General features: G+C 40.0%; 2 protein-coding genes across 5 annotated transcripts; both read left to right on the top strand.

Annotated features, from left to right (window-relative positions):
• The first annotated feature begins 54213 nt into the window (after positions 1-54213).
• Positions 54214-61819, top strand: si:ch73-206p6.1 (phospholipid scramblase 1). 2 transcript variants are annotated; one of them, XM_035412666.1, is made up of 7 exons: positions 54214-54334; positions 56399-56486; positions 56902-56944; positions 57437-57657; positions 58853-59014; positions 59999-60160; positions 60583-61819. In XM_035412666.1, the coding sequence occupies exons 2-7, from the start codon at positions 56418-56420 to the stop codon at positions 60610-60612; spliced, it is 687 nt and encodes a 228-aa protein (XP_035268557.1). In that variant the 5' UTR covers positions 54214-54334; positions 56399-56417; the 3' UTR covers positions 60613-61819. The 2 variants fall into 2 exon arrangements, with proteins under 2 accessions (XP_035268557.1, XP_035268558.1); XM_035412667.1 differs by lacking the exon at positions 54214-54334 and adding an exon at positions 55746-55768.
• A 9018-nt stretch (positions 61820-70837) lies between these two features.
• Positions 70838-110411, top strand: plod2 (procollagen-lysine, 2-oxoglutarate 5-dioxygenase 2). Of its 3 annotated transcripts, none has more exons than XM_035415402.1 (20): positions 70838-71267; positions 84843-84934; positions 85147-85283; positions 89432-89595; positions 92895-93007; positions 94517-94580; positions 94711-94808; positions 96161-96262; positions 97917-98042; positions 98132-98253; positions 99280-99384; positions 101117-101242; positions 101734-101875; positions 102746-102808; positions 104327-104440; positions 104746-104811; positions 106922-107026; positions 107370-107516; positions 107981-108106; positions 108865-110411. In XM_035415402.1, exons 1-20 carry the CDS (start codon positions 71156-71158, stop codon positions 109018-109020), a joined length of 2280 nt encoding a protein of 759 aa, XP_035271293.1. In that variant the 5' UTR covers positions 70838-71155; the 3' UTR covers positions 109021-110411. The 3 variants fall into 3 exon arrangements, with proteins under 3 accessions (XP_035271293.1, XP_035271294.1, XP_035271295.1); XM_035415404.1 differs by lacking the exon at positions 70838-71267 and adding an exon at positions 76941-76959; XM_035415403.1 differs by lacking the exon at positions 102746-102808.
• The last annotated feature ends 10229 nt before the right edge of the window (positions 110412-120640 follow it).

Raw genomic sequence — 120640 nt, 5'->3', positions numbered from 1 at the left:
CTTCTGATTTCATACCCTGACCTCTTTATTGATAAAGTGCTTTTTATTTCAACAATTCAATTTGATTGACTCTGTTTCATATCTCGGTTGACATAATTATGCACATATTGCTTATTAGGCAGACTGTAGCACATTTTATAAGCTATAGCATTTTGCAGGGTATAGCATATATTTACATTTATACACAGTACATATTCACGATATCTAACTTCTGTGCTTAATGTGCATGCTTATATTTTATCTGCCACCTATTTTCTCGTGTTAATACATCTGAAGGCTATATTATACAGTCTGTTCCTTCCATTGCATGTGTCTGTATTGTCCAATAGCCTTTTGTGCTTGTGCCTCAATTCTGTTGATGAGGTTGTGTTCTTCAGCAAGCAATCGTGTGTCTGATATAAGTGAACAATGGCAATCTTGGTCACAGCTCACAAAGTTCACATTTTACCTCCTCTTGCACAGATCATAAACTTTATTGTTTAAAAATCATTCTGCCTGTCCCTAATTGACTTCATTTCTTTCCCATTGACCTAACTGCCCATGATAACCGCCATCGCCCGCTCTCTGCCTTTCTCCACGCGGCATATCTATTCACAATGCATGGCATGCAGGAGAGTGCTTTTCATTTCCATTGTGCTCTGCACTCCCATTTCAGTCTTAATGGGCACCTCTGTGTCATAACTAGGAACATTTCCATTCCGCTAGATATTTGTCTGCCAAATATAAAAGACAATACATTCATACGTAAATAGGACATTTAGGCCACCTTCGTATCCTCTTTTTTTTAACGTATTCATGAAAAATCCCATTGTCCATTCCTCTCGATAAAGCAAAGAATAAGGCACAAGGAGATACAAATATACACACACACACATACGATGGAATCTTAGGTGAAGTTTTAGTCGTATTTCATAAGAAGTAGAGAGAGATGGTTTCCGGGTGAAAGAAAGTGCCATTTTATTGGAAATTTGTGAGTTGTGTGGGAGCTGATGGGGGCTCTCACGACAGCCAAAACTACAAGCCCATCACTCGCACTCAGAGTGCAGAGGGACGCTTATGCCCCCTCTCCTCTCAATACAAGGAAACAGTGAGGGGTGAAACACATTCCATCCCAGCAGCCTCAAGGAGCAAAATGAAACATTAGACACCCGGGTGCGGTGCAGAGCTCCGGGTGAGACTTTTCCGGCAGGTCGAGCCCTGAGCAGCCTATCAGAGGGAGTGTCGAGCCACGGGGATAGAGGGACAGAGAAAGGGGTGATTGTGGCCGGTCTGAGCTGACTGAACTCCAGGCTGTGTCTGATGACAGGTCGGCTCTCCATCACCTCCCATTAAAAGGAATGGGAGAGAGAGAGAGAGAGAGAGAGAGAGAGAGGCCTCGCCAATGTTCGGAGCGTCATCGTTTTCGCATTACCGCCAGGCCATCAAGCGAAGCACCTGCGCCAAATGGGAGTCGCTTACCCACGAGGCACCTGGGCAATTCGCAGTTCTTCAGAAATGGCACTCTCTCAAAGTATGTGAGCAAAAAGCACTGCTTCAAGGCGATTTGCATAAAAATGTCAGATGGGAGGAATGCCTCCACTTCAGAGTGGCATTCATTCCGATTGAGCTACCGGGATAGTATTCAGGAATTGTGTTTTTTTTTTTGGCCCATACCATATCTGTAATGGGCTACATCAGTTCGTAGAGGGTGCAATGGTGACTGTGTCCACCAAGTGCTACAGTACCTGCCTCTACTGTTTTATATTCTGTAGTCCTGCAGTCATTGTGTAATTGAATGGCAACCTCCCCCCCCCCCCCCCCCCCCAGCACAAGCAGACTACAGGCACTCTGCTGACCACTGACCCCCCCCCCACCACACACACAGTAAGTACTGCTCTCACATCCTTAGTTTCTAAAATGAGCTGCAGAAAACAAAGAGTAAAACTGGGAAACGGTAAAATGAATTAAATGGCTCATTCAGTATCTGTGTTTCCTTAGGTAAAGGGTTTGCTGCACACATACAGCCATCTCCTGCATTCACTGGGATTTTGGTCGCCCTGATTAGTGTTAACAGGAAGTGTATCTGTTTTAATCCATCTCATCTACAAAAGCATGGACCTAAGAGCTCTTGAAGGCACATACATGTAGCTTAAAATTCAAAAAAGCTATATATGTACATGGTCATGTCTGCATTGGTTTCTGAACGGCATTTGAAACCGTACACGTGATCCCATGCTCAGTGGTCTCTGGGGGTTTGACCGCAGTGCTTAGTTTGCGATGTGGAAGCAAGAGGATCTGACATAATTCAGATTCTCTATTAATGCTTCTGTTTTTTGAAGGAAAATCTAGGATAGAAGGATGTTGGTGACCCAATTGGAATGTAGGTAAACTAGTGGCTCAAAAACAGCTTTATGTTAATACATGGACCACAGGTCACTGAGAGCACACATTTCAGGGAAGTGAAGAAGTAAATGCCTGGCTACCATACAATTATTTGATGTTTCACAAGAACAGACGTTTCTGTTTATGCCACAGTCAGGAGAGGCTTGCAAAATGGCAGCAGTTTTCTCCGTTTTCTGGGACCAAACCCTATCCATAATCATAGGCAGACATTGAACCACTTCGGTATGACTTTAAACCTGTGGTCTGTTGAATGCATTGCTTCAACTTCGCAGTTGACTGCTGACCACTTTGCCTCAGAAGAGATGGTGCAAGACTGCAGAGGGACTGCAGCCACCCCTTTGTCCACAAAATCCTTCATCTGTGTGTGTGGTCAATTACTCAAGCGAAAATGGAGACACACTCACACACACACACTCACACATACACACGCGCACACACACATGCACACACACACACACTGTACATATAGAGATGTGCATTTCTTTCCTTTGAATCAAACCAATGCTAGAGGAGGGGCTCTGTGAGAAGTGAGAAGGACATGGTCACCACATGTAGGCCATACCTCGCTGTATAGGCCCGAGCATCTTCCCGTTTCAAGCTTTGCTCCAGGTCACTTCCAAAAACCCTGAACAAAGAGAAGTTTGACCCTCGCGGCTTCGGGTGCTGTCTTTTACACCTCATCCCGTCTCCTCCCCAACCATCTTCTCCACCCTTCACAGCCCTGCACAATCTGGAGAGGGTTGAGGGGAAACAATGTATCTAAGTGATGTCAGCCCAGCAGGTGGAGGATCAAACAGGTCCCAGGGCTGGGGGCACCTTGGGGGGCCGGACAGGGATCACAGGCCTGCGGCAGGACTGCCCTCACTTTGACCCGCAGTAAAAGCCGGGCCTGTTCCACGCCATTGCTGTTCCCCTTTAAAAACAACACCCGACTGCACAGGGGGTAAGCGCGTACCCCAGGCACAACCCCAGTCACACAAACACTCACTTTATGAGTTCCCACTTTGAAAAAAAAGGCAAAAACAAATGTTTGACAAGTGAGAAATGTCTGTTGGAGCACATGTGCAGGAATAACGTGTAAGGCGGCAAGGATTCATGGAGCTATTTGTGCGTGTAAGGGCACGTTCTGTTTCTGGGTGATACTCAATTTAACTTCAGTTTTACAGACATCTTGCCTTTCAGAAAAAGGTCAGGAAAAACCACAACTGAAAAACCAGATCCAGCTAAAAATTCAGCGTGGAGGCCAGTCTCATGACAAGTCAGAATTTCAAAATGGCAGCGTGTGTCAGCATCGCAAGCCCCGCGATGCCGGTGATAAACGAGTCAAACTTGACCTGCCGCTTGACCGAGACAGTGGATTGAAAAGGTCTTTTCAGACCGGTGGCTGTTTCATTGTGGAAGCATGCTAAGTAAAAGCCATTCGGTCACACCGCTTAAGTATCAAAAGACCATGTGGAATGCAAGTCATGCTTCCAATGTGCCAAGCAGATTTTCTAATGCAAACACCCCTCCAGCACGGTTCACTGACTCCTACACACCTCGTGGGCCACTTCAGAGACGTGCTAGTATCCTGCACTCTTAATCAGGTGTGAATGCAAATGAAAGATACACAAATGTACTCCAGTCAATCCTTTGACAGCCAGGCCAAATGACTGTACAGTTTGTACAACTTACTGGAGCGTAGGAAGTTCTGAAGGGTTTTCCGTAGTTCTGTATGGCACCCTTGTATGCGAGCAGTAGGAATGCTAGTATTCCCAGAGTGATTAGGAACATGATACAAACATTGGATATAAGTGAACGGAAGATTTATGATTGGGGATGAGCGGGGACTTTGGTAGGTGGTGTAGGTCAAGCAGAGTTCATTCAAAGTTCAACTAGAAGTACAAACTACACAATGGAGTGGGGGGGGGGCAGTCTTTGGGCAAATATTTGACCCCGGTTTTCAGTTCTGTGTCAGTGAAAGTGATTGGGGAAGGTCAGGGGAAAGAGGGACTGGGCTTTCTTAAAAATGGAAAAATGTCCCTGCAATTCTTATGATTTTTTCATATATTGGATGTCCATGGCACAGGCCATTAATAACGGTCTGCTAAAAGAGACATTTAATATACCGTATACAGTATATAAAGAAAAGGAAATGTAAAGCCAATGACACAGGTGGAGTTTTAGAGCTCCCATTCACTCTTTTGTTGACTCGATGAACATGTCAGCTTGTTGTTTTACATGTGTGCAGAGTGTATAAAATTAATTATACTTCCGACTATAAATGTGCTCTGTATGACATGTTTGCTGCTCTCATAATGCATGCTCATTCTCTCTCACTCTCTCTCTCTCTCTCTCTCTCTCTGTCTGGTTACTTGTGTGTGTGTGTGTGTGTGTGTGTGTGCGTGTGTGTGTGTGTGTGTGTGTGTGTGCGCGTGCGTGTGTGTGTGTGTGTGTGTGACGCCGTGAGTGATGAGAGCCGTGTGCCTGATGACAAACACATCAAATGAATCAATGTCTGCAGCAGGCCGAGTCATCCTGCGGTGATGCTTCTGATTATCCTTAATGATGTAATCAAGGCTCTGAGCGACTGTGGCCCCGACCTGCTCAGAGCTCTGTGAGGGAACTGGCTGTTGGAGAACAGGCCAGCGAACACCCGAAGGAAAGTAAACAAAAATCTTCCTAATCCAGCTAATTGGGCAAAGCAGGGCTTGCCGTTCTGAGGCAGTCGTAGAATATCCGTTTTCCTTGAAGAACAACAAAAAATATTTTCTGTATAACGCATCCAGCAAGTAATTAAGCAAAATGCTGTCACATCAAAGAGAAGGACAATGGCAGAACAGAAGATGTGGTTCTGTCTGTGAGTCTTTCTTTCATCAAGACCAGGGGGCGAACAAGAAGGAAGAAAACAGAGAAACAAAAAAAGTGTCTTCGTGTTCTGATGATGGCACGCAATCACTCCGTATAAATGAAGACCTATTTTTGTGAAAACAAATAAAAGAGAGGGTGAAAAAAAACTGGGAAAAGAAAAGCAGAGCAGGGACATCTGCAGAAGTGCCTTTGATTGCAATTGACAAAAAGCCCTTTTTTATTTTTAGGGGTGAAGCGGAACAGGAGTTTGATTGAGGGCTGATTACCCTGTGATTTGAGTTTGGTGATACGAACTTGAGTTTGTAATCTTGATTTTTTTTTTTTCAGGAGGAGGTGTGTGGGTAAGTGGGTGTGAGGGTGGGGGATGGAAGGCGGGGGACCGGGGGTGGGGGTAGGCACCCACGCCAGATTCTTGTGGCAGGTTTAACTGGCTGGCGATGATCTCTGGTTGCAGTTGCTTTCAGGGCCCACGGAGAGTGACGCGTATGACGGTGATTACCGGAAGCCTCCTGACCTATTCTGTCGGGTAACGGTTCTTGCCCCGTGCACACGCCAGCCATTTATTCCCCATTCACCTTGAAAGCTTTCGGGTAGCACAATTGATTAAAGTGCACTTCTCACACGTGTTGACACGGAGGGCAGTGGAGTCCTCCGGAGACTGCGCGGAGGAGCTTCCCAACGTTCCAGAGCCTGTGGAAGGATCCGTTTCCTCTCCGGTCTCCACCCAGGTGTTGAATTGTGTCCACGATATGTGTCAAAAATATTGATTACCGGTACATTTATCATTCTGATCCATTTAATGACCTTTATGTATGGAAATAATTCCTTGAAATAAAATGAGTTGCTGTCACTGTGTCACCAAATAAGCCAAAATGGTCCCCACCCCATGTATGGCAGAAACCACCAGCGTCAGCATGGTTGGGTGATCTCTCAGTTTACTGGCATGGCTGGTGAACCAGATGGGTAAAGGCCTTGTGAAACTGCTGGAGCCATACATGCTGGAACTGTTTTTTTGTCATTTGGAGCAAAAGGTGTATGCATGGATGGAACAAAGCAATAATCTGCATTGCAGGGATGGAAACCAGATCAGCAGATGGGCATGTATTAGTATTATTATTTTTACTTTTTTTATTATTTTATTATTATGCAAAGAAATAAATGTTAACTCTTCTCAAACGCAAACTTAATTTTTAATGAACCGTGCCTGGTTCAGATGGCCATATTGCACGGGCCTATGGTAACATATTGGAAGAGGTCACTACGTTCACGTTCTTCGAATTGAAAATTAAAAATGTGGCGTCGTGCGCGTTCGTTCCGTTTCATGAATTCAAGAAACGCAGCCGCACTTAATCGCCAGCATATGGCCATTTTAGGACCGTGTTCTTTTTGCGATTGTGCGGTAGAACAAGCAGTCCATAAAAACGTCAAGGCCTTGTTAAATATTTATGCAGACGAACGGAATAAAAAATGAACCGCGAGCGCGCAGTTTAATAATAATACACCCAGAGCTAAATTGTTTAACATAGATCTTTTTTTTTATCACTCCGGAAGATTCATCATGCCAGCGCATTACCTGGAGAGGCAGTTTATTTTTGAATCGTGTGAATATTACATGTGTAATTTTTGGGAGGGAAGGCAATCGTCTCTTGGCGTTGCAGGGAGGGTGAGGTGTATGTGCTCTGAAATCAGTCAGGAGGCCGGGATGATTAGGAGGCTGTTAATCAGGCCCTTCAGATTGCTATCATTAAGCCCTATCTGTTTCCTTCAGCTTGCAGGGACTGGCCAGCGGCTCATGAATATGTAAGCCGCTGAAATGTATCTAGATTGAGGCTCGAGCGTTTAAGGTTTGAAAAGCTGAATTAGCAAATTAGCACACCTCACTGCGTTCATTCTACGGCGGGATCCTTTTTTCTTCCATTTCTGAAAGAACAGCAAGAAATAGAATAAAGGAGATTTGAAAAAAAAAATGGTGACAACTGCTAGATAATAGCACTTATTCACTTGACATGTCATAGCATTTTGCAGTATGTACATAGACTGTTTATAGATATATAGAGAGTAGAGAGAGAGAGAGAGAGAGAGAGAGAGAGAGAGAGAGAGAAAAATGGAGAGATAGAGTACATATATGTTCTACAAAATGTACCACAAAATGTTAGTTTTCCTGCTGTTTTATTTGAGTATATAGATTGAAAAGCGTGTATTTGACTCAAGCCATCTGCTATTAAAGTCATTGCCTGTGCTCTAATGTTGGCGCTACAGATCATGTGCAATCAAGCTGATTTTGCCTAGGGCCTTTGTTCACTCATTCAAACTCATTAGCCCTCTTTTTTGCTTATCTCAACAGAATATGTAACAAAAAAAAAATGGAGATTGATGAGCAATGAGAATCATAGGAGCACGCGTGACGGGGCAGTCAAAGCCAGAAGCAAGGTCAGTGTGTACGCACCTCAGTCTGAACCTGAGGGGTGAGGGCTTCTTTAAGTGGCCCCAGTCAAATCATTACTCGATTTGTCATTGCATTATTTCAAATTTTAAGCATTATCAACATAATTTATCTGCATAAGGACATGCACCAATAGTAATATACATCAATTAATTAATTAACTGTACAATTAATCAAGTATGCGTTTGAGTTATGTTCTTACAGCAGACTAATGACATGAGCTTTTTTCTTAGGTTTTAGTGCTGTTAGCTCCATACGATCCTGTTTATTCTATCCAATTAGCTTTATAACTTGACATGTCAAAAGATTTTTTTACAAATGTTTTTTTATTAAAATTACAGTACTCGGCATACCGAGTCCAGATGCAAGTACAATATATAAAAGTGTTTTCCATCCTAAGACCAGAATGTCAGATTGTCTCCCAAACACTTCCCCTGGCATAAAAGAACAGCTCAGGGCCTGCCTGACTGCTGCTCGTGTGCGCTCTCTAATGGCCACTTTAGGAACTGAAATATGGCCCTGTATGGAAAATTTACACCAGCCAGAAAATATGCATGACAGTTGAACAAATGATCCCCCCATGCAAGCATCACTTATGTATACACATCATCAGAGACATTAACATATAGCTGTCCCATGTTTGGTCATTTCAAAGTGTTTGAGCATACATTGTGTTTCTGAGTGATAACTATACTTTGGTGAATTCATGTTGTTAGCATCATTACTGTTATTTCTGAGGAAAATGCTTGAATATGATTGAATAGACACATATGGGTCATATTCCCTCCTGGCAGTGTGGTATGTATAGGGTTGTTCACACTGTGTTTTGCATTGCTCACCCCAGCCCATAAACCCTTGCGACACAGCGCCTCTCTGATCCCACAAACACATGTCTACAGAGAGTAAAAGGAGGGGAAACTACAGTCCGGCTCAACGGCACAGATTCACACCGGATAATCAGCGTGTAACAGTCTGAATCAGGACATTCTACTACTACATTTCACTGCCCCTCGGATGCATTCCTTCTGATTATCCGTCTTCTTTTTTAACAGATAACATCTGCTTTGTATCCCTATTCAAACCATTGCAAATCAATTTTTTTTTAACTGTTATGTTGCCCAGTTCCCGCAAAACACTTTTTCCTGAAATGTTTATTTTACTAAAAAGTCCGATCTCGTTGTATTTACGAGCACGCAAACCGTATAGTTGAAGGCACGGACCTCTTCCGAGGAGCGTTAAAGTTATAAATCTTGCCATTAAATGGAGAAGGAGACAGGAAAGTGGGGATTTTCTGAGGCTGAATGGGGTGATCAGTGCAGCTTTCCGGCAGCTTACAGCGGGCGCTGTGACGCGCGTTTAGCCTCCCTCGTCCCCCGGTCCCGCGCCCTGGCTTTGATGTGCGACGCTTTCCTCCTGTGTCTTTATGCCGTTGTGCAGCTGAGTCCGCTCTTTGACTCTCCGCCTCATTTGGAGACGTGGGCGGCAGCTGTCCCGCTCCCTTTGAAGTTGACTCAGTGTCCCGGGCTTCTTGTTGCCACGCGGAGAAATCACCTCGCAAGAAAAAAAAGAATTAAGAATACTGATTTACATATTTTGGTTATTTACATAAATCCAACGGGAAGATAAAGCCACAATTACCAAAAAAAGAAACATCGATTTTGCTGGTCATAAACCATCTGCCTAGTTGATTTTGCTGAGTTTATTTATTTATTTATTTATTTTGTGTGTTTTTCCCCCCAGTATAATAAAATAAACTACAATACACCTTTTATTACTGTGTTTTCATCACAGCATAACAACGTGTTTTATTTCTTGGAGTTAACAATGACATCATCTTACATATTTACCTATATGCTCATTTAAAACATTTTTGCAGTATATAGTGGAAAACAGAGAAAACAGTGTGCCCCCTGCAGGCATGATTTTGTAACTGTGCTTTCTACAAATGTGCTCACCATAATTAGCAGTTTCTAACTCATTGTTTATATGTAAGCAAAACAAAGGACTCATTTACATAAGATAAATTTAGTCATACTAGCCCTGCGATTTCAAACACATCAACGCCTCTCTAGTTTTTGTTATGATATTTGTGCAGGCATGCTTATGTTTTTACTTTGTGTGTGTGTGTGTATGTGTGTGTATTCAGCAAGATGCCTATGGAAGTGAAACACTTCTTTAAAGCCTATACCCTGTTCTTTTTTGTGGAGGAATTACTTATAGAAAGTCCTCCAATCTGGCAAGGTGAGACAGAAGCCAGTTGGTCTGCAGCCTGTCAGGATTCAGTGATGAGTGGAAGCCAGTTGCACAGCAGCGGAGTCTGCTAATCCCTACACTCCTCACCTCCCAGACAGAACACCAGACCCGTGGACCTTTCGGAGGGTGAGAGAGAGAGAGAGAGAGAGAGAGAGAAAGGCAGTACATGTATGAACCCAATATGGAAGCATAGATTTACAGAGGTAGTCAGACAAGCTTTTTAGATTAGGAAAAAATTAGAACAAGCTCCTGAAAATAAACATTGCACAGAAGAGATTAAACAGATAAACCACAGAAAGAGAGAGACAGGGAGAGAGAGAGAGAGAGAGAGAGAGAGTAGGGTTGTGTAGGTGTGTTTGCATTGGGGTCGGGGATGTGGTAGGAGATAAACAGGAAACAGGCCTGTTTTGGACTGGTATCAGGGCCTGACAGCTCAAGCTACATAGCAGGAGTCCTGGTGATGTGACCAGCAGTGCCACCAACATGTGACAAACTAGTGACAGAGAGGCAGGGGTAAAGCTTTGAGTAGCAGTTCATCTTCACCGTTAGCCTTAAAGCCCTTGCGCAAGCAACCTATATGTTCCTAATGGTCTTTATCATAAATATCAACACTGCAAAGGTTATATTTAGATGTATATTTCTTTTTGTCCTATTTAGTTGTGGATGCACTTGACTGATGTTGTTTTCCAGTACACAGAAGCACTTTGATGGAAGAGGCTTAGCGGTAAATAACAAGCGGATTACATGAGGGGTAATTTTGAGCCAAATGAAATATCTGTACTTGTGTAAAGGTTACCTCAGTATATCTTATGTGCAAGTCCTTTTGTATTTACACTACTGCGTTCTTCTTTATTATTCATCCTAGCTGATAAAAAGCTCTGTAGTGCCGCAATGTTGTGTTGGGTGTGCATTTCCCAACTCCGCCATGTTGACTTGACATTTTAAACTGAAAGTCGCTATCAATCTGCCATGAAGTTATGTCTTTAACCTGACCAGTTTTCAAATACGCGCATCCACCTACATCTATTTACAATGCTGGTGAGCTCCCAGTGGCTGGTAGCCCTATAAAAACCATCGAAGACAGAGCTATTAATACACCAGGATCTCACGATGACATTAGATGTATTGACGGCCGGCTAATTAAACCTATTCAGTCTTAGCATGATGCCCAGCAGCCTTGCGTCATTCACGTCAAGGTTGCATCCATAATGGCTGACCCGAATGGCATCAATAAACACTCTTAAGACAGTCTTCAGGAGCTATTGTAAATCTCCATCAGTGACCTTTTTTTGTTGGGAGAGTAAATGGGTCATTAGAGATGACACTAATGAACGACCCTGATTAAAGCCACAGCCTGCTTCTGCAGCCTGTGACGGGTGACTTGGCACAAGAGCCTCACGTAGGTCATGGGGAGGGAGAAGATCTGCCAGAACCATGAGAAAATGATGAAGACCTTTCCATGTGTAGCCGAAAATGATTATACATGCAAAACTGGTGCAAGTAGCTGTCGGCATATCATCTTGTGCACTCCATTAAACTTTAGAGAGCTTCAAAAATAACAATAAAAAATTCATGTACTCTAGCACATTGAATTTGAAATGAAACAATGAATATGACGTTAAAGTGCAAAATGTTTAAGTATAAGAATTTGATATGAAGCTATTTTCATCCATATCCAGTGATCCATGTAATAATTACAGCCCTTTTAATACATGGTACCCTCATCTCAGGGGACCAAATGTAATTGGACAGATTAACATAATCTTAAATAAAGTTGTCATATTTAGTACTTGTTTGCAAATCCCTTGCATTCAATGACTGCTTGAAGTATGTAGCCCATAGACATTTGTATGGCTGCCACTGGAACTGACTCATGTCTTCATTGATGAAGAATTCTGAAATGTACCGGAAGATCTTAACTGCTCGGTTCCAACCAATTACCTCATTGCACACCACTTCACCTTGTAGCATGACAATGACCCCAAATGCACTGCTAAAACGACCAAGGAGTTTTTCAGGGCTAAAAAGTGGAATGCTCTTGACCGGCCAAGTGAATCACCAGACTCCAATTGAACATGTGTTTCTCCTGCTGAAGACAAGACTGAAGGCAAAAATCCCCCAAAACAATCAGGAATGGAAGATGGATGCAGTACAGGCCTGGCAGAGCATCAGAAGGGAAGATACCCAGCGTCTGGTGATGTCTATGAATCGCAGAAGTCAGGCAGTCATTGAATGCATAGGATTTGCAACCAAGTACTACATATGATGACTTCAAAGAAGTAAATATGTCCAATTACTTTTGGTCCCCTAAAATGGGGAGACTATGTATAAAAGGGCTGAAATTCCTACATGGATCATTGGATATGGATGTAAATATCCTAATGCAGACAGTTGGTCCTTATATCCTTGGACGGAATATCCTTATATTCATTGTTTGAACAGAGCCAAAACAATGAAAGTGACATACTTTTTGTAGCTTTTTCTATGTTTAACACATTACATTTCAAATGAAACATTATATGAACATATAAATCAATTCATAATGGAATATCACATAATTATTGTACAGGATGTGCAGTTATCAAGCCATTGAGTCATTGCTATCATTGTCTACAGGATAGAGAGAATATGCCTGTGTCTCTGAGGTTTATGTGCTCTTTATTGACAACATGGTAGCTATCTGTCCATCCGTCTTTTTGTTTATCTGACTGTTTCCTTTTCTTCCTATTTCACTGTCTTTCTGTCAGGCCCTTATAAGTATTCACCCAGACAGGTGATCGGGCTTGATAACATATGAGGCCTCTGTCACAGGGGCCATCAAAGTGCTCTCACTAAGACCCTGCTGGGCCCCAGAGTCAGGCCTGTCAAGCCAGGAGCCGGAGTGATGGAGTGAGTCCCCTCTGCAGTGCACTGCACCCTAGGTCTCGCCCTTACAAACAATAGCCGTACATTTGGGACTCTCAGCCAGCTGAGCATATTTACGCGTAAGCATATGTGTGTGTACATGTGTGTTTTTTTTGTGTATAAGAGAGAGGGAGAGTGACAGAAAGAGGAAAAAAATATTGCCTGTCTCCAATTACTGTGCTTGCCTGTCTCTAGTTCTTTATCTCTCAACTGAGAACACACTGTGTACTGTGATGTATATTTGTAAAACATACCTCTCTCTCTCTCTCTCTCTCTCTCTCTCTTGCTCTGTGCCTATGCTAAAAGGTCAAGTGGGGGGATTTCTTACCTTCAGGGTCAGAAAGCTAGCTGAAAGCAGATTATGATAGTTCCTGTAGTCAATCAATTGTTGGTCTCAAGGGAGTTCAGCTATTTCCATTATGGTTGAAAAACTCCACCGCGACCATTAGTTTTTATCAAATCCCATAACCTTCTAAGCCAACAGCATGCTGGAGACTCTACCTGGGGAAAACTGTCCCAGTAGCGCAAGGCCTTCACTAATCAGAATTGCCCTGAGGAGCAACAAAATGGAATGTGTGTGTGTGCGTGTGTGATTGTAATAATAATTATATATTTTATTCTACATTACGTAGTCTATGGGCCACCTATGTGAGGTTTAGGCACACACGAACATGGGCTGCATCTCACCTTTTCAGTGTTCAGGTCAAAACGGAGAGAAATATATATTTATAACAAGGGTATAGCATTAAAAACATTTCTCAGGGGGTATGAAAATTGCTGTCTGGCCCAGAAAGCACCATGTATGACAGGGACCAAATGCAAATTAGAGACACAGTATCACTACTTGACAGATGTAATAGTGTAAGTGATTTGAAATAAGCCACAACCCACGGGCAGTATGGGGAGAACACACTTCTCCTCCAAACGTAAAGCTGTCCCCCGGGATTCATTAGGAAGGGAGAGAGAAACAACAACAACTTCAGTAATTGATACTGAGTTGGAAATATGACACTTGTTTAATGATTTTTAAACAAACCCATAAAAAAAGAGAAAGATACCTGGTCAAAACAAATTAAGCGGGACACATTTTGCAGTCATTTCGAAAATGAAATAATGGAATGGCATCAGAGACCGCTGCAGCAAATGTTTTATTGGCTATATGTACCCCAGGAGAATATTGTGATATGACAGAATCCTAATGAATGGGTCAAACAATCAATTCACGCCTGCATATTCAACAGTTCATTAACAATTAAGAGGAACTTGCCTTCATTACTCCTGCATGAAAATTGTTTCATCAGAAAAGTAATAAAAAAAGAACAATATAAAACCAAGGAGCAAATGGTTTTGACATGACATTTAGTTCAGCTATCAGCTATGAGTAGAACTACATTTAGATTGCAGCACTCTATCAAGCTGCTCTGCTCAGGAACACAGCAGTTTATGTAATGAGCCTGATCTTCTGCACGACCCGTTCAAATTGTTCAAGACAATCAAATCCTGCAATAAGCGTGGACACATAGCGTCAGATCCAGTGTTCATCTCAAGAAAAGCTAATTTGAACATGGCATTAATGGTCGTATTATCTCTTGCATAACTTAGAATGGATATTTGTTAGCCGGTCCATTGCATTTTGAGCACGTTCATCATAAATGAATGCTTTAACAAGAATATGTTCTTGTTAAAATTGTCATAAGCGTGTTGTTAGCTTTTGTGGTTCTTTGTCCTATGTGAGATGTGACATGAAAGTTTTCATCGGCTAGATTTTCCACAATATCAAAGCGATGATTTTTGGAATCATGCCTCTTGAGTCACCACTATGCTGCCCGTACCTGGTTATATTTCACACTGCACACTCTGATGTACATGGAGAACTAGCAGTGGTAAGAGACATATTTCTCATGGATGAAAACATTTTGGCATTTAGCATTAAATGCATGCATGGTGTTGTTGGGAGCATTGGTTGACTGAAATTCACATTATTCCTGGTGGTATAAAGCCAGTTGTATTTCACTGTTACAAATTCCCAGTCATGTTTGGCTAATGACATAGTCCAAGCAGAAACTTTTCCTTTCTTGGGTATAACGCATCTGCACTCGTAGCACACACTTTAGCCAACAGAAGCGCATGGGACCAGTAAAGCATATTCCAAATATGGACTTCCTTATTTACAGAAGTCACTCTAGTGAAATACCCTGAACAAGAGAACAATAACAGTGCCAATGAAATCTTAATCTGAAATCAATGCCTTAGATGTGTTTTTAGCTCCTTTCACCACTGTGTCAAACTCCCACATTGCAATAAAAACGCCCCCAAAAGACAGCTGCCACAGGCCAGGGTGTTGACTGAGTAAATGCAAAACGGTGAATTATAATGTAGATGACCGTGGTCCTGTGGTACAGTGGAACCTGAAGCATCTTGTAGGGCTTGCCCTTCGCCTCAGAGACATCCGAGCCTTATATAAAGGGGCGGGGATGAGGTGGCCTTTACCACGTCCCTGACGCAGTGGTGCCAGGCCCGCTCCCTGATTGTTTTGGAGTCCGATTTTTCCGGCCCATCCTGGACAGTCCGCGAAGCAGCAGGGACCTGGTGCGGTCCGGCTGGGTGGATAATGACATCAGATGCCTCGCTCCACAACAACAGGTGCTCTGGCACGGAACACTTCCAACCTCCTCGCTGCGTCAATGACATCAGACCTCAGTTTAATTATAAACTACTTGCGTTTTTTTCTAGTGCTAAGCCCTGTCAGATATGGCCAGTGCCCTGGAACTAATAATAATCAGATTATTTTAATATTGTATTTAGTATAATATGTAAATGTTTCAAACATTTAAACAGGACCACATGTCCTGTTTAAATTTACATGGATATTAAACTCTATAATACATGTAAAAGACAAATAATTTAATCTGCCCATTTTAATGGCATCTGCATTCAGACGAACATTTCTAATGAGAAGCAATTTCACAACATTAAAATTTCAGAAAATAAATTCAGCTGCAACTGTGATAATTTTATTGGAAATCAGAGCAAAGTGGATCATGATAAAATGCATTCTTCAGAAGATAAATATCTTCAGAAATACATGGATGCACTATAATGGCCGGAAAATTCTCAGCAATCACTAAATTGGTCAATATGAAAACATTTAAAAAATGTTTTCTGTTATTATTATTATTATTATTATTATTATTATTATTAATAATAATAATAATAAGAATAATAAAACCTTAAATGTTTCCCTCTAAAACATAAGGTCAGAGGTGATAACATAATATGTGGAAAATGCAATGCCTATGAAGAGTTTATGTAGAGAGTGACTCCATCAGTAAATGTTGGTTCGTTTTATTAGCCCTTCCAGACTTCATTAACTCAGCAGCTGTCCAGTCCAGCAGGTACAGTTTCACACCCTGTAGGGTCTCTGTCCTCATATCCAGGCTCATGTCAATTTCTAGAATATTCTTTGGCACGCTGCATTTCTATATTCCTCTGTTTATGAAAACCTTTAATGCAAAGCACTTTGATGTGGAATCCTATTGCACAATAGCGTACAGACCAACCATCCCAGGTAACATGCAATGTCTTCAAAATGTTTATACAGTGATATGAGGCACCAGTAGATGGATAGACAGTGTTTTTTGCAGCACTGCTGCCGCATCGGATGTCCCTTCGCAGGATGTTGGAAGGCTGCAGTGACTCAGAGACCCTGTGTAGCCCGATGTTCCTTCACCTCTATTTCAGGGCTGTTTTGGAGCCTGTCAGGATCATGTTTTTTTTCCAACGAAGCAGTGGGCTGCTCACGCACTTGGTGAGGCCTCGGTACCTCAAGCGGGTGTGTGTGTATACGTGTGTGTGGTGGTGGGGGGGGCGGTGGAGGATGGGGGCATCTGTCACTGTCTGTCTCTGTGCTGACGGCCGCTAATCCCTTCAAACGGCTCGGCCTGGTGCGGTCGTTGCTCAGGGGGACAAGAGGGGACATAATTACACAGTATTTTCCATTATCAAACCGGGTCCCGAAAAGGACAAATGCGAGTAATTACAGTAGCTCCTCATACATGTTAAAAACCCCTACGTGACTTCATGTCTGAACGTAAATTGCAGCACACAGGGACACCTTTCCGTAGGTGCCGAAAACACAATGTCTCCACTTAGCACAAATTAGCTCGACGGTTGTTTTACTGCCCGGTTTCCACCACACCAGCGCAGCCTCTATTTATTCCTGGGTCTTACAATTAAATCCTTCGAAAAACAATCAGTCTGTGTGAGAGATATTTAGCGAGCCAGACATGATTTTGTCAAAGCTCTAGACATAAAGACGTGAGACAAATGGGGGAAATGGAAGCTGGAGTTTCCTTGTTTATCAGAGAGGGGAGGTCTGATGGGAAATGTTGAGCACATTTAGGTGCAGCATTTGGATGACCATATGGAACTCTTAGTGGTGCCAGGAGACCATGCCGCTCCGAAATCTGATCACCATCTCCCCGGTGACAGCTGGAGTCTTTACACCATCAGAAAATTTGTAGACTTCCAATTTGTCATAACCACCTCCTGTGGAAAAGAAATATGTTGTAGAATTAGGTAAGCGAGGTTGTAAAATACAAAACTGAACAAAATAAAATAAGCAAGCTGCTTTGGTTTATCTTTTAAATGTTATTTTATTTTTTATTTTTTTTAATAAAAGTTCTCCACACCTTTGCAAAAATGCTTAATGGAAAAATGTTATGTCCACATATGCGATGGTACATTATGATCTTTTTTTAAATGTTCAGCTGGAAATTAGAGTAAAAGAAACTGCAATTATTTGTGATTCTTGACAACAAAATGTCACAAGAATAGTCTTGCTTCAAATGCACTCACACATCCACACATGCATCATGCACATGCACACTCATATAATCAGTGGTGTGTTGAAAATTCCTCTAAAGATGAAATATCCTCCACAGAGCATGGTGGCCAAGTGAGAGCTGTCAACTGAAGTCACCTGAGACCTGTGCTGTTGGACCCAGCTGGACTATTTAAACTGAAATAATTTCACCGGTATATAGCTGAACATGTCCTTTGAGCACCCAGAAACTGTCCATCAAGCATGAGCACTCTCTAAACATCCCTTAGAGTGTTTGCAGATACTTGCCTGTGAGTAAATATCAAATTAATATTTAATGGAACTATTTTTTATAATTTTTTTTTTTTTTACTTTTTCTTCCTGTTACATCTTGTTATGCTCCCATTTGTCTGAAAAGGCCTTGTACCTTAGGCTTTTTCAACCAGAAAACAACTTCTCACTCGACGTCTCTTGACCTTAAAGTGATTTCTGCCTGAAGGCACAATTCCTTTGTCCTGTTTAAAGCAGGTGTTTTACAACAGGGTGCACCGTCCCCTTTTCTGATGTAACTGTCTTGCAACACTGATATTTGGCATTTATATGCAAATAATGAAGATTTTTAAACAATCTGAAGTATATGAACAAGCTTCAAATATTTTTATTTTTTGTAATTAATTTGCGATTCAACAATATTACTTACAATAAATTACTGGCAACATGCTTGCTTGACTAAAATATATTCATTTTCTTTCCACAACACACAAGGCAACTCTAAACATATATTATCTATATCATATGACATTTATACAGTTAAAAATGGGGGTGGGGGTGGGGTGGTTGCTATGCACTTAAAAGTGAAAAGAGCCAAGTTTGTAACAGTGTTTCTGGGGGAAACATGGCTAAAGTGTTTTTCTGTATAGTAATGCTTTCTAATGCTGATGCTAGAATCTCCACAGGCAGTCTTACCATTCTCAGGTTGGCTCTCCCAAGGTATTTACTGAATTAAGTGGGTATGGATTTGAGGTTTTTAAAGTCTTCCGTAGCCAGGAGACCGGCGGTGTACCGTGACATTGCTCTCTTGTAAGTGTTTTTCGGTGGTGCATATTTTCCTTTGACAAAGCAGAAAGACGCCATCAAAAGCAATGGGCCTCGGTGTAAGAGCCGAGGTAAGGCTCCATCCTGCAGCCGCCAACAAGAATGAAGGTAATACTCCTGGGAGGAGAGGAGGCAGCAAAACGCATAACTGGGCACCAGGGATGACTTCAAAAAGCAGTAGTTTGGAGGCAAAAAGAATATCACAGAAAGGACATACTGGCCTACTACTGCCAGCAATGCTCAGTCCTCTACATAAAGATTTTTTTTTTTTGTTTCTTTTTACTTTTAGAGCATGTAGCTCACAAAAGATACACATTTAACAAATTTGTAAAGTGTGCACAAATTCATACAACTGAAGATCAGAAATTCACAAAAGTTGGAAAGCACATGTTATTTGGTGCTGCTTTTTATATATTTAAATTGGATATGTGTGAACTAAAGAACGTAAGATGCATTTATCATTTATTTAGATGAAGTTATTGAATAATGAAAATATATTGTTACTTGTTTATGTGGTATTTTTTTTTTCCAGTAAATTAATCCTGTCAAGGCAAGTCTACCAGTGCAAGAGCCCATCATCCTGGCTTCTAGATAAATAATTAAGAAAGTTCTGTATTTGCAGAACACAACAAAGACAAGGGAAGAGGGGAATGAAAGAAAGGTCTGAAATGCCTTTGAAATCCCAGGCAGTGCAGCTTCACTGTAACTTACATATGCAGTTTAGACTGGAGTATGGATTTAATCCGCTCTCTGATAAAGGTCAGAGCTCCTAAGAGCTTTATTTCTCGGCTCCACATCAAAGTGTAAATCCGCTGATTGCCAGGACTGAATAGGGAGACAACAAGGCTCCATTTGTAGGTGGTTTCTATGGCTCAGTGTGTATAAAACCCTGCGTGGATGGGCCATAATGCCCAGGTTTTCTATTAGGGCCCCCCAGATCAATGCGCCGCCTGACCTTTGCATTGTGCTCGCGGCTCGGCCCGTGATGTCATGCCATCTATCTGGAGCTCCACTTAAAGGGGAGAGAGAAAGGGAGCCCCAGTCCCACACCGTTCTCCCACTGGGAGACAGAAAAGACAGCATTAAAGCATCATCTACAAATGTATCCACCTGAGAAAGATTTCACTTTCATTTCCTGAGATTAGGGCCTGGTTCTTATCATATTATCACAAGCGATGGCTAGATATATATATATATATATATACACGTATAGCAGATGGATAAAATGGAAGACAGACACAAATCTCAATAAATGTCTAGACAATATAGACAGATGAATGCAAGAGAATATTACTGATTTTTATTAAAAATGTATTTTATTTACTTTAAGCACATCCAGTGTTAAATAAGAATTTTTTTTCAGAATCATATGTAACACAGACCTTGACATAATAGTCTGAACCCTTAATAATGAGGCAATATCATTGCACCCGTGGTTCTGCTAGTCCTCAGCATAAAAACATCAATGCTGTAATGGACCAATGTTTTGAAAACAGTTTAGTCTAAAAACTTCATCAACGTGGGAAGTAATTATCTCTATCAGAGTATGTCCTTCCATTGATCTCTGCACAATGCAGTTAAACGCTGTGGAAACCTGGGAGAAAATTCTAGAATAAAAAAGAGAAGAAAGGATTCTTATTGTGATTCCGAAATAAAAGGTTCCCTTTATGGAGAGGCGCGAGGATGCCAGCTGGTAGGTTCTTCTTTCTATAGAAAGAGAGGGACTTTGACAGAGCTGGAGAGTTGCATTTGAATGGAAATCTAAAGAGGGAGGCGTGAACCATTTGTTTTTACATGTTTGTGTTTGCTGTCAACATGCCTGTCTGTGTTATGGGGGCTGCCCCTTCAACACACAAAGTGACTGCCCCTCAGACATAATAGGGTGAGCTGACAGAAAGAGCAGTCTAAAGAGCACACGGGAGTCATCATTGTGGGAGGCTTTGTCATGGCGACAGATGTTGTAATTGCCAACTGATGGATAGGTTGTCAAAGGGGTCATTAGGGTGTGGAGGCCTTGCGATGCCAAAAGCCTGCCGACGGCAGGGAAGGGGTTAAATAATGACTGGGGAAAGAAGGAACGCGCCAGTGTGTGGATGGATGGGGACACAGGTCAAATATCAATCTATTCATTGGGATATGAACTGATTTCAAACTGAAGAAGGGGGGGCGGGGTCATAACATCAATAGGCATGAGCGGAGGCGTGGCTGCTTCCCTCGGGTGTCGTCGAGGCATTCGTCACCAACGCGCAGGCTCGGCCCTCCGTTATTTAGCCTGCAATCATGCATCTGTGCGGCCACGCATTCTAATGTCCGACACCAGTGCGCACAACAAAGAAGAAACAAATAGAAAAAACCCATCAAACCCTGTTGACACTGTTGGTGATAGTTGGAGTGTATTACCATGATGGAGGTGTCTCTGGGGAGAGAGAGAAGGGGACTGTAACAAAACTGTAATATTTCAGACAAGTTATTAGTGTCACAGCTAAACTATATACTGGGAAGGGGAGTGGAGGTCTCTGTCTTGTTTACAAAAAATAATTAATCTGAAGGATGCACTGATGGTATATTTACAGATATTTCTGTTGGCACACATGTACTGCTGACAGTTGTGTGAGAGGGGGTGGGTACCTCTTACTGGAGAGCTTTAACACAGGAAACAAAGCAGCGTGAAATAGCCTGTGCTTGCACCAAGGGTATTTCACTGTAAACTCTCCAAGCGATACGGTGTTTTGACCATTGTGCCATGCCATTGTTACCCCACCTACAAATATACATTCAGTGCCAGTAGGGCTGCGTTTTAGGAAAAGGTTATCTGAGGGCTTTCTTCTGATGGAAATGAGGACACAATTTAGGTCTGTGTCACAGTTATACAAAGTGTCACCACACCAAAGTGAATTATCAGATTGTTTGTACAAGCCCCAAGATTACGTAAGGTTTTCCCAAATGGTCCCCAGAGGTTAATTAGGACAGATGATCCTCTCTCCAAACAAAGGGAACTGGTGGCTAAAGCAGCCAGGGGAACCACATAATTAACAGTTATAAAGTACTTTCATTTGTTAATTTAATTAGTTCAACCTTTTGTTAGTGATCTTGAATTGAAGAGGGACATTGTATGTCACGGTCAGTATTGTCACTACAATTTGGCCTGCTCATCTATTTTTGTTTGTTTTTAGATTATTTTTGTATTTATTATAAAGCTGCATTTGTTATATTAAATGTTGTTACATATGGAATGTGATGCCTTATTTTACATTTCTCACATCATAAACCACCTTTGAAAATAATAATCTATTAACAGAAGAGCTCATTGGTTTATTTATTTGTTCTTTGTTGAAGAGATCCAATATTCATTCAAAAAACGTGTTTGGAATATTGTATTCAAAATATGTTGGATTGAAAAGCTTAGAATATGTAGGACTCTATGTGTAGACTCATGTTTTCTGACCAGTCAATGGTTCATAACAGGTTCATAATTTTGAATATTTCTTTGATCCCATAAATTTGATGACCCAACGTCAAAATGAAATGAGGGCCATAGAGGTTTGGCTAAGATGGCAAAACTGTCACCTATTGTCCTCTGATCAGAAGGAGACCATTGAAGTTTACTTTACAGTGACTGTTTGCCTTCTCTACGTCCATTTGTCACAGCTAGGGTTCCTGTTACTTTCTCAAATTCCACAGGCTGTTTCTATGCCTGAAAAAAAAAGATTAAACTGCAGCAATCTTGTCGTGCTCTTATTTTACGGCTCCACTTGACGTATCAAGAATAACGAGTGCATGAAATTCTATGTGATATGTTTCAGAATGACTTAACTTTAATCTCTAACACCTCTGAACATCAGCGTGTGATTTTTTTTATTTTTTTTTTGGATGCTTTGATTATCAGTCCCTCACAAGTTTCCCTCCAAATGCTCACTGGAGGTGCTCTACCAAGACAACAGACAGACATCCTCCAGGGCCTCAGTCTGTCAAGAGTTTTCATATATTTAGCTTGTGTCCAGGGAGAAAATGGAGTGTCTAAATTTATTCTGGATAGAATATCAGAGCTCTGCTGGATGTGTAAAATAATATCAAAATACATGCTCACCCCATTTAACCATTTCATAACCGAATTTCAGTGCAATACATAATATCAAACCATGCAGTTTCTACAGTCAACTGCTGAAACCACTTGATATGTGGTTATGTACTGAGTTATGTTCCAATAAAAGTATCATTTAAAAGTATAATATACTTTCTCAATTCAGAATAACCATGTTGAATGGTTACAACATAATCAGAGGACTGTTTTATAGTGGCTAGATTAGCCTGAATAAGCAGACCATTGATTTATCTGCCCTGTGGTCTATTAGGGCTGTTGTGTGTGTGTGTGTGTGTGTGTGTTTGTGTGTGTGTGTGTATTTGACTTTCTTTTATTTGGAAAAGAGGGCAAAATGTTCAGTTGCAGGTGCATTCAATTACATAGTGACTCATTTTGGCTGAGGAGAAAAATGTTTGAGTCCAGAAATACAATATTGGAGTAACAGGTGTCCTCGTGATTTAAGCCTTCTCTCTAATTAACCCATTCTTAGGGAGTCTGGTTGCCATGCAATTACAGACAACACTTTTCACACAAATAAATATTCTACCATCTGGTCCAGTGTAAATTATGCATCATATCGTTACACACTAGCCAACGCTGAATACAAAATATAGCGTTGCGTTTGTGGAATTCAGCGGAATTAGGACATTGAAGCATTCATATCAGTGATTTGGTACGCTTTGTTCTTTCATTTCAATAATAAATTTAAGTGAACTTTATCGAGTTCAGAGGCCACAGAAACTGAATTATGATTGAACCTGGACCATTGCCTAGCACCACCATCCCTCAAACAACATATTGTCTTTATAACTTTATAACTATAGTCAGTAAAGAAGCCTATCAATTTGTTTTGGCATTCTGCATGGAGTGTTTTCAGACAAAGTGTTCATGTATTAATGACCCCTGTCATTGGTGGAGAGACAAATGAAAGGTATATACCACTTTCGGAGTTTTGTATGCCAAGCAAACAAAATGAGGACATTTTTATGTGCCTGTGTGTACTGTGCAATGCACTGGATTGTGTCCCCATTTTGTCATTACAAATAGTAACTCTTCTCCATTCCAGAAAAGTATGAAAATAGAACATTTTGGAAGACCCAATAGTTAAAAAAAGACAGCATACGACCAACAGTCTTGCAAATAAAAACCCCCCAAAAAAACACAGAATAATATGAATACGATCAGATAAGATGAATGCAATCAAGAGAGGGTAGGGGGGGTTCGGAGGGCTTTGTTTCTGTTAGGCTGGCAGGCCCACGAGCCGCATGTGACTTAGAGATTGCCCGGAGCCGAGCGGGGGACCGTGGGAGAGAGGGGCTCCGTGAGGGGAGCAGCCCGGGCAGGTGCGGGGGAAGCCTGTGGTTGGAGGGCTTAAATTAGCGGTGAGATGACAACCCCCATTAGGGGGGGGGGGGGGGGGATTAGGGGAGAGAGGGGAGGAACACGCCGGCGGGGCATCCGTCACGCGGGGCTCTGGGCGACATGGCACAAGTCACCCGGCCCGGCCTGCCCCACCTCTGCGCGTTACAGTTAGCACGTCGCCCGCTACGCGCTGCTCCTCGCGTCATCTTTTCTAGTTTGTTCTCATCTATTTACATTTGTTTCCGCGTGAACTACGTACGAGATCCGATGGGCCGAAGTGGAAAAGGTAAAAGTGAAGGGAAGAGCTTTGCAACATTGTGTGATGAGCTCTCTTTAAATATATAAACAAATAAATAAATAAAATACTTGGCCCTCACTGTGTAAGTTGGTCTGTGTTAGCTTTGGAGCACACAACGTGGAGTGGTTATCTGAAAACGGGCGCCCCCCTTTAAGCTAATTTAAAAAGACAGCACACGGGTCTGGAAGTGCCACAACAGCGGCTCAGTCACAGTGGAGGCCCTCGCCAAGAGGCCGTCTGTCTGCAGGATTGCACGGATGTCAGAATGCTGCCAGGAGAATGGCTGGCTTTCTGGCGGCAGACAGCAGTGGGGTTCAGCCCAAGCCGCATTCCCAAGTTCTGAAGGCAAAAAAAAAAATGAGTCTCCACATGTTTAACAACAGGGTCCCCAATCCGATTAGGGAATATCCTTGTTTTATGATTTACATACATTTACATCCTAATAGCCACAGTAATTAAAACACTGGTAGGGGAGTCCACCAGTGCTGTGGATCTATGGGTTACGTACTATGCGATGCAGAAAGACCCTGTTCTTTGCCAAAAAAAAAGTCTGAATTATTGAGAAGATGTCCCATACAAAGTGTATTTTGAGCACTGTGGGTGCTTGGCCACACGACTGTCGTATATGTGTCATCTCTCCAACGGAAGCTTACAAACAGGAGCTTTATAACTCGGCCACCTGCTGAACCAGAACTTGAGATCAGTGTGGGATGAGGAGGTAATATCTCTCAGAAATAGACTGATGACAGCCCCCAGATACTCCCCGGAATAGCACACAATGTTGGACGGGGCTATAGCTGGAGAACAAAGACCTTCCCTTTCTGAGAAAGGAAACTCAGCCCACCAAACCAGTTATCTCCATTCTAAAAATATGCTCGATCAAATGAGTCCTTGTCAAATCCATATGGAATATAAACAATGTGTGAACACATATGGCAGGGATGACAGGAATTAATCAATAATAATAATAATAATAATAATAATAATAATAATGATAATAAGAACAACAATAATAATAATCATTGTAATGAGAGATTTGTTGGCTATTGAAGCTCTTGATTGTTATGCACTGAATATAAAGTGAGTGCAAGAATATAACACCTCTAGCCCAGCGAGGGTGATTGTAACAGCTCCAAATGAAAAGATGACGGAGAGACAGGCAGCGTCGGGCGTCGCTGTTTGGAATTTCTGAAAAGCTCCGGAGAGACAGCGAGCCCCAAGCGATTGGCAGCTTCGAGACAAACGAAGGAGGAGAGCTGACTCGTTCCTCCTCCAGCCCGGTCCTTCTTCCCCCCGCGAGCGGCTCCCTCGCTCCCTCGCCGCAACAGGAAATCAAACAATTATCAGGAGGGAGACGCCGGGTCCTGCTTTGCCCTCTGGCACTGGTAAACACGGCAAATTGTGTTTGGAAACGTCGCTATTGTCAAGTCACGCGTGACTTGTGGCTTGTGGAAGTTCTTTTTTTTTTTAGTTTATATTGTTTATATTGTTCCAACACTGGGCTCTGTGGTCTCCTGTGGGACGAAAAAAAAAAACAAAGACAGAAATGAAATATTTCACATTTCTGAAGTTCTAAAAAGGCCCAAACTTTTCTAGCGCCCTGGAACATTAAGTACAAAAGTAAGAAAAGGTAAAAAAAACTGCAAAAGCAAGAAATTGTGTTGGAAGTTTGGTCTATACATGAAATTTGTTAGTTGTTATTTTCAGCTCATTTCAGTTTGTCTTTCTTCAGCAAGTTACATTGTGTTTCTCAGTACTGTGTGCAAACTTTAAGTTATCAATTACATTCATATATTGGTACCAAAACAAACCATTCAAATAGTCATTTATTGCCATCAGATGAAGTAAATCATTCAGATTTTATTTTACTTGGGAAAAAAAAGTGTCATGGAAGGAAATATCAAAATTGCCTTAAGTGTGCCTTAAGCAGATGTCCATTTCAAAACGGGAACAAAACACATCTGTGCAATTTTTTTTTTATCTTATAGTGTTCGAAGACAGACTTTTCTCCTTGATTTAAGAGAGCTATTTTTCAAAGTGATTAACTCTCCTTGGCACAAGGCCCTTAAATGCACTGAGAAAAGACCAAGCAAACAACAACTTATTCACTTTTGCAAAGACACGTTAACGTTCCCCATCTGGGCTTTGAGAAACATCGAATGCCTTTAATGTGCCGAACGCTTACATGAGTTTCTCAATGTCCTCTCCCAGCAAAATGGTGTTTTCTAAGTGGAACTGGTAACTATGGGATCCCATCACAGCAAGGAGTTCAATGTACATAAAAGAACAGTGTGGTTTGGGACATTGCATTCAAGACCATGGCATCCCAATTCAGTGTCCTAATGGAGTGAGCAAAAACACACTTACATTAATATAAAACAAAACACTGCCAGATGGGAGTAAAGTTTGAAGTCTTGTTGCAGTGACAGTGTGACCGAACTGCAGTTATTTGATACAGCACACGGAATTAATCATTCTGTACAGCGCAATGCTCTTTACCCTGATCAAAACAGGAAAATCGAAATTTCTCATTTTTGTTGTCGTATTTTGAAGGATTAAATTCATTTTGGAAACATTGCATTTTATTTAATTGTGCAATTGAAAATATGCCCATTGATGTAGTGTCTCACTATAATCACAGGTTAACTGGATATTTAATTACGGTTATAAATGCCAATCATAAAGTTGCCTCTTCATTTTATCACTACCAAGAATAATAATGTAATTAGCGAAAATGGCAGAAATGGTAGAACACACAATAATTTGAGTAAAAACTATCAAATGAAAAAAAATATATAAATGATGAAATAATAATACCAATATATCTACAAAAAGGTCACAGATTTACCCTTATAAATATGAGAATAATTCAATATGCGGCTAGATGCTTTTTGTTCTTCTGTTCTTGAAATAAAGTAGATTAAATTGGACACCAAAGACAACATTCAGGCTGAAATATTATGTGAATGATTAAAGGCTTTCATATTTCAGAAGGAATACAGAGTATTTATGAAATACTATTTGAAATTTGAGAGTGAAGGTGTTTCATGTAAGAGTGCTCAAATATTGTAACTAGAGATTAAAAAATCCAATTATTAATATTTGTTCAGTATTCACAAATTCCACAGAGAACTATGACAGTTATTCACTCAATAAATTGATATTTGAATTAAATGTATGTAAATATTGACAGAAAGGGAATTGATGTTCATTGAATAAATGTCAATTAAAATGTATAAATGGAGAAATTGATAACAGTGTTGAAATAACTTTTATTTTACCAATATATTACTAAATACTACTGATGTGTTTTGATAAATGAGAGGATAAATGAAAGAAGGGGTTCTTGGGTTGATTATAAGTCATCATTTCACAGAGGCATAGGCACATCCATAATTTAGTGCAGGTACTTGGCAAAAAGAATAGTTCAAAAGAGTACTGTACAATCTACTGATTATAACTGTGTTTATGACTCTTACTGTATCTCTCAAGTTAGAGTGGCAGTTTAATTTTAATGAGCACATACTGAATGTGTGTGCAACTTATGTGCATCATGGTATGAAAACTTCCAACATGCAGAATATAAACCTAATGTTCATGGAGTATAATGAAATTGATGTTTGGCTATTTTATGTGTTTCTATGATCTTAATGTAATTATTATTGAAAGAATGCTGTGTATTTAAATTGCTTTCTCAAACAGCATGCTAGTTTGTGAAATTAGATTTACAAAATTAAAATACTACAATATATGACAGGCAAAATTAAATACACAACTTTGGCCAATTATATAGTTAATAAATTCTGAACCAGGTTAAATTTGTTTTTAAGTCTTATTTTGTGCAATAACAGATTGTCAGACCTGGTAAAATAAAATGCATTTACCCAGCATGCATTATGGCTTAGAGATATTATGTATACATAACCAATGTATCTTCAAATAGGTTTGACATATTATTTAATTAGTGTTCAAGAGCAGAATATCTGGTTGGGTATCATTTAATATTTTTTTATTTGAAATCTATTTTATCCGTTCCCCCAAAACTTCTCAATAATGCATGCATAGAACAATTAAGTCTGTATATGTTCTTCCGAATCAGTAGTATTAAATCAATTTTGTTTAAGGTTTGCCTTGTTCAAACAGTTGGCCTTTGGGAAATACAGTAGGTCCAGGAGTATATTTTAATAAGATATTGAATGACCATTATACTTTAATGATATCCAGCTTTCATAAAATACATGTTCTGGCAAAATTGTCCATAACAAAAATGTTTACTGCGTATCTGTGTACAGTGGTGAGTTCTCACAAAAATAATAACTGCTCCGTAAAACGCGAGCGTAATATTTGTCATTGCATGAACAGAAAAAAAAAAAGATTTTATTGCAGTAGATCCCAAATTCCATCCCCATATTGAATTTTTACTATGCAAAGCACATTTGGAGAATATTAGAATAGTGCAGGAGTCACACAAATCAAACCCTCGAAAATCAGCCGATATGGAAATGAGAATAATTTGACTGTGTCCTCTGAGAGTCCCGTCTATGGCTAGGAGAATCTTACTCATTTTGTGCAGAACAGATTTACAGCACTCCCCTTGCCTCTGTGTGTGCATGCATGTAGGGTTTCATCAGTGGGTGTGTGTTCACATTAATGTGTGCATGCACAGGTGTGCCTACAAAGATGTGTCTGTGTGTGCGTGCATGTGTGTGCATGTGTTTATGTTTCTCTGTCCACTTGTGGTCAGGCTAGGCTGTAGAGAGAACCAGGCTTTAAGCTAGACACAAGGGTTGACCTGAAGTGAGACATGGAGCCTGTCACAGCCGTGCTCCTACCAGCCCCATCACAGACTGGGCTGTGGTACAGAGCCTATGACCGCCGTGATTGATGTTCTGTGTTCTACTGCCCTCCAATGGTAGCTGGCTTGCACAAAGCTTAGACCAGCGTTGCCTGTGGTGGCTGGTTAAGACAAAGCAGAGAGCGAGCCTGCCCAATCAAGAGAAAACATTCTGGCTGTTCCCTGGGGCTTCAGTCACGGTTTACAGTCCCCAGTTGACTGTTTTCTGTTACAGTGTACTTCACTATCTGCAATGTTCAACCATAAAAATGAGAGAAAAAAAAACTGCTTGCATGTTCCTCATGCATTCAGTTGCATGTTTTCCTTATGGACATTGTTAGCATTTATAATTATGTTAATCGTATCTATGTTTCGTGTAAATAATTTTCTGAAAGGATGCAGTGCTGCGTAATGGTTGATTTCCTGGCTGAAATAGTGGTGCACATGCAAGCAGTGTGCAAGGCCCAGATGCCACTCTGACAAAGGCAGGGTAGGGCGGCCTTTGATGGGTGTGAGTGATTGATTTCAGGCTTGACTGGCTCTGATAGAGTCACCTCAGGAGGTGCCTGGCAATGAAACGCTTGCGCCAGAAGTTTAGGAGGACCACAGAGAAGGACCGAAAAATCAGCGGCTTCGTTCCCCTCCCCCCGCCCCGCATTCAGAAACTGAAACATTCTACAGACCGGCTTGCATTTGATTCTCCCGAGTCTCCAAAACATTTTGAAGATTTTCATTTACATTGAGAGAGCCCGTTCACACCCCAGCCTCTTTAATACAGCACACAGAATGGGAGGATTTGTTTTTGCTTGTGGACAACCACCAATCAGCTCTTTTTAAATTCGCTTTTTCTTCATCCATTCATCCATGTCTCACAATAACCATGAAGCATGAACATCATGGTTAAAAAACTGCATACCTGTTCAGAAAAATATAAGCAAGTTTAACTATTACTGCAGAATGTTTATGCTTGCTATTTTCTTGTGAATAGATACAGTACTGTCATGGTTTTTCCTTGACGGTCAGATCCATGGCCTGTACTGTGGTGATATTACAGTGTGAGCTGAAGTCACATTACATGTTTAGCTCCAAAGATGAACTTTGGATGACTCTTTCCTTGCCTTCACGTGAACCCAAAGGTGCATCTACAAGTGAAGTTATTACTGTAACTGCAGATGTGCCTAATAGGATTCAGCAACCAGTCAGCCATTTACAACAAACCTCTTGGTTTCAAGTCAGTTCCCGGGGACTGGCGTCAGTGCTCAAATGTCATTACAGAGGTTAAATTCCATTTGCTGTTTTGGTATAATGTGTCAAGGGGGGGAAGACGTATCGTCATACTAATCAGAAGTGTGCAGGTCTTCAAAATCCAATTATGTTTGCATTTCTAATCATGCGGCGTAATTGCAAAAAATAAATAAATCAAGTGTGGCTTCACAATAGCAATGGAATTACCATCGTAATGTCGCTGTATTAATCACTGGGATGACATGAAACTCCGGGCAAGTACAGTTCAGCTAGCTCCTTCATTTGAATAATTAACGCCTTAAAAAACGCTTCTGAGTTTCTCTCCTCTTCTACCCTGCCTTTTAATCGCCAGTTTATTTATGCACTGAAGTTGGAGCCATGCATAATTTATCAGACAGGTTTACACGCATTTATGAAATTGTCCCAAATCAAATTACAACCGTACATTTATTCAGGATTAAAATTTAATACTTCTCGTGACGTCGGGGATTGTTCCTGAAATTGATGCCGTTAATTGTGCCTACTAACTGCGGTGGCGGAGTGCAGCTCAGTTCATTACACAGCCACGGAGTATTTGGCATGCAGTGTGTCCCAGAGCACAAACTAAAGCGCTCACGGTAATGAACGTATGTATAACTGTGGCTATTCAAATGACCGGCTTTGCTAACAGTAATTTGCTCGGTAACAATAAATGGTTCCTTGAAAGAAATGTCATTATTTTATTACAGTTAAATATGGCAATATGTTTTATAGTTCAGCAACAGGGTGGATTGGCCTCTGACCTCCCCCACCCCCAGGCGTAATTATTGTATGTTTTCAGATTAAGTATGGAGCGATTATATTCTCTAAATATCCAATACATAGATGTGTAAGTAATGTAAAATTGGATAGAAACCAAGGAGTAGATTGCTTGGAGCAAGATTATTATTGGAGTACACAATGTAGCAGTAATGTTCAAGAAATCATGACAGTGGATTACTAGTGAAGAATGTAGTGTTGAGGTAATGTAATGGGGATTAGGGCAGTATATTACTAGTGAAGAGTGTTGTGTAGAGGTAGTAGACTGCCAGTGAAAAGTGCAATGGAGCCATAATGTAAGTAAGATCAGGGCAGTAAATTACCAAAGAAAGATTCACAGTAGCTGTAATGTATGTCAGATGAAGACAGTATATTACTAGTAAAGCGTGCATTGTAGTAGAAATGTACATCAGGACAGTAAATTACTAGTGAAGACTACACCATAGCAGTAACACCAAGTGAGATCAGGGCAGTAGATTACTGGGGAAGAATGCAAGGCTGAGGTAATGTAACTGAGTTCAGGGTAGTAGATTACTAGTGTAAAGTACAGTATAGAAGTAATGTAAGTGAGATCAGGGCAGTATATTATTAGTGGAAATTGCAGTGTAGCAGTAATGTAAGACAGACCATGGCAGTCCATTAGAAGTGAAAAGTACAGTGTAGTAGTAATATAATTAAGTTCAGGGCAGTGTAATAGTAGTGAACAATTCAGTGGAGCAGTCATGCAAGTGAGATCAGGGCAGGTTATTATATTATTCAGTGGTATTTAGCTGATAGGTCAAAAAGTCCTGTCTCACTCCAGAACAATGTCATTTTGGTCAGTTGAAAGTAGTGGAGAGGCCAAACTAGGACTGCGCACCTGGGGAGTTGGGCATGTGACCCCTGACATCCCCCAGACGGCCGGGGGTCAAAGCCAATAAAAAGAAGAGCCCCTCGCCAGGGAGCCCATCCTGTCTGAGCCCAGCGGCTGCACCTTCTTTTGAGCCTCCGTGGCCACCGTTCAGACAGAAGGTCAGCGCTCCCTCTTTCTTCTCTTCCTTTAACCACAAAAACATCAGTAAACAATACACTTCCATTCATCCAGGGCGCTCAGTATGGTTTCAGATCCCCCCCACCCCACAACACACACACACACACACACACACACACACACTCCTCATACCCAACAGACAGGCCAGTAATGAGATCCAGAGGCACATTTTAAATATGGGATTGAAGAGGTCTGTTAAAATGAAGGACAAAGATACTCAAGTTCAGCCATATGTCCATTAAGTACCAAACATCTTTATAGGCCATGGCCATTCAGAGTTGCATTCAATGTAAAAAAAAAAAAAAAAGTGGTTATGCTTTTTATGGTCCATAGATAGCAGACAGCTATTTGATTTCATTCCACCAAGCATTCAAATGGAGCTTTTTCCAAGAGAGGATATCGCTAAGCTATCTAATCCAGAAATAAGAAAACATCCCATGCAATTATGGGTATTAATTTAATCAAGGTAACATGCAACACTTTGTCTCAATATTTTATTGAAAGTATGAAACATAAATCTATTTCCCCTCGCTGTGGTGAGCCACATTTGCAGAACTCTCTGTTTATTCTGCTACACCCCCCTCCACTCACAGACTCACTCACTCTACCTAACCCCACATTTCTTTCCACAGCGAATGCCAAGTACATCCTTCTGATGTAAAGCGAAGAACACTAAGTTAAATTGATCAGTTAATACATCAGTCTGCATGTCTGGGGCTAAAAGCATGCCTCAGACCAAGGGGCTTCAGAACTGCGTCTCCTCCGACGCCCTCATGCTGGTAGAATTCCCAGACCTCTCGGCAGGTAGCTTGCCACAGCAGACCGCTGGAGCATGTGTTTTCTTCCCTCAGCTAGGTCAGTACGGGGTCGTCCACTCATTCGCGATGATATAGCACTCAGTTCCAAGCTGGATACTTATCATGAGCTTCCACTCACAACAGATGAGGAATTCCACTGCGCTCTTGCATGCAGAATACCTCAATACCCCAAACGGTTCTCGTCACAACCAATTGGTCACTCGATCGTCAACACACTTAATTTTTCCTTTATTTATTTTTTTTTTGAGAGGATCTTTTGAACTGTCATCCTAAAGTTATGGACATTCATTCTGAGCAGAAAGTAATCACGCATGAACAACAGGAATATGTGCCTCTTGGTAGTTTTCTGTTTTTCATAACAAAAGAATAATTCTTCATATGTTTCATGCTGCATTTTTGCCTGAGGAGTGGATGGAAAAGATTGCTACCATACATGTTCAAGAAATTATACAAATATACAAAAAAGCTAAAACATGCTAATATATGTAGTAGGCATAGTAGCAGTAAAAGTATAGGCATAATTTATGGGGAGAATGAGCTGACATAGTCTCCTCACCTTTAGAGGTAACAACGTTCACCACTGACAATTATGGAATGAAAAATCCACTGGATGCCAGCCGCTCTCCAACAGCTAAGGTTTAGTACCCTCATCTCTGAAAATAAGTCTACTCCTGAAGTCACAGTAGTATAGTAATAGTAGTAGTAGTAGTAGCATTTTATATGAGAGGAGTGCAAACACAAAGCAACATTATGAAAGCTTAAAATGACAGCAGGAGTTAACTTGATACCGAAGAAAGGGTGAAGGTGATTTTTAGGTACATATGTCTGTTTTAAGTGTGGGCTGGGTTTATGGGCTTTGTCCTAGTACCATTTAAGAAGCTATAGTTGATTAGTTAAACAAACGTATTGTGTTGGTTTAATACGGTGGCCTTGAAGGGCAATCCTTGATCTCTCAGAACTGCCGACACGCACACAAACCTACGCACATACAAAAACTACTGCACGCACACAAATAATTCTCGCTCACAAAAACTTCTTAGCACACTCAAGAACTTCTCCACACACTCCAAAACGGCACCGTGTTCACAAAAATTGCTCTGTGTACACAAAAACTTCTGCTCCTTCACAAATTTGCTTACACACTCTTTTGAAAAACACTTCTGAAAGCTGACTAAAGTGCTCTGATAGATAGATAATCAATGTCTAGGAATGGCCTACTGGCTGGGAAGAGATTCTACTCAGATTACATAGCAAATACCAACATGTGTAATTTGTGCTTTGACAGATTCCTGCAGTCAGTTATGAATTATGCAGAAAGATTCGAAATCATGGATAATATTTTTTGTAAATTGATTAACGTACTCATATATCAGACATATTCTGTTCCTTGGTTGCTGTAACGACAACACATTATATGACATATATGTCTCTCCAGTTTCTTTGTTTTAGAGTGCGACACCTACTTTTCACTTCTTCTTTGAATGATGGGAGCTCTGCTTAGGTGAGTGGTCCATAGGCCACGGTTTAAAAACCAGGTGGATCGTTTTATCCATGAAGCCACATTTCAATCTCAGCCGCATAACATAATGGTTTTGATTGTCTAGCAGCGGTCTCTCCAAATATTCCATCATGGATTTGAATTTGCAGGGTATTTCATCTGTATAAGTATGTACACGGTTCATTAACCTTAGAAGACGAGCTTTAGGAAGTGTAAGAAACACATGGCAGGACTTTTGCATTCTGACCCTTGGACTTTCCACATCTGGTTGAAAGTTAACACTGCATAGCATACATACGTTAGCTGACATCAGCTGCATATTGTCATTTTGATTGTTAACGTCAGCTATGTTTGCTGATTTACTCGCAAGCTAGCTAGATAGCCACATAGCTAGTTACGTTACATGTTATTAATTATCAGCAAGCTGTCTAGGGTCTACTGATCGCCACCTGCAATCACATACCTGAGATGTAGGCAAGAATTCTTGCTCTCTATAGGTACAATTTAAACTTGTAAGACTGTTATTGTGTTTCATCTTTTATATCATCTAAAAAATGCTGATTTCGCACAAGCACGTTACCAGGTTTGCGATCATAGAACCAAGCCTGCAAGACACCCAAAAGGGCAACATTTCAGCTTTTGACAAACTACCCAGTGTTAAGTTCATTGTTTGATCACTTATAAGTCAGCTCTGAACATTAGGTGCAGGCCAGAGTAAAACCAACCACATACAAGCAAAAATTAATTAGTTACTGATGTGTTAATGTGATCAACTAAAAGAACAAACCGTTTTACCTTGTTGATGGGTTCATGGTGATTCCTTAATAATCATGCAGACACATAAAACATAAGCTAAGCAAATGAAACAAAAGACACACATTGAAAATATGTCTGAAATATAAACATTTATTCCATAAATAATGCCCCTTAAAGTCACATTAAATACATATGCAATGGCTCAAGGGAAATCAGCATGGAAGGAACGCATCCTAAGAAACAAAGGAATCAGTTTTTATGTACTAGTTGTGTGCACAGAGAAGTTTGTGTATGCAGAGCAGATTTTGGGTACGTGGAGAAGTTTGTGTGCGCTGAGTAGTTTTTGTGTACATTCCGAAGCTTTTGTGTGCACGTAAGTAGTTCTGGAAGAATATAGATTTCCCTTCAGGGCCAAGGTAGTTTATATATACGACGAGCCTCATCAGACAATTTTAAAATGACAATTAAGCAGACATGAAGTGGTTTTATTAGATATAACCTCTACAGTATGTTCTGACAGTTTAAGACACAGAGGGTGAGGAATTGTATTGCATTGATTGTATTACTTAATATTTTATCACGGACATCACTGTGAGTGTATTGATGATGTAATAGGATGAAACTTCAGCTGAGCCCTTTTTCCATGAACTTCAATCAATAATTATATTAGTACAAAATGTGTACTGAAGAAATCGAGTGCAATTTTAGATAATGTGATTATAATATGCAGAAGATATGTAACAATTGAATAAAACCTCTAATGACAGGCATTGCAAGACCTCTTGTGTCTTGTCACTTATATAGAGAATGAAATAAGGGCTCTCTCTTGCTGCCCATTTCCTTTGAAAAAAAATACAGTGGCCGAATTAGAAGCATGAAATAAAACTCCTCTCATTCATCAGATAAACCTGCTCTACAATAAAACGACATAATGCATCTTTTCACCGCCTCCTCTGTGATTATATGCTAACGGGCTACTTGCTGGGAAGGGATTAGCGCCGATAGCCAATCGGAGACAATGCGCCGCGCTTCGCTCGCCAGGCCGCGGGTGAGCGTGGGGAGATATAAGCCCCGCAGACGAGGAGAGAGGGGGCCGGCCCACTCGGCGGAGTCCCCGGAGCGCTCGCCGTGGAGAGACAGGCCCCGGGAACACGAAAGCGCAGATAATGCTTAGTCACCATTATGAGCTCCACAATGCCATTGTGTGGCTGCCGCTGATTCTTTGGCCCTTGAAGACCCCTGGATTAAAAAAAAAAAAAAAAAAAAACGTCCCGTGACAGGTTGTACTTAATGCCTATCAGCCATTGCAGCGGCCATGACACCGTGCTGAGTAAAAATCCTGGCAGGGGGGCATCCTGACGGCCCTGCCAGCGGGGAGGAAGACACCTTCAGGAGCCGAAAAGCTCAGACTGAGGATTAAGGAGGCAAGTCACATCTCACACATAAAGGGACGGTCTCCAATTTCTGCTTATTACACGGAAAGAGAGCTGTAGAAAGATACATGCTAATAGCTTGCCAAAACAACGCCAGACACAAAAAACACACAAGGAGTCATCTGGTCACAAAAGCACACTCCCTTGTTCCGCTAAACCTCGTCTCTTTTGGTCCCTATTGTTGCTGGTCATTGATACGGTGTGGCGAGGGAGGCATTTGGGCATCTTTTTGGAGACGGTGTGTAATGTGAGATAATGGGCACTCTTTAGTTGGAGGAGCCTGGCGAATTTAAACGGCGCGAGCAGGCCCAGGAGCACTCCCGGGCCCGGCGCCACACTGTGAAAAGTGTATTTATCAACTTAATAGCAGGTGTCTGATTGAACACGCCGCTGAACTCGTAATCTCACGGACTTTGATTAGAGGGAGATGCCTCCCGCGGCACGACGACGTCCTCGCGACCGTCGCCGAGCGTTCGGATCCGCGGAGAGGTCCGCAGATTCGGTGGCTGGCTGTTGTCTTACGTCGTGACGAGCGAAGCGTGGTGGAATGCGGGGCTGTCCGACTTGTTTTATCGTACGTTAATATGGAAGCGCTGAAAGGAAGGGCTGTGAGCGCAGAGGCGCCAACTGGCAAAGTTTCTTGAGCAGCGCATGCTAATGATCTCAGGTGGGCGGGAAGGGAAAGGAGCTGTTAAGTTAATAAAGCAGGAAGCCCTTCAGGTGGCTCCAGCTGCACCGCTGAGTAAATGAGATCCAATTAAACCCGGAGCCGGACCAACAGCTCCTGCAGCCGACTGTGCCCACTCTCTCTCTTTCACACACACACACATACACACACACACGCACACGCACACATATACATATACACACACACATGTACACACACGCACACTCGCTCCCTGGGCCCATAGGCCTGGTTAACATATGGGAGAGGGGGAAGATCAAGCTTTGGCTGCTGTACCGGTAGTTTGGTACAGCAGCTGCCCCCGAAGGAAGATGAGTGAAAACCCCACTGAAAGTACAGAGAAACCTCTCAGGTTCAAGGGACATGCAGGGCCTATCGGTGGTTAGGCTATGACACGCATAAATAAATGAATGAACAAATGAACAAATATCTACTTGCCATTCACAGAGAAAGGCTTTGTGCAGTGGGGGAGAGGATCCAACGCCACCCATACTGGCGCATAGCCTCCACCTGGGTGATGCATGGCAGCCATTACACCATCAGAGCTCTCGCCATACATCAGCTGCATTGGGGAGACAAGGGTTAATCAAGGCAATTACGCTTAAGGATTACTTTGTAAGCCGGGTTCAAGGAAATGTTGTCCAGGAAGTTGCATTGACCAACCCTCAGATGAGGGCAGCTTGTTATCCAACAAACAAAAACAGATTGAGAAGAACAAGCAATTCATATCCAATGTGTTTCAGAGGAATAATCAAAGCACACTTTGAGAGCCGCTAATTGAAAACGTGAGTGCTAAACAAGGCCCATATAAAACACATACAGTCCCGACTGCTGTAATAGTAGATGTTGAAGCAGAGATATCTGGATTATTTGTCTCATGTGCTCAGCTGTGCCAGTGATTGCTCTTTTCCTCCAGTGAGTGACACACCATTAGTTCTTCTACTTACAGTATACAAGCCTCGTCAGCTTCGCCTCATGCATAATGAATATCTGACATTCTGTGACTCTTACCTGCAGCATGTAACCAGTCAAACTGTAAAGCGTGTTTATTTGTGCCTCTGCCATTTTAAATGTTAGATATTAAAAATTAATGGGAATGATTAAGATACTTTAAAACCCGCAAATGGTATATTTAAATATTAAGTCACGAGTAATTATGCAGAAAGAAATATTCATCCCTGTAGTTAGGGCAATTATAACAATTTCCATCAAGGGAATTCTCAGCTTGATTTTTGTTCAGAGCAATAGTGATTAACATTATGGTTATTAATTGGAGTCATTTTCCAGGACTTGGGGTATTTTTTTTTCTCTCTCCCTCCTCTTCATGGAAGGAGATTCATTGCTTGGGTAGGTCTAAGAAGGATCCTCATTGATTGTCTGCTCTACTTTTTCTTCATTTCCCCCTGTGGTTTAAAAGGTGATTCATTCCCATGTGGACACAGTGGGGGACTTCACAGCTGGGGAACAAAGTTCCAGCGGGCTGACGCCTCTCTAGACCTGTAACAAAATTCGACTGTTGAAGATTTTGTTGGACGGAGGGGGGGTTCTGTCCCCAAGAGGATTATGGGTCAACTGATTTTCTTCTTGATAAACTTCTTGCCTTAACAACATGAATATTTCAATTACCCTTGGTTTTTCCAACTATGTGCTATGTAACCACTGGCGACTCCTGCTACTAATGTATTTTAAGGCTGACTGTTATGCCTTTGATACGGTGCGTGATATATCATATAGTATAAGGGAGAATATGTTTTTGCAGGGTTCCAAAGATTTCCAAAGAGGTTTGTGTGTGACACAGAGAAGAAAACTACACACAGCCTGGTTTGGGCCATTGCATGACCAACTGCATGAACTTCATTTCCCACCCATTTCCATTGCATTTATAGTATGAAAATAATATACTCATTTTGTATGACATGGGAGCTTTTAGGCTTTTAGCTGTAACCTGCTTTAAAATCCACATGAGTATACAGGAATGAACCCAGCAGTTGTCCTTTCATAAGTTGTTATTACAGAGGGAAGGGAGGTCAGGTTGCTGGGACAGTGATGTATGGGAGGTGCTTTGAAATAAGTAAGTTCTCTTTTTCTGAACGTTGCATATTGACCTTGGCATTTTTGACAATAACATCCATCATGCGAGTGAAATCCTTCCAACAGGCTCAGCCAGTCCATGGTACACGGTAGGGCCAGATAAACTGGATTAAGGAATAACAAAAATAGATGGATATCTCATGTCAGATGAGAGATGGATAGACCTCCTTTTTCTCATGCATTTGCTTTTTCTCTCCTTCAGCACAAAGGGGTCATATTTCAGTCACCAATACAAATGTTTAACCATTCTTTGATTATTGGACGTGTGGATCAATATCTGTGCATTATGATGGAAACAAATGTAATGCATTATTGAAAGCCTGTCTATAGAAGTAATTATTTTAAACATGTATTAAACATAAAGCTACTGAATCAACACCACATCATGAGATATTTATACAAATAAGTATCTTCATTGATTTTATTTTCTTTAATTATTAATGCTAGCTAAAATCTTGATTGAGAACCTAAAAATGTTTTATATTTTTTTGAAAATGTTTTCAGTATGTATATTTGCATGAATTGATGCACAATCTCCAATTTTCAGTAACACTTGAGCACCACAGATATATGCTGTTTCATCTTTATACACTTACTGTACTGTCTACTGAGTCAGAAAAAAAAATGTATCAGTGCAGAAAATAAAACATAGAGTAGAGCAACATCAGGATATTCACTGTGTATTAATTGTTTATCATTTTTACACAATTTATATACTTCATTGGTCAGTCGTAAACATTATTATCAATATTATTATTATTGTTATTATTATTATTATTATTATTATTATTATTATTACTACAACAACAACAACAACAACAACAATAATAATAATAATAATAATAATGTATTATTGTTGTTGTTTTTGTTCTTATTATTATTTTTAAACTTAGTATCGTTATTATTTTTAAATGTTTTCTTGTATTCATCAATGTACCTGCATTGTAAAAACCGTCTAAACACGTCTCCTGAATTAAATTTTGAATATTATTACACTGCTCCATGGCAATGGTCCAATTAATAGAAAATTTGACTGTTAGGTACTTGTGATATATCTAAACAATATTGTAATTTTAATTCACTTTGAGAGGTCTCATAGCAAGACAACAAACAGCTTTGCTATTTGTTCCACTTGACCCGTTGGTGCAGCTGTGCAGTGTGACCGTTTAGCAAAATGATAAAACACATAGGAAAGGAGAGCACTGCTCTCTGTTATATAACTTTTATTTTGGTCGCACAATAGCAGTCCAGGTTAAGCACCTTCCATGTTGCTAAGACAGCCGTATCCCAGTTGGACTCTGACCCTTCGCCCTTCCATTTGCAGGTCCAGTCTCTTAGACAGTGCTTCTAAGAGGGGTACAGCCGCTCGGATCATAAAGCCAGCCAGCGTTCCAAGCTCCAGACTGTGTGACATATGACTTATACAGATTCAGTGCTGGCAACTAGGGCGTCCCGGTTCCAAGCAAAGTCACAAAGCCACTGAGGCCCATGCACTGTAACATGAGGAATCTCCTCTCTGACCCGGGGGTCCTACTCCCAAATACAATAGTGCACTTAATCAGGGAGCAGAATCTTAACTGTACCACCCTCTCATTTTCATTTCAGGAAAACATATAAAGTAAGTGTCATATCCCCACCTCAGGGTGTTAATTGCTGTAAATCGGCGGTAAATAATTTACGGTGACCTTAGCATTCTTGCCCAAAGCGGCCACTCCCCCTCCCCCCACAGCTAAAGTGGTGGACTTCAATTTCCAAAGTATGCTTTTATTTTTGTTGCTAAGATCCATATTAAGATAACTATGGTAAAATAATAATTACCAATCAATTCTCAGTGGCAAAAGAAAAGACATAAGTTCACAGACGTGCTCTGCATTCAATTATAAAATTCAATGTGATGTTAAACAAAAAATAATTTCTGTAAAAATTTGGTGGAAATCCCTTTTTACTTTTTAGAAAACATTGCTGTTCAGCATAATTTCTTCCCAATTGACACAAAATATATTACAGACATGCATAAATATATAAACTTCAATGCATTTTCAATTGTAGAAAATGTTATCATTTATTTTTTGTAATTCTACAAATGTCAGCTGTATTGAAATGTTAAAAATGGCCATGCATGCTTTAACAATGTTAAATTGCTTTGAGAAATCTTAAATAATTGTCCAAAATGCAAATAAATATGCATATATTCAGCAAAGTTTAAAAATAGTGAATTGACAGACACTATGTGATGATTAACATTTTTAGGTTTTAATACTTTCAAAGTTTTTTATTAAGTTGTATTTTTGTTATTCACATATTTTTTCATAGCATATGAATTATATAATTCATATTTTGTTGTTCACATATTTTTTCTAAATAGCATAAAATATTATATTACCCAACAACTATTGCATATATATATGTGTGTGTGTGTGTGTGTGTGTGTGTGTGTGTGAATGGTAAATGCATAATGAGCTTAACTATGAATATATCTTTACAAAAGCAAAATTCTTATTTCATACTGTAGCAATCTGAAGAGGGATTAATTACATTATCAAAGTTCAATGTTGACTTTTCACGAGATGAGCACCCTTGGTACTGTTCTTGTCCACAACAAGTTTTTTTCTCTAGTACAGAGTAATTACAAAATTATTTAATACCCATTTTAATTTAATAACATTATTAGCTAAACAGATGAATAACACCTCAAATATAATGTATACATCCTGCTTAACTTTTACATTTTTAAAATATGTAATATATTGCCAATTATATTGTAAATACTTGTATCAGATTCCAAGTTTCCTCAGTATTTTCTTTGTATACTTAATCTAATATTGTATATTGTCTAGAGGGTAAAATAATCACATGGACATATTAAAATACTTTCCAAACTGTGATTGTGCTTTGTGGGTCCATCAGTTTATTGGTAATAATGTGTTTTACCAGTCTAGTAATTATATAAACAACAACAGAGAAAGGAGATAGGATCAAAACTAATAAGGATATGAACATTTATTTTATTATTCTCGCAGCATGATCCTGCTTTTTGACAATGAAGTTTTATGACTTGAACATGGGATACGGATTCCATGGGGATAGATTGAAGCATGAGGTGAACACCAGATGTCCTGAACTCTTGTGTTAATACCACATAAACGTCATGGATTAATTTTACATTTTACCCCATGCACTCATTACAAAATACCCTGCAGAAGGTTTGATGACATGTCAGTGGTTACATGTTACTTATCAATAAGTTTGACTGTGCTTGTATGGTCCTCTCTGGGGATTTTGGCTGCAAAATCCTCCCACACCTACACGGATAATAAAATGGGTGCAGCACTCATTTTGGAACACTGGCAAAAGCACTTGCACAAACTAAAATGGAGAGGGTATGTGTACGTATGCTGGGTTTTTTTTTTTTGCTTCCGCTTTATTCCTGTTTATGGTCAAATTGCTCTGAAACCTGGACTTGCAGCGCCCTCTATCCGTGGCTCTTTGCGCTGCAGCAATGGACACCGGCCAACCGACCGTCCCCTGCCGCTCCAGAGTTTTAAGAGAAGCCATGAAAGAAAATGTGTTTAAAGGTTTGATCAACTGTGACCGGCCCCCGTCAGCAGCCGGCGATGTTATACAGGGCACAGTTACGGCATCCTCAAAGGGCTGCTTGAAAGCGAGGACGTCAGGGTGGAGATTTGGGGCCTCACAACTTTCCCACCTTCCCCGAGCCATGGCAGCCAGGCCCCGCCGCAGGAGGCGGGCAGGCCGCTTTGAAAAATAACACCTCTGTTATTCCAAGTGGCGAGGACCAGGCGTGCTTTGCAGATGGCTCCGAGCCCCGCTCGCCGAATGCAGATGTAGAGATGAGAGATGTTTTGAGCAGGCGCAGAGGGTCCCGCGCTGTCCAAAGAGCGCGCGGTTCTCTCCGGTCAAGCCGCGACCACAGAGAGCTTTGTATACCGACCCTTGGATGGCAGGTGCACTGGTCAGTTTTTGAAGCGCCAATGGCCCCAGCTTGTCATTTTTCAGAGTATGTATCAATAAACTCTGGCATAGAAACATATGAAAACAAATGGGAACACAAACACACATACCTAGTTGGTGAACAGCTACCTGTAAAACAGTATTAAAATTATTAGTTAAAAAAAGGAATATAAATCACACTAATTAAATACTATTTTATAGAATATTGTAATAGGTATTATTGACATTCATTTTGGATGAATACATCCATAACGTAGACTCCTGCAGATATAAAGATATAAAGAAAAAAGGCAAGTATGTTTCATGAGCTATCGAATATGCCCCATAAAATATTATTCGTTCCACACGAGGTTGTGATATCAATACTGAAGTTACACTTGGACGTTTATTTTATTAGCACTAGTTGTAGCTATAAATTAACTGCATCAAGACTTACTATTAAACCATATGAAGAGCTGACACCCCCCCATCCCCTTACATGCATGTGTACAGTACATATGACCAGCAATGCGGGAAACAGACCTTGGCCCGTTCAGCCGTCATAGTTTGCATGGGAGAGAATAAATCACAACCCAGCAACGGCCATGTTGACAGCGCAGTCTCCCCCATCTGGGGAAAGAATGGTGCAAGCTGAACTTCTAACCCAGGATTCTCAAATCATTTTTAGACAAAAGCTGACAGTTTGTGTGGCAGCGTGCAGCAGCGCGGACCTGAAGTCCAGGGACACCTCCCTGCACAGAAGCAGGCCCCGCTCCCATGTCTCTGAGCTCTGCCAAAGGTTATTTGTGGCATTTCTCTGGCTGTCTGAGGGGAATGTTGGCATCAGCCTCCAGTTCCAGCAGACCTTACTTATTTTATTATTTGGTCTTTGTCATGTATTTTTACAGTTATGTAAACCTGGCACTGAAATTTAAAGACCCCTGAAAAATGATTTTACGGTCTTTTTCTTGTGAACAATTTTATTGACAAGAAGGGGCACAGATTGTCACCAAAATGCACAAATAGAATTCTGAACACATCCACGACAAAGGACCTTCTCCATACAGTATCTTAATTGCCTTGTTTTCCAAATCCAAGACAGTGCTCCAAAAATGGCCGGCAATACAATATGTATTTTCATGAGCTCGAAGCTTAAAAAAGCTTCTTTTGAGCTTTATATTTCACTTATTTTCTTTGTCTTGTTTATTTCTCAGTTAGCTTTATCTGTGTTACTAAATCAGCTTGCTCTTATTTATTATTTGAAGGACTGTTAGCGTGCCACGGATTAGTCAGAAGGAGGCTTGGTCTTGTTCTTACAGGCTGAAAGAAAAGTAGAATGCCCTTATGTAGCATAACATTGCATTGCAAAGCTACTCACCCAACCTGGAAATTAAAAGGCAATTATGAGGCACAATCATTACCAAAATGGTCATCTGTATTAGACAGAAAAAAAAAAATGTAGATACTTTGCTAGGTCTCAGAGGTTAAGATATTGTATTATATAATGTGTCATATGGAACATAAGCAAATTCTGTGCCACAAAGACATGAATTTCAGTTTTTTTTTAAGCGTTCCACTATTATTTAGGGTTGATATATAAAGGTTATATGACATAAAAAGCACAGAAATTATGTATAATATAACATGTAGTACAGTAAAATACTATGTCTTCACTGTATACAATTACATGGCTTAACATACATCTGCTATACTGTAGTTGGTGCCATCTTCCCTTTGCAATATGAAACATGCTCAAATAATGAAACATTGCATATCAAGCTTAGGCTCTGCATATAAAAATGATAATAATCATAAAATGTCTAAAATTGCTTGACTGACACTCTCTATCAAGCCATATGGCTACATACATATTTCTCATTTCATGAGTTTCCTCTGACATCAATAATACCTTGGTATCCAGTCGAGTCTGGATCATTTCCAAAACAATTATAAAGTTGCCGTGGAAACTGGCGCTGGGTGCCAGTGTGAAGCACACTGTCTACCCCCAGATAACTGTGCTGAAAGTCACACCAAATAAAACACAAGATTGAACAGGAAAACACACATTAATATCTGTGTGGTAAAACGGCTGGTGTTAAATCCTGTTCAAATGGAATCTCCGAGCTTTCTTATGCAATATTTCCTTTTTAAAAATGTTTTTTTTTTAAATTTATCTGGCCCTCGGCAGTGTCTTTGTTGTTTCTAATGTTAATCCTAGAGAAACTAAGGGAAGGAGAATGTGTATACCTACACTAACATTAGAGCAAGTATGAGGGTAAAATGCTATCCGTCAGGGGAGCAGGAGTAATGTATTGTAACCTTATGCTGAGATAATGAACAGGAAGATGAAAGCGCAGTAATGGAAGCATTTTTACATTTATCTTTTTGGTACTCATTACATGGAACGCATGACAACCTCGTTAGGGGTGGACTCCAGATTACCCGAATTAATGCAGAGCAATACCTCCTTTGTATACACACATATGCAAACACACATGCACACACGCACATACACACACAAACACACACACACACACGCACGCACAGGCACACACATATACACACACACGCAAGCACAGTCACACGCACATACACCAACAAACACATACACACACGCACACACGCACACACGCACACATGCACACATACACACACGCACACACACACACACGCACACATACACACACACATACGCGCACGCACATAATGCACGAGTGCAAACATGCACAAGTTTACATAACAGGACAGTGTTTTAGACGGCTAAATATCTTATATAAAATCAAGAAGCATACATGGGAACAGTGTATTTTTCTGGTTTAATGTTGACAAACCAAGATGAGATGTGACACACCATGGTCAGGAGCAGCCGGAGAGCCTATTGTTGTGATAGGTTAGGGCTTTGGCCCTGGCTGGTAAATCTAATAAGAGCTATAAAACAGAACAAAGTCACAACTGTTTTTTTACAGTTGGTGCGTGGGAGTTACGATATTTTAACTTTTGTGTAATTTCTTTTGAACTAGAATGAAAAAAGATCAAGCAGATGGTGGTGATTTTTTGTTTCATTTTTTTCATTGAATGATGAGTATTTCCTGTCTAGTCCTCAGGGCTGTCTCCATGACATGAGGAGCCTGTCTGAAGCATTATTTCAAAAAAACATTAAAAGGCATGTCTGAAAAATCACAGGTAATCACAGACATAGTACATCATGGTGAAACATGCTGAATTTTAGAGCAAATATAGGAATGCAAATGTTATTACAGAAAAATGTGTCCATTTCAGCTATCAAATGAACTTGAAGAGTGAGAGAATCTTATTCATTTCACCCATACGATTGGCTTTTTCAGTGACTTATATCCACACACAAAATGTTTCACACAGCATGATAAATAATTCCCTTGAAAAGGCAAAGCATTGTCAAATCTATTTTAAATTATGCATAGGTAGCCTGAATAATGTTATTAGTCATTTATTAATTAAACATGCCTCCTTAGTTGTTCTCCCATCTGAAGTGTCAGCTCGTCTGGGGTAGAATCTTCATTTGTTCTCATTAGAGTATTCTAGAGAAATCAATAATTGCATTCTGGGGAATAATTTATTATTCAAAATAGCCCTAATAAGCCTGCTGCTGTCATTTTCAGCAATTGGAATGAGTGAAGATATTTTTTCCCCATTTTCCCACTTATCAGTCTGCACGCCTGTGTGTGTGTATGTGTGCGTGTGTGTGTGTGTGTTTTTGTATGCGCAGTCGTGTGTTGTTGGTGAAAAAAAAAAAGAAGTTATTTTAATGCACTACCACAGAGTTGCACTTTCATCTTTTTCTCGTTTCATGCATATTGTTTTTTCACCCCTGGTTCCAGCTCATATTAATTTTTGTAGTTTGCATTGTTTATGTGTTACTCAAACTTTCACCTCCCTGTTTTCATCTATATCCTGTACTCTCCAGGTATCTGCAAGATGGTCAACAAGGACGTACTTCTTCATTAAAACGAAGTGTATACTGGATTGATTGGTTTTCTAATGACGTTCACCAAGATGCCCACAATGTGAAAAGGAGCCTATGATGACATTCTGTGATCATATACATTTCTACTCTAAATTTACTATTGTTTTAAGAGACTTTCCTATGAAAAAAGAATACATGTCCAGCAGCCCTGTGCTTTATGTTATAATTTTGTGATAAAATTTCAGGTGGACCAATACGCGATGGTCGTATACAGTGTTTTTATCCTTTTGTTTACTAGCCATTGTGGCTGACAGTTGAATGTGACACTTTAGATGTTGAGGTCTCAGTGAAATTTCATGGGGCTACTGGTGCCATGGATTTACAGTATGATCTGTCTCATTTAGCCAATGCTTTGCCTACAAATAAAGTTAAGGATTTACCCAGTGAGAATTTTGACAGGTGGAAGGTAAAGGGGAGTGGCGAGGTTGGGTATAGTCTTTTTTTCAGCTGAGGTGTTGGCAGTGTCATTACTAGAAATTGAGGCATCTCATTTAACAGAATTAATTTGTATATGCTAGTGACTGGACGCTACTCTAAGAATAGTACTGTGCCTTTTCACATTGTTGAGAAATGTAGGATTGAATTAGAATTTACTCAGTTAAATCTAAACAGGAAGGGTTGTCTCCTCCTGTTTAGATTTTACTGCATTGGCATTAATCCAAGCAACACAAGGGCTGTGTTTTGGTATTGCATGCATTTATATGTTAAATGGCAATCAAATTCCTTTTGGTGGTTTCACTCCTTTTGAATACCTTGCCGTGGTACTTAAAGTATTAGGTGCATGACGGTGAGTGTTATTTTGTCTTAGGGTCTAAACATGCATGTTGACAATGTGTCAGCTACTCAGACATCCCAAACATACGAAACGGATTACAGTCAGACTGACAGGCTAATCTATATTAATTTTTTTCCATAATCTGAACCTATATTCTTGTCATTTTGTTCTTTGTGCTACCCATGCTTCTGTTTTTCTTCATGCAGCTCATAGTTCTCCTCTTGTCATTTAAAATAACACAAGTTTGACTTAATATGATACTTACTTGAAAATATGCATTATATGCAGATGCTACTTGTTTGACAGACTCAGGTACTCATTTCCATGCTCACATTCAGAACAATGTCTATGAACATGCTAACTTTGTAAGAAATTAGATTTATCAATGCATTATAAGCTAACTGGCTTCCCACTTTGTCATGAAATGAATTGTGTGGGACAAAAAGTAATTTCTTCATCTGTGACAGCTCATGGAATTGTACCTGCCCTGCAGACACAGATTTGACCTTAGAAAACTTTCCCTGGAATTAATCTATAGATTAATCTATAGGTATAATTTGGCCCTTTAGGTTTACAGAGACATAACCTTGGTTTCCAACTTCTGATTATAGATATAATTTTACTCAGTGGGAAATCATTGTGTAAATTCCACAGCAATATCTGAGTTGAACTTGAATTTTTGAGTTGACAACAGCTTGTTTTTTTAAGAATACTGTCTACCGTGGGGAACTTTCCAGAAGCTTTTACTGAACAGTGTTCTGGTATCTGTGAAGAACTGTTTCTGTCAGGACCACTGTCATCAAAGTAGAACTTTATTGACAATAAGGCAATACAGTTATGTTTGGTGGTATGGCTCTGTTCTGGAGCTCTCCCGCCAACCACGCAGCCCGCGTGGATAAGGCCGGGAGGCCAGCAGCCAAACCCCCCTAGAGGGGTACACACAGAACAGATCCAGCAGCAAAGCAAGTTCTTAACACATAGGGATGGAGCAATGCAATTTCTTAACACATAGGGATGGAGCAATACAAATTCTTAACACATAGGAATGGAGAAATGTAAATTCTTGACGCATGGGGATGGAGCTGGGGTGGTGGAGGGGATTTATGAAGCAACGTGCAGCGCTTGCATGCAGGAGGAGCAGCCGGATGAGTAGAGGGAGGCTGTTTAAGTAGAGTGCCCTGTTAGTGAATGTACTGTGATAAGCGAACATCACTCAGCTGAGCCATCAGCTGATTCAGCCGGAGTGCTTGACTCTCGTGGCCTGCCAGAACTACGCGATGCTCCATTTTCTTTTCCAAGTGAGAATCTCTTACACTTCCTCTCTTCTCAATAGGCCTCTTGCCAGTCAGCCAATAGAAATGATTTAGAAGTGAATGTTAACACTGGTGATGTGTTGCACTGCTATGTTTTGTGATTGTCAAAATACTTTTGCATCAATTAATTACTTCCCATTTCATGAAAAAAGGCAAAAGCTAACTGGACATTCTAAATTAAGGAGGGAATTGGGCATTTCACATTTATACTACTACTACTACTACTACTACTACTACTACTAATAATAATAATAATAATAATAATAATAATAATAATAATAATAATGCTAGCACTGCACATTCATTCTCTCACATCTGATTACTTTTGCCAGCCATTTCGCTTCTTTCTATGGAGAAAAAAAAAAGCTGCTGTGGCTCAAGTCTCTGGTTGACAATAGCTGCTGTTTTATTGGATGAGCAAGTGCATTGTTTTTCTATCACTGAGCTTGGGAACATCTTCCAAAAAAACTTCCCTGGGTGCCATCATACTTGAAATGGCAGGTTGTCCTCCACTATGAATGATAAAAATACCTCAACTCTAGTCACTTTGCCTGTCAGGTTTTGTTGATCTTAGGAGAAGAATTTAGCCTACAGCACTTCCTGCTCATCCCTTTCCTGTGGCCTTGGTTTGGAGTATAAATGTATAGCTACAAAGTTGCTAATAACATAATATAAAACAATCAAACACTGCATTTTGATAATGCTATTGAATTATATATTTTGCCTTAGTGAAACTTAATCGGATAGTTCAATTTCCTGAGTTTTATTTTTATTTGTTCTATTTTAGTGTATGCTTTTGATTGGCCCAGGCAGTTTTTGCATGCAATTAAGGATATTTTAGATACTCATAATTTCAGACAACCTTCCAACTCTCAGTGGTGGGCAGCATTCAGTGTGTAGTTAAGCAGTCCTTAGTAGTATAAAGCAAGAAAATCTACTCCAAGCTACTCCAAAGCAAGGTGTAGTGCTATACAGAGGCATTGTGTTTCCAGAGCCTATCCATACAAGTGATTTCATATATTCATAACAATAAACTTACAATTGTGCCAGTATATATTTCCTTCTTGGTTCTCAAACAAAGCAAGCTCATGCTCCAGAGGACCAAGATGCATTAATGCTGATATAGGAAGCCACATCACAATGTATAATATTGTGATTTAGCAGACTTTAGAACAGTGAATTTCACATGGGAAACAAAAACCATAAGAGCTAAAGACAGATGCAGCAACAATCATACAAATAGCACTGTGAAGTTTATTGCCTCAACACTTACAATATAAAGGCAGAGAAAGGTTGGGGTTTTTAGACAGGATGATTGAGTTAAATAGACACATTGAGGTACAATTTAAAAAATTGTTTTGCGTTAAGAACAGAAAATAGCCAAATTAATTGATCTTTTCTGACTGATTGGATAGGAAGGGTCAGTACCACTTGGTATACTAAAGTGAGAAATTTGAATTGAATGCATCCAGCTTGAAGCCAGTGATGGGTGTAGGGAATATCGTTCTACTATATACTCATATGGGGCACCACTTACATTATGTAGGTGTAGCAGTATAACTGCAATAAGTAATCCGTTTATATTAATAGTCAAGCAGAATTACAAAATCAAATCAAATTTACAAATTGTAAATCAGATTTAATAGATAACCTGAAGGATGGAGTTCTTGGAAAGACTGATTTGACTTGGCTCTCATGTTCATGTTCAAACACCAGGTTTAATAATATAATTTATTTATAATAATCTAACTAGGAGAAGGTATGAGAGTTTGTATGAGTGTGTGTGCGTGTAGTGGTATTGATGTGGCTGAAAAACCTAATTTGGCTAGAAGTCAGTATCACTCCTAGCAGTGCCAAATCTCAGTTAAGACTCAGCTGAACTGTAGCTACTACCTGGGATATTAAGTCAGTCTTACGGAGATCCTTCCACCCACTGTCTCCAGTAGTCACTGTGGGCTTTTGGGAGAACACAATAGTGGAGTCGAGAACTGTGGAGGTTTTGTCTTGTCCAGTAGTCTGAAGATGTGCCTTTTCTGCTTGGAAAAGTTTGTTTTTCTTCAGTTTCTAGTGGCTAGCTAACGAAGCACTGGCTGTATGCTAGGTTCCACGTGAGATGAAGTAGAATTAGGTACCACAAGGCAAACTAGGTTGGCAACACCTATTTGCTGTGGAGAGCAACTTTATCTGTTTGTTCAGATTAGTTTCAGTGGTGGTAATAGCAATCCTGGGCATTCTGAGAGCCATGGATATAGGAGAGCTCCACCGATTAATGGGAGCTCCTGATATAGGCTAATGGAAGCTCTACAGGGTTGTGGGGAGCTTCAAGGACAATGTCCAAGCGCCTGGGGTGAGAGGGCAAAAAGAGGAGTCAAGTAATAGTTGTCACTATTTTCCCACCTGTTCACTGTGCGACAAGGATTTTAAACTCTGCAGGCACAGATGACATCATGAGATGCACTACCATGTTTAAAATGAAAGTCACTGTTCGTGCAAGGACGGTACAGACTGACGGATAGTGACATTCTAGACCAGTTGTAATGACCTGATGACACAGACTGGCCAGCAAGGCATTGGAGTTTTCCAGGTGAGAGATTGTACAGACTTGCACAGCTATCCGTGTAGCCTCTTAGGTGAGGAAAGGTAGGATTCCCCTGGGTGGTTTTCCCAGTGTGTTCAGATAACCTCAGCAAGTCAACAAGAGTCACACTGTGGAGCCATCAACAGTGGCTGAATAATCAATCTGCAGGGAACCCTTAGTCAGGGTGCATCGGAGTTCTTTCTTCCCCAAGTTGAGCTGCAGGTAGTGGGTGGACATATAGGCTGCAATGTAAGCCAGGCATGTGCAGAGGATAAACTTAGGTGCTGGAACAGATAGACCCCCCCCCACCCCCCCCCCCCCCCCCCCCCCCCCCCCATCCCCAGGGCACCTGGTAGGGAATATACCCTGTCTGTTTGATTTGCTGGAGATTATCTAGACATTCACAGGGAAGATCCTAGTTTCCAAGAGACTCAAGGACCTTCCGTGATACTTGGGATTTTAAAAATACATGATAGATAATTAATTTTGATTTTAAACATGCCCATACATAACAAAGTTCATGCACAAGATCTAGAGTCTAAAATCTGGAACTGGAGTCAGAGACCTTATCATTTTATCTTTATGAAAAATAAATCAGCAGGACATACTGTCAAGAAACAGTATTTACTTTCAGTAACTTCTTTAAAGTTAAGTGATGCTCCCATTAAAGTTGAACATCCATTAATTTGTGATGAAATGGCTGACTACCCTTAATAGTCAAGCACCAGTGAAAATCAGAGGTTTCTTCCAATGACAAAGGCATTATGGCTAAGTGCAGAAACCAGGAAGCTAAAGTAGATACAAATTGAGAAAGCCGGATCTCCATATCCATTATGATATCTAGAACAACACATAATATGTAATACATGTTAGAAAAAAAAAAATTGATAATTGATCATAGAGATATTACATGTTAGTGAATTGTAACATAGTAACAAGAAAAAAATATATATCTGTAATTCTATAAAGATTAACAACGGGAGAAATGGCATCTTTAGATCAAATATTTCCATCATGTGATGTTATCATGAAGAGTCTTTTATACCAGCCAACATGGACTTACTTCATAAGACTGTGCATTGAAAAAGCTCAAGCTGTTCACTTGATTCTGCTTCCACAGTCTTCCTCAAAATTTGTCTTTGTTTGTCATATGCCACTTCAACCATTGTAAAGATTTGTAAAGCCTGCTGGTATAAAGCCTCTTTTTAAGAAACAAAACATCTGTGTTAAGTGGCTAAGTTTCTAGAAGCTATGTTCTATGGAGCATGCAATCAGAGAAGAAATAACTATCTGCTGAATATTTAAAAAATATATATTTCTGCTTTTAAGTACAAGCACATTATAATTTAATATATAATTTGTTGCCTGACAATATGTATAACCTTTGGACACATTATGTCACTGTGCAAACTGTTTCCTGGGCTTACTAGAAATTCATTTTTATTTACAACATGAACCCACATGAAGCCACTGTGAGGGAAGGTCCTCAAGAAGTATCTATATCATTCGTTATACACGAAAACGGTCTTGGCCAATTATATATATTTAAATATGTTTTTAAACTCGAGAATGTTTACTATCACTTTAAGATGTTTACTATCACTTTAAGGTGTCCTGTACAGATGCAGCTGATCTTTAAATTGTATTGATGGCTCACTCCACCCACTAAGCCCACTTCGCGAGAACCGGATAATCAATAGAATCGATAGATTGGCGGATTCATTACGATCTATGCACTGACTTTCTCTGTCTGAGACATGAACCTGCTACACACAAGTCTACTGTATACTCACATCCCTCCTCGTCTTGTTGTAAACCAATGAAAAGGCGTACATGCAAATATGTGCATGAGATAGCCAATCAAAGCGCAACATTGGAGTAGTTCCTTTGTTGACACATTGGCATTGGTCGAAGGCTTGTACCGGAGAATGAAAAAATGACGCCTTCCAATGAGATCAGGGCAAAAATAGATTTCTAATACGTAATGTACCAATAGTACTTCTTCGGACACTACGTATATAAAGAGAAAAAGGGTGGTGAGTATTTAAAAATGCGTAATTACAATGCTGTGGGTTATGTTTTCAATGGAATGTTCTTGGCGTCTTGTGTTAATTATGAAGCTCCTGTTTAAGCATGTGGACTTAGATCAGGTCCATATATGCTGCCCTCATACAAGCACACTGTAGCTCCTTAAGATGGGCGCCCAGTTAAGCACTGAGATAGAACATCGTCTTTGTCATCGTATTCACTACACATTATCAGTCGTAATGTTCATTTTAATGACGCCCCACGTCGTGTGTAGTAGGAAATTGAGCTTAAAATTGGTGATGAAACGTGAAATTAGTTTTAGTCGGCTGAAGCCTGTGAAGTCAGCTGTGTAGCTATATGGGCCAGTAAGCTGATAAGACGATTTCTATTGTCTGTATTACTGCGATTTAACAGTAATCGGCCCTCGTTTCAAATGTTGAAATATGACGTGTAGTAGTTTTCTCTGGTTCTGAACGTAGCTATTATATTTAGTGGAAGCAATGTGTTTTTGTTTCAAACTCCATGCAAGTGCTGTATCTTTCCTGCATCAGCTACATCGATTATTATTACGGGTATCAATTTTGGAACGCGCGCAGTTACTGAAGACCAGTGGCAAGTTGGCTGATTGATAAAATACTGAATAAATAAACAAATCATTATTTTATAAGGAGCTATATGACAATACACATCATACGTTACTAAAGTCTTGTAAAATGGCCCATCGTTGGACGAAACACACGATGGCGCTAGATGTGTGTGTAGACCTGTAGAGCCTGTCACACTCACATCATTTTGAATGGGCTGGAACGAATCTGTCCACAATCCAACTAATTCTTAGTACAGGGCTGTACATTCAGAGAGGAGATAAAGAATATTGTACATGTTTTGGTATGGATATAACGGATTATGCATATTAAAAAAATACCCCCCCCCCCTTACTGACTATTCCATATGTTTATTACTGCATATGTCATACTGAATGGTTTCAGACCTTTAGACAGAATGTCATTTAGACAAAAGGGAACATGAGTAAACACATTGTTGTATTATTTACTTAATTTAGATAAATAAAAAAATCACCCATTGAAAAAGTAATTGGCCCCTTAGACTTAAGAACTGGTTGCACCACCTTTAGCAGCAATAACTGCAATCAAAACTTCCCATAATGTGATATCAGTCTTTCACATCACTGTGGAAGAATTGTAGCCCAGTTTTATTTGCAGAACTGCTTTAATTCAGATGACAAATTGGTAGGTCATGCCGCATCATCTCTATTAGGTTCAAGTCAGGACCTTGACTAGGCCACTCCAGAATTTAATCTTGTTTCTTTTCAGCCATTCAGATGTGGACAAATCTTTTCTCATCTCTTCTGGAATTCCTTGTGCTCGTGGCATAGTGGCATAGTGTGCTTGGAGAAACTTTGTGGTGACTACTCTCTGATGGTATGGTTCAATATGAGTGAGGTTTAGATTTTAACAGGACTGGTTGCAATCAAGCATGGCTGTGTTGAATCAGCTGAATTTAGTTATCAATTAAATTTAGTTATATTGGTTGATGGAGAAACCAAGAGGGCAGTTATGTTTTCACATAGGTGATATGGATGTTTGATAACTTTTTTATTAATTAAAATAATAATTTAAAAAATGTGCTTTGTGTTTACTCAGGTTACCTTTGTCTAATATAACATTTTGTCTAAAGATCTGAAACCATTCAGTGTGACAGATATGCAGTAATGGAGGAAATCAGGAAGGCTGGGCCCTGCGATAGATTGGCAGCCTGTCTAGGGTGTAGTCCTGCCTCTCACCCAATGCATGCTGGGATAGGCTCTAGCCCCCACCTGATCCTGACCAAGATAAAATAATGGATGGATGGATGAATGTTAGGAAGGCGCAGATTCTTTGGATGTTGTTGAGAAATAATCTGCATACTACACTTCTGCTCCATTGATAAAGTGGTAGAGTTGGTCATCTGGGGTTGCCTAACCAGGTTTGGCTTAAGACAACAGTGAAATATTGGGTGAATGGTTTGTGACAACCTCTCTTCTTTTTCTGTATTCTCTTTCCTCTCCCCAGCCCACCTGCATCCCCCATTATGGACATGTACACAGTACCCAACCCCCCCACACCATGGTGCCCACCAGGGCTGGAATATCTGACAGAAGTGAGTCTTTGTGCCCTTGTAGTTTAAAGGGATTTTGCACACCATTTCTAAATCCACCCTTAAATACAGCCTTCTACAGGCCATTGAACATTTGTGAAATATTTAGGACTTAGGGTATATGTAGGCTATGTAAAGTTTTTTTACGTGTCTGTATGTACCTAAAGTGACCAAAAAATGGAAAGAAAAAAAGTCACGTACCTAAGTCACGTATGGGGCCACCACCATTTTTGATTGAAGTGGCTTGTCTTGGGCAAGAACTGGCATCTGCAGTCAGCTGATCTGTGTTTCCTCACCTATTTTACCTTGCATTTTCAATTAAGATGCGGCCAGTATCTGAAGTATGCACTTCAGAAGTATGCACCAATCACTGTTGGCATTTGCTGATGGTGTGTGTTCGTTATTTTGTCTTCCTCAGGTTGATCAGCTGCTTATAAAACAGAAGGTAGAACTTGTAGAAGGTAGGTGACAAATGGATATACTACTGTTGATCTGTGGATGTTACCGTGACAGCTTTGGTATTGTAGTCCAGCTAAAAAAAGAGAAAATAATGGCATTATTGCACAGTTAGTAACACTTTATTGTGTCCATGACAGATACTGGGCAATAGGGGGTGCTAAAGATCAACTGGCACTATTCATATTTGATTGATTTGTGCTTGTATACAGAAGCGCATAATTAAAGTTCATCTTCTGAACTGCTATTATGTCATTTCATTGTATGCAATATTGATTTGTATGCATTAGTTAGTTAGAATTATTTTATCATCTGTACTGTTTTCAAATTGTCATTGTATTTTAGAATATATGCTGCCTCTGTTTATTTGCGGAGGCATGTCTGTCTTTTCTGGTTTCCTAACCCGCCTCTTACCCTTCTGAGTCAACTTGTCACACACAAATTAGCGTACGCCGCTTCTGGTGACGTCCTGTTGTCGTGCTGTGCACTGCTTGCAGCTCTCGTCGGCTTTGAGAGCAACAACAAGTACGAGGTGCAGAACTCGATGGGCCAGAACGTGTTCTACGCCGTGGAGGAGAACGACTGCCTGTCCAGGCAGTGCTGTGGGCCCATACGAGCCTTCACCATCCGGGTCCTGGACAACTTCGGGCATGAAGTGATCACCGTGACCCGCCCGTTGAAGTGCATGTCCTGTCTCTTCCCCTGCTGTCTGCAGGAGGTGGGCTGGCGCAGTCTCTCTCACCATCTCTCTGTGTCACTGTCCTTAAAGCCAACCCAGCACTGTTCCCTGCAGAATTATCCTCATTGTATCCTATTCAATTCTTCCCTGCGCATTTCAAGGTTGGGAAATATTGAATCAGAAGAAGGAGGCATCTGTGCTCTTAAACTGTATAATCTGTGCAAATGAACAGTTGACTCCCATGCTGGTCGATATGTTTGACAGCACTATATGAGTTCTCTTGGGTTGGATTGGAACCTTCATAAAGGTCACCCTCACCAAAACATTTATTTGCCTTGTTACTTAATGAAAGAAAACAAGCAAGTAGTCATACATCATTCATGTTTTTTCAAGTTTTTTTGTCTCCCTGATCCAAAGCAAAGGATTCATTTGTGTGCATTTGTCTATTTGAAGAAAATAAAATGCAGTCAGTTCTAGGAAAAGGAAACAGCTTAGTTTGCTCCCATAATGCGTTGGTCTGAAATTGCATCCACCTGTATACAGTGTGTGCATTTGGCTATTTTTGGCTGGACCGCAACAGCGGGGCCAGCCCTACAAACGCGAATGTCTGTGACTGAGTGAGTTATGAAGTTACACCATCGGTCGGCCGGATCACTTGGTCCAGCCATATACTAGGTTTTATCCTGGTCTTGTTCAAATATTTTTGTTCTCTGTTTGGTAAATACGATCACATAACTTAAATTTTTGGACTCAAACTTCAAATTATGTACAGATGCTAGGAGCATGGTCATTTTGTGAAAGGTTATGGAATGCAAGAATGTATTTTCAAACTTAGGGCCAAATTCAGAGTTGTGTCTGAGTACTTTTTTTGTGGAAGCCTCTCACTCTCGCAGCGATAAGTTACATGCAAAATGTTCTAAAGCTCAGGGTTAAAACTGGCTCATAGCCAAGAAAACACTTGCTTACTGAGGCTTTAAACGATAGGTTTGTTTTGAGTTTACCATTGCAAATGCCATTTTAACTTAAATTTGGCATACATTCTCTGGGAAAAATATGAAATCTCAACTCAGAAAAGCAACTTGGGTGTATTTGTCCCCAACTGCCGGTTTACTGGACTAATGAATTAACAAGTTACTTACTGAGCGCAATGTTAAATGTCCATTTATGAGATTACCTTTAGTCACATCCTTGCCTTCTTTCGTTACTCTCTCCCCCCCCCCTCCCCAAAACTCAGCTGGAGGTCCAGGCGCCCCCGGGGAACACGGTGGGATACGTTATTCAGCAGTGGCACCCTTTTTTGCCCAAGTTCACCATCCAGAACGAAAAACGGGAGCCCGTGCTGAAGGTCCAGGGGCCCTTCTGCGGCTGGAATTGCCTGCCGGACATCGAATTTGAGGTACCCTTAAGATAAGACCACAGTCAATGACGTTAAGCAACCACAGCGAGGCCTGCGTCGCCCCTAACCCTGTCCCCTGTCAGGGGTCTTCAGCCCTCTCTGGGAGGAAACGTGCCGTTAAATCGGTGTGAAACTGGTGGGTGAAGATCTCCTCCGGTGGCCTCCTCCGAGCTCTCCTGTAGGACAGTTAAGCCATTGTTTCCATGCTTTGATTGTTTTTATTAGGGTTCGAAATTGAGGCGATTTGAGTTTGAGTTGCGATGGGACCGTTTTTCCTGCCCGGGGGCTGTGCTGAAATAATACTCTCTCAGTGTGCAGCATTGTTGGCGACCACGCAGTAAACAGCTGTGGATTTGTTGTTGCAACCAGCCATAAGAAAACATGCATTGTTTGCCTGTTGGAGTAGTTTCTTTTTGTTTTCTATTTGGAAAACATGACATGTAGAAGTCATGTGCATATAAGAAAAAATGTTATCTCCTGCTTATGTTTTATTGAAATGAATGTCAGGCATTTTACTTTGTTAGCTTCAAAAGTGGAGTTTTGTGGCCACCACAATGTACAATAAGAAACTTATTTTTAACCAATAGGGCTCCACTTTAAACAGAATTTCCACTTTAGAATCACTGGCAAATTATATTAATGCCATGACAAGTTCATTTCAGCCTAGTTATCGTTAACACGACTGTACAAACTAAAATCAATCTTTCTTAAGAAAAATCTTTTCTTATGTTCCATCATGTTTTTTTGAGGACAGACACGACTCTCTCCTTTCACCTTTGTATTGTTTAAAAATTGAATTTTGTTTTGAATTTAAAAATGGTTGTCTACTGTAACTATGAAGTTGACATACTGCACAGTGCATTGATATCATATTTTAATATAGTATCTACAGATATGTGAGAAATTGTGTCTTTCTGGACAGCTACCTGTAGAAATGGTAAACTGCTCAGTTATTGTCTCTCACTAAATAATGCATTTTCACAGATTATGACCATGGATGAAGTCAACAAGATTGGGAAGATCAGTAAGCAGTGGTCCGGGCTTCTCCGCGAGGCCTTCACGGATTCAGACAACTTTGGCGTTCAGTTTCCCATGGACCTGGATGTCAGGATGAAGGCCGTGATGATAGGGGCTTGCTTCCTCATCGTAAGTACACTGCCACTCATGCGGATGAACGCATTTCACAGTACATTCTAAATGACTGAGTGATCGTGTCTGGCTGCACAGGTGCATGCGCTGCACTACCTTTGGGCAACATCTAAGCTGCTTTATTATACTGTGATGACGTTTGATGATAATTTGACCATCATAAATGTCAGCATGCTATTTCAGCATTCTATATAGGTTTTAACAATAGAAAAATGTTGCCGAACTTGCCAAACATAAAGGTTAAAACATCACAACAAAGAAAAAGTTTATTTATTATTTATTAAGAATTGCAGAGTAAATCTTTGGCCCTTGGTTGCATTGCTCAGCATCTGGAAACAATTAAATAAAAAAATTGATACTTTCCTGTCTGACATAAGAGTTGTTCATTGAAGTTTTTTTTTTTCTTTCTTTTTTGTCAGGATTTCATGTTCTTTGAAAGTAACAACTAAGGACCTGATGGAAGCTGTTGAACTATGCCACAGCAGAACGTTAAGAAGAGAGCTGCAAACTGCATGTCATTGCATTGTGTTTGTGATGCATCAGCATCGTTGTGCTTTTGATTTGAATGCCGGATTGGATAGGAGTTTGTAGTGGAAATCAAGATCAGGGATGAAAGCTAGATGAAAGCTAGCTTTTTAAATCACTTGTACACACAGAACCAGGTTTGTGTAGTAGGAGCTTCTGATATTAGTAGAGTCTACAGGTCTGATACTGCCCATCAGTGGCTGGACACCGAGGTGAAAGGTGTCAGTTTACTTCCATCCATCACCATGGATCTTGTGCAATCTGACTGCTCACTGTACCCAAGTAACGACTGCTGTTAAGTAGTTAACGTGATGAGAATGTAAACCAGAATCGTTACCTGGTGTCTGTTACCTAGTGTCTGTTACCTGCGTCATAACAAACACAACCAGCCATAAACCATAATGCTTTTTCAGTTCAGAATCCTCCCATCTGCTGAACACAGATGGCACCAATGCATTGTTCATACAAATAATTTCCATGTACAAATATGTAATGTAATCGTACAACTTTTGTTTTTGCCAGTAGTCTGTGTACAGTGTGTTTAAATTTCACATACTTGTCAATTATTTATTTATTTATTTATTTATTTATCTATCTATCTATCTATGTTAATACAATTTGATTGTTGTATTCATATTTAGATCTAATCAGTGTTTTTTTAAATTTTTATAAATAACAATTATGCTCCAAATGAAATTAACATATACATTTAGCCAGTTCATAGTTTACTTTTTTTCAGATCATGAACTTAACAAGGCCTTAAAAAGCATTTCCCTTAGTATCGTCATTTTTCCACTAGGTGGCAATAGCTATCCATTAGTCAACTAAAAATTCAGGCAGAATGAAACAATCAATGCAACTTAAATTACTTAGAAAATAATGCTTTTTTTACCTCTGTAAAATAACTTTACTTGCCAGAAATGCATGTCTTACCACGTAGGTTGATTCATATTTACACATTATGGAATATCTTCTTGGCACCAGAGCAACTAAATGGAGCCAGTGCAATGTCCCTGAATTATTCTGGTAACTATCTGTCTACTACTGTAATTCACTGAATGCAAGTAAGTAAATTGTGTGCACTAATGTACAAAATGAGATGATTAAATGTCAGGACTTGCATACCAAAAAGTGTTGGTTAATTTTATGATTTCAGTTTTTCATTTCTCTCCTTTCTGTACACATACGTATAAATAATACAAGTGTAGCAGTTTCACTGTCCAAAACGGTGGATTCACTGCAAAGCATTCAGTAGTATCAGGAAAAGTTTTGCATGTGTAAATCATTCTTTTCACAAACCTGATCAATGAACTGAGTGTATCTTTAAAGACATTAAGATATTCTCTTTAAAAAAAAGAAGGTAACCTCAGACCTTTTGTTCTTCTGATTAATGGGGTTGTCGTTCTAAGTAATTTCATATTTGAGCAATGAGAGGGAAAAAATCAGCTTTTCCTCGGTTTTCAGACAAAATAAGTAAAATTATTAAATTACATCTTTTACAGGAAAGCTTTCTTCTATAGACAGGAAACAATCTGGTAATGAAAAATGCATTCCATATGTAGTATGTCAAAGAGTAGGATATAACTTCTGAAAAAGTTTGCTGAATATGTAATGGAAACAAGAGTATAACAAAGTTTGACGAAAAAAGAACAAGGAAATATGTGTTAGGCGTTAAGCGTTAGGGAGTTTTTCTTTCATTTTTAATACTTTTGACTTTCTGGAGAGAAAGGGCCTCTGTTGAAGAAATGTACTTTTCCTGGGCTTAGTTTTTTTTACTGATTCAATTTAAAAAAGAGCATCATTAATTAAAAATACGCAGTTAAAAAATAATTTTTACAATTGCACTTGAAGTGAGGTGGAGGAAAGCTGTCCCCAGCACTCTCTGAAACCTGCCGGCCTGCCACAGACTTTGTTTAGCTTTTTCTCTCAGCCAGCTCACAGTGTAAATGTTTGTCCTGTCTCACTTCTGAGATCACTTCTGCCACTTCTCATGGGGGGTGGGGGATACTCTAGCATCGCCAGGACCAGACCCCTGCCTTTACTGAGGGAGGGGATCAAGCCGATATGTTTGGATTTTCCGCGAGCAGTAATTAGATTTCTGCCGCGGTGCCAGAGGAGTCCAGCAGCCAGAAACTTTCAGCTCCAGAAGGCATTTATTTGACCAATTTGACATTGTAGGCTTCCACTCTGGCAATCTGGGAAGACAGGCCACGTTGGCACACAAGACAGAAAAGATCGCTGCGGGGCACGCAGATCTTTTTCCACAAGCTTGGCTGTCTGTTGTCGACCGTGGAAAAAGCTGCCGCTCTCCGTTGCTCATTCGATTCATTTTACCATTTTTGGTTGGTGGCACAAGCAACCGTTGCTCAAGGATCAAAATGTTCTGGTCTATATTTCATGCTTTTCAGACAATTTGTTACATTGTCTCATAGTTGTTCTTACACGTTGTACTGAACAGTGCAACTGCTTTATAAACACATTTGTGAATCCACACTCACACACATACACATACACACACATAGGCTGGGATCCATCCAACATTTTTCCTGAACTTTGGCTCAAAGTCTTTTTTCCATTCAAAAACGTAGTTTGGCAAGTTGAGTAATAGTAAATTGTACTTGCCAAAATGTGTTTGTGAGGAAGAAAACAAAAACAAATCCATGTCTACGAGAGCTAATCAACGCTGTTGTGTTGTCAACAGTAACATTCGATAAAAGAGACATCATATTCTTGCCAGTAGTTCCTTTGGTTTTGAAAGTAATTCAGAAATGTTGTTCACATATCTTACATTAGTGTCCTTTGCAATTTGTAAAAAAATTAATTCCATTAATGCATGTTTTTAGATTATTGGACTGTGCTGGATACCTAAATGTCTGTTACGTCCATGTCCCGTTGAGGGATTTAGTAGAATTTTTATTAGCCACTCTGGTCCGGAGTTAATGTCAAGAACAGGAACATTCAAAATAAGAGCATAATGACTACAATCTGCCTCTCAGGTCTTTGTTTGTAATCACACCACTTCCATTCCAGTCAGTCAAACCTTTCACACCACATTGTATCGGATCCAGTCCCACTTCAGTTTCCTGCAAAGTTTTTCCATTGCCTTTGTGTATAGCAAGTATCAAGCAGTTTTAGTATCTTGGGATTCATTTCACATTTATCATTATATGTTTTGTTTGCCAATAACTCTTAAGCCTGAAATTCCTATCTCCAGCTTACTCATAGCCCTTTGCTATGGCATAATGCAGTTTAATGTTAATCTTTAAGCGCCAGCAAGTGATTGATGTAACACAGTTTCATCTGTTTGGCAGAAACAGTTGGAGTCATCTCGCATTTTATGGTTATAAGGAAAGGGTCAGGCCAGCATTAGTGTCTTCTTTGTCTGGATGGCTATTTTGTCATTGTTTATATTCGGTACTTTGATTGTTCTCAGTTGCTTGCAAGTTACCATCATCAGTAACACAACTGTCCGAATACTCACGGCCTGAGAAAATAATAAATGTTAGCAACATGTCTGCAGTTTCTTTATGGTATTTGGCAAAACATTTTTGCCTTTTCCTGCAGACACTGTGTAGACCAGACATCTGTGAAACGCATCTGTCCCTTGCTGTTATAATTCAAATAGGACACATCTAGGCTCTGGATGCACTCCACTGAATCTGTATTCCCTGTGCTGGGAGAGAACATATGTTGAGACTAGCTAGAATTATCGAGAGCCAGGATTTCAAAACGATCGTAATCTGCAAGAACACTGTGTCGTTCTTGCCTATGCCCTCTTCTGAGTCAAGAGAAATTCCATCTATGTCTCATGCTGCCATAAACTTTTTTTTTAAATATTTTTTTTAGCTCTTCTCAACACAAATATGAAATGCAAAATTAAAATGACAAACATTTGGCTCCCACTATTTGTTATGCAATCAAAAAACACAAACAGCAGATAAAAACAAGAAAAAATAAAAATATACTCACCAAGGTTTCAGCGCACAGTGCCTTTGTCAGGATGTGTAGTGTGAAATGCTGAGACGTCTTTTTAAAGCGCAGGTGACAAGTGTAACTCATTAATGCAATTAGTGACAATTAGTAGATGCGACCTCAATAGGAGAATTAATTAGCAGTTTAAAAAGACAATATATAGTGATTAGATTAAATAGTAATTGCTTTGGTTATTCATAAATTTACAATACTCATAATAGTCACACATAAAGGTTTCCATAGAGTGGGCTAACAATAAAGCACATATTTATAAAAAAAGACCTGAGATCGAAGTCACATTTAATCCATCAGGGGTCTGTCTGAAATAACCATAGAAACAGACAAGCTCAGAGGGATGTGCTGTGTGGTTTGTTTACATTACCCCAGTTTTGCAAATGGGACCATTCACATTGTGTATACTTTACTTGACTGATGAGTACAGTAAAGTATGCACTTCAGCTAGAAGCTGTGGAGAGAGAAAGTAGTGTTGTCCTCCGGTGCTCTTTGGGGTGTAGCTGCTGAATGCTGCTCTTGGAGAACCATGCTAACAAATCTGGAAGAGAACAAGCACATTATTGCAAACGATCACATACATCCTTATGGGCCTGAACACTGCAGACTACTGAGTAGATTTTGAAATGAGTGAGTTGAGAAAAAATGTTACGAGAGGTACTTTAGAAAGATATGACTCATTCATCGGTTCCAGATAACTGTATATGAGATTTCCTGTAGGTGTGCAGTCCACAGTGTGCTTGAACTAAAGCTTTAGAAAACATCTGTGCAAATATGGTGAACGAAAATACGGTTATATAATGCTGAACACTACAGCAGGGAGACAGGGTGCCGTTAGTTTGTGTGGGGCGCTGTGCTATGCGCCTTAAGCCCTATTGGGACCATATATCACAAAGGTCAAGAATGGTTTTAACTGTGAGGGCAGAGTTTTTTTATTTATTTATTTATTTATTTATTATTTACATAAGTCTTTTTCCCTTTACATCTGACTGACTTCTTGGATTGTGGATCCCAGTCTATGAAGCATGTAACTGACTATTATTTTCTTGCTTATAATGCACATTTTATAAGATTAGGAAATGCGTGATGTTAGCGTGCTGATGTGTAAAAACAGACAGTTTTGCAAGCCTCTGATTTCAGTAGTGCCTCTGTAATGATGATATCGGGCACTACACTAATGAAAGACCATTTAAGAATTCTCTGCTATGTATGACTAAAGGAGCATCCCACAAATGCTCATATCTTCACATTAAGATATGGTAAGATAAGATAAACTTTATTGAACCCTGTGGGGTAACGTGTCCTAAGCATTTGACCCTTCCAAGCTACTTTGGAGCAGTGGGCTGCCACAACTCAGCGCCTGGGGGCCAACTCCAGTTATGAGCACAATGGCTGGAGTACACCGGGCGCATGTCTTTTGGTGCGGAAGGAAACTGAAGTACCCGGAGGAAACCTACGCAAACATGAGGAGAACATGCAAGCACTACACAGAGGCTGGCCTTCTTGCGAGGCAACAGAATTAACCAGTGGGCCACCATGCTACCTTGGAGGGAATGATTACCCAAAAAATGTAACTTCCTAGCTGGATTTGTTAAAAACCCTAAAAAGTCTTTCAGAATGATGTGATAGGCAACTTGGCTGTTTAATGTTGAAATGTTTCTGAACATCAAAAGCATTTTTCAGGCGGCACGGTGGTACAGTGGGTGCACCATCAGAGAAAGAAGACTCTGTGTTAGAATCTGGACTGGGTCTTTCTGTGTGGAGTCTGCATGTTCTCCCCATGTCCGCAGGAGTTTCCTCTGGGTACTCTGGTTTCCTCCCACAATCCAAGATGTGCAGATAGGCTAATTGGAGACTCCAAATTGCCCATAGGTATGAGTGTGTGAGTGAATGTAGTGTGTGCAATGGTATTCCTGCCCAGGATAAGCGGGTATAGATAATGGATGGATGGAAAAACATTTGTCACCTACACATAGAGGCTTAAAGCTAATTTACTGTGGACAGACATTGACAGAAAATCTGATAATTTGATATTTACACTATGCAATGTATACTACCGTGCTCCACGCTCCCTATCCTCATCCAGTATCTCCCAACCTGCCCTCATACTGGGGCCATAGCTGGCCCTGTGTGGAATGTCAACACAAGGCAGTCAGCAGAGGCAAACAAAATGGATTGTCAGGAAAACAAGGCAGTAGAATAAAGAATAAAGGAGTTCCCTCCATTGATTCTAGCTTCCAATTAAGTTGCAGCAGTATAATTAAAGGCGCCTATTTAAAATGAGCGTATAACCAATAAAAAACAAAAAAATAAACTATTTTAAGAAGCTGTGTGGCAATTATGGTGGCGTCTCAATCAGCGCAGGGGAAAATGTACATAAGGGTGACTCACCATTGTAATTGCAAAACCAAAGTCAAGCGTGACCAGGGACATTGTGTCAAATACAAGCTTATTTTAGAGTTCCAGGAAAGCCAACGTCTCCCATTAGCCTGGGACAGCACAAATTATAATGTTAAACCTGATTATCCCTCATAATGTCCATTCCTCATGGTGTTATTAGGAAATCATACCATTTCTGTGGAATGCTGCAGTTTATTTGCTGTGTCTCCCTGGCAAGTCCAAATAAAACGCACAACATAAATGTTTATATCCACATATATTACTTTTAGTGCCAAAACTAAAGGAATAGTCCTAATTAAGAATCACCTAAAGGTCTGTGGTTATGGTAACCACGGTATAATGGTCAGCACTGGAATGACTTCTCTTTTCGATGCAGAGATGCGGGTGCTTCTCTAAAATGGCTCTATAACAAAATTGTGAAATCTAAATTGTGAAATGTGTAATTCCATAGCATGGCATATTCATGTTATCATAATCACGAATAGACAATATTTATCTTGTGTCCTTCCACTCTAATAAGGAAAGAATAATAAGGCCAGGGTAAACTGAAGTGTAGATGGTAAAATGTCCTGTGTCAATTCAACTTTAACATGTTTATATGAGTCCAATCTGGCCATTATGGACTCATAAAAATTAACATTTTACTGTGTGTTGTGACACAACTATTTGTTAGGTATGCAACATATACATTTTGATTTATTGGTCGATTGATAATCTATAGAAATAGGGACACCAAAAATGTAAACCTTTGCTCAAAGGAGTGAAGTATACATTACTATGTTAAAAGGAGGAAAAAAAACACATTTTACAGTATAGTTTTCTGAAGAAAAAAATGTGTTCTCTTGTGACAGAAGCACGCTGGGCAAGGAACCACTGAAAGCATGCACTCACATTCACATTCCTTTTTCTGGAAAGCTTACTTTTGTTTTGGAGTGTAATTATCTCAAATTTCGCCTCGGCCCTCACCCAGTTCAGGATTTGGGGCTAAGGCAAACAGAAGCCATGATCATGTTTCATGTGTAAATAGGTTGGGCAATTGACTTGTAAAGATAGAATCAAATACAGTTTCATCTTTTTTAAAAAATTTTTTAAAGCTTTTAACTGGTGTGTGGAGTGCTTATGAAACCATTGTGATAAAAATTCCATTTGCGCCCATCAGGCATTACACACTTTGTACAAACATACTGTACGTGTAATGCTGTTTATTCTGCTAATGAAAGACAGATGTCCCGGGCATACACAACTGACCCCAGTGTCACCCAACCAAATTTCAGCCTCTGTAAAACTTAGCTCAGAAATGACCTCAGCTCCTCATCTTTTTATTGCAAAAGCTGTAGATGAGTGCACTTTGTCCAAATGGAAAAATAAATACTATAATTTTTTTTTTCTTTGGAGCATCAAACAAGTGTACAATTCTCTTCTTTCCTGATCTCAATAGTCTGATTTTACAAAACATTTTGAGAGTTCAAAAATGAGAACACAATCAGAGTGACACCATGCATATGATCAAAAAACGAATGAGACAAAGCGACGATGGCAAAGACGAATTGACTCAGAGACGTGGTTCAACTTCGAAAAGAAGATTAGGAGTTTGTTTCCCCTGACATAGTTCCAAAGACTAACCCTCAATCAGTGAGTCTCCCTAAGGTCTGTGGGAAGTTTGGGAAGCTGATGTGGCCAATGCCATCCTTTGCTAGAAGCCTTATATTTCTTTCTCCTCTTAGACCGTTACAGATCTTGAGAGGTAGGATATAAAGGGGAAGCACATACTGTTTTTCATATGAATCAGTGACATCAGCACTCCCAATAGTTATCATCTTGGTTTGTAAACATTTGCAAGCAGATGCATTCATAAGATTTGTTTTAAAATAATGAAGTCTCCATTGGGCAGGCTATATATATATATATATATATATACATATAAAACAATGAATTAAACTCTCATTTAAAAAAAAATATTATTTCACAATACAATTGCAAAATAGATGCTAAAGAAGTAGAGCTTTTGTAGAAATATTCTTAGTCCGAAGTTCAAGGCGAAATAACCTTATGAATTTGTTAGAACCAGAGGCTGTATTATGTTTATTGTGATAGTATATGTGATAGTATATAAATAGTAATGGTGCTCTGCTGGGTGGCTCAGCCTGTAAAGGAATCCAGGGCAGTGGGACAGATGGCCAGGACTGCCTCATTCCACCAGAGGTACAGTGGGTTTAAACTGGGGTTTCAGAAAATGTCAGCCTTCCAGCTGGTGTCAATAACAGACAACTGAATCATTAGCTTTCCGGCAATACAATGTGACCTGTATAGTGTAAAATAGTCACAGTGGCAGGCAAGTAAACTGGAGAAGTGCAGTCAAAATCAAAGAAGAGGGGGGCTTCAACCAAAGAGTTTGCACTTTTTTGAGAAAACTAGTTGATTCCTAGTGGATGTAAGTGTCAACATAATTTTCTGCCTGGATTGTATTTTGGAGGTTTTATTGTTGCATTCTAGTTTATTCACCCTCTCCACCGTAGCTGATGTGTGGTGAGTGTTTTTTCATATGGAGAGTAGTCAATGTGTGGAGGTTTTCAAGACCAGACTTGATAGTGTTAGATACTATCTAGCCTGTAGGTAATCACAGTCGGTAATCAGAGCACTAAGTACAATTTAGTTAGGAAAATGGCAAGCATTATTGGGCTGACTGGCCTGTTCTCGTCATTATGTTATGCTTTGTTGTGTTATGTTATTTTGCAAATGGGTGGTGGCTGAGGCAAGCTCCCCCTCTTCACTGTATAGCACTGGTCATCTGGTAAAGGGTAATATGAATGCAATGTTCTTCTCTGATTAATTAATTATTTAATTCTTTCATCACAGGTTTTGAAACTGTTGTTTTCCCATTGTTTTTAAATTTTCAATTTAAAATTTAATTTTTTTTTTTTTACTGTACATTTACAAAAAATGTTACAGTTCAGGTTTTGCTAATATGAGTACTGGCACTTATTTTTTCCACTTTTTCCACTTAAAGCACTATTTCTAAGTATTCATTTGATGTCTAACATACTGTTAACATTATTTCAAACAGTATGTCAACAGCACTGGCAAAGCATTTGTGAAATAATGCTATAATTTGTGGCAACACTGTAAATATGCTGAATTAATACTTATACAAATATATTGCATTAGCCAGATTGTATAGATGTTGTTATTAACCCACGTTAAACTATCCAGATTTCTCAGCCAAAAGGATGTATTACTTTGAAAGGTCACAATAAGTTCACTGCCTAAAGGTTATTTAGGGAAGTGTGTGCCCCCTTACAGCAGGGGTAAGTGCATAGCCCATCTGTTCTTAATTGGGGGTGGGGGTGCTAAACCATTCAACTCTGTTACAATAAAAAGTAGATTCAGTGAGAAGGCACCTGTTGGTTGGGGGGGGGGGGGGGGGGGGGGGGTGTCGGAAGTTTGGGGTGTTGGGGGTTACATGTGTTTAAAACTCCATAATTGCTTCAAGAATTAACAACATTACAGCTGGTAGGCTATATACAGGAGTAGTCCCATACATGTTTATTAACAAAGAAGTTTACATGGGTTGCTACATTACTTTTTACAACTTTTACTCTGAAATGCAAATGTAGAGCGTTTCAAGGAACGTGCTGGGCAAACAGAGGACATGAAAAGCGAGGAGAAAGTCAAACACAGCTGTTGTCCAAGCGCAAGTTCCAAGAAACAGCGTTACCACCATCGCAGCGCTGAGTGCAGACACCATTATCTCTCCCCCCGCACCCACGCGACAGTAGCAAGTGGAATATGCTACAGTTACAATTAAGGGACCACGCCTTCTGCTCTCTCCACTTTCAAAATTACAGTATTTATACGTTCCCTAGAGCAACTCGCTGTGAGGCTTTCTCCCTTACACTGGTGTTAACAGTCTGAAGCTGGCAAATGACTTTTTAATTTTTTACCCCTCTTTTATTATCGCGAGAACCCCAGACCGAAGGCTTGCATGGACCTACTGTGCTCCGAGTATTACTGCTGAGTGTGTTGAGTGGGAATAACAGCGGTGCGGTTCTCTATTTTTTTTTAACCAAGGGACTGCACGCTCATATGAACATGACGATGGAATGCCTCTTTTGTTTTTATTTAATATTGTTTTCAACCGTGCAGTTAATTAATTGTGTCCAGCCTGTCGACAAGGCTGAAGAACAAATTCCAACAGGTAAGAATTCATTTCGTGAACTGTTCTGACCGTTAAGCTGTTTCGGGTAGCCCTTTCAGTTTAGATTTTTATTTATTTGTTTCTTTGGTTAAAGTTAATTTTTAAACAGCGGTGATATGTGTGGTGATCTAAAAAGTTGTGAAGCAGCCACTGGATAGTCTAGAAGTATTTTGCAATGAACTTAAAAATCGTATTCATGAACAACTATAGGCTATATTTGCTCCCCCACACAGTCCTCACAATGTGTACATTTACATCGTGTTATAGCCTAGTTATGTGGTAATATGAGCCGTAACGGGAATAGTAACTTACTAGGCTTCTTTTATATGATTAATGTGTGTGTGCCTATGTGAATCAACGCTACCATAGATTTATATTTAATCTGCGACTCGACAAGAGCTATTGTATGCTTGCTTTATAGAACTGTCTATGAAATAACTGTTTCGGGGAATTATATATTTTTTTTCACAAGTGGAAACCTATTCTAAAATGGCATGATAACATAATGGTGATTTGAGCACAGGGTTTCCTTCCAAAAAGTTTTGTTCTGTGGGGTCTGCTTATACTGCTGTACTGCAGCGATGGAGCAGCTTGTTAGGTTCGGACACGATTTTGTTTTAAAATCACACAAGGCAGACGTAGAACTATTAAAATGTGGGCGACAACAGAGCGAAACATGTCAGTAATTTTTTTTGTGGAAAGCATATAATACGTTTTACTGTAGTTGACTACAGTTGCAGTGTTCGAAATTATTATTTTATCATGAACTTCATATAGAATGTATTGTTCATTCACTGTGTTTCGGGTTTTACTTATTAAAAAAAAAAAAAAAAAAAAAAATACGTCTCTGCTCCTGTCTATATCCTCAATTGCTATGCCCAGCACGTTACAGGTCAATAATAAGTATTAAAGTACCATTGCCATTATTCCCGAATAACTGTTCTGTATTTAATTACTGACATTTAAATACTGTATCCATATCATTTGTGAAGTGCCGTGTCATATATGCTTTATTGTGATAGGATGTCCCGAATGGCTTCCTCGTTTAACCAGTCATAATTCAGTCCATAATATGATGCCAAACAATATCAATTCATATAAATTGTTCCGCTGTTTTCGTGAGCTCGCAAGGTTTAGCTGGGTGATCTTGTTAAAAGCATAAACTAGAGTTATACCTTGAAAATGAAGATGTCAGAGAAGGCATTCAGTAAATATGTGGCACAACATTTCTGTCTCATTAACTAAATAGTTTTATTAAAACATAGTGTCTGAGATTCACTGGTCACCTTGTAAAATACATTGGCAAAAGCACTAAGTGAAGCCATATGTCTTATAAAATGGAAGCCTTCTGTACGTTATTTGTAGATGAGGTGTGTATCACTGATGGTCATTCCTGGGAAACCAGTCCGCATTTTGGCACAACCCTCTCAGCCTGTGCTTGTACTGTTGGGGTAATCCATGGAGCAAATATTTCAGTTGAGTCTATGCTGAATTGAAAGCTTTGCTATGCTGAATTGAGGCACAAGTTTAGTTTTCAATTTCTGCTGCCTACGTCTCGGACATGGACGTGATTTTACATACAGTATATGACTATCTTACTTTGTCAATTACACAATTATTACGGAGGCCTATTGTCCAATGAAGATCCTGCCCAGCAAGCCTACTATGAACATAATCAGACAAGTCCAATAAAATGGGTGTGATTTTGTACACAGTCATAGGTAGTTCACATTCCTTAAAATATTGAGGCTTGTGACATTGATCTTTACCTTGTTTATCAGAGTCTCCTAAGGATTATCCTGAAAAGAAGGAAAAACCACATTCTACTGTAAAATATTTGGTCAGTAAGGGTTAATATTTTATGTTGATAAATGTGACTGCCACGCCTCAGAAGCAAGCATTCTGAAGCTTTCTGTATGAATCATCATGTCTGGTATTACTGATTTTGCAGACTGTCACAAGATATGTGTTTTAAAGACAATCTTTATCCTCCCCCAGAAAAAGATATTCTTGCGTCCATGGGTAGATTGGTAGCTTCTGGTTGTACTTTACCACGTTGTCTTACAGGCGGATAGAAATGGTAACTACCTGACCATAACTGGTATATGGCACAGTGGTTTTGCATTATTTCAGGCAACCCAATTTATTTCATAGTCCTTTGTTGAAATGCAAAACTGTTTGCAGTGTTGTTTTAAGAAGCAAGCAGTGAGTCACATACAGTACCCTTCATTAAGTGCACTTTTGACTGTGCATGATTTTAGCTGATTTAAAGTGAACCGAATCATCGGGACATTTGCTTTGCTACACTGTCATGGTTTTGCTGATCTTTAACTTACGAATGAAATTGTGTGTACAAAAGTAAATGGCATTCATTTTGTTGTTCACTACTTTTGAACATTAGCTATGCATTTATACATCGATTTGCTTTTGTTTATAAATATGTTATCTGTATATGTAAAAAGCTGGACTGCATGCATTACTTATTAGAAGTATTATGTTTTCATCTTTAGTGCAGTAGGATATTGGACCCCACTACAGATAAGTAAATGGGATACAAAATATGACAGTTATGACCATAATGCAAATCTTAGTTGGTGTAACGTCTTGCAGGACTATGTGGCTGTCTGTGTCTTATACTGTAGATTAAAGAGGGGGAGGGCGTAGTTGTGCAGACGAGTTATTTACAAAAGTTAACAGTGAGGTGCCACCTTACTGGAATACCAGAAGGAAAAGATTACATTTCCTCAGCTGTGTGAGTAACACTGGGAACAGCTGTACTGCACTATGCTTGAGCAAATGTAGTCCAAACTGTACCCGTTGGACTAATAAAAAACTTATGATTGTAATCATTTAACTAACAAAAAACATGTGATTCTTCCAGAGTGGGTCTGTGTTTTTATGCTAATGATACAGAAGTTTTATTATCATGGCTACTGAACTGAGTTGCCAGACTCTTAGGTGTATGTTCCCTGACAATTTAATACAGGTGGTGGTATCATGAAGGTTTCAAATGGATTTTTCAGTCGTGTAATGTTTTTTGTTTATTTATTTTTTGTTTTGTTTATTTAATGACGAGGTAGCTGGCTAACAGCTGGAACCCGTCTGGCTGTGGGTGCCAGTGGAAGTCGAGTGAGGAGAAGCTGTGCCCTCTAACCTCTGCTGTACATTTCCTCTGTGCTCACACACACACAGACACATTAGCTCTGTGCCAGCTACCACTTGGCAAAGGAAAAGCTAAAGCTGCTTTGTGTTCTATTTGAAATTCACATGCACGGAATGACCTGGCATTTTAGGATGAATTCAATATAAGTCTGATGAAGAATGTACATTTTTTATACGTGTGATATCACTGCTGTTGTGTTCTCTTAGCTGACAGTCCATTTTGGCAGGCCAAACCTGTACTCGGCCTTTTGGAACGGTAAAATATCACCGATCCCTTTGTTCAATCACTTTTACTCTGTAAACACATACATATTGCTACAATTATGTGTGGTGCTGTTGTGGCTTTTTATATCAACATTCAAATTATTACAAACTATTCGTGCATTTTCCAGCTGTCTGTATTTTCCTGAAGCCAAAAATGGCAAACTTGTAACCCAAAGAAAATGCATTGGAATTCTGCATCTTTTTTTGGCTTGATATGCATAGGATATAAAATAATTGTTAGCATTCATGTTTTGATTGGACACCTAGTTTCATAGTTCCAAGTTCCATGTAGTTCCTTTTCAGTTTTTTTTTTTTCATTCATCCATCCATCCATCATTTTCTAAGCGCTTGATCCAGATCAGGGTTGTGAGGGCAACACGGCAAGCAGAGCAGCCCAGACATCCCTCTCCCCAGCGACTTCTGCTAACTCATCCCATGTGGATCCCAAGGTGATCCCAGGCCAGCCGGTGAATATAATCCCTCCAGCGTGTCCTAAGTCTGTCCCTGGGTCTCCTTCTAGTTGGCCATGCCCAAAACATCTCCAAAGGGAGGTGCCCTGGAGGCATCCTTATCAGATTCCCTACCACCTCAACTGCCTTCTTTCAATGCAGAGGAGCAGCGGGTCTACTTTGAGGTCCTCCCGGACCGCTGAGCTCCTCACCCTATCACGGAGAGTAAGCCCTGCCACCCTACGGAGGAACCCCATTTCGGCCACTTGTATTTGCGATCTCACTCTTTTGGTCACTACCCAGAGCTTGTGACCATAGGTGAGAGTAGAGATCACCTGGTTAATCAACAGCTTTGCCTTTCAGCTCAGCGCCTTCTTCACCACCACCGTCCAATACAATGCCCTCATTACTGCGACCGCTGCACTTAGACGGCGGTCAATCACTGAATCCCTTCATCCCTGACTCGTGAATAATAATAATCTTTTTCTTTTTTTAAAATTAATTAATTGTATAAAGTCTTCATATTCCATTATCCTTGAATACATTTATGTATGATGGTAATGATGCTTATGACAAGGTTAGTGCTTGCTATTTGCTATTTAAATGCCAAGGTATAGTCTACTGAATCTGTACATGTTGTAGAAAGTACATAGAAAAAAAATGTATTTAAATGAAAGTATGCGGGTTGAATAAAAATGCTAATTATGTTAGCATGTGTTATTTATCATGAATGAAAGGGATATAACAAAATAAGTACAAAGACTTGCCCGATATTGTGCTTTCAACAGCAGAAATATTAACAGGGTTCATTGGACTGTAATTTTCTGTTCTTGCTTCTAATCTTTCTCAGTTACTGGTTTGTTGGTAAATTGCTGATTATATTCTCTGAAACCCAGCAGACGTTGAGGCAGAAGGAAATCTTAGAAGGAAAGGATTTAAGATGCAATTTTAGTGACATATGGTTTCACTTTACTTATATTTGGGCAAAAAAAGAAAAAAAAAAGACATTTCCACTCTTCCACCAAAGATCATTCATGCAGAATTTCATGGTTGGATTGAAATTAAACAGCATTGTTTTCATTCTGGCCTGTACAGTATGTATTTTTGTTAAGACAGCAGGCTAAATCTCCTGGAGAATGCTGGCAGAGATCCACACATAATCTAGCTGAGCTCTCTTCACAATTTCTGAACTCCCAATTTCTGAAAGTAAAATTTTTTACATGAGAAATAAAAGGTCAAAGTAAAGTTCGGAAAGGGAATAAGGAAATTCTGGTCTCAGCCCACGCTCTGCTAGGGCGTGACAGCTTGAGTTTGGTCTGTCGTGATGTTCTCCTTCAACTGCCAGGCAGGGTTCATTTGCGGTTTTTGTCCTTTGCAACAGCTGTCAGGAACCATGCCTTAGAGAACTTTTAATTTCAGTCCCTCAGATGGATCCACCACTCCGAATGCATCGCCCCTGTTTCAGAAGGTATCTCCTTCTTGTGGTACAAACTATTGTACCACAGTAGCACAAGCTTTTATACCTGACGCTGGCTGTCACATACTGACATTGCGTCTCATGTAGTTAATTGAGCCTACTGTTTTGTGCTTGTGTGTGTCTGTTTATTTTTCCAGTATGGGAAAAAAATAAGTTGTGGGATACCATGTACTTGACTGTTCCAGACGGCAGGAAGCACACAGGAGTTATAGCCTTGGCAGATGCGGGTGATGTCATCTACCGCTCTGAGGTTGGGTTCTTAATGTCAGTGCTTGACTCATGTAATTTGAAGCACAGAAGTTTTGTGGATGTTCAGCGAGGTTTCTGGATGACAGTTTTGGTATGTTTTTCTCATCTTGGGAGTTTCTACTGCCACAAGAAAATAATTTTCTATTTTAGCTGTGGATATGTGAAACGCAGTCTGCTTGTCTCTGAACCATCGTTCCCTGGCTAGTGTTGTTTTGACTGCTTGGATTAAGTCTACTTGGGCTGATTGCTAACATGGGGTAGTCATACAGGTGTAGACTAGACTGTTTGTTCGGTGAATAGGAATGTCTGCCTGTCTACTTTCCTGGCTTCCAGGTATCATTATTAACATGGTTCTTCTGAGCTGTTTGTGGTTACATTAAAATAATTTGATTTCATGCTATAAACTTTTATGAAGGTATGCTAGGCTGGTAGATGTGTGTGCGTTTGTGTGCACCTGTGTGTGTGTGTAGGTGAGAGTGTTAGTTTCCTGTAAGTATCGCTTTGTAAATGTGGGGAGGGGGTTCAGTTTCCCAGTTAGACAAGCATCTGTTAGGACAGTTGGAACACAGTCGAAAAATGAAAAAATAGATAATAATTCATATAGTGTTTACAATTATGCTTACAATTTTCTTTATATTGTATTTACTAATGATGTATTCTATACAAAAAGTCATTTTAAAGGCTGTAGGACAAACTAGGAATGCTGGCATTCACCTGTCCTACCACAGGGAACCAGATGAAAAAAAGAAAGGAAAAGCCACTAGTGTTTCGAAACAGTCTAGTTATTTTTGATGCCATTTTGGTTTTTGGGCCTGGTCCTGCCAGAAGCATAGTTTATGTTTAATTGGGTCAAACAATGGAAGCAAGCTTTAAAAATTTGTTCTTGCATGTTTTGATGAACCATAGCAAATCAATTAGATTTGTAGTATGTGTATCTCAAGTCCTGTTTGGGCCGGAATTATATTGCGGTATTGACTGTGTATTCCCCTGATTTAATTTGATGTTCATATGGAGTTGTTGTGCATGTTTGGTCTGACTTGACTTTCTGACTTACTTTTTCCCTATTTCTCAAATAGGGAAAACAAAAAAAAAGTATTTTTACTTCTGAATTTTGCAGCTCATTTGTGAAAACATAACCTTTATCAATGGAACTGGTTAAAGGTCATAGGTCTACTTAAACAGGGCCAAGGTCGTTCTGCGTTCATGCTTCATATTACACAGAAGACACAATTGCTCAATGACTAGACTTTAGAGAGTACTTGGAGCATTAAAACAAGTGAAGCCAGGTTTAGACGTACAGAAACATTTGCTTCTAGCCACAAATCCAGGATCAGTTTTGACTTATATTGTGGTTAAGATTATGATTGAACTTTGGGAACTTTGATCCTAGATCTGCACTTAGGGTCAACCTCATTATGCAGCTGTGGGAAGCATGAAGTTCAAGGGTTAGATTCAAATTTCATTTCAATTTCATTATTTTTATAGGGAAAAGTAGCAGTAGTAGTACGCTGCATTGCTGCAGGTATGGGAAGCTCTACAAGGGTTTTCAATTAAACTAACAACCACCATGCTACTGGAAATGTTTATTTCCAGTATTATGACTCCTTCCCAACACTGACAAAAAGAGAATGTAAAGTTGATGATTACTCAACCCTACGCAGAGCATAGGGTTGGCAATCAAATTTTATTGTTTCTGTTTAATAAAAGTCATTCAAAATCTGCACTGCTTTAATGGAAAGGCTGAACTTAATTTAAATTTTAACTTAATACAGCTTTTGAAATGAAGTATGTGAAAATGAGTGCCATCTGCCTGCACTACCATGCAGTGGCAATTCTTCTAGAAAGGGCAGGCGAAACATGCTTGGTGGCAGGATGTAAATTCCCTGCGGAATGTGCTGACTCCTCTAGCCAAGAGGGTGAAGTGCGATGATGACAGTGATGACGTGGCAGTCACCAGCACTGGCCAGCTGCTGTCCCTGCAGGGGTCCCAGACTGCGGCTTTCCAGCAGGGAGGATGGGAGGCCCGAAAATGAGAATCATCCAGGGGAAAAGGAGAACCGCATTTCCTTTCGCTAGCTTCTGCGGTCTTTGTCATTAAAGAGCGGGGAAAATATGACACCGTGGTTCATGGAACTACAGAGCTCACATGCTGCTGACTGCTGCCACAGGCAAGGGGTTTGTCAACCATGCTGATGAAATCACCGCCACGTGGATTACGTGCTGCCGAGCGAAGTTGGAGTGCTGTCCTTTGTAACCTGTCTGCCCTGAATGTTCTAGAAAAACAAGTCACCAATCCCACCTTCCCCCACTGTATCCCCAACCCCAGTAGCCGTGGAGATGGTGCCCTGCTGCTATGCAAGCGTTCCCAGCTGTGGTTCATCTGAGGCTTGTGTCTGTTTGCAGAACAGAAGCCTGGAAACCTAGGCTACGAGACTGCCCTGCGGAACTTCACCCAAATCCATGAATCACGCCCTTGTGAATTATAGTGCCACCTCACAATGGTATAAAGGTGGCATTATGCGCTGAGCTGACCCAGGCCTGGCCTATAAATGCCTAAAAAAAACCAGCTCATTTTCATCTGTATTTCCAGATAGTTTGATTCAGTAGCTAGCAGCAGTGGCACGAAGTCACACACACAGTAAGTTGTTATTGAGGGTAATTAATGGCATGCTTTTTTATCTCTTTGTTGTTGCTGAGGTGATTCTGGCCACCCTGCGCACCACCAGATGATTGGAATGTCCTGGTTCATGTAACCCTGAGATTCCTTGACTGGTAGATATCATCTTACCCCTTTACAGTGATCTGATGACTTCACAGTGTTATTCCAACCATGAAGGGGAGGCCACACCTGGTTCCCATTACTCTTCTCTCCCTGACACTTTGGGAGTGTTACGAGTTGAATTTTGAGAACTGTACAAATTTTTCACATGGACAATGGTTGCTCTGATAGCGTCTCTAGTGTGATTCCAGTGTGTTTTCTTCCCCCCATGAGCCTCTGAAGTCATGCATTAAGAAAAAAAAAAGTCCTTGAAAACAATGCCTGAGGGCATGGTCTGCTTGCCTCAAGGCAAATACTGAGCGCTAAGTGACAGCATCGTGTGGGAACATGTGGCCAAAATGTGGTAGCGGGCCCATGACCCCGACATGCCTTTTCAGTAAACTTCATAACAAAGGAGGAAGCATGTAAAACTTGTCAATGTGGGGCCAGCTGCTGTTCTACTGCGCTGACTGCAGATTATTTCTCCAGATCCTGGTGATCCCACCGTCCCCTCCCTGTCCTTTCCGCCAGAAAACAGTGCAGATTCTGAAACAAGGACGGGACTCACCTGACTGTAACAGATATTCCGTCGCCTGCCACTGCCAGCGATGGCGTGTCGGCTTTGTGAGAGTCTGGAGTGCTGCTGGCCGCGTGCACACGCAAGTGGGCGTGCATTAAGTGCACCGGCTGACCCAGGTCCAGATCACTGCCATAGGATTATGACAATTGAGAACAGACCAAAGTGACATCATCACTGAGAAATTCAGGCAGGAAATGGGGTGAGGGAGGGCTATATCCACGGATAGCGTGTGTGCAATATGAACTGTGTCTATGTATGTGTATGTGTGTGTGTGTGTGTGTGTGTGTGTATGTCTGTGTGTGTGTGTGTGTGTGTGTGTGTGTATGTGTGTGTGTGTGTATGTCTGTGTGTGTGTGTGTGTGTGTGTGTGTGTATGTGTGTGTGTGTGTATGTCTGTGTGTTTGTGTGTGTGTGTACGTGTGTGTGTGTGTGTACACATTTTAGGTGTTTTATCCACTTGTTTCCACCCCAAAATCAAATTGTCCTCCATCCCTTTTGGTGTGATGAGGTCTGTGCCTGGTTCAGTGTTACCCTTTTTTTTTCGAAACATGCATGGTCCTGTCCTGTGACAAACCTTTGGGTCCAGAGCTCCCTCCAGTAGCGTTACGATTATAGGCAGGGTCAGGTAAGGTCTGTGGTAGCAGCACGAGACAGTTCTCAGTCAAGTAGAGTAGAGACAGATGTATCCGACGTCATGGTAACCTGAACCAAGTGTCAGGGAATTGAGGAAATAAAAAAGCCTTTAAACACCTCACAGCAAGACGTAGGTTTCAGTGCTTTTTCTGAAAATACACAGAGCTGAAAGGCTAAGGATCTGTCCCATATACAAATATTCTCCCTGTAGTGATATAGTTATGCATTTACCTACAGGTGTTTGTGATGAGAGACACAGGACAATTTAGGCTCCCTTGAAGAAATGAATCATTTTAATTATTTATTATATATTTATGTACTGTTTGTTTTAATTCAGGGGTGTCAGATTCCCACCCAGTGTCTGATAGTTTTCGGTGTGTTTCTGCTTTTCAGCTCATTCATTCATTGGCTCTGTTCACACACCTAGGCAAAAATGGGCTGCTCTTTGAAGCAGAACTGTAAACACAGAACCCCTCCTGGACTGGAGGTTGATGCCGTTGTGCCGTTGATGAGTTAGGCAGATACGAGATATGGAAGAAATCCCAAATTTGACTAGTTATTGTGAGATGTGCATAAGTACCCCAGTGGTATACAGAAAAAACACAGTCTTAAATTATGTTCAATATAATGTTGCTAAAATCTATCTTAAAAGCCTGAAACACATTTTATGAGAGCTCAAGTTTAGCTATGTATCTGCCCTGACAAGTTGTTTCACATGACTTGACATGGTAAAATTTGGTTTAAGCTGAAATTGTTCTTCAGTATGCCACCATACATACAGTAAGGTGTCAGTTCTATGTACCTTCAGAGCTGTTTATGGATCTCAAACACTCAACCCCCCCCCCCCTCCCCCCCACACAAATTCCTGTTTGCTTTAGGTTTTCACCAGTAGTGACAACAGCCAATGACAGAAAATGTTCAATGAATGTAATGAGCCAACAACATCTGTTCTCTGTATACTTTTTAATGTGCATATTAACACCCCTAAGCTGTACTGAACTGAAAGATAAGGAATTTCCCTACCTGAATTAATGAGTTTATTCAAGTTGCAAATTGGTTTATAGAAACAGGTTGTGACTAAGGCCTCTTTTTTCTGGAATCAATGTTGAATTGCGCATGGGTGCAGTCAATGTTGCGGCATGTGGGCACACTGGGCATAGCTTGTGAATGTTGGCATTTTCAGGGCGAGAACAGCCGCCAAAGCAGCCACGGATGTAGCATGACTTTGTACACCCGTAACTCCTGGGAAGAAAACACAGTGCCAGGTCGGCAAATGCAGCCAGAATAAGGCTGGAGACAACTGCGTGAAATGCAATCAATTTGTGTTTGGCCCCTGCTCATACAAACAACCAAAACTGTGTGTTCCCTGTGGAATTGATTAGTAAGTGGAGAGCAGAATTTGTTATGACTGAAGAAATTACTTTTTCAAATATTTCACTTCGTATTTATTTAACTATTTTCTCCATTTGTGTGTTGGTTGTTTTGCACATTTTCATGATTTCTCAATGTGTCTGTTATACACCTTTGCACATTTCCCCTTACCTATATAATGGAACCAATTATATAAAAGTGGCACTGATATCTTTATTAATAATAAATGAATGAAATACATGAATGTCATTTATCAAAGTATCAAACTTGAAAAATAGGTCATACTGTAAATGTTAATATTACAACTAACTCATATTACATGTTATTTGTCACCACCAGGAGTGTGAAAAGATAACTATTTGGGCACTGTTGAATTCTCCACACTGTGGCTTTGCTAAAGAATATGAAACTGTGAGTTAAATGCTGGCCTTTTTTCATTGCTAAATTCTTGAGTGTGGTGACATACAGTATAGGTCACTGAAGCAAAGCATTGTGCTTGAAACTGCTGAAATCTGAGTAGAATAACAGCTAAACCAGCATTCCACAGGCTCACCAGCCCATTACAGCGCATGCGCTTCAGTGGGCAGGGGGAATGCACACATTCCTGCCCATTCGGGAAGAAATGCCTGAGCTTATTAGAGTATGCCTATCACAGGATTAGCATTCTGAAGGAGACTGTCTGTATGAATTTTAATTACTAATGATTCTATCATGCTTTCCTATGTACTTAATATCAAATAGATAAATGTAACATTATACTACATATAAAATGAATGCATGTTTCAATTATAAGCAGAACAAATTGTTGAAATTTATTTTTAGAGTAGTGTGAATAAGTAGTAGTTGTGTTCAATGAAAGTTTGTATTTCATTGTAAAAGGTCATACTTGTTGGTATTTATAGTTTTAAAATATTAAGAGTACAGTACAAACAATTTTATTCTTCTAACAATTCTAACAATTTTATACAGTCATATTATTATTATTATTGTGTAATATTTGTTTAAAAACTCTGTAATGGGATTTACATATTTTATCCTTCTAGTATTAAGGCAGGACAGTGAACTGGAAATATACAGTAATAACTCAATAACAGTATCAAAAATGCTACTCCCATAGCCCGGGGAGGTTTTTATATGGTTACAGAGGGACTGTTCTCAGGACCCACATTGATTGATTATCAGCTCTGACCTCTTCCCCCTAGTCTCAGATCTGTTTTCACATGAAGCCATGCTGTGAAATAAGAAAAAAAGAAAACACTATTTTTACAGTAAAATGCAAAGATGCTTGACTCTCAAGTCATGTAAAATAACTTATCATTTATCTGACATCCCATAAAATAACATGATTCATAGGTTTTTTTTCCCCCTTCATTGAATGGTTTTTCACAGCAACATTTCTGCCAGTCTTTTCACTGTTTTTTTATGGGATATAGTTTTACAGTGCACCTTGGTGGTTTGTTTTGGTATTGGTCCACTTTAGCATAATGTAGCAGAGAGAGAAAATGTTATGGTTGCCTAGGATATTTTCTTTTAAATGAGAGACATGTAATATATAAAGGGGAAGTCAGACAAAATACATATACTTTCATGTGCTAATATTCAGACTGCAGAAAAGATATCCTTTCTCTCCTGTTGACTAAGGTTGCTGGATAAATGTAGAATGAATTGTTTGAAAAAAAACTATAATGGCCATTAAAAGACCCAACTCTTCAAAACGTATACAACAGTAAAATGTATTATTTACTAATGCATTTAATAGTTATACATAATATATAAATATATATTTTAGTGATATGGTTCCCTGGTCATCATGAGCCATTTCTGCTTTATGGTGAATTTGCTATGAATGCATTTTTCCTAACTTTCTGTCCTGTTGCATAATCAGTTATGAATGAATTTGACCACTGGACATTTAAATTTAGGCGTCTCTCAGAAAGGAATCAAGCAGTGTGCATTTATGTGCAATGCAATGCATAGCTTTCATACAGGATAAAACAACAATTTAACTATATTCTGTGTTGTCTATGCAAGGTAGACATTTGTGTTTCCTGTCTGTAATGTCTCCTTTTGCAGTACAATATTATTTTTCTCAAAATCTGTCCTTGACTAGCCTTTTCAGGAAACAATGTCCCATTCAGTTCATCTAATTTGACTAGAAATGTGAAGAATCTGGAGTGATCAAAGTAGGAGCCTTAAACATATTTTAGAAACATTATTAAAAATGTCAGAATTTGCAAAACTTATCATATTGAATAATTGGAGAGAAAACAGCACAATGATAGGAATGACAGTGCCTTATAAATCACAGTATGATGTTTATTTTTTGGGGTGTGGGTCATTTTCTTAATCCATGTTTATTTTTAGCAATTTTCTATGGAGGATTTAAGCTTTATGATTTACTGCTGTTGTATTTATATTTTTGCTAATGCTCTTAGATGGGAGAAAGAGAAAAAATGGCTACATATTGAGACTGAACAAAAAAATGAAAAAAAAACAAATAAACTAAATGCCATTGGTATTTTACAAAACAGAATTTCAAAAGAAGCCACACCGAACTTATGAATCATTAATGCATACCATATAGCATGGTTATTTATAATGGTTATTGTTTTTTGTTTTTTTTTCCTTTCAGATAAACTGCTTGTCCTTACTGTTGCTACTCAGGAGACTGATGGCTTTCTCCGCTTCATGCAGTCTGCAAATTACTTCAACTACAATGTGAAGGTACAGAAGAAAAGAAACAATGTCTTTTTGCCATTTATATGCTATCAAACCGCCACTGTAAGAACATCCCTAGTCAGTAATTTCCAGCATGTTTCCGTTAGAGAAAATTATGCTTTCACCAGTATCAGAATTTTGCTTCAGCAGAACATTGACAGAGAATACTTGTTTTGTTGAACAAAGTATAATTTGTTGAAAATGTGTCTTCCTGGCAGGTGCTTGGGATGGGAGAAGAATGGAAAGGTGGAGATGTTGGAAGGTCCATTGGCGGGGGCCAGAAAGTACGGCTGCTCAAGGAGGCAATGGAAAGCTTGGCTGACCAAGAGGATCTCATAGTCTTGTCTGTGGACAGGTAGCTATCTGAGATACCCACAGGCCTCACATTGTATTCTCTACAAACAGAAAGTCAGCACCATGAAAGTCATGCTGAAGAGGTGTCCCACATAGTTCTAAATAAATTGACGAACCTTTTGTCACTGGGAGCTTAGGCTGGCCTTTGCAGGCTAAGTTGACTTGGTCTGTATCATATGTGACTGGAAGTCTGTGGCAGTAGGCCACAGTTTGCTTTCACATGCCATAGGTTGCGTGAGGTTTAATTGGGTAGTCTTCCTTATGTTTCTCCTGCATTAGCTCTTCCTGACAATAAATGCCAACAAGCTAGTTCTGGTCAGTTAGAGATAGGACGATTCTCCTCCATTTGATGCTAGCTCTCTTGTAGTACTGTGTGGCCTGTATTATGAATATAATGTTGTTGTTGACCTTTACATGAGTACGCCTCAGCGTCAGTTCTCCATGTGTGAGTGGGGAGTTGTTCAATGGTGTCTTGAGAGGCACAATGAATGACTTTAAGCTAGGGATTCACCAATATTAACATTTCTGGCCGATATCTATTTCCGATTATTTGGTGGTAACATTGGCTGATACCGATGCCAATACTGATAGTTTGGTTGTTCTGCACCCATACGTTTTTTTTTTTGCAACTGTTTAAAATCTTTCCATTCTATAAAACACTATTTTAATTACAGAAGTTTGAAATAATGCAACAAAGTCATACATTTGTTTTTTATGACATTTCTTCACATTCATCCAACATAAAATGCATTTCACCAACGAAAGTACATTCCTGAAATGAGTGTACTGAAATGAAATCAGTGTTTCCCCAATAATTTTTTTCAGGCCGGGGGGTTGGCCCTAAACGGAAGTGGCTTGCAGGGTGGCATATTGGCGTAGTCAGATGGTGCAGCACGAATTGTTGGCCGATATATCGGTGCATCTCTACTTTAAGCCACTTTCATAGTTGTATAACATTTCATTTCCCCCAAATTTGGATTTCATTTTTTAACACACTAATTGCAGTATTGTGTCCCTCAAAACTTAATGCAGACATCAGAAGCTTGAGCCAAAAATGAAATTGCATCATATTTCTCAAGTAGATTCTGTACAGATTCAGCGAGACAAGCGAGACATGCCTTACCTGAATTGTGATGGCATAATTAAAAATGAAATATTCATGTTATTCAAAAGTCAAAAGTTCATGCTGTCATATTTAATTTGCTACTATGTTTATTTAATGCATGGGGTGATATAGTACATGATGGAATAAGATTAGACAAATCAGGTTATAGTCCTATATGAAATCAATGTTAAATTTTATGTTTCTTCAGATAAACACCAAACACCCAATAAAATAGTAGAGAGCTTCCATAGAGAAATATTATGTGATTCCAGGCAGTGTATTTAAGAGCAATAGCAATTAGCTTATTTTATGAAGGAGAGAATACATTTGGATTAGACTGGACTTTTTTTTTTTTTTTTTACAGTTTATGTGATTTTTACTGTGGTCCTGAAACCCAACCAAATCAGCGAATTGTGTTTAAGTCACCATGCAAGAGCCATTTAGATATTGAACTGTTTAATTGAGCTGTGAGTCACACACAGAATAATTAAATAACTTGTCAGAAGTCTCGGATTATGCATGTTTTTCTTCAGCAAACACATTCCCTAGTTGCCAAACTTTCATTAGTCATCTAACTTCTGTCTATGTAGACTACAGGGTCAGAGAAAGGTAAAGTCTCTCCACTTCTCAGCATTGACGCCAAGTGTCTAAATCCACTCCTAAATCCACTCCAATTTGAGGAAATGCTTGGGGCCTCATGGCCTGCAAATTACACATTATGAGTGCCCATTACTTGGCAATGAGGTCTGTGCATTCCTTGCTTTCTTTAGTTTATAAAAACCTTTTCTGTCAGTTTTCAAAGTGGAGATGATAATGATATGTTTATGTAAAAACAATGTGTACATAATACGTTCGTCATTCATGCTTGATTTAGGTGATAATAGGAGCTGACATTATTACAAACTACATTCGTTTTACTGTAACGAAATTGAATATAATTTTTGTAATCGATTTGCATAACAGATGGCCTTGCTTCATTTCAAGCAGTTTGGCTGGTGTTTTTACGTTTCAGTCAATTTAGTTAATCGGAATGCATTATGTTATTATGTGAAAATTTCAGGATTTCCATCAGTGGTGAAATTTCTGTGTATTACACCAAGCTTACCATAGAATAACTGCTCTGTAAAGAACAAACAATATGAATTGCCATAATAAGCCCATATTGTACAATCTCTAGGGTTTCAGAAGTACAGTTTTCACATTCTAAGAAGTGCTTTGTTCTCAAGGATCATTTAAAGATCACCTCTCTTTTATTCAAAGAGTAGTTTAAAGAACAAACCTTATTTTCTAAATGCATTTAAAACTCTTTTTAAAGAACCAATTACACTGGTACGCGGGTATATTACTGCATGAGTTAGTCAAGCCATTATAAAGTTTCTGTCTGTTTTATGAGTGCTTCTAAAGAACACGTTAGCCCCATGTTTGCTTAAAGGTTTGTGGTGCACAAGAAGGGTGTTACGTAATATGCTGTATATCACAAAACTCACGGTTTGGTTTACGGTGTTGGTGCCATGGTTTTGGCTTGGTTCTGCACGTATTTGCTTAGGCAGAGAGTACCCATGCCAATGCCAAACTAATTTTTATTTCTTTTTTAAAAATGCCATTAAAAATTCTTATCAAAATGTAATCAAATCATTATCAAAAGCTTGAGAACACAGCCTTTCACAGGTTTTCTTCCAAAATGAAAAGTGACACATCATTATTTTCAAATAGAAAACTGTGCCAACATTATAGGCTAATCAGCATTAGATTTTTCACCCTGTTTGGATCTGCATGGAAATTGTGTTTAAATGCTGTGTAGCAGTGGAGCTGTTCGCTCTCCGACTGCCTCCACTATTGCCAACTTGGCTACTTTCTTGCTAGATTTAATTACTTTTAAGACCCCTGTAGTGACTTTACTGTATATAGCGACATATATAAAATAAAATAATATGCCAGTGATATATAAAAGAAAATATTATTTTCTATTCAAGTCACCTTTTTGTAGAAATTCTCCCTCCTTCATGTAACACACGTTTTCATATGCAAAGGGTGTGATGACATGATAAAATATGCAAATTAATGCTTTACATCATTGAGCAACTTCTCACGCCTTTTTGAGCATACATTAGCTGCTTTACTTGGGAAAAAGTTGGCAGTTATAACTTTCTCCTAGTGCTTGTAATGGACACACCAGAGTGATGCGACATGAACTATGTTCTGTTTCATGTTCCTTTTCCATTCGCATACGGCACACTTGCGAAGCAATGCTTGTGCACATAGTTTTACCCACCACCTTTTTCCCCATCACTACCATTGTTAACACTAAATTCTTAATGCTCCCAGACAGCAGGCTTAAGTAATGTTGGAGGGCTCTCTAACTGTGGCTTTTCTTGTGCATTTGCCATTTTTCAAACTGTCCTACCGACTGACTCAGCTGAAAACTGCATTCACCTTACCATCACCTGTCCAAATAGTACTGCTGGATTTTTTAAAAGGTTTTTTTAAATACAAGCAGCGCATGTTAACTAATCTTTGTATTCCTTGTTTTCAGTACTGTAAGACAGCAAATAGAAATGGCCAATATAGCCTTTACATTGCAAATTTAAAAAAGGACAAAGTTGAAAACATCGCTAGCAATGAAAGAGGATTGTGCAGCAAGTGAACCCAACTGAACAGCAAGCTTGGGCGGCAGCATTATGTTGATGCTACTTATAAATTCTGCTAAATGTGTGTTATTTTGCCCTTATTTTACTGCAGATGTTATCTTAAAAAACACCTGTTTCAGAGTCCTTACTGTTGCAAATGTAAATTTGGAATAACTTTGGAATAGCAAAATACTTGTTTCATTACTGACCAGTTGAGTAAATCTGAATCCATCATCTTAGGCCTTTTCAATGCAAATGCAAGCACCTGCCTGTAAGGGTGCAGGATATGTGTATTGCATGCCTACCTGTGCTAAAAATAAATGGAATTTGAAGATTTTGTTTTGGTATGAACAGAACATCTGTTCACTATCATTGTAAGGTTGTTTAAGGTTGCGTTATCTGTTCCCTCCCCCTCAGCTATGACGTCATCTTTGCTGGCGGCCCTGAAGAACTCCTAAAGAAGTTCCAACAAGCCAATCATAAAGTGCTGTTTTCCGCCGATGGGCTAATATGGCCGGACAAGAGGCTGGGGGAGAAGTATCCCTCCATACGCAGCGGAAAGCGCTACCTCAACTCAGGAGGTGGGTTCCGAACAGGCCCCAGCCATTGGGACATGGGGAGGGAGGGGGGCTTTAGATTCTGCTTATTTATCTGGCCTGTTTGATGCTGCCCTTGGGAGTGCTCACATGACCCCCCTCTCCCTGAGAACTCTTAAATCATGGTTTCAGTAGAAAGGGGCCCGACGGAGTGGTGCTTCCTGCTTATTCTCACTGCTGAGCTGATGTTGTGTTTCCCTGCCTGGGGCAGGCACTTCATCATGCTCCCCCTCCAGTCCACAGTGATTTGAGATGCCCCCCAGTAAGAGCTGGGAGGTTTGGCTATTTCTCAGTGGAAAAGATTAGGTTCAAAGGGCACCGGTTCACCAAAAGTTCATGGTTGAGGGGCGTTACAGGAACACGTTGCTGTTATTATGATTCATATGATTTATCTGTTTGCTCAGTTTTGGTACTTATTCAACTTATTATTCCCTAGATCTTTACATGCAATCAGTTTATACAACTGATATGCTGAAGCGATTTAAGTTAAGTGTCTTGCTCAAGGGTACAATAGCAGTACCCTGTCTGGAATTTGACCCCGCAACCTCGGTTATATGAGAGATTTTCCCTAACCGGCACATTAAACTGGATGAAAACTAGTGTCATGACAGTACCTGAATGTCTCCCAAATGTGTTGAGACAGATGTTTGGGTTGCTTTATTTAATCTGTATAAAGAAATAGGTTTAAAAAAGTGTATATATAAAGGTGCTGCCAGTTTAGTTACTCATAAAAGCTGGTCTTATTGGATTGCAGTGAAATAATTAAAAAAGATAAGATTTTTCAAGCCTTTATGAGCCAAATTTTGAATTTAGTTTAAAAAAAAAAAAAAAAAAAAAAAAAAACAGAAGGCATTGGCAGGTCACACTGGCATTTCCGTACAAATATAGGCCTATTTTTAAGTCTTGGTATTAGATGAATGGTCTAGTCATTGAAGGTCTGTCAGTTCACTTTAACCTGACCCATTTCTCCTCCCCCCTCTGCACAGACGTCTGCAAGGGGCAATTACACAACAATCTCTGCACTCATCTAGCTACGGTCTCTGACTTTTAAAATCACATAGTCATTATCTTGCATGCTATTTTCAACTGTTGAATTACTGCTTTTACTCCAGTGGTCAGTCTGCTTTTTTGACCAGGCCCCAGTACAGCCGGGCTCTGCTCTCACAGACAGTGGTGGGAATCCGGTTGATTAGCAGGTGATGTTTATTTGCCTTAGCCTGTCTATTCAATTAATCGCTGGATAGAGTCTAAAATTAAGGTTAAGTGTGTCCTCATGGCAACCATCCAATACGCTGAGGGAATTGTTTTGTTTCCTCTGGGCCAGAGGGGACACTTGACACAATACAGAGTTTTGTACTGGAGGGAATGATCTCTTGAAATTTCGACACACTTGGGCAGATGTAATGGTGTCATGCCTCTATGAAACTGTGAAACTGGACAGTTCAGTGGAATTTGTGGGAGTAATGACTAGCAATAAAAAAACTGCCGATCCTATTTCATGGGTTTATTGGTGATAAAGCATGTTTCTTCATAAAACAATAACGAGATCATTGAAGTGCATTTTTCATTATCGTAATTGGCTGCACTGCTTTATTAGTAGTGCGATCTGAATGCACAGCTGAAGAATAACTTGAATGGGCTGAATCACAACCACTTTCCTCCCTGTCAGTATTTTCCTGTAGTTTGTCCCAGATGAAATCAGAATTTGGAACTCAATCACCAATGATTGCCAGACCAGCACTGATGGTGGGCTAACTCAGGGACCCAGTGGTTTTAACTCTATAAGAGATTCTATATCTTTTGTATTCAGTAAATCAATTGCAATGATCCATCGACAATATGCTATTCAGAAGAAGAGTGTAAATGTCTTGCCTATAATTCAGTAGGGCAACTTTATATTTTCGGGACACATATGCTGTGCATTTAAAGCCACAAAGTGTGGAGCGAAATGCTCAGTGATTTATGATTGCTGACATATTCACTGTACCCTGGTAGCGTTGTTCTGGAAAAGCCCACACATGAATGGATCAAAGTGAATTTCTTTAAATAATGTCTGGGATCTGCGTCAAATCCAACAGTAAGCCAGGCTTGTTGGAAAGCTGAGCTACTACTGTGCATCGGCTTAATTTTGTTCCTCAAGTGGGGTCAAAGATAAAACTCCTTGTGCCTTTGCATCACTGACATTTTTATTTGCCGTTGTCAAGATAGGGAGAGCTCTGTATACATTGCTGAAAGGATTTTCCGAGCCAGTTTCAGATTTGAGCTCATGCTCACATTGACAGCCAATACACACATATCAGGACAGTTTAGGACTAAGGCATATCTATGTCAAAAGTTATTTTGGCTAAATAAACAAGATGCGCTTAGGAAAATATTTTTTCATTTCCTTTTGGAATGCTTTTGAATATCACCAAATGAATACAATTTAAAACTACTCTATAGTTAACTAAGGTTATCATTTTGTGGCAGTATAAACCCAATGTTTGAGATATAGTTTAGAACATGAGAAGAGGTTTCAAGTACCCACATCAGGGTGCACTCTGTTTCTTTGACCTTGCATAATCTCTCCGAGCCATCTCTAATGGAGACTTGTGGAAAACTGAAATATTTCTTTTATTTTCTTTTCAATGCATTTTTCTACATTTCATTTCATTTAGATGATATTTGTCCTTCAGTTTGTGCCTACGGCGTCAGAGGTCTCCTTTAATGATGCCTTCACAAAATTAATCCGGACCTGTGGCCTAGTGGAACTCTGCAATTTTCTGCTGTGGTCAATATTAGTAAGGAATAAAAATAAAAAAACAACGGGCTCACCATGGAAACTTATGAAAAACATCCAGCATCCATTGCTTTCAGCCAGTAAATTTGGCTCCTTGAACAGTGTAAGAACCCAAGGCCTGACAGCCCCCATCACCTTCCTCTTAGTTGTGGTTTCTTGGACAGAAAGCTTTCCCGCCCAGTGCTTGTTTATTGGTGCTCTCTGCCAGAAGTCATACACTACTCAGTCATTGGGTGTGCGCCAGGGCATAAGCAGAGATCAGAATGTTCCTCCGGAGACGTGCTTGACATCAGAGGTCTGTCGTTCATGCCCGTGTCCCTTTGTCACAGCAACCGCCGATTCTTTTTTTTCCTTTTGAGGAAAGAGTATGTAGTAGTTTTGAAAAAGAAAAAGAGCGAAAGAACACCTTGAATGCAACCACCACCTCAGTGGCAAGCCATTTGCTTTGCACGTCATGTTTTTTTTACTGTTTCTTCTTGAATTAACTGTCTCACTTGGCTCACAGGGATCATTGGCTACGCCCCCAATGTGTACAAGATTGTGCAGCAGTGGGACCTTCACGACAACGACGACGATCAACTCTTTTACACTAAAATCTATGTGGATCCACTTAAAAGAGTGAGTGCAAAGGACACGTCAGGAATTACAGAAGGCACAGCAAACTGGTGAAGTGCAATTTGTAATACACCTGCATGTCATTGTGAAAAAAAATATATTTTGAATGTGTCACACTCCAAGACAAACAAGCAAGTTAACACTAGAAAGGCCGGAGGCGAAGCCATTGGGCATTTCTAATTTAAAATTAGAATTACTCCCAACACTGTAGATGTAATACCTACCTCTTTCCATGCCTTTTCCTAAAATAAATGAGAAAAAATTCAGTAAAGAAATACAGGTAGTTTGTGCCATTTTCTTCGCAAAATGCATTCGCCAGACAATAGGCAGCAGATGCTGGTGCGTGTGTGGGGCTCTCTCCTTCAGCGTGCTATTCAGCAACTGAATGACTGAAGCTTATGTCAGATTGCTCCATCAAGTGCTATCGAAGCTAATTTAGCATATATAATCACACAAAATGAATTCAATTGTGTGATAAAGCTGATAAATACTTTATGGTGGGGACATATAATTATGGGTGTTGTAGTTATGGAAATTATATCACAGAGATAACGCCCTCAGATATATTTTCAGTTTTTCACTGAAACTGAGACTTTGAGTAAACTGAATAGACCACTTGCGAATTGCATGAAAAATAGCTGATTTATGTGAGGTCCCTGCTCACACAAACCACCAAAGCTGTGCGATCTCTGTAACTGATTAGCAAGAGAAATGTAAAAGCACAGTCCAAATAGCGGGACCAGGGGACAGGACTTTTTTATTTTTATATTGTACTTCTTTCGTATTGTATTTCTTTAACTACCTTTTCCATTTTGCGTTTTTTCTTGCCTTGACACGGTACAGAGTTTTGTACTGGAGGGAATGATCTCTTGAAATTTCAGCACACTTGGGCAGATGTAATGGTGTCATGCCTCTGGGCTATGAAACTGGACAGTTCAGTGGAATTTGTAGGAGTAATGACTAGCAATGAAAAAAACTGCCAATCCTATTTCATGGGTTTATTGGTGATAAAGCATGTTTCTTCATAAAACAATAACGAGATCATTGAAGTGCATTTTTCATTATCGTAATTGGCTGCACTGCTTTATTAGTAGTGCGATCTGAATGCACAGCTGAAGAATAACTTGGATGGGCTGAATCACAACCACTTTCCTCCCTGTCAGTATTTTCCTGTAGTTTAGTAGTGTAGTCCCCTTGCACAATTTAGCACTTTTGTCCATGTGCACTTGATATGAACAAAAACACTATAGTTTAGAAATACAAATGGAATTGACACATTTCTGTATTTTATTTCAAGAAAATAATTTAGCAACATATGGTTACAAAATGAAATTAGGTCACTGTGGGAGCAGAAATCTATGCTGTAGTGATGATGAAGTCTGACACCACAGGCCGTCAGGTTTGGCAGTAATAGGAAGAAAAGAAAAACTCAGCCTCTCTAGTGTTAAAAATGCTTGGTCATTTGTGGATGGAGATCACAGTTTACAGCTTTTTTATTGAATTTTTTTTTAGGAGAATCTGAACATGACTCTGGACCACAGGTGCACGATTTTCCAGAACTTAAATGGAGCAGTCGGTGAGTGGAGCTCTTGAATTGCCCCTCTTTATAAAGCTCCACAGAGCAGCAGGTTGATTGGGGGCCCTTGAGAGGATGCGTAGCAGCAGAATCCCAGGTCGCATGCCTGTTCACTTATGTCTTGTTTCAGATGAAGTTCTGCTGAAGTTCGGAACAGGGAGGGTGCGAGTGAGGAACTCGGCCTACGACACCCTGCCCATAGTCGTCCATGGCAACGGATATACCAAAGTGAGTCAGCTGTCGGAGTGCCGGAACAGGGGAAAAAGTGGTGCAACTGCAGCCTGATTGCCATCTATCATTGTTCAGCTCCTTTCAAACACATCCCATACGCCCAGACCTAGTCACATATTCCCTCCTGCTACATTAACAAATGTCGACATGAATCCGGAGGAGGATTTTTAGTTCTGCAGAAGTTATGCATAGGGGAAGGGGTTGTGGTTTTTGTGGAATCCAGATTCAGTCATTTAGTGGAGGAGGACCGTCTGGCCAAATATTAACGGCATTGCCTCATTCCCTTCCTCCTTACTGCTTCTCTTATTCAGGTCAGCAGGTCCATTTACAGTATCTGTAAATTAAACAAATTCATCCACAGGGGCTGAATCATCTTCTCCAAACCCTTGGTTCTGTTCCTCCTTGCGAGTGTTTCAGAGATGGGATTGCGGTTTCCTGAAATTTCCGCAGAGCAAGTTGGACTATAGAGGTTGTAGGCATGCAGCTGAGCATTTTGGAAACATTGCAGTCCAGCTGTGCTTTGTCTTTCTTTCCCCAGACGTGCATTTTATAAGTATGTAAGATTGCTTCACCCGTACATTTTCCATGTGATCTTGTGGAGAGGTAATAGTGGATTATTGAGGTGATGTTAGAGATATCAAAAGGAAACGGAACACAAGGGACAGTGGTTACTTTGTCAAAGTCCGTGCCCCCCACCAGCCCCAATTTTCCCTCATATCTTGACATTACTTCCAAGACAGGTATGATAGACATTCCCAGGGGCCTAGTCATGGAAAACTTATAACTATTTAACAGGCTCATCTGGGGTAGAATTCTGATTCGATCACATCTGGTAGTCATTTGCACTGTGATTTTCAACAGTCTGCTTCAATGGAGGGATTCCCTCGACTGAAGCAGTAATCAGAAGCAGCACAAGGCAACAGGACCTTTGCAGAGTTTCCGTCCAGAAGGCTTCGATTGTGATTACAACACGCTGAAGACCGTGTTTTTCATCCAAGTCGTGAAACCGAAACCAATAGTGAAATATTCTGTGCAGATTTAGAGAATGGCCATTTGGATTTGATAATCTGCTTGTCTGTCCGCATTTCCAGCCAGTCCTGGAAGGGCCGTGATTACATCATTATGGAAGCCTTGCTATTATTTCAGGGGTTATTGTACCAATTGTATTTATTTTGATCTTACAATTTGTTGGTTGGAAGGACGCATGGTGGATCATTAAATACTGTAAGGTTTTAGTTTGAATTGAAGCACACGTTTATTGGACTGTTAGTGATTTTTTTCCCCTTGTGACTTTTGGCTATTCTTTATGCATTCAATAATTTTGTTTTTTATACGTGTTTATCTTTCAGATGTACTTGAACTTCTTGGGAAACTACATCCCCAATGCTTGGAACTACGAGAATGGCTGTGGTGTGTGTGATCAGGACATGGTGGATTTATCACAAGTTCAAGTGAGTCTCTCAAAAACACTTACTTTAAAAGTAATTAGCAACTCATTTAAAAAGTACAAAAAGAGTAATTGGAAACACTTATTATATCTTATTTTTTGAAGTATGAAAATAAATAGAATATATTGATATTCTATTTATTTTCATATTTCAAAAAATACATTTCACAGCTGTGCATTATATTGCCATATAATGCACAGCTGTGAAATATATGTATCACATTAAAAAGCAAACATCTAGCCCATTATATAGTCTGTTATGATCAATCCTGGTCTTGTAGCGAGTATTTAAGATTGCTGTCGCTGGTTTTTAGATCACTTCAGCCTGTATATTCTGTATCCAGCAGTAACAAAGGAGATCCAGGACATTTGCTCAGACTCATTAAATGCACATACAGTATCTGCTCTGAGAACATGCAGAGAGGAAGCACTACAGGACTGTGGTGCAGGAAATGGCTTTTGGTTTTTTACAAAGTTTCACTTAAGGGGGTGTGGCCATTGACCAGCCTTCTTCTTAGTGTGCTTTTCAGTGTGTGTTTAAGGCAGTGGGTGAGTTACAGGACTTGCTCTGAAAATTTGTCAAGAATTCAGCCAAGAATGGCGACTGATAGATGTTTTCAGGTATTAATCTTTGCTCCGAGTGCTCTCTTTCCCCTCCATCCCTCGACAGAATGATGTGGGGTTTTGGTAAAAGGAGGTGACCACATGGGTCAAGTATTCATAGCAAAGACAGTTGTGTGAGGCACACAAATTTTGCACAGTATGTGCCGCCAGCTGAAACTAATCCTGCGTAACTAGCCATTACTTTTCCTCTCGCATTCGGAGAAGGCATTTACCTGTCCTCAGGACAGTCCGGCAGTGTGTAGATAAATCTGCGCTCCTTGATTTACCGCGGGAGCATAGTCGAGGAGCGGTGGGGCTTTTCGCACAGTGCCTCGATTCAGACGGTGCGTGCGCAGAATCGGCAGGGGTCTGGGGAGGCCGGGTGTGTAAGAACACAGGGCTCTCTGTCTCTCTCGCTCCCTCCCTCAGAGGGATCGTACAGTCAGGTCAGCCCACGCCACCGGTGCGTGCATTCCGCAGCCCGTCCTTCCCCTGAGAGGGAGGCAGGAAACTGCGGGGGGGGGGGGGGGGGGGGCTGTTCCATAGGTTGCCGGGGCCAGACGGAGAGCCGTCGGGCCGCAGGCCCACGTCTCCCTCTCCGGTGGTAACTATTTGAAGGTTCTCTGGCTTGATCCTGAACTGTCCTGCTGTCCCTGGAAGGCAGAGCAGTTGCAGCTCCCAAATTAGATGGCTTCACCCACGCCCGGCCCCACTTTGTCTCTGCTGTAGGAGCGGTCAGGTCTGGATAAGTGTGTGTAGCTGAGCCACGTGTGCATGTCATAGGAAAGTGCTCTCTGCCACTGGGTTCTGTGACTTGGCCTCAATGACTTAATTTTACTCTAGGCCCATCTTATTTTTTCTTATATGTTCTGATATTATCATGTAATATTCCTTTTATGGCTTTGAATAACCAGGATGCTTTCTGTTGGAAGTCCTTTTACTCATTATTAATGAGCTCCCAATGAAATGTGTATATTGCACATATTGCTTACATCTTTTTGACACGATTTGTTATATCTGTAATCGTTGGACACACTTTGTTTTGTTTAACACAGGAATATCCAAGCGTCATGGTCGGTGTGTTTATCGAGCAGCCAACCCCATTTCTGCCAGAATTCTTCCAGCGCCTTCTGAGTTTGGATTACCCGAAAGATAAATTGACGGTTTTCGTTCATAACAATGTAAGCACACTGTCTCAGAACCCTCTTTTATGGCTGCAAATGAACCCTGTAACCCATTGCTAGACATGCATCTAATATCCCCTGTCTAGGAAGTTTACCATGAGAAGCACATCCAAAAGTTTTGGGAGGAGAATAAGAACACCCTCAAGAGTTTTAAAGTCGTGGGTCCTGAGGAGATGCTGAGCCAAGGAGAGGCCAGGAACATGGGAATGTATGCCTCTCACGTATATCATTTTGGAGCCACTTTGGTCTCTAGGATATAATGAACCTTCAAACATTCAAATAACCAGCCTTAATTGCTATGAGCAGTAAAGTCTGACTAAAATTTTGCCAAATTGGGTGTGATATATATCTTTATGTGGTCAGCATCCATCATCATGGTGACCTGTCACAGCTTGTGTTGTCCTTGTTAAGCCAGGCACCTTATCACAGTGAGGCGTTGCTTTAGATACCTGTATTTACGGCAGCCATGTATAATATAGGATCTTAAATCAAATCTGTCATCCTTGGCTGTCTGGCGCCTTAAAATGGGTAATTTAGGAAGGGCATGTTATACCTGCACTTGAGAAAATGATTATTTATTCAGAGTTTCACTCTGAACCATAGCACACTGTGTTTGCTCTCAGAAGCCTTTCCAGAGTTCACAGATTTTTATTAGTTATACTAATACTGAGTTATACTGCACCAAGAGATGTTCTGTGGTGTTTTATCTGAAGTGATACCATGCCTGCTGTTTTAACATGTTGAGAAAATACAGACATGCAAATTCATGTTTGTAATTAATTATGTATTCCTTGAAACAGCTCAACAAAGATATAAATATTAAACTGAAATCCATGGCTTGCGCTTACAGTAGCAAGCATATACCACGTAGATGGCTCTTATAAGCTCCACTGAGATATACTGTGGACAGACTGTATACTGTATTCTCAAATCATTGAGTTAAAAAGTAAACACACCTCACAATGGTTAATGAATAGGTCTTTGATGCCATGCCTGTAGCTGTGAGTAAAGGACTAATATTGCACGCCAATGATCGATGGGTAAAAATAATATTTAAAAACTTGCTATATTATAGGAAATATTGCTACTATTGATATAGGTAGCATGACTCATGAATGCCCTTTATAGCTCTTCTTTTAGCTCCTAGCAATGCACACATTCAACTGTAATGACGTTGGCTTTCCCCAGTGTTCCTTATGATGGCATTAATCCTTGATTTGTGGGTCCTCTACAGGGATTTGTGCCGCCAGGATTCAGGGTGTGACTACTACTTCAGCATAGATGCAGACGTGGTGCTGACCAACAGACAGACTCTCAAGCTCCTCATTGAGCAGAACAGGTACGAGGTTTATGCTGCAGCTGTCAGGGTCTTGGGACCTTCTTTGACAGCTGCTGTGTCTATGGAAACCAGCCGGTGTTCCTCAAACAGCAATACTACAAGAACATTACAGAAGAGTGAATGAAAACCCTTGCAGTTTAAAAATAAGCGAGGGTGGCTTCCTGTTTTCCTTATGATATGGGACCATAGCAGGCCCATATGGTCAGAGTTTGAAACCCCACCTCACATTATACCGAAAACAAACGTGTGTCCCTCTTTTTCAGATTTTTTAGAGCACTATAAACCAGATGTCTTTGTGGCAGTTGCACAACTCGTGTTGCTCCCATTGGGACTTGGGGTTGTTGTTCTCTGGAATAATTCCTCAGCGATATTTAAAGAAACCCTGGGAATTCTCTTCACCAGCAAGTTGCGGTGTAGGGGATGACATTTCTTTAACTCTAAATCTTTACATTTTATTGTGTTTGCATCTACTTCTTCCCTGCATTGCAGATAAAGACTATAATTTCCATTTCAAATTACTTGTTTTCCTCATGGCAGCTTAGTTCTTCAAACGTTTTTGTGGTTTTGAAATCTAACGGTAGATGATTGGTGGTGAACAGGATGATTATAGAATAATTACATCACCCTCCCTTTCATGTCAGGACTGCATGTCATGTATGTGGGCCAGATAGGCTGGCCACTGAATTGCCTATGATGGCTCAATAAATTTAAAATTCTAGGCTTGCTCTGTGTTCATCATTGCCAGCTATTTTAGGAATAATTACAGTGGGGGATTTGTGGATTCAGGGTTCCCTCTTTAATGCCCATTTCCCCTTTTTTCTCCCCAATTTGGAATGCTCAATCGCACGCACACTGCGATGCTCATGGTAACCACTGTTGTCGAATCGGGAGAGCGCAGATAAGCATATGCCCTTCTCCGAACCCTGTGATGTCACTGCTGCCCTCTACTCCTTTTCACATCGTGGTAGACCAGGCTAACTGCGCGATGGACCACCATTGGTCCCTGGTGCAAAATGAGACATTGTCATCCCAGCCAGCTGAAACCCACCCTCCCTGGGCTACACATTGCCCTGCATGGTTGCTGACCACATTTAGCACTGGCACAGTCTGGATTTGATATCATCCCACGGGGCTAATACATGTACTAGATCAGGGCCCTTAGAGCCTTCAAACAGCCCCCACTGATCAAACTATGACCCTCCCATTGTGGCTAGAGGTAATTATTCAGCATTCTTCAAAATCAATTGCCTTTCAGCTAGGTCTCTTGACCTTGGTCCTGGAGGACTGCATGATCTCCAGTTATGACTAGACAGAGACAACAGATATCAGGTAGAGAAGGGTTGACAGGGTTCTCCACAGTTGACAAGGTGATGGTGATGGTGAAGTTGCTGCTTGCACGGAATGAAAACCTGCTCACTTTTTTCCCCCCTGGGTCTTGACTGGTTGAAGTGAGGACTGGTTCTAATCATCCTTCACGTTTGACCGTTGCAATTACAAATTCAATATATCATTTAACACCAGGTCTTCTGAGACAGCCCCTGACTCTCCAATGTATTAGCCCCACCATAGTCCTCTGCTCAGTATGTGGTAGTCTGTAGGCATTCTTTTTGTCTGCTGAGGGAAGATTGAAAAGGATTTTTTGTGGTTCTCTGCCAATGAAGTGTCAGTGATTTCAGCATGATGCTTGACAGTTCTCTTCTCTTGGTTTTTTGTTTTTGTTTTAACCTTACAGGAAAATAATTGGTCCGCTTGTCAGTCGTCATGGTAAACTTTGGTCGAATTTCTGGGGAGCCCTGAGTGCGGACGGTTATTACGCTCGCTCTGAGGACTACACTGACATTGTTCAGGGGAAGCGTGTGTAAGTCCTGCGTCTGTAGCCATTCCCTTCAGCAGAGCTTCGGAACGACACTGCAGACCAAACTCAAGTCAACTTGGATTTTTTACTGGAGAAAAATTTCCCTCAGTCTTGTGTATGCCCAGACTAGATTGCTGTAATAGTAACTTAGTTATAAAAACTACAATGACCAAGACACCTGTTTTATGTGAATGTCATGAGCGTAAAACTAAGCTGGAAAGAAGATAATGGGTGATTATACCATTGGGTCTTACCACAGACAAAGAAAGTGAATGTCGAACATATGTTTCCTGCCTGGGAGATCCTGCCAGGGATTCCCATCATTCACTGCACTCTATCTTTACAGAAGAGGACTGGATGAGTTCCTTGGTCACGGATGGTGTGCCGAAAATAATGATGACATCCTTCCTTTCCAGGAATACGAATTGTGATTGCATCAAATTATCCATTTCTTGTCAATTTCTTTCAGTTGTTTTCCCTTTTTTCCTCCCCAGTGGCGTGTGGAATATTCCATATATGGCTCATATATACCTAATAAAGGGTGAGACTTTGAGAAAAGAGCTGAAGGAGAGGAACCATTTTATCCTGGAGAAACTGGATCCTGACATGGCTTTGTGCAGAAACGCTAGGGAGCTGGTAAGACCGTCTAGTAGCAGTGTCTGGCAAATAAGAGCAGCAAAATGAAAAGATCAATCCAATTGAGTTCCCACGTCTTATAACAATAAACATATTTAGATTGCTGCTGTAAAATGACACTGCATATTGTTAAGATTATGTTTACAAATATTAATAGTTATGCAAAACATTGTCAATATGTGTGTATTTTTAACAGAACAGATAACAGATTTGTGGAGGAAAAGCTTTCCTCGTATGTTTTAATTAGCTATAACTGAATAACGCAGTGTGTGTATATGAATGGAATGTTTCTTGATACCAAAAAACTTGCAGCTCCACTGAGATCAAACAGAAAAACTGGCAAGTATACCCAGTATAAATGTGCTGTCTGTCTTCAAGGCATGACTTCTCTCTATTTATGGTAGCCTTTGTGGCGCTTTAAAAGGTTTGCTGCTCCAGTCATCCCATTATTCTCCACCTTGTCTCACGTCTAATTTGTCATGTGATCATGTTTTGCCCAATAAGAATATGTGGCTGGCTGCTCGTTATTTATTTCTAAATCCTCTATGGCTTTGACTTCCTTCTCCAGCTCTGCTCTGTGCTGTATTCACATTGCATTGTCTAATGCAAAAGGGACTGCCTCTCCATTTCCACTTGTGTACTCTTGTGCACAAATGAGTTTGCTCCTTTTCTCCCAGCATGCACAATTCCTGGGAAAGTACTTCCTAAATTTTTTGCTTCAAAGGGACTCTTGCTTTTCTTCCCCTCCCCCTCTCTGCGGGTGCATCCTCTTTCCTTCCAAGGTGTACTGTATGCGGCGTATACGTATCTATCTCTCTCTTCAAAAAGCAATGTTACACAACTTACATGGTGCTTTTCCTTCGTTTTTAGACAATACACAGAGAGAAAGACTCCCCTTCTCCGGAATCATTCCATATGCTCAGGCCCCCAAAGGTTTAGTCTTGTTTTAATTATTCTAAATTCTGCTCTTCTCACTTTTTAAGTTAGCAGTTGAAGTGAAATACAGGATCTTTTGCACGAATTTCCAAAGGGTCTGGTCTTAATGAACCAGGTCACCAGTAAGTGTGCAACTTCTTATTTAAGTGTTCAGTACATTTAACATAATATTCTAGTTAACTGAGTAATACTTAGTATTTCACATGCCATGACAGTAGTCTGAGGAGTAGTATTTTGGGTGTTTTAAATGTTTTTTGTTTCTTTTTGGCGCAATATGGCCATTATTTTATTATTTTCAGAATCCACTTTTAAAATGTGTTTTATAATAACAGTGTAGTCACGTGTCTTCAAACAAGTGGTTTAAAACAAACTTTTTTGCGGTATTAACATTTCTAATATTTTCTAATATTTCAGTATTCACATTTTTATGCCACTAGGAAGTCTAATTCCAAAGACACCTTTAAACCATAATAGGCATCAGTGGGGAATATTTTGACATTTTCAATTAAAGTAAAAATCTGCCCGTATATATACATATATATACAGTTCTTAAATATTCCCATCATTTGCTAGGTTCCTTGGAAACCCGGCGTCCATTTCATGAGTGCAGAATCATTCACTGAAAGTTAGAGGAAGCACCTGATTGTCTGAGTTTTTTTTTCATTCCTCAAAAAATGAATGGTACCCTGTGCCAGGAGGGGGGGAGGTCGCCAAAAATCAAACAGAATCATAGCAACCTATTGTTGCCAAGTTCCCTGCAATAACCCCTGATGCTTAAATCAAGAGCAGAACCCCTGAGCACATGTGTAACAAGCTTATCCCCTTGCCCATTCTCAGCCTAAGCTTCTACAGGTACGGCAGCTAGCTCGGATGAAACCGTGCAGCTGTTTAAGCACAGTTTTCATTTTAATGTGTTCAGTCGCGCTGCAAATTATTAATACGGAATTAAATTTAAGTTATGTTGACTGTGCACCCCTCTCCACTTGAAAGGTGGACAAAATTCTTTCAGAGGAAGTAAAACACTATAAATTTATGCTCCACTGGAAGCGCAGCTGCAAAAGTCTAGGCTGAAAATGAGCCCTTGTCCCACATCAACGCCCTGTCCTGCTTCAAAGTAGATCTTGCACAGACCAGAGGGAATCAGATTCCTGAAATCGCTCTGTCCTCAGCTTACCAGCACCTCCATGTGTCCCTGTTCCCCCTGCTCCCACCCCTGAAAATCTGTACGCTGCATAAATAATCTTAGATTATTTATCGATTTTGTATCTATTGTTCTGTCAGGCGTGTTTTCTAGATGTTATGGTTTTAACTCCAATTCAAGAGATTTTGGAAGATTTTCATTTTTTTCCTGTTTTTCAAAAAAATATGTCTAAATGACCTGTTACAAAAGTCTGAACTGTTTCTTATTTTTATTTTATTTTTGTTTAAACCTTGTACTTTAATACACCTTTGTTTCGGTGGTTACCATTTTGCTCCTTGGAAACAAGCTAACATTGTTCTCTTTGTCTGCTGTAGGGTATTTTCATGTACATTACAAACCGTCATGAATTTGGAAGGATAATATCCACTGCTAACTACAATACTTCACATTATAACAATGATTTGTGGCAGATATATGAAAATCCAGTGGTAAGTGAATTATCGACTACTTTTATTTACATTTATGATCTTCTCTGACTACAAACACATACATTTACAACTGGCAGGAAAAAGCCCTGAACACATTGTAAACTCAGCATAATGTTGGTGTTAGCAGAGTATTTGTGTAAGAGTCTTACTGCTGTTGCACAAATGTAGTTAGTGAAAATGTGTGATTTGCTTTGGTTTGTCTGAAATTTTGTGAAATGAACCCTAAGACAATGGGGCCTCCCTAACTCACAGATCATTAAGTGAATCAGCAGTGTGCCAATAACATGTCCCCTGATTTATCACAGGACTGGAAGCAGAAGTACATCCACCCGAACTATAGCCGCATCTTCACAGAAAACCTCGCAGAACAGGTACATAGTAACCCAGGCTCCCAGAAAACCCTGCATGATAAAAATGGATGTTTTTTGTTGTTGTTATTTTCCAATTCCAGTTGTTATTTTGAAATTCTCCAATTTTGGATTTGTCAGTAGCACCTCTGAGTTACTGCGCACCAGGAGCACTGCAGTTGAAGTGAGTGCACTCCTCCAGTGCAAGCTAGTGACTATTTTACACCCTACTGGTCAGCACTACAGGCATATTGCTGAATTGGTAGCCTGTCAGCACCTGTTGCTTTACTGGGAGCAACACAATGTAGCAGTGACCTGAGGAACAGTGGCTAACTTAAACCCACCCTGACTCTCTGATGTGCTACTGCAACGGACCTCCAATCATAGCTGTCTGCAGTGATGATAAAGGCTCAAACCTGAGACTGCAGAGCTCTGTCTACGCTTATTGGGGGCCCAGAAATACTATTCTTTTATAAGCTAGGGCAGTAGTAAAGTTTGTAGCTTTGGTTACTTTTATTGGATGTGTAACTAAAATACAGAATTTGAACATTTTTTAAAATCGTAATTTGAACAGCAATAGGTCAAATGAATGTAGGTAAACAACTAAGCTACATGCTACTGTATGACCATCACAGTGTCTTGGATCAGATAGGAGGATTTAAATTAATTTAATTCATACATCTGATCCATAGCATCTCCCATTATTTGCTCATTCAGAAAGAGAGACCAGCCTAAGTGTTTGGCTCCCCTGCATTAAAAATACCTCACTCCTCCAAATAAACATGTCCCGAGCACTCACTGAATGGGCATGGGGAATGAATGGTGTGCACATTTAATTGGAATGAGAGGCAGGAGAGCTTAGTCTAATCGTTTTTGCAGTTTGGAGGTTAAATGTAATTAACTCTTGTAATGGATTGGCTGGGTTGTCCTTTCCATTGTCTCTCGTCAGCCCCTGCTCAATTTACACAGTGCCAGCAGAAGATACTCAGCGCAGTGAGATTGCATCAGGCCCGTGTCGCTGGCTGCTCTCCTATCTTATACTTACTGTGAAAAATGGTTCCCTATGACTCTCAGTTTTATTTCCCGATTAACTTCGACTACGCTTGCATTTGTTAATTTTCAGGATAATCAAGAGTTGTCCTATAACTTTTCTTGGACACTTTTAACGTTCACTGTCTTAGAAGTGGGAGCTGAGACTGTGAATGACTCACGCAATTGCATATGTTTCTGAGAACAGAGGAGGTTGTTTCAGGAAATGCATTGCAGACACTGACTATAATTCATCAGGGAATATCTCATGTATTATGTGTGGCTTTTTTCCCCTGTGTACATTTGACACCATTTCTTTCAAATGAGCAAGTACATGGTTTGGCTGTAATATTGTTGCAATATGAGACACCGCAACTTAATATATTTGTTACTGTGCAGATATTAAAATCTACATAAACTGTTTAGCATGTTCAGCTTGTTTTGCCTACAAGTACTGGATGCTGGGGAAGGAACATTCCAAAGATTTTTTTATTTTTACAATATATTTGAATGACTGTGAGTGAATTAAGCAATCTGGCATGAACCAACGATGACTTTTATTTTCTGGAGACATGCTGAACAGGGATTTAGATGGCTTAGTATCTAGATGAGGAGTTGATAAACATTTGAAGAAGGATTAAGTAAAGTGTAAACTGCACATTACTCACATTGCTCTAAGGAAGACAGGCAACAGAAGATAAATCAGTGACTGCAGTGACAGAATTGGTAAAGCAGAGATGGTATCAGCTAGTCTCTGCCTGTGCTAGAGGTAAACACAGAGAGAGCACGGTACATTTTCTGTATTTAGTCATTTATGGTAACCAATCGTTTTGCTATTAGAATGTTTTAGTGTGAAGTGCTTGGAAGAGTATAGTGCTATGGCATTTATGTATGAGTAAATCAAATATCAATTGGTGATCAAACAAAAAAGGTCAAGCTTGTTATTTAAGGAAATCAGTCTCAAACAGGTTCAGGATAGTAACATATTAAAGCACAAGTTCTCTGATTCCCATATGTGAGGTACCACACAAGAAATCTGTTCATGGAGAGAACACAAAAAGTTAATGCAAGTTAATGCCTTTTCTAACTCCTTTTTTTTGTATAGCCCTGTCCAGATGTCTTCTGGTTCCCTGTGTTATCTGAAAAGGCCTGTGATGAAATGGTCGAGGAGATGGAAAACTATGGCGTATGGTCTGGTGGAAAACACCAGGTTGGTTAAACTAATTCCTGCATATGTTTGGTTAGCGTATGGCCAAATCAGTAGGTTCTTATCTTAACTGTCCTTTCTGGTTTTTCTGTATGTATTTGTAGTAGTCTGCTGATGCTTTTTTTATAAACACTACACATCAGACACATTTGTGAACGATTCTTGAATCGCCAGCGTTCGCCTTGCTCGTTCCTCAAACAAACAAAAAAGGGATGGTGAGGGTTAGGGACACGCCCGGTGCACATAACTATCACTATGGTGACAGGAGTAGCGCAAATACAAGCATGCCTTGCTGTTTCTCTGCTATTTATCCTTCTTTGTTTACTTCACTGCGGTTTCTCCACAGGACAAGCGCATCACAGGGGGTTATGAAAGTGTTCCAACAGATGACATCCACATGTCCCAAATAGACTACGAGAAGGAATGGCTCCATTTCATCCGGGAGTTTATTTCACCAGTAACGCTGAAGGTCTTTTCCGGCTACTACACAAAGGTACTTTGCATAGTGAAGGACCCAGGAAGGCAATATGAGCAGTGCAGTCAATGGGCACTGTCGCTTCCAGCTGAAATTTTATGAAATCGTGTCCGTATTCTCTCATGGAAACCGATTGCGGTCTCACTTATTTTTTAAATTGTCACTATTTACTCACAATGGAACACAGCCATTTTTTTGTGGTGTGTGTTTAATAGTTTATTCATAGACATCTTTGGTTTTATAGTGTAAATCACTGCTCTTACAAGTCTCATGGGTCTTTTTTGCCTTCTGAAGCTCAACTTTTATTTAATACTGAACACGGACATGCTAGTTACTGTTAGCCATTTACACATGCTTTGATATATGATCTTTTCTGCTATATATGTTGTGATAGAGGATGGATGGGAGAAATTTGTAAGTATGGATGGAAGAATTTCAGCCTGTCAGACTTTTACACTGTCCTCCTTGCCTTTCCTCTTCAGGGCTATGCCTTGCTTAACTTTGTGGTGAAGTACACTCCAGAACGACAGGCCTACCTGAGGCCCCACCATGACACCTCCACGTTCACCATCAACATTGCACTGAACAGCAAGGGGGCAGACTTCCAGGTGAGACCAGGCTTCTGCTTTATCATAATAAAACAAATGGACTACTGTGTGACAATAGTCTAAGTTCCAAAATAGAAAACGCAAAAAAAAAGAATGGAAACAGGACTCAATGTTATAAATGTAAATATGAGAAGGTGAAAGAAGGCAGGTGGAGAGACAGGGAGGGAGGGAAAGGTTAGGAAAGCATAGACACAGGTTTCCTTTAACAGGAACATTGGTAACAGCTGGTAACAGGTGAGGTTGACCGCAATTGAATACGTTTGTTCATAAGTGTATACTCTTTTCTCATTTTAAATTGACATAAGTGACAAGGGAATATAAAAACTGATTTGATATAGTCCGAAAACATTATCTGTGTAAATTTATGCTAAATTTATTACTAATAATATAAAGGCAGAAGTTCAGAAAACATGAATCACTGCTAATGCAAGGGCTTAGCAAAAAGACTTTTGAAAGCCCCGTAAAGTCGGATACGGTGTTGTACATATGTTGAAAAATACCAGATGCTCTTAAATTGTGGGCATGTCCTGGAAATTAAATCTGAAAATACCCCCATTTCAACTTGCTTGGCTCGACTAAATATAGGATCTTGGGAAGATCTGTTTGTCAGAATGATACCTCACCAAAAATATAATGGCCCTGAAAGGGGAAAATACACATTTGTGGTGCGTCCACCAATGCCCCTAGGAACTTCTTAATCAGAAAGAGAACGTGTGTGGTTGTTTATTTTTGGGTCTTTGTGTGCCTTTGTTCTCCAGGGAGGTGGCTGCCGATTCCATAGGTATAACTGCTCCATCGACTCTCCAAGGAAGGGGTGGAGCTTCATGCACCCAGGCAGACTGACTCACCTTCACGAAGGCCTGCCCACAACCAAAGGAATCCGATACATTGCAGTGTCCTTTATTGACCCCTGATTCTTTGCCACAAATCCAGACTTCACCTTGGTTGTATTTTTCAGTATTTCAAATTTTTTAGATATTGTTTAATTTTGTTTTTTTTCTCATATTTTCTTGTCAACATTAAAAGAAAGATAAGACCATGGAGAAACTTTGGGGGGAGAACAGAGATTTTGTCCACCATAAAGTTTAATGCCTAAAGGGAAAATGACTGGATTACTCCTTTCTGTGCAATCAGGATGTCAGGTAATGTTCATACTATGAATCATGCATTTTCTCTAACATTTGGCATTGCTGAATGGCTACTTTGCAGTTGAACATTCCTTCAGAATCTTTTTCTTTTTTCCATTTTTGTATGCCATTGTTTGGTTCAGCTTTCTGAAAATGCTGTCATTAGAATTAGATTGACAGATAGGTATTGTGCATCAACTTTGACTGGTTATATACCCATAAACAGTGGCGCCAGCAGGAATCTCAGGGCCAAGGACAGATTGTGGCATGTGCCCCCCACCCACAAACCGTTGCTGAAATCAATAGCTCCACATTTTTTATCTTTATACCCACATGCATAAAATAGAAAGATTATGAATCAGGCTGGTGAATCAATCTAATTTATTTTGTTGCCTTTTGTTGCTCCTATGCCCAACAATTCTAGCTAGTTATCTTACATCTTTTTCACTCTGCAGGATACCTGTCAAGCAGTTTTTTCTCCAAGTCAGTATTTCCATTTTTTGTTTTGTCGTAATGTTGTGTTATTTTTTGAAATTAGGCTGTAGATTCATTTCATTTTTTGTTACATTTTTCTTTGTGTTTTTACGCTCCAGGTGTCTCAATAAACGGCATGTCGACAATGACGTTAGCTGGCTTGCAGTTGAATTTTTTAAAGGCAAGCTGATATAAAAGACAGGACAGTTTGACTAATGGGACAGAAAATAAATAATGAGGATAAAATACAGTATAATTCCTGACACCATTATTATATTTAATAACCAAGTTATTGGGAAGAAATTCTTTTTTGGGGAGTACATTCAAATGTAGCTTACCTTTATTGGCCCCACGTTGGCCTAGTCCAACCTATCCTCCCACCCCTGGCTGTGCCACTGCTCATGAACAGAGAATATTATATATTTTGTAACCTTTGGGCAGCACGTAAAAAAACAACAGAATTAAAAATTCTGGGTGAAGTAAGTTTTAAAATGGCAAAGGTTTTACTTGAAATGTCTTTCCATGAAACAATCTGGAATGGGCTGTAGTTTCTTAACTGATAGCATTTTGTAAATCTATTTCAGACTGTTTATTGTTTATGAGTTTTTTTGTTTATTGTGAGTGAACTCAGCCAAATCAAATGCTTAACTTATTGTGATCGTGATGGAAACAAACAATAAAAAAAAAATATTTTTAAAGTTTAATGGAGTTCATGTCAAATTTGTCATGAAGATGTAGTATGCCATCAATAACCTGTCCTATTCCAACATAAGAACAAATTACATGTTAATTAGTATTTATCAGATATTCAAATACATTACAAGTCTCAACTTATAATACATTTGTGCACATTTTGTTCTGTTTCTGTTTTACTCACCCCTGATGGAATTAAGAATAAAACATACAGCACGTAAGGCGAACCCTCAGTATATTACTGATCATTCATTGGAAACATTCAGGCGCAGGTTAGAATTACCTGGGGTTTGTGGTATTGGGGGCCATGTTAAAGTACAGTATATGAGAGTCCAGCAAGAGGCTAGTGTACACTGTATATTTGCACCTTGTGGTTAATTTTGGTTCTCATTAAGCGTACTGAATGGAGATATCCAGACTGAAAGGGTCATCAAGGGATCACTGTGTGTGTGCGTGCGTGCGTGCGTGCGTGCATGCGTGCGTGCGTGCATGCATGTGTGCATGCGTGCGTGTACGTGTGTGTCTGTGCAGCTGCTGTGCTGCTCTGACTAGGTGTCCTTAGATTCACTGCACTGGTCCTTCAAGAAAATGTGAGTATGTGAGTCTGATGCATGTGTATATTGTGTATTTCCTCTTTCCACATTTTGCATAATGCTTCCTGATTGTCAGGCAAAAGAACGATTTGCTTGGATAAAAGTGCATCGGTACAGCTTGAGCAATGCTTAACGATGCATGCCACTCACAAATCCATCTCTGTAAGAATAAGGGTGAGAATGTTCCATCTGAGAGGGGTGGGGGAGGTAACCTTAAGTGTTGGTATTGTTGCACTGTGAAAATCTGGATATTGTAAAGTTTCCCTTGCAAATATTCAAATCGTACACATGAGCACATATACATGCAGGCACACACATGCATGCACGCATGTGCAAACAGACTAGATTTCTGCTCTTGTAATTCCAAAAAAAAAAAAAAAGGAATGAATTACTGCAGTGCTGGAGAAGATGTCTCTCTTACGGAATGTGGTGTTTTTTCATGAAGGTTTTGCATGAAATTCAAGTTATGATTGGAACTCTGGCACGTGAAAACAAACATTTGTGACCACCAGTCATCATAGATGTGGCCAAATCCCCCAAAATGGAAAAAATAAGTATATACATTTTACATAACAATTATTATTATTATTATTATTATTATTATTATTATTATTATTATAAAAATTATAGGACACAGAAGACTGGTAGCTGAGCTCTTTTTTAGCAGAAGAGAAGAGTGCCTGTTTCCTGTGAGCCGGATGTTTATACTGAGGAATGGCGGAGTGAGATGATCGAGGCCAGCTCTGTGTAAAATGCTCCCAGAAGGGTGAAAGTGCTCTTTGTAACCAGTGCCCGCCCCTCTATACCCTGGACTGAGCTGATGAAAGGTGACATTGATCCACCCTCATGCTCAGGAAACATGCACGGGTAATAGGCTTTAGGGTTTGCCGAAAAACCGACAAAGGAAAAAGAGAACTCTCAGTCTGCTTTATCGCTGAATAGCTAATATATGCTCTAGTGAACTGAGTATACTAAGTACTTTCTTCCAGATTTAATTTAATTGTCAAGCAAAGTAGAACTATCTCTTTATATGTTCCATAGTTTGCATATTACATGTGTTATTTTGTTTAATGTTTGATGAAAATACATTATAACATGATGAGTGCCGCGTGTTGTTCATTTACGTTTGTAGTCAACGCAGGCTATTCACCTGTCAATCAAAGTTGGCTTTATGCAATAACTGTTCACAGTATATCATTGGCAAGCGCAAGTAACATTTAAGGTCAAAGCCTGAAAAGCATCTGGGCCAGCAGGGTAAAATAGACATGAAGCATTATATACGATGGTTATCGTAATCCAAGTGTCCCCATAAATGCAGGGTGTCTGTTGACAGATAGCCATTATACACAATGTGGCATGTACTTGAGCCTCAACCACATTTCGCATTCGGCAGTGAGAGTGTTTACGGGCCAGTGTAAATCCAGCCTGAGCACAAACACGTGTGAGGCCCAGAAGCAGAGACAGGCTCTGGGACAGCCGCGGGACATGCTATTTCCGCTGATTGCCGGTGCCACCCTGTTTACTGCGAGGCAGATCCTGACCACCCTGTGTATCTGAGAGGAGGATGGCAGGTCATGCCATCAGATAGCGTGTGTGCTATGTCACCCAAGGCCTGAGATCTGATGGATCCTCCAGCCAAAGCAGGGTGAAGAAACAAAATGGGCCTTCAACTCACACACAGTGAAACAGAGCAGGCCTACACTGTCTTATTGTAGAGTTTACTAAAATTGGCCTTTACTTTCACAACATTTGTTAGTTATAATAATAATAATAATAATAATAATAATAATAATAATAATGTCCTTGGAACGAAGAGTATGACAACGTAAATTATGAAACTGTTTTTCAGAGGCTCTGACAATAGAACTTGAAGACTAAAGTCCTACTGTCTATTTTCCTGGAGTGTGGATGTAAATGTTTGGTAGATTAGAAGTCTCACTAAGGTTTCATAAAAGGTTTTTTTTTACCACAGTTTCACAGATGGTGAGCAACTCTATGATCTGGGAAAGCAAGTGAGTCAGCCCTTTTCAGCCAGTGGAAAAGTACTGGAGGCACTGGAACGAGGGAAGGAGACAGAGAGAGAGACTGAGACAGACAGAGAGAGGGAGGGAGCGAGAGAGACAGAAACAGAGAGGGTAGGAGAGGTCAGGCATACACAGACACTTGTTTCCTTTAATAGGAATGTTGTTAACAGCTGTTAACAGGTGTGTCTGACCGCAGTTGAATATGTCGGTTCATGTATATTCTTTTCAGTTTTATTCTTTTAAATTGGAAGGTGGGTATAATGTCAATAGATAAGTGATGGACAGTGTTTTTAAATACACATCAATCAGAAACTGAAATGATATCGTAGGTTAATTTCTCTTGTGACTGAAAGCCTGCTCTCTTCATGTTTTGGTATGTAATTAGCATCTTGTTTAAACAGTTTAATTGTACAACTGCCTTACACTGTTGCTATATGCATAGGCCAGCTTGTTTTTGCCATTGCAAAGAGAAGACAAAAATTTGATATTGCCAGTTTGACTAACAGAATCAGGCAGATGGAATGTCATTTTTTTGCTCCACAGTTGTTTTAGGTCTGTATCCTGGGAGCTCTCATGCCCTGAATTACTGGGATTTCATTGTTAAGAGTCAAGCCCTGCCCCTCCATTAAAGCCCAGGTAAAATTATAGAAACAAAGTCAATCTATTGTCATCATTCCCGTAGATGAACTTTCTGAAAAGCATACAACATTTTTCTGAGACATTCAATCTTTCACTACTACTACTGCTACTACCACTACCACTACAAAGACGAAAAAGAAAATACAAGAAGATGAAGAAGTAAGAAAAAGAAAAAGAATTCCAAAATATCCCTGATTGCCAATTACTTCTATGCACTGGCCACTGGGGTATTTATTAAGGCTCAAATCAAGGTTGCTCACAAGCATGGCACCACAACATTTTGCTTTTAAATGCCCAGTCATTTTGCTTTTAAATGCACAGGCATGCTTGTTCGTTTGTTCGCAATTTATTATTACAACGGAAGCCCACAGAAGTCCTCATCTATCACTATAAAAGGGCTGAATGAAACTGGAGAGGAGAAAATAACAATGTTCAGTGTTTCATACCCTCATGGAAAGTGATGTATATGATCACGGCCTCCGGTCGTGACCACTTTTTCAGGTAAGCGTTAAATCCCACAGCGAAGACCAAAATTACAGCTCTACACTTTTTCCACACATTTATTATCTTAAAGTGAGACTGTTTACTAACTGCATATTTTCAGCAAGCACTGTTTAACCAAATTACACAGCAACGCTCAGCGAAAACAATCAAAATCCTAAGTTTGGAGACATTTATTGAATTGTGGGGAGGGAAATGGGGGTACTATCCAATAGCTGCAGTGGTTTTCTTTTTCTGGCACTGGCTGGAAAAAAAAGCACGGCAGTGCCTCAGGGGGCGTTTTATATGCCCCTATCCCTCTCGTTTTAGAGTTTACCGAGTCTCTTTCCTGACAGAAATGACTGAGCCTTGGACAACAGTGAACCGGGGGGCTTTACGATGTTGACGTTGGTTTGGAAACAGAACCAAGCTGTTAGCAGGGTCACAGTGGTATGTAAGTGTGACTGGTCAGAGGAGGCCTACTGCTGGAAATTTGGCAGGAATGCTGGGACTTTTTTTTTTTTTTTTGCCATGCTTGGAAGTCAAGCAAAACATTTAAAAATGAAATGTAGGGCTTGTCTTGTAGGCACAAGCGACAGTATTGTGAGAACAAAGAACCTATGAGAAATAAATGAGGGAGAAATAAATAGAGAGAAATAAATCCACTTGAAAGTGTTGTACTGAATGAACAGTCTTTTAAAAAGCATTAACTCTGAATACAGTAATGTTCTCAACAATGAAAGCTCATCAGGTAAAATCAAGAATAGCTTTCTCATTAATGAGAACCAAAAATAGAAGAAAACATATTTCTCAGTTAGCACTAGTCAGTTTGTAATGACTGGCTGGATGTTTCTATATTGATAAAACAAATAGATAACCTAAATCAATTAAAGAGGCATAAACAGGCAAATATCTATGCATTAAGATAGAAAAAATAAACTCATAGAGCTGTTATGCATGCTGATGGGCAGATTAATACATAATTTACTGCCAGCAGTATTGGACAATGTTAGGGTTTGGTTTCCTGCTGTTGCGGCAGGGTTCTTATTTATGCTAACTGCCTCAGACACTTTCATCTAGAATAATTTGTGTGTATTGCTGCAGTACAGTATTATTGTCCTCCCTGCAGTACAGAATGTTGGGTTCGTGTTTTCACTGGCCACCCAAGCACTGTCTCAATTGAACGATATCACTGTAAAAAAAGCATACTTTTTGAAGATGTCATTTTAAATGTATATGTTGATATAGTTTATGTTACAGTTTTTGCAGTAGGCTAACATTTGAATTAATTTACCAGAAAACATTACTGTGTGCTGAATAATTAATATGTGGGGGTCACTTAGACAATATTACTACTACTGCTAATGCTATTGCTGCAGCTGCTACTACCAATTAATATATTAACTGTATGCCTAGAGAACAAAACAATGTTTTAAAATGTTGCAATTTGAAATATGAACACTTTAATTTCATTTTTTATTTTCTATTATTGTTCTCTAAAAGAAACTTAGTTGTTTATCCAAAAACAATTCAAAAAATGTCCTGTACAATATATCTTACTAAATGTACACCAAATGGAACCGAATGTGTTCAATGTATTGAACTTAATGATTCTTTCACTAAAAAGAAACAGATTAATAACATCTGTTTCTTTTTAATTATTCTAATAACACTATTAGAATAAACTAAAACAGACAGATAATATTGATCGTTATCCGACAGGCCGGCTGGTGTAAATTTCTTCACACCATTCAGTCATAAAAAACTAAATGAAAAAAATGTACTATTTTGCTGTTTGTATCATGCACAATGGCAATATCTTCATCTGTTTGAGTTGGATACTATAGGTGGACCCACTGAGCAAATACATAAATCTCATAATATACAGTTGAATCTCAAACTGCAAAAAGCCTCTAAGTGTGCATTACACATTACAGTAACTGTGTGCTATAGATTAAACCACTGAGCAAATTTAAATGGCCACATAAAATTGATGTAATGCTACAAATTGATACTGAGAATATTCTAGAAATATAGCACACTCCACGTAATGCCAAAGATGAACTGATAGCAAATGGGGTCTTTCAAACACCCCACACCCTATTCTCATTGCTGCACTAAAAAAAAGTTTAAATTGAGCTAAATGTACTGTAGCTTGCCCGATAATGCAAAGTGGGACAAAGTGGGGCAGTTATTTGGGTGGAACGTGGGAAGTGGAAAAAACCTACACAGACTGAAATACAATGCTGTGTCTGAGGGCTGTTGTCAACGCCATGGGAATATTCTTTCACCCCATGGCACCGTAACCCAGCTGGCACAGGGCATGCTCGTAGAGTGCACATCCCACCTCAAAATGAGATAATCGCATGCTTCAAATAACGTGACTCCGGTCAGATTTGCAATTAGCGCTTTTCCACATCCCATCGCATTCACAGAGGAGACCCACGTTTCCTGAGAGTGTACATTTGGGTACAATCGGAGCCTTTACGTGAACCTGCTGCACTGTTCAGCCTAGTGCGCCTGGCTCTAATTTAGAGGCCACAGAGGCCGCGAAGACAAAGCCAGGCGCGCCTCTGGCGGCCCTGCCCAATCCCCACATGCCCTGGGCTCAAGATTAAAAGGCTGGCCACGAGGAAATGCTTTTTTTGATTCCTGGTCTGCGTGTCTACACGACATGTCCCCGCTGAGGATTTTGGTCAGAGCCAGAGGCTCTACTCTGCGGTGCTCCAGTCATTTCTCTTCGCCGTCTGTCTTTACATCGTAGTTTCTGCATCCTTTATCCTCCCCTCTATCTCTACTTTCTCATTTGAAGCATGATTTATAATATGGATAATGAGATGACTGTCTCTCGCTGCATGAGAAGGAAGATTTTTTTATTTTTTTAGTACTGCCCTCTGTCGGCATTTTTACCCCTATTCTTAGAGACAGCCGAAAATAGGCACACTGGAACATCTTCTTTTCCCAGAAGTTCCAGGAAAGTGACCACATTAAAATTAACAGAAAAGTGAAAAGGTCCCAGTCCTAGGAGAGAAGACAGTAAATAAAGACAGGAGCTGGTTATGAGACTGACAGCACCACCAAGTGCATTTTACCCTCACAAAGATTTTTCAATCTGATTTTTACTGTGACATGAACATAATCTAGGGCTGCTTGTGGCTTTTGACATTCCTTGTAGGGGATACTCAAGGCCCTGTACTTTGGTAGATGCCATCGCCAGAGCTCTTGTCTGGCCAAACGTCAGATAAAATTTGCCCATTCCCAGATGTCAGTCTGTTTATCCAAGCAGGACCTAAGGAGCTGGTCCGATGGGAATTCCAGACTGCTGCTTTGTCATTCTGTTTTATCAGAAAGCAAACTTTTCACGTTCCATGAAGCCATTACCGAGCACAAAAGGAATTTCCTCTCAAACACAGTGCTGAGAGCGCTCCCTCTGCAAAATAATTCTTTCATACAAAAGTTCAGTGCACATTAGTTATTTTTATTGGTGTAGTTGCTCTACATTTAACACTGAAATTTAGATAAGTATCTGGAATTTGTTTCATAGTTGCATAGGTTTTATAAGTTGACATATCGCTTAGGTTATAAGGCACAATTAAAACCATGAGAGGGGCACTGTTTAGTGTGGTTTCAGTTTTGAAGACATAAGCCTCAAAATGATTTACACCTTTTTACCATATTCATTATGTATTTGTGTTATTGTACATCCATTTTTCATTGCCCTTTGTACTGTGTAATATACAGTATAGCGAGACTAATGTCGTTATAATGTAAATTTTGTGCATTACACTACATTTCAGGCATTTAGCAGACACTCTTATCCAGAGCAACTTGCACAGCATTTACATTGCATTACATTCCATTTATACAGCTGGATATGGTATATAGTTAGTATACAGTTAAGTACCTTGCTCAAGGGTACAACAACAGTGTCCTACCTGGGAATCGAACCTGTGACCATGACCAGCTCCTTACCCATTATACTACACTGCAGCCTGAGCAACACCATTTCACTAATCATACGACACTACATTGTGTGAACACAAATATAGCATGCATGTGTGATTTATTTGAACCCCGGGTTAAGTGTTTTGTAAATAGCCAGCAAGTGGCAACTGAGTCAATGAGCCTACGATCCGTTTCCTGGTTTCAAGGTTCTGTTCTCTCTCCAAGGACTAGTTAAACGGACACAGTGACTCTGCACATTCCTCACTGGACACCCGTCATGTCTCCATTTTAAGGAACTGCTGAGGTGATGGCCCTGCAGAATTATAAACATTTTGAGATACATATCGTTTTTGAGTAAAACAGCAGGGCTAAGTTGAGTTGAGTTCTCTGGGGAAAGCGTGGGATGAATCTTCACTTCAACAAACCTGCTGAAAGTATGTTCTATTTAATAATATACGCTGTGATCTTCTCTGTCAGATCATAATCTACAATAAATAATAAAAATTAAAAAACATTAGACCTCAAGTCTCCCTGTAGCTTAGATTGAAAATATGGCTGTGCTGCTTTCATGGTTGTTGTGGCAGCCAGTAAATGTTTCTCGTGATATTTACACACAAGAATTTATGAAACGTGAGATCTCTTCATATACAAAAAAAATCACATACTGTAGAAAATAAACTGTAACTACACCTACTCCGAAACACATTTGACAAGTTTGCACCCCTCAAATCATAATTGCAAACATTGAAGACGAAGAAGATATGTGGCAGGGTAGAGAGCATGTATGCAAAGAGCAGCCCTTCAGTGGGATTTTGAAATATAAACAGGTAGGCCTACTGTCTATCTATCTATCTATCCAGTGCCAGTGCAGAGTTGGCAGTGGAAAGCTCTTTTTAAGTGGTGAGAGGTACATTGTACATTAGTCAGAGCTCATACTGTCAAAAAGTGGTCATTCTCCTGACCCAAAAACATACAAACACACACACAATGACAGGGAGCAAAACGACAAAGCACCAGAACTCTGTATTCCAGAGAACTAAGGCCTCTTTGGAGCTGGCCTGAATCCACAGACTAGTTCAAAAGGACATAATCGTATTGCATGTGCATGTTCACTTATGCACACGCATGCACACATTAACACTCCACAGACTAATGCAAAAGGACACAGTCGTATCGCATGTGCATGTGTGCTCATGCACACACACATGCACACACACATACACACACAGTAAGAAGAGAAGATAATTCACAATCCCCAACCTCCACTGCACAGAATGTGAGAGCTTATTTTAGGAAACTTGGCCAGGGAAAGAGGTTGGATTGTAGAGAGGGTTCATATGTCTGCTTGGTGCTTGTCAGTCACCAAGCCTTGTCATATACTGTACGTACTACAGGCAAAAGCAAACACTCTCCGCTTGCTTTTTGAATACCCACTTGTTGAGAGAATAGTGAGATATCCTTCCCCCCGCCAGATCAAGTTAAATCCATTAGCAGAGCTTCATTTGACAGGCCAACTGTAAACATTACCAAACTGTTAACAATGACATTTCCTTTCATTGATGGATAGTTTCATAGATCCTAGCCAGTCAAGAGCTTTACCTTCCTCTGCAACTGGATACTATAAAAATCAACAAGATGAAAAATAGAGGGATAGCCATTTTACAGTTTTTCTTTATCTGGGATTTAATATATGCTTTGGGTTTTCACAGCATACAGTTTGAAAGGGCTACTGAATAGAAACTCCTGTATATTGTACCAGCTATATATGACACCAGCTTCTCAGCTTATTTTTTACAAAAGACTGTTTTCATGCAAAAAATTGAAAGAGCTATAAGAAAAACTTAAACTTTATATAACCAGTTATTAGAGTCATTTTAAGGACATGACACTTCTATCCCTTCAGTTCAGATTTTTTCCTTAATGTAAACTTAAACTTTTCCTTAATGAACAGTTTCATGGAGGTGAATTAGGCCAAAATAAGACTGTTTATCTCTTCTATCTTATTACTAATAGGGAAAACTGAAACATGGCATTGAATGCCTTCATGCGACACTCATCGCCATTGATTCCCTTGAACGTGCCCGTGACACTCTTGAACTTACAACACAAACGCTATTCAGAGTCAGTGGCAGACGAGAACTACTTTCAACACCATTGCGAGTGGATGGCTTTTGAAGTTCACAAAGACCCATCTCAGCAAACCCATTCAGGAGCCAAGTAAATGGTGTTTAATAGAGCTGGATGCCAGCCCACATAATAGCATGCTGCATGTTACAACGTCTTCAATTATGCGATGCAGAATCAGGTGTTATTAGAAAGCGCTCCATTATTCTCTTTGCGTGGCAGTGTTTTGAGCACAAACACAGTAGTGATGGTTTTTTCGTGTGAGAGTGTTCAATTAGACTAATATGGCAGGGATCTGCTGCGAGGCCTTGGCACAGACAGTCAGACTGAGGCTGTAGTGTAATGGCGAGGGCAGAGCAGGCAGGGAAACACAATATGGAATGTCAGGGCCAGACGGTAATGGGAATGCAGATTAGGAAGGCTGTGGAAAAAGCG

The sequence above is a fragment of the Anguilla anguilla genome, chromosome 4 (assembly GCF_013347855.1).
Source record: "Anguilla anguilla isolate fAngAng1 chromosome 4, fAngAng1.pri, whole genome shotgun sequence".
Taxonomy (NCBI): domain Eukaryota; kingdom Metazoa; phylum Chordata; class Actinopteri; order Anguilliformes; family Anguillidae; genus Anguilla; species Anguilla anguilla.
Note: the sequence above shows the minus strand (reverse complement) of the source record. Positions and strands in the feature narration are given on the sequence as shown.

Coding starts and splice junctions, on each gene's coding strand:
- si:ch73-206p6.1 (XM_035412666.1), top strand. CDS start 56,418: ATGGACATGTACACAGTACCCAACCCCCCCACACCATGGTGCCCACCA. Junction 56,487..56,901: donor GGCTGGAATATCTGACAGAA/GTGAGTCTTTGT, acceptor TGTCTTCCTCAG/GTTGATCAGCTGCTTATAAA. Junction 56,945..57,436: donor GAAGGTAGAACTTGTAGAAG/GTAGGTGACAAA, acceptor CACTGCTTGCAG/CTCTCGTCGGCTTTGAGAGC.
- plod2 (XM_035415402.1), top strand. CDS start 71,156: ATGAACATGACGATGGAATGCCTCTTTTGTTTTTATTTAATATTGTTT. Junction 96,263..97,916: donor TGGATTTATCACAAGTTCAA/GTGAGTCTCTCA, acceptor TGTTTAACACAG/GAATATCCAAGCGTCATGGT. Junction 101,876..102,745: donor GCAGAAACGCTAGGGAGCTG/GTAAGACCGTCT, acceptor CTTCGTTTTTAG/ACAATACACAGAGAGAAAGA.